Source organism: Falco punctatus, assembly GCF_963210335.1.
Source record: "Falco punctatus genome assembly, chromosome: 10".
NCBI lineage: Eukaryota > Metazoa > Chordata > Aves > Falconiformes > Falconidae > Falco > Falco punctatus.
This window is the reverse complement of record NC_137590.1, coordinates 5,867,724-5,988,715: the sequence shown is the minus strand read 5'-3', so window position 1 is coordinate 5,988,715 and position 120,992 is coordinate 5,867,724. Positions and strand designations below refer to the sequence as shown.

The following is a 120,992-nucleotide window of genomic DNA, read 5'->3' as shown; positions in this document are numbered from 1 at the left end:
GTTGGATGGAACAACTTTACTTAACCTGGAGAAGGCACATGTATAATTTTATATATGTTTGATAAATAGCCAGAGAAAAGCACGGGTCTCACTGTTCTTGTAATGAACCACTTCTCTAACAAGGGGACTCCGTCTCGGCCACAGGCTGTCTCCTTTTCCAGAGCAGAATCCTGTGATCTCCCTCTTTGCATTTTTACTCTGCATGTGCCTGCAACTCACCATGAACACAACAAGCATGTCCGCAGCGCAGCCAGCCGTTCTGCCCTCCCCAGAGCAACAACAGGGATAATGCTGACCAGCTGCTAAAGCCAACTACCATTTCTACTTCACGCTTATTTACCTAAAGTGTGTCTCTTTCAGAAAATGCAGAGCAGTGTGCCTCCTGGAGAGCCAGGCAGGCTGGTCTCTGTGTTGGTCTTGTTTACTCATGGATCAAGGCTGCCCCTGAGGAAAAGGCTACTCTTTCACAAAGTTTTGGATCTCCTGTCTCAGATCCTTTGAGCAGCATCAAGCCAATGTGCACTTCCTTCTCTGAAAGGTGACACTTGGAAAGACTTGCTGCTCTTGCAACATGTTTCAGAGCTGAGGTTTGGTGCTAGTTCCAGCCTCCACCCTTCTGTGCCCGCAGAAGCTGCAGGATGCATTGCTTATCTCACTTACAAGGACCAGAAAGACCCCAGGGTAAGAGGAGTTTGCAGAGGAATTAACTGTATTATTAATACTGTCTCAGGGGCCTCTGGCCCAAGAGGGATTCGGCCGCAGGAGCAGCAGCATGCCCTGTAGAAGCAGAGGGTGGTATTTTCACCTCTATGACTACACAGTGCTGAATTGCTCTATCTGGGTATTGCGAAAGAGAATGCACAAGCCAAAAATGCCAGCTGAGAAGGACTGCAAAGCACTTCAGAGGCGATGGCTGAAATTTGAACTGGGCAAACTGGAGGAGCGGTATGAAGGGAGATGGGTGGACCTCACTGGAAGTGGGAGGCATGAGCTGTGACAACATGGACAGTGCAGTGATGAGCTAGAGTAGGCAGCAAGGTGAGAAGGCCGAGGGGGATACAGCAGGTGACTAAACGAACAGGTGTTGACAGTGTGCTTCTACAAACCAAGCAGTATATGCGGATATACATTACTGTGGAACGCCAGTAATTCCGCCACAAACCAGCACTCCCAAGGCCTCAGCAAGAACACGGGGAATGGCCCAGATGGAAACTGGGAAAACAGGGAAGATCAGGGGAAAAAACAAGTTTTGCCTAGGAAAGAAAAAGAGAGAGAGAGATGACAGTAACAGATCTAGCTGAATTGGTGTTTGCAGCTTGAGATAACTTGCGGGTGCCAAGTAATTTTCCTTCTGACTTTCCAAAGTAATTAACCTTTGGACCGAGACTAAGCAGGAAACTAATGAAGTCTTTCCATCACCAAAAAGGAATCTGACAGTGACTTTAACAGGACCAGGATTGTATCTGAGACACTGAGAGAAAATTAGGCTCCAGGATACTGTAATTGAACAGAGCACCTTTCAGCCCCAATAACAATGCCTTGAGAAGTGGTGCTGCTATAAACGTGAGGCTTGGGAGTGAGGGGTGTGGGGGGTGTTCAGTCACTTCTTATCCAAAAGGATTACATGCATTACAAAATTGAACTCTTATACTTGGATTCCTCCTTGGAAACCGAGCTAGACTTTTCCTCATGCCCCAAAAATGCTCTCTCTCACCTTTTCTCTAGTAAATGTCATTTATTACAGTTGCATAAAACTTATCTAGGTGATAAGGATCTCGTCTTTTCAGTGAAAACATGCAATTTTAAATTGTAAGGAGGAGCCACTTAAAGGTCACCTTGCAATTTAAAGCAGTTGTGAGCTTTTACTTGTATGACGGTGCACAGAATGGCACCCACTGTCAGCGGCAATGTGCTTTATCGTGAGGTTCAGCTGGAAAACAGTAGCAAGAAATGGCCAGAAACCCGAAAACGCTGTCGTGTTGTTGCTGGAGAAGTTGCTGCACTTCCCAGCGGAGCCGCTTGCTCTCTGGCACCGGTGCCCGAGTGCGGGCGGCAGTGGCCAAGGCCTGCCCGGCGTGTGTGCCACGGGCTCGGGCAAGGCGAGGAGGCGGCAGCCCCGCGGTGCCAGGCGGGCAGCGGCGGCAGGCCTCGCTCGGGCCGGGGCAGGCCGCCGGCGGGGTCCCCGGGGCCGCGGCCACTCGGCCTCCCCGCGTACCACCGCCCCGCTGAAAGCCGCCAGCCCCCCGGCCCGGCTGAGCCGCCTCCCCCGGGCCACGGGCGGGCTGGGCGCTGCCGGGCCGGCGGGACCGGGCGGGCGGCGGAGGCGGCGGGGCGCACGGAGACGGCCAGGCCGCGGCGGGGCCCCTCCCGTCGCCATAGCAACCGCGAGCCGGCCGGCGCCCGCCGCCGCGGCCCCGTCGGCCCAATGGGGAGGCGGGAGGGGCGGTGGCGCCCCCTGGCGCCGGAAGGGGCGTGTCGGTGGCGCCGGAAGCCGGGCCGGAGCGCCGCAGGGGTGTGTGCGTGCGCCGAGCGGCCGCCGCGCTCCGAGTCGCCTCGCCCGCCGGGATCCAGGCCGCGGTGCCACCGCCCCCGCCAGGTGAGGGTCCCGGGCCCGGCCCCGCGGCCCCGCCCACGCCTCCCCCCCTCCCCTTTCCCCGCGGGCTGGCGCCGGGCCGCTGCGGCCCCGCTGGCGTCCGCGGGAGCGTGCGGGGGAGGCCTCCCCGGCCTGCCTCCCGCCTCCCCGCCGGTCGGGCCGCCGCAGCCCCCGTGGCAGGGAGGGGCGGCGAGGGCCGCGGGGGGCTGCCTCCGGCGTTCTGCGGCAGGGTCCCTGGGCGGGGGGCGGGGGGCGACGGGCGACGGCGGGTCCTGCCCCCTCCGCCCCGTCCTCCCCGCTCCGGGTAACGGTGTGACCCTCCCGCCGCTGCCGCTGCGGGGCCCGAGCGGGCGGCGGCGGCGGCTCCTCCCCGAGCGCCCGGCCCGGCCCTGCCCCGCCCCGGGTGAGTCAGTGGCTCCCCGGCGGGCGCGGCCGGCCGCGCACACCTGGACCGAGCGCCGCGGGTCGTCGGTCGCCGCCCTCTTCCCGAAGGCTCCCGCGCCCACGACCCCGGCCCAGGGGAGGGGCTGGGGCGTCCTTGCCGCTTGGCAAACCCAGGGGCGAAGCGCTGGCCCTGCCGGCACGTAGGGCCGGGGATGCCCACGGACGTGTCACGAGCCCTTTAGAAGGAAACAAAGCAGGTTTATTATTCTTCTCCAATTTTGATCGTTTGTGTCCACTTGGGAATAGAGATGCATTTAGGGAGGACTCCAGAGGGAAAGAAGGCTGCTTCAAGCCAGTCCCGGCCTACAAAAAGGCTGGGCGGTAACCCAAAAGTAACAACCAGAGGTTTTGTTTGAGGTAGGTATCATCAGGTATTAATTGGGATGATCAGTGGCGTACAGTCACCGTGTTAGCAAATGGGAGCAAAAATGCATCTGATGCAGAGATAACAAATCAGTTGTTTTTGGCTGAATTCATTATTAATAGTTAAAATACCTTTTCTACATGGTAGGAAAACAAAAATATACATCATGCAGCACTGTAAAAGCTAAATTCCTACATAAAAATATCAGAGAGTTTGAGAACATTTGTAAGGTTTTGTAACTTCAGTGGCTGTAGGAATATCTGTGTTTTCACCCATTCACTGCTGCAGGACACCTCAGTCAGAAATTTTAATACTACTTGATGAAAAGAAGAGCTTGCTTTTATTTTGAAATAATAACAAGATATAAACTGACCTAAAAAGAAAACAAGAATGCTGGTGCCTTTTTTGCTATTCGTATTACAGGACTGTGAAAATATACCCTGTATAATATTTTGTTTATTGAATTGGTACTGTTAAAGTGATAGACTCATTGCACAGATGGGCCTAGTGCAGTTTTCTCAACCTCATTATGTCAGTACCGCATGTTCTGATCTCTGCTATTTTGATGTTGAGTGGTTTTTTTTTTTTCCCTAAGCAGGCCTTTGCCAGTATGCAGCTTTTTGTGCTGCATGTGAATAAACTCAGATGAAGAGGAGTTAAGTAAATAATGATATGAATAATGAGGTAAAAAACTAGTACCTAATCCATCTCGTATCCTAATATGTCCCAGTAAGACTAGGCGTTAACAGTAGTATCGTCTTTTATATGGTCGCACTTTTTGCCCCACCCTATAATGTAAATACTCTTGGTTTATTATTAACAAAAGTGATTTATCTGTGATATGAATACATTAGTTTGGCATGAACTCTATGCCTGGGGGAAGATTTTTTGGGATAACGCACTATTTCCACCTGAACTCTAGCCAAAAACCAATTCTACTAGTTGGAACAAAAAGGTGTTACCATGTAAGTATATTGTACTTCGGAACTGTGTGCTTGTCTCCACCTGCAGCTGTCCTGTGCAGAGTGCCATAGGTATGTAGCAGTGCAGTGCTTTTCGGCTTGCGATCCCTTGTTTAAATGACATTAAGAACAACAGGGCTACTGCCACTAAATTTAAGTTGTCTGTACGCTGTCAGTATTTCTACATGCTATTGGTACTTCTCAGAGATATTTTGCCATTGTCTATGGAGGCTGAAAACTGTTGAATGTCATTTTATTCAAAAATTATATTAGTCAGGTTTAGGAAGCAGGAAAGAAGGATGCCAGAAGATGGCCAGAGCAGGTTTAGGCATGGCTTTATAGAATGTTAATTTTATCTGAGCATTTGTATAAAGGTTTGAGCCGAAGACCAGGGTATATGGCTAATCAGTAGATGCAGAGGAGGCTGAAGTTATGTACTGCACAAGGTCAGCAAGAATATCACAACTGTGAAGTCATTTGCCTTTTTCCCTCATCATGTTTGCAGTGTTATTTTACTGAACTTGTTGTTATACCCAGACTTTTGACAGTTGTGGAAGACTTCACTTGGTCAGGTCTTGGCAGGCGTGTTCATTTTTCAGTCAGTTATTTAACAATATGTAGTAGCCTTTGAGGGAACTAAAATAGAGAAACACAACTAATAAAATCAAATGCCTAATATGATAAAGCAGGGAAGGTTTTTTGCATTCCATTTAAGGAGTTGGTTCCTTTCCTGTAAAGAATATCGGGAGCCATGTCTACTTGACAGTGAATGCCATCAACATCATGTAGATACTTGCATCAGCATGTGTGTGCCTGAATTACGGAAAAGGATTTTCCATTTGTTTTAGAAATGATATCTCCAAAGCTCTTACTCTATGTAATTATGGAAGTGTAATTTTAAATACCACTTACCTCATGTGAATGTTTAATTTGGGAATGAATTGCCCATCCAGAAATCAAATAAGGTTTGTTCACATGTTGTCAGAAGATTGAACTACAGATTCTGTACCGGTCTGCTGCTTTGCCTGTTACAATTTGAACAGACTTACAGAGTTTGTGACTGAGAAATATGATTGCATCCCATTTCACCAAATCTGGTTTTACATTGATTTCTCACAGTGAAACATGCGGGTCTGTTAACCTGCATCTCTGCTTGACTCATTAGGGACCAGTGTGTCAAACCACTGACCACACTGCTTTCTCACTAATATTTTTTACAAAGTGGAAGTGTTTGTCTGATAGATGCTTATGCTTGCTATAAAGAGAAAAACAGTACACAAAAATCAATGACTTAATTAGCATCAGAAGAACAGGTCATCAAGAGCAGCAGACTTCAGGCCAATGTAGGCTTATTAGTATTGTCTTGTCAGTTCAATATGTTATATAAGCCAGATTTTTTTTCAGTGTCGGTTGTTTCATTTGCTTTCTGCAGTCTTTAAACAGGGTTCCTTCTGATCTGTTTTGGCTTTGTCCTAAACAGCCCATGGAAATTGGAAACAATAAAGGCTATGAAGCAGATGGAGTAACTGCTGAGTAGTAAGATGTAGTTCTCAAGCTCCTGCAGTCTTCTGAAGAACATTATGTGTATGTTTTACTCCTCAGCTGTTACCAAGACGTAAACCTCTGGTTTTGTGTGTCCATCCGTTCTTGAAAGATCTGTGGGTATACTGACTTCAGGTGCTGTTCCCAGGATTGTCACACCATCCCCTTCTTACTGCATCCTCCACTGAAAGTAACAAGGCAGTTACAAACAGATGTTTTACTGGTTCAGACCTCTGCCTTTGATGCTTTGTGATATGTTTCAGGGTCTTGTCCACAGGCGTAAAGCTTTTCTGGGGGTGAGAAGTAAGCACATGTAACTTTTAGTAGCTGCATACATGCTATTCTGCATTTGTTAACAGATTGAAAGAACTCTAGGTTGTATGGGAGATGGGGGGGGGCGGGGGGAAGTTACATTTTAAGTGTGGGATTTAGGGTGATTCAAATTTCTGGCAGCCGGTACTATTGGCTGTAACTGCTGCCTAGTGGATTGCATTCCTTATTGTAAATAGTGCCCAGCCACTTCTTTACGGAGGGCTACTACATTGTGGTTTGACAGATACTTAAAAAGACAGTGTCTTAAGACTTTGAAATGTATTAATGCATCTAATATGAGAATCTTTTGCTTAGAATGGGCAACTTTCGGGACTCTTCCATGGCTGTGATCTGCACATGTGTATCTGCTCCTTTTTCCATCTTCCCTCTTTCCTCCTTGCCGTCATGGCATGGCTTCATTAGTGCTAGAATAGATCATTCCTCTTGGCCTCCTGTTCGTCACCTTTGTGTGTTTCGCTCCTAGCTGCAGGTAACCTTTGTTAGATGGCTTCTGTTTGTAGCCTAGAAGTATTTTTAGCTGTAGGCTTTGCTTGTTTCAGACTGTGGCACACTGATCCATTGTTAAGAGTGTGGCTTTCATCTCCTCTATGGGAGGGACCAGTTATAACTGATAGTTGCTTCTTTGCCTTTTCAAACATCACTCCTTTCCTTGTATCTTTTTTCCTTCTGGCAAACACTTCCCTCTTTTGGAGCTCAAGCCAGCATAGCTCTGCAAAGCTCTCTCCAAGCTTCTAACAAGGTAAGCAATGGAGAATCAAATAAGGATTTTAAGTGTTCCTTTGTGCAGCACCCTGAGAACAAAATAATGGTAGGCTTCCTGTAAATTGCAGATATTTTGGTGCGGGCAATGATTTTCTTACTGCATTTAAGTTCTGTTAAATCCATGTCATTGAATAATACTTTGTGTTTTGTAGCAAACCTACTAACAGTACGGATATTAAGATGAACTAAATAACTAACTCAAGGCCCTGTATACTGAATTTTTATGTCAAAACTGAGCCAGTGAAGTTCTGAGGAACTCCCATCTTCAATAATTGTTACGTTTAAGATGTGCATAAATTACTTATGTTACTGAGGAAAGTTGTTTGATGAGAAACAACATTCTAATGCTTTGTGCTGGTGTTTCACCTGTATAACCAGATACGTTAAACTGGTTTCTGGATCTCTTTTATCCACTAGGTCTTTGGGCCCTTGCAGTTCCCTCTGATTTCCTTCATGTGTCCTTATATGAACCCACTGACTGCCTTGAACTGATTTGCATCTAAAGATAAATATGTCAGTGAGCCTGATAAAACAAACTCTGCACCATTTCTAAACTAAACTCTATATTGTTTGTAAACTGAATTCTGCACGTATGACTTGTCTACAAATTAGACCACTATTGGCTAAGTGCAGATCAAAGATAAAACTGACCTTTCAATGGCAAAATGTAAACTCTGTTGGAACTACTTGCCTCTGGACATCAACAAGCAGGCTTTTTCTACATAATAATCACATTCCATAAGGAGAAAAGGAAAAGATAAGATGGTTGCAATAGAAATGCTTCTACAAGCTTTGCAGACTGTGAGGAAACGAGAACTGTTCTGAAACTGTTTTGTTTTAATGTCCAGTTATTTAAAATTGGCTCTTGTAATGTTAAAAGCATTCTTCAGGTGTACTTTGTTCATGTTCAAATTTTAGTGAGTGGGTAGAGAAATGCCGTTCACAAATTACTTCCTGCATTAAGCACGTAGTCTAAATTTAGTGCTGTGTTAAGGGAATGGTTTATGAGGTTTGATAGGCTCAACAGTGAGGAGTGGGATGGGTTCTCTCAATGGTAAGCAGTCTGATGATTTCCGTAGGCTTGTTACGCGTTGGTACTATGATACGCTTTAGGGTAGGGGCAGAAAAAATGCACATCGCACATTCTGCTCATACCTTTCTGTCCTCAGGAGCTATGCTTTTGGTAAGTCTGCAGAAGCCAATGATAATTCAGCATATCCCCATGGTGAAAGCCTCTTGGGGAAAAGAGAGCCAAACTAATCATGCCTTACAAGAACTTGTCACACTGCTACCTACAGTCAGCCTGTCTTGTTGAGGGCTTCAATCTGAAGTCTGTGTGTCACCTTTTAATAGGTGCCAGAATCCACTAGTTTAAATGCAGTGTTTGAAATGGAACTGAACTGCAGCCTAGCTTTACTTACAAGTCTGCAAGAGGTCTCATTCCAGGAGGCTGCTTTTAGCATTACATATCCTAACTTGAGTGCATTTACATGGATGGATCATTAGACTAGATCTACAAAGGATCAAACACAAGCAGGAATGAGTGTGACTTGCAAATATAAAATGGGTAGGAGATTCGGTTGCTGGGTTTACTTCAAGAGCTTTCACATGAAGTAACAATGTTTGACTTGATATCCGGTGTGATTTTGTGTTTTGGGGATTTTTTTGCTAAAGAGCAATATCTTCAGCTGGAGGGATTGAATATGCTCATCTCAAAATAATTTTGTAGTTAGGACTCCGTCCTTGGCAGTAGGAAACTCTGAAACTGCTCATACACATGATGGAAATTTGGATCTGCATCTCATTTTCCTGGTTGAGGATTTAGTATAGGGGACTGGTTTCCCTGTATAATAGTGGTAGGTAACACTTGGATTAAAATACGAGCTGAGCAGTGTGTGCAAGCCGTTCTCCATCAGGAGCCTGTCAGACTGGGATCTTCAAAGGAGAGCGCCAGGGAAGAGGCTACAGCAATCGCTTTCAGCCTGTTGGTTCTTCTAATAGGGCTGTAGATGCTTGTCTAATGCACAGAAGCCTGTGAAAGGCAATTGTAAACTCACTGTTCTTGTTTGCTTTTCCTTCTTTTTAGAAGTTGTTTTCAGGCTGTTAGGTCTCAGCCTAAAAAGCTCTTACCTGGACAGCTGGGAGTCCTGATGGGGATTTAGGGAGTAGGAGAGGAACTTTGTTGCTCAGTACTGACAAGAGTAACGATTCTGGGTCTGTCCAATAGTGAAACTACACACCTGGAGAAATTTTACAGATTAATTTGGGGCGTCTGGGAGTTTGTAAGGTATTGAGGTCCGCTAACTTTCATAAAGGCAACAAAGCTTGTTTAATTTCTCCTGTGAACCTAGCCCTAGGCGGTTGAATATAAGGTTGGTAGCTCAATGGCTGAGTTAAATGTATGTTAGCATTGTCTTGTAGAGATAAGCAAACACTCGAGCTGCCTCACTGACATGTTCCGTACTAACTTCAGTTTTCATTGCTTAAGCTCTTCAGGGGCCTTGTGGTCACATGACGTGTTTTTCTTGGCTTCAGTGGCTAAACTGTGTTATCGGAAATGATAAGTTGTTTCCCTATAAACAATTAGTTTTGCAGTAGTGACAGCCATGTGGGCCACATCCCAATAATTTTCTGTGGATGTCAATGTTATTTAAGAAGTCTCGAAAACCTGAGACTGCAGGCACCCTAGCTGTATAGAATTGTCCGTTACATGTATGTTGATACATGTGTTAAAAAAAAGAAAAGAAAAAAACCCAAAGCCCCAAAAGACATTCTTCTGGCAGAACAGTATAAATGTACTTTCCATAGTTGCCAACAACTACAGCTGTAGTAGGTATTGTTTATTTAAGCCCACGGAAACATCTGCTGTAGCAGGCAAGAAGTCTTGATGTAGGGAGGAGCTGTCCAGTGCTTCAATGCTCCTAAGTAGCTGCTGTTGTATAATAATGGGGGGAAAACAAACAAGAAAACCAAAACAAGCCAAAAAAAAACCAAACCAAAACTGGTGGTTTCTGGGTTAGAACATGTAGTGTGTCCCAAGCTGAGCTGTGGCCAGTATAGGAAAGGGGAGAGATTTACATAGAGAACATATTGATTTGCTGTGCTTAATGCCAGTATGAATTTTGCTGCATTTTGAAGAATGGTGCTTACCTATCTTCAGGATTGTGATTAGTCATTTATGCATAGAAATTATACATATTTGGCAAAGGGTCAAATAATTTTTGAAAAAGAAATCCTTCGTATTTGAGTCGATGGATTTCCTACTTACTAGTGACTGTGGGTTCTGCTTCACTTTTCAGCATTAACTTCCACAGTGCAGACAATCAAGAGACACTTTTCTCTCTTTTTATTCCCTACTAATTACAGGAGAGCCATGGATAAAAGTGAGTTGGTACAGAAAGCCAAACTGGCTGAACAGGCTGAGCGTTACGATGACATGGCTGCTGCTATGAAGGCTGTCACTGAGCAAGGACATGAACTGTCCAACGAAGAAAGGAATCTACTCTCAGTTGCCTACAAGAATGTGGTTGGTGCCCGTCGCTCATCCTGGCGTGTGATTTCCAGCATTGAACAGAAAACAGAGAGGAATGAGAAGAAACAGCAGATGGGAAGAGAGTATCGTGAGAAAATTGAAGCTGAATTGCAGGATATCTGCAATGATGTTCTGGTAATAATCCAACAGCAAAAATAACAGTAGTTAGTACTGCAGCATTCTTCAGAGAGGCTTAAGGAATCTTACTAGTGCTGTAGACACTGCAGCACCTTAGCAGGGGAATAATTTTGCATAGCCATGTACGTGGGTCCAGTTCTAGCTCCTAAGTTACCTAATTTGTTTCTTAGGGGGTTTGTTATAAAAGAGCATGTATCTTTTTAATACAAAAAAGCAAACAAGGCAATATTGAAGACTGCTAGCTGCTGGCTAGGGCTCACCATGAAAACAAATTTAGATCTGGGGCACTGGCATGAGTCCTGCTAAAAGGCCTAATGTTTAAATTCTTTCGTTAATGAATGCTGACATCCTGAGGCTGGTTGAATACTTTTTTGGGGATGGAGAAAGTATGTATGTCTTCCCCCCGCCAACTGGTTTTGCTCTTTCTTTCACTTAGACCAGAGGGATTCGTTTTATTGGTGTTCGTTTTGCTAAAGATCAGTCAGGAGCAGTTGCTGTCAGTACTGTCAGTCTTTGCGTCTCTTTCTGAACGCACATGTGCTGACTCTGCTACTATTCAGCTTTTCAATGGGAGTTGCAGTTTGTTGTGGATAATTTCACTGCTATGGGTAGAATTTGAGTTTGTGGCAGCAAAAGTGACCAGACTTGTACTGATGTCAAGCTGCTGCTTTTCATTAGTTTGGTTATAGAAGGTAGGTTTGCAACCATATTTCGAGGAAAATCTTTGCAGTCTGAAGCTCTGATAGCCATTAGATTCTGCAGGAGTGAGTTGTGGGCAGCCTCAGCATAACAAGTGTTGTTCTTTCCAGGGATTAGGCTACAAGTAGTTTCTATTTTTTTCTGTTTAGACAACAGTAGGGAAAGTGATTAACGCATGAGTATACATAAGTCATTGTTAATTTTTTTAATAGCTCATGCTTACCATTGTAACAAAGACTGTTTCAGACATTATTTTTATGACTTGATGGGGAAAAAAAGTGATGTTTCCTTTCTCAGGAACTCCTGGATAAATACCTTATTGTCAATGCAACACAGCCAGAAAGCAAGGTCTTCTATTTGAAAATGAAAGGCGATTACTACAGATACCTTTCAGAGGTGGCATCTGGGGACAATAAACAAAGTAAGTAGAGATGAAATCTCTTACTCTGCTGGGGGCCAACCAGAATAAAGTATCAAAAAATACTTACATTCTTTTCCTCTAATGTAAAGTATCTATTTCTTTTTGCTACTGCTCTGTAGTATTGAAGACAGGTGCAGTGCAAGTCACTTGTAGAGAAAGACTTCACTGAAATTAATAGAAGGGATTGGTAAATGTTCATCAAACCAGTCAAATTCTACTTGCAGCCCCTGACCTCAGTGACTGATTTTCAAGTATGTTTGGCAGTATAAATCCTTTTCCTGGAAAATGTGGGGGTTTTTCTCTCATGGAAGATGCTTTGTTCCTGTCATCTCTTGTTTACACTATGAATTTAGCTCTCAGTCTTAGCTGTTTGCAAGCTTTCTGCATGCAAATAAGGGATATTGGGTTACTGAGTCCTAAGCCGATTAATCCTGAAATTGTAAAGCAATGCTGAACTGTGCCTGAATTTCTAGTGAGTGTCTGATGTAGTCCATGTCTTGCAAACTTAGTTTGACATCATTCTGCAGCTTATTGTTACCAATTAGCCAGGAAGGGACTGTTATCTTTCCTCTGAAACCCCAAACTGAAATTCAAAGTTCACGACCTAGCTGCTAAATGTTTCCTTCAGTTTAAATAGGTAGATCAGATACCTCTTCTTCCCCAAACGATTTTTGACTGGATTTATTATTCAGAGCTACTATTTCTGCAGCTTGACTGGAATCAGACAGTTTAATCACAGTACACTTCAACTTAGGTAGAGTTTATGTGCGTTCAGATTGGTTGGAATTTGTTTTGCATAAATTTCATTTTAAGTCTTTATTAAAATGTTGAACTTAATTTCTGTATGTCAGAGTTTTATCTGAAGAAATATTTCTGCCTTAATAGTTTGGTTAGCGGTAGGCTTTTACATGTAAAGATATTGAAGGAAGCATCTGTGCATATGTAATTGTAGGAATTTCTGGTGGCACAATAGTCTAGACCAAGAATATAATAGCTTCCCCTGTGAAGTACGGTGATGTACTGTGCATTAATGTGATTGTAATTACCTTGCAGCAACGGTAGCAAACTCTCAGCAAGCTTACCAGGAGGCATTTGAAATTAGCAAGAAAGAGATGCAGCCAACACACCCCATTCGACTTGGTTTGGCTCTAAATTTCTCTGTCTTCTACTATGAGATACTAAATTCTCCTGAAAAAGCCTGTAACCTGGCAAAGACGGTAAGCAAACTCTTCATGTTACCAAGTTTGTGGAGGCTAAGGAGATAATTATAGTTACAGTAGCACTTTGTAGATGGTCATGCTTGTTTATATCAAATTCCTTTAAAATTATGTCATCTTTAAACTGTTGTTGTAGTATATTTTCAGGTAAGTTAGCTAGCTAGACTAGCTTAGCTTTAAGTAAAGCTAATTTGCTAGTGCAGTTGATCCAATGAAAGGGAAGACAAAATACCTCTTCTTACATCCACCTAACTCTTAGGATGCACTTGTGACAAATTTGAAAACACTTGGATTGATTTAGCGCTTCTAAAGTGAAATATTTACTTAAATTTGAATGCTTAGCAAATGCATGAAGTGTCGTCTTTGTGACTACAGTCATAGCCCTAAATGTCCTTGTGTATCTGCATGTGCCTCTCTCTCCAGAGACCAAAAAGAGCTTGTGTGATGGGTTGTGCCAAACAAATAGTCTTATTTTTCTTAGCCTTCTCCCTAAAATAGGATTAGAGCCTTCTAAATGGAGCTTTTTGCATCTGTGAAAATTGCCTGGTAGTAACTTGAATAATATGGTATTAGTTGAATCTTTGTGTTCTTAATATGCTCTTCAATAATAGTTTGTAACAGGGAGCGATGTTTTGCTGTGTAAAATGCTGCTGCTGTTCCTGCTTTTTTTAGTTAATACGCTTACATCTGTTTGAAACCTGAAGGAAGAATAGCATTTATTCCTGGCTTTCTGCTCTCAGCCTTGTAACATGGGCGCTCATGTGTAACAGATTGATGGGAAGAATAGCTTTATTAATTTCTAGTGGAGCATACCTGATTTCCTATGGTGTTTTGAATAGAAATCCCAAACTTTCCACCCCACCATCAGAAACCCTTGTCTTCCATTTTCTTGCCTACTTACTTATGTACAATATATATCAACTTAATGGTACTTTTGTCTTTTACTGCCAGTTTAGACCAGTGAGACATTCATATTTAATGAAGGTATTGCTTTGAAGTGGTGTTCTTAAACCTGACTTCAGGCTGTGTAAATCATTCTTCAGCACGACAGAGTAATACTTTGAAATTAGTAAAAAGTAAGAAGCTTGCCTCTTCAGCACTTGGTATTGGCATGGTAGTAAAGTTGTTCCAGGCTTTAATGTGGATCCTCCTGAAGCCTTCTGTTTTCCCACTGGTGGTTTGGTGTTTGCTTTGGTTTACATTCCTTCTTTTGGTGGAAAAGAAAAATACTGGAAGCTGCTGTCACAGAACTTGAATGTAATGTGGCAAACTTGTCAGTTCTGCGTAAGCAGAAGTGAATTCAGAGCGCAGGACGTGAAAGTGCTGTCTTGCATGTTTTTAGGCATTTGATGAAGCGATAGCAGAGCTGGACACGCTGAATGAAGAGTCTTACAAAGACAGCACTCTGATCATGCAGCTGCTTAGGGACAACCTCACTGTAAGTATAATGTGCCAAGCCACCGCATTCTGTGCTGTTACTTCGTTAGGCTGATGGACCCCATAAGTGGGACTCGACTCCTGAAGACTCAAGTAGTTCTGTACTATTAAAAGCCTTTTTTTGAGGCATTAGCTGCATGTCTCAACTGCACTGGTTTTTGTAACCAGACCAGTTAGACTTGCTTGTTTAAACCAGAAATCTGTTGTTAACCGCTGTAACAAACTCAAATTTTTCTTTTTTTTTTCTTTTTTTTTTTTTTTGTAACACAAAGTGGAGTCTGTTCTTAACAGCCAGCTTTACGTTGAGCTTGCAAACTTGGGCTGGCTTTTTAATTGTTATCCTCCACTCATTTTCTAGTTCGTTATTCTTTAGCTTTACTCTTAAGTTCAGTTCTGTATTGCTCTTAACTGACAAAATTGCACAGCTGCTGCTAATTACGCTGTCTTCCCTTTCCTGACAATTGTAACTAACTCTGTGGTTTCAGTATAAACAAGTGTTTGTATTTTCTTACAGCTATGGACGTCGGAAAACCAGGGAGATGAAGGGGATGCTGGGGAGGGAGAGAACTAATGGCTGTCACGCTTCACTATATGTTCAATGTCACCCTGTATCCTACACATATATCCCTTTGTGCGACAAGCAAAAAGAATAGTACATCGACTTTTCACAACCTCAACGTAGCAAAAACTGTCTGTGGGGTAAAAACAGTTGGTTGGTGTTTTGTGTACTTAAAGCGGAGGTCGGTTATTATAATGGCATTCCGAACTTTCCTATTACGAACATTTGCAGTTACGATTACCGTGTTTATATTTTTAACTGAACACTGTGATTATGGGTTTTGTGATTGCAATTGACTTTACAAAACTCTTATTGGTAGAAAAGTAGACATCAATTATGTAACTCTGGCAAGCTTAATTTGGCACCAAAATAGTCGAAGTACAATTCTGTTGTAAAGTTGTACAGAAAGTTATAAGAGATTCTATTGTGACACTGGGGCATGGAAGGAGAACAGTCCGATGTTGGCATTCCAGTTGGTAACACTGCTATGGGTTAGTTGAACAGGCACACTCTGTAGACATTTGTAACCAAGTCTGAGGCACCGCTTTCAGTCAAAAGCTCACTTTGTCAATCCTGTCTTTCTGGGGATGGGGTTTGTTTTGGGGAGGAGGGTAATGGGGGAGTTAGCAGCTTGATTTCCAAACTCTTTACACTGGCAGATAACCGGGATTTGACTTCTAAAAGTGCTTTTGTGCTCATACGACATGCATGACTAAGCCCCTTCCCACAGCAATAACTTACCTAATTATACCTTAGCTATTCTTCAGTAGTGAGAATTCTTGGTTCACTACCATGGACTTGCAATAGGAGAAGATTCAATTTTTTGAATGGCCTTATTGGTTTGGATGATACCATGAAGTGATCTGCCACTTTTGCATTACTTTACTCTTAGGTGAATCGAAATCTCCATGGTATTCCCATTTTGAATTTGTTCTGGAAACTCCTTAAGTAATCCACTGAGCCATCTTTAAGTTCACTTTATAGAAACTTTTCTCCCATTGGACTCTGTTCATCCTTGACCCTCTCACCTGTTTAAACTCCATTAAAGCGATTTTGGACTCCCACATATGCGTCATCCTTTCTTTGATTATGGGTGATGGCAGGATGGTGGGTGAGACCTGAGCCTGCTCAAGGACAGGTTTCTTTCCTGGATGTTTGAGAGCTGCCAGGGCTGTTGCAGACTTCAGCTCTCGTCTGCCCGTTTTGGGTGGTAGTGGGAGCCAGCTCCAATGTTCAGGATTTCCCATTTATCGTACTGGAATGCAGACCTACACATCCGTAACGCTTGTAACGTGTAATATTTGAGCTCCAAATGTCCTCACCTAGTTATGTTTCAAACATGTCCCATTCAATAAAACCTAATAAGAGTTGGCGTGAATAATGCAGTGGAAAAGATTAGGAATAGTCACCTGTCAGTCTCGCGGTATCATCCCCCTACCTTCACATTCCACTTAGGTATAGGATCCATCTGTTTGTCTGTCCATCTGTCTGCTGAAGAGAATTTCATGCACTGATTTTGAAACTCCCCTCTACTAGCTGAACAAATTGTGCAGTTAATACTTGGCGCTTGATAAATGCAGTAGTGAATGTGGAACCGAGCCTGTCTGTATATCTGGTAGCTCTTTTCGCTTTGTTTTTACTGACCAGTATTCTGCCTAAAGTTCGCTTCTGTGATGGTTATATTGCCTAGCACACACGTGGTTGTGAGAATAGTATAGCAAAAAGAAATACCTGGTTATTGATGTACTAGATTTGTGTATGTCTTTTAAACAGTTCTAGTTTCACCTTACACAAAATAATCAGGAAAGTGTAAAAGAATTCAAAAGTGAATAATAAAAAAAAATTTTATCAGTTGTGTCTGTTATCTTTGCTGTCCTAATGGCAAAAAAACCCCTGTAAAATAACCAGTTACTTTTATTAAAGGCTCAGTTCTTGGGTTGTGTGAGCCATTCATGGTTCCCAAATACTTAATTACTCATTCCTTTGCAGAGAGACTTCCCCACATGCCCTGCCAGATTTGTAGTAGCAAAAGTAGTTGAGGTCATACTTACATTGTCACTGCAGGACTTAAACTGCAACTATAAATACCGATTTAACTTGCCATGAGTCACTGCATATTGTGTGAGATAAGGCTGTTGGTTACCTTTAAAGGTCTTTCCTTGGGGAATTTTTTCAATACGCGTTTCTGGAGGCAGGGTTAGCTCTTCAGCTGGCCCTCTTATCAATCGTCTGTTTGCACGCCCAGCTGCACGAGTGAACTGTAACCTGCTCGTGTGCCAGTTAACGCCGCTCTTCTCAGCCGGTGGTGTGCGAAAGCAATACTGGGAGTGCAGCTGGACACCTACCTGCAACTGGAGGTGTCTTCCTAGAAAGATGAGTGCTTGAACGGGGATAGCAGTAGCCAGGCTAGTTGATACCAGTCAGCCCGAAAGCACGGAGGAAGCTGGCTGGGGCCAAAAGAGGTGTCCTAGCTGTTGGTGGAGCCTCTCGCTCCTGCGGTGAGGCAATACAGGTGTGCTCTGTGGATTGTGTCACAGCTTTTTTTAATTGACCACTACAAAGGCATTAGGCCAAAATCTGACCAGCTGCTGACTGAGCACTGATCTGTCCTGTGCCCTGGCTTGAAATGGCCGTCCTTCTGTTTGTAACTACTGCTACTTTGTCATTTTCTTCAGCCTTTATCGACATCCCTGCTCTTAAATGATTTTATAGTGTATCTTAACTCCCAAATCTGACTCATGCTGATGACATTGTCAGCCCTGGGAAGAAAAAATCCTGGGTCCTGTTAGCAGCTCCTGTTCATGGAGCACTTGTCCCGCCTCGGTTCCTCCAGATAACCTCTCCCATCCTTGCTGTCTTTTGGGGGAAATGATGAGCCTCGGAGGCTGGTCTGCAGCAGTGATGAGTTGAGGGAGTATCTTAGTTTTTCAAGTAGTTCTGTCCTTTCGGGAATGGGCACTCCAGCTGGCCCAGCCACACTGAGTCCAGGTGTGCTCTGCGTGTTCACCCAATCTTAACTGATGCTGGTCTGGCCTCCGGGTGAGGCGGTTCGGTGTGGGAAGCCACCAGAAGGCTTTTGTGAAGGTAAGGTTTCCCCTGATGGGCACTGCAGCTGCCCCTTCCAAGGGCCCGGGATGGGGGGAGCTGAGCAACCACGCTTGGATGAGTTTTGTTGCAACATGTGGGACCGCGGTGGCATGTGCTGCCTGGAGCAGGCTGGTGCCTCCTGAGCGGTGGCCAGGGACTCCACGGCAGCAGAGGAATCGCCTTGCATGAAACCCAGCAGACCTGGTCAGCTGAAGCCAACATGAGGCGCTTGTCCTGCTGCACTAGTTTCTCCACTTGGAAGTGCAGAATCGGGATGTGTGGCTGCAGAACGAGCCTGGCTGAAACGTGGAAGTGCTGGTGCCCCAGGCCCACAGATCCCCACAAACAGCCATGCTGGGGATGTCACCGGTGCCTGGCTGCTGCCTTAGGCTCCTGTACGTTCCCGTGCCACCGTTCAGCTGCACAGCAAGTTGTTTAGTGGCAAATCGGCTCCTCCCGTCCACATCGGTGATGTCCAGCACAGCTGGGCTGTGATCTCTCTGGATGAAGGTGACCTTACAACACTCATCCGGACACCAGGTGACGGCAGGGACCAGGTTCTGCATCCCCTGGGTCTCTGTTGGGCACGGAGGGGGCTTGCTGCGAGTCTGGGAGCGCGGGCCTGCGGAATGCCAAGGGGTTTGTACCCAGCTGTGTATCTTACCGGCTTCTGCCGGGATTTCTTAACTTCAGGGAATTACCTACCAGAGCTTGGAGGTGATTTATGACAATTCATGAAAAACCCGTGCAGCGCTGGGAGGTCGCCGTGGGTGGGCTGCAGCACCTGCCGATACCTGGGGAGCCCGGGGACAGGGGGGCAGCTGCCGGGCTGCGCCGATCAGGGGCTGCAGCTGCCGGCGCTCTGCCTGAACCCGGCAGCCCAGTGGGGCTGGGGGGTCCCGGGGGGAAGGGGCACGGGGGCGGGGTGTCCCGGCCGGCCCGGGGGCTGGGGGTTCCTGGGAAGGGATCCCGGCCGGCCCGGGGCGGTGCGGCGGGGCTGGGCGCAGCCCGGGGCGGGGCCGTGCCGCAGCTGGCGGGGGGCGGGGGGCCCGTCCCGCCCCCGCGGCGGCCGCGGGAAGAGGCGGGCGCTGCCGGCCGCTGGGGCGGGGTGGAGCTGCCGGTTGAGCCCGCTGGAGCGCTCGGCGTGAGTGCGGGGCTGGGCCGTCCGGTCCCGTCCCGTCCCGGCGAGCGCGGCTTCTCCCGGGGCGAGCAGGCGGGGGGGGGGGGGGCTCCGTGCCCAGCCCGGTGCGGGGGGGGGGGGGCTGCGGCTGTCCGCCAGCGGCGGAGCGGGGTCGTGCAGGGCGAGCCTCGCCGCTCCGGCTGTGCGTGCTCAGCCCCCGCTCCCGGCCCCGCTCTGTCCGCCCCCGGGACCGGCCTTGCTGCGGGGCCGGGGGGCTGCGCGGCGCGGGGCAGCCCCGGGGGCTGATGTGCGGGTGTCCCCCCGCCCGTGGGGCTGCCCGGTGTCCGGCTCGGGGTGCCTGGCGCGCCTCTCCGCGGGGCGCCGTGTTTCAGGTACCTTAGCCGGTGTCTGGGGTCTTTGGAGCTCTAAGGTAGGAGCCCCGAGGAGGGGCTGGAAGCTTCCAGGGCAGCTTCTGTGTTCTCCAGCAGCGATGGTCGGTCACCTCCCCGAGCAACTCCACCCAGCTAAAACCAGCGAGAGGCCGAGCACCGGTTCTCCTGTGCTGGGGGCCTGGCCAGCAAGCTGGGGAGCTGGGCAGAGCTGGCTGAAAGCCCGTGTTTGCTTTGTTGGCGGTGGGAGGGGCTGGGGGGAGCCTGGCCGCAGGGGTGCGGGGCTGCTCGGGGGGGCTGTGCCATGCAGCGGGGCAAACCTGTGCCCCCCCGGCTCTGCTCCGGCTCGGCAGCTGCCTGGAGGGGGCTCTGTGTGTGTGTGTGTAAAACAGCAGGCTCTGGAGGTCCCCAGGACTGTTTACCGTCTGAGGAGTTAAAGTCCGTTTTATTTACCTTGGGCTTTTGAGCATCAAAAGGGGCATGTTGGTGTGTGGTGTGTCCCTCTGGCCGCTCCCCGGGTGTGCGAGGGCTGTGATGTGCAGAGCACCTCATCTTGCCTCTTGCACCAGCATTGAAACGTCCCTAAAACATTTGGGAACTGGAGCATCCTTGGGCCATTCCTGGTCCTGCCGCTGCTGGTGGGGAGGGCATGGCTTGCGCTGCTGCAGTGGGGCCAGCCCCAGTGTGTGTCTGTGCTTGCTGCGTGTGGTCTGAAACCTGTGCCCTGTAGCCTTGGGTCTGTCTTCCTCCACAGCTGAGATTTGTGGTTGACCATGAACGCCAGCGGCCCTGGCTACCCCTTAGCCTCCCTCTACGTGGGAGACCTCCACCCTGACGTGACCGAAGCCATGCTCTATGAGAAATTCTCGCCTGCTGGGCCCATCATGTCCATCCGGGTCTGCCGGGACATCGCCACGCGCCGGTCGCTGGGCTATGCCTACATCAACTTCCAGCAGCCTGTGGATGGTACGCTGCCAGTAACGCAGCCCCTGGGGGCTCGGGTGCGCAAGGGCTGGAGGGCAGGTGGCTGAAAAGGGGGGAGCAATCGTCTGAACGGGTGCGTCAGCCGTTGGGCCTTGGGCAATATTCTGCTGCTGTTGAGTTTGGGTTGTAACTAATCCCAGCCTGCTCGCAGGTGGTGACCCATCCCACTCCCATCTCTTCTTAGAGACCGGGAAAGGATGTGGCAGCTGGGCTTTGGGTTTGTGGTGGGAGGAAGGTGCCTTGCAAGTTACCTCCCTCCATGAGCTGATGGAGAAGGGCAGCAAAACCCCCTCTGCCTTTCCCTGGGGCAGCCAGCCGCCCGCTGGCTCATGGTGTGAATCGAGGTCTCTCTCCTGGCAGTGGTCACGGTGATAGAGTGCTGTAACCAAAAGGTGTTTCATGCCGAGGCGAGGCAGTGGTGATGCAAAGGTGTTGTTGGGCTAGTTGCCCAACCCATCCACCCAGGAAGGATTTTGGTCTCCAGGGCATCTGCCAAACTGGAGCTTGCAATGAAATGGATGATCCTGTGGGAGTTGGACATGCTTCAGAGAGGAGAAAAAAATAATTTTAAAAAAGGGAGTGATGCGGCTGTAGAGGAGAGCAACCCCTGCCTGGCCCTGCTGCCCTGAGAGGCAGAGCTGCCTGCCTCATCTAAGTTAATGAACCCCTGTCCAGCAGTATCCCTGATTCCTGTGCCTGTCTGAGCTGCTGTAGGATGTGAAGGGCTCTGTCTCTGTTACCCTCCTCTCTCCCCCTGTATCCTTGTTTCTTTGCCAGCTGAGCGAGCCCTGGACACCATGAATTTTGAGGTGATCAAAGGCCGTCCCATCCGCATCATGTGGTCCCAGCGGGACCCTGGGCTCAGGAAGTCAGGGGTTGGAAATGTCTTCATCAAGAACCTGGATGACTCCATTGATAACAAAGCCCTGTATGACACATTCTCGGCCTTTGGAAACATCCTGTCATGCAAGGTACACGTGCCCCTGGGCCCTGCGGGAAAGGGCTGGCTGCAGAGCTGCCCCGTGTTCTCCAGCCAGCTGAAATTCACTTTCTCATCTCGCTTCCCGACAAGTTTCCTCTAATTCTCACGTGCTTTGAAGCCAGAACTCTCCCTTGGGAACAGGGGCTTTTCTCCCTGCCCCTCCTTTTTCCCAGTCCCTGCATAGAGACGTTGTGTGTTGTCCTGTCTGAACACAGTGTGTCACCAGCATTCGCGTCTTGGTGAGCCGCAAGCTCCTGAGCATCATACAAAGCACTGGGGACCTGGCCCTGGGCTTGCCCGGCTCCTGACCTGCTGCCAACGTCCCAACAGAGTTCAGTTGCAGCAGAGGCAGGGTGTCAGGGAGGGCAAATACCCTTGGAAACGAGGGTGGGTTTTCCTGCGACTTACTCGTGTGCAAACATGGAGAAAACCAGTGCCTAGCTCTAGGGTTTTTTCTTTTTTTTTTTTTCCTCCCCTTTCCCACCCATCCCCTTCCTCCTTGCTCTGTGTTTGTAGGTGGTTTGTGATGAAAACGGATCCCGTGGCTATGGCTTCGTTCACTTTGAGACTCACGAGGCAGCAACTCGGGCCATTGAGACCATGAATGGGATGCTGCTCAATGACCAAAAGGTGTAAGTGCCAGAGGAGAGTCTCCTTGGCTCTGCTCCTCCCTTGCCTTGGTGCATGCTCAGGAGCAAGCGCCTGCCCTGCTCAGGCTGCTCCCTCCTGCTGCTCGCTCTCTCCCTGTCCCTGCTGGGCACGGCGGCTGCGCTGCTCTCGGGGGCAGTGAGTCACTTGTGGTCAGTGCTGGGGGAAGTGTGATAGTGGTTTGGAGCTGTTCCTGGTGGTGGGGAAGGAGCCCAAGCCCAGGCTGTGTGCTTTGCTGAGGCAGTGTAAGGAGTGCCTGCAAAGCAGGGCTGGTCCTCCATCTCGGCTGTCAGCATCAGATCATCTGGGCAGCAAGAGATTCTGTTCTTCAGCTCTCTGCTTACGTTGCATCACCTTATTCTCTACATCCCTGTCCCCGCTGAGGCAAGCAGCTGCCCAAGGGGCTTGGGGATACCTTGGAGGAAGAGAGCTGGCACTTGTTGGCACCCTTTGGGGTCTCCTGGGGTGACATCCCCAGTGTGGGGCTGTGCCCTGTGTTACTACTCTCCTCGTTTCAGTAGTGCCAAGTGGGTAGGGGAACACCAGAGTGGGACGTGCTGAAGTTGCTGGATGTGAAACACATGGTGGGTTTATGGGTGAGCAAAGCATGGCCTGAGGTGATGGGATCTCTCTTGGCCTGCACCAAGACAGATGTACCCATGTCCATCTTCGCCCCACAGGGCATGTGGAGGGTTTCAGGTCCCTTTCCTTGTTCCCTTCAGGTTTGTTGGCCAATTCAAATCCCGCAAAGAGCGTGAGACAGAGTTTGGGGCTAGGGCGATAGAGTTCACCAACGTCTACATCAAAAACTTTGGTGATGACATGGATGACGACAGACTGCGGGAAATATTCTCCAAGTTTGGTGAGTACAGTTGTTGAAGCAAAGTATCCTCGTGTCTGATAAACTGGAGTTGGGGCAACTGCAAAGAAAGCTGGGGTGAGTGCTTGGCTGCAACGCTGAGCCCCTTTGCTCGGTGGCATCTGCCTTGCTCAGGCACCCCCTCACCAAAGGTCCTGACAGTTTAAGCCACAGCGGTCATTACATGCACCTTCCTGCCACAATGGAGGGTAACTTCTGTTAGGTGCTCTCCTGAGAAAAAGGTTTTTACTTTCATGGGTAATAAAAATGTGGAGGGTTTGTTTTGTTAGTTTTTTAAATTGTTTGGAGACCAGTATGCTGTCTGGTTCTAGGAGCCCTGGGAATAAGAGATGCTGAGTTTGAACTTAAAGAAAAATAATTTAAAAAAAAAGCTTCTCTGTTTAGTCCATTGCTGGAGTATGCCTGTTGTGAGAGGGTTTAGGGCTGTACCAACCCATGGGCCATACTCTCCGTGCTTGGCCACTGTTACCTCTGTTAATTTGTGAATACCCTTCATACGAACCCAATTTATGTATTCATACATAAAGGAGATGGGAGCTTCTGGCCAAAGGAACTCAGTGCACTGGCTGGAGAAACCGAAAAGCAGAGAGCAGTGAGAGCAGCATCCACCAACACCTCGTGTTCCTGAGGCGGGGATCCTGCTGTCTGTGCTCCCACTTGGCTCTTCTGTGCTGCTGCTGCCGTCCACGGGGCTGGCACCTCATGGTGGCTCCTGAGCACGGTGCTCTGTGCCAGCAGCACCCCTGGGGGGGCACCCTCCTTCAGACGCCTGCTTCCCTTCCCTCTTGCAGGAAAGACACTAAGTGTCAAAGTCATGATGGACAACACCGGCCGTTCGAAGGGCTTTGGATTTGTCAACTTTGAGAAGCACGAAGAAGCCCAGAAGGCAAGAAACTCCTCGCTGCCTGTCTGCTGTCCCAGCCCCGAGCTTGTCGCTTGCTGATGTTCCCACCTCTCCTTGCGGGGAGAACCTCACCAGCTGCGTGCTTGGCTGGTTGCTGGCGCTGGGAGGGTGTCTGGGTGGGCAGGACCTGGCAAAGGGGAGCAGAGCTGCTTCCCTGCCCTTGCCTGGGAAAGTCTCTGCTCATGGGGGGTGAAGGGCAGAGCCATGGCGTTGGGCTCCTGCGGTGCTCAGGGCCCTCCCCTCCGCTGGCAGGCAGTGGCCGACATGAACGGGAAGGAGATCAATGGGCGGATGGTGTACGTGGGCCGAGCCCAGAAGCGGCTGGAGCGCCAGAGCGAGCTGAAGCGGAAATTTGAGCAGATCAAGCAGGAGCGAGTGAGCCGGTACCAGGTAAGGGGAGAGCGGGATGTTCCATCCTGCAGGTCCGCACCAGGGACGTGCCCCAGGCTTCCAGGGACATCCTTGGCTTGGGGACAGCACAGGGCTCTCCGGAGCAGATCAGCGCTGGGTCCCTTCTGCAATGGAGAAAAAAAAAACCAAAACAACCACCCACCCACACACAAGAAAAAAAAAAAAAAAGACTGAAAAACACCTGCACAGGAGTCCAGTCACTGCCTGATGATGTCCTGGGAAGCAGCATCAGGAAAGAGGACAGAGATCTAAACCCAGGATGATGTTGGCAGGTGAACAAATGCATCTGCTCTTTTCTAGAAATTACAATATTAGTCTGGAAATGAGGCAGCTCCCTGAGGTTTTGGAGCAGCTTCGCAGCAATAGTCTGGGTGCCCTCTTCCCTCGGGGTGTCTTGCCTGCAAATGGAGCATGTATGCAGCCCTGGCTCCTCTCCGTGTCACTGGTCCTGTGGCAGCTCTGGAGAGGACGTGTTTGTGGGATGTCCCACCCTCTGGCTGAGCTGCTGGTGAAACACACCCAGCTTGAAAAGCTGCTGTAAACCTCGGGAGCCCAAGCTGCTTTTTTGTCTCTTTGCAGGGGGTCAACCTGTACGTGAAGAACCTGGATGACGGGATAGATGACGAGAGGCTGAGGAAGGAGTTCTCTCCCTATGGCACCATCACCAGTGCCAAGGTGAAGGACTGGGGCTGTCACCAGGGCTCCTGGGGTTGGCTGGCTGGCGTGCTCAGCCCTTGGAAATGGATCGGGATTGTCATCCTGTTGAGTTATGGCTCCCTGCTGATGGCTTGTACCTCAGGCCAAGTGTGAAGGACACGTCACTTGTACCTCACGCTGTCCTGAGGAGCTTATTGATTCAGCAAATACTCTGTAGCTTTGCCGAGTTACCCCAGCCCCAGTGAGATGCAGGGTACAGGACCTTAAAGCCACGTCATTCTGAGCGTTGCACAGCTGCCCTGTGGTCTGGGACTGATGTGACACTGGTACAAATGGAAATGACCCACAAGCCACCTCAGTCTGGGGAGAGCGGGGTGATGGGCTGGTGTTTTGCCTTTTGAAAAACCGTAAAAGCTTCAGTCCTGCCAGCAACTCTGGTGCTGAGCTTCTCTTGAACGCTGTGCGTACAGGTGTGGGGGGATGCTCTGGCTTTAAGGTCAGCTGCCTGCAACCTGCTAGCTGCCAGTGAAAGATGCTGCCTGGCTCTTGGGCAGGGACAGTGTCCCACTGATCCCCAGCCCTTGCTGGCTCCTCTGGCACCAAGCACCAGAGCATTGCTGGCCCTGGGGGGCTGGGGCACAGACCCCCTGGAAGATCACAGGCTGCGGATGTCAGGCTGGCCCAGACTCTGCCACCTTCATTTCCCAAACCTACTGGTTTTGCCCAAGTGCATCCTCCCCTTCCCCACAGAAACCTCTCCATGAAGCCCCACAAGTGCAGCCCCATCCATCCCAACCTGGACACGGGGGTTGCGGTGGGGTGGCTGTGGCTGGCAGGTCCCACATGTCCCCCTCCGTGCTGTGCTTTGCAGGTGCTGCGGCGATCTGTGGACTTAGCTGTCTTGTTCTAATCCAATTTTAGGTGATGACAGAGGGTGGCCACAGCAAAGGGTTTGGGTTTGTATGTTTTTCCTCCCCAGAAGAGGCTACCAAGGCCGTGACAGAAATGAACGGGCGGATCGTCAGCACTAAGCCTCTCTACGTTGCGCTCGCTCAAAGGAAAGAGGAGCGGAAAGCAATCCTCACCAACCAGTACATGCAGAGATTAGCCACCATGAGGGCCCTGCCTGGCCCTCTCCTGGGCTCCTTCCAGCCCCCCCCAGGGTACTTCATCCCCCCCATCCCCCAGGTGAGTCCCTGTTCCCGAATGCCAGCTTTGCACGGGGACCCGAATTTGCCCTGGGCTGGAGGAGGGAGGTGGCAGTTGGGATGAGGAGCATATCCCGGGTTGTGCCAACCCAGGCACTCGGTGGGATCAGCGCTGGGGTCGGTGGGATCAGCGCTGGGGTCGGTGGGATCAGCGCTGGGGTCGGTGGGATCAGCGCTGGGCTTCTGCTTCAGCGGCGGGGCTTGCCAAAATGCTGATGGGGCGCAGGTGCTCTTGGTGATGCGCTGAGGGTTTAGTAACTACTGACTGCTCCTCAGAGGAGGAACCAAGGAGGAGTTTGGTGGAAGGGCGTGAGCATGGAGAACAAGTCTGCCGATGAAACAAGAGGAGGGAGAAGGGTTGTAGAGGTGCAAAGGCTCTGGGGAGGAGTTAAATGGAGCTGCTGGAGGACATGCAGGCAGCATGCCTGGTTGATCTTTAAAGTGCTCTGGCACGCTGCAGAGCGTGGGCTTTGGCTTGTCTGGCAGCCACTGAGATGCTCTGGGTTAGATCTGACTCAGCTCAGCTCCCCAGTCACCTTGGATAATGTGTTCTCCTTTCCCAGCCACAAACCAGAGCTACCTTCTACAGCCCCAGCCCAATTGTCCCAGTCCGTCCTGCCACTCGCTGGAGTGCGCAGCCCTCCCGGCCTCCCTGTGAGTCCGCCTGTCTGTCCCTGGGGGCTCTTGGTGTGACCTGGGCTCACTTAGGGACTGAGGGTCTCTAAAAGCACCACAAAGCATGTAGCCGTGGGGGGCTGTTGCCTGGAGAAGTGCACAAGGGTTTGGTGCAGGGCTCCCGGTGACGGGCACCGGTGGATGAGATGTTGGGGTTGACCCCAGAGGTGAGATGCTCCTGAGCTTTTCCCTAGCCACAGTCGCTCCCCCTCCCCATCTCCTTCCATGCCTTTGCTACCAAGACGCTTTATTAACCACGTACCCCATCTCTCCCACAGCATATCCTGCAGCTACCCCCATCCTGAGGGCTGCCGTGCCGCCCCGGCGCCTGCTGTCCAACATCAGCACCATGAGACAGGCTGCCACCCAGGTGCCCCGTGTGCCCCCCCAGGCCCAGAGAGTGGGTGAGTGGGGGCAGGACCCAGCTTGGATGTAGCCACAGTGGCTGTGCGTTGGCAAAGGTGCTTGCTGTGAGCTTGGGTCTGTCTCTGGAGATGGCTCAGTTTGTGGGACTGCTCGTGGAGGAGTCCGGATGGTGCCCTTGGGTGTGATGGGACTGGAGCAGTGTCTGTAGTAAATTAGTGTGTACCTTTTGGGGAAGGTTGTGGTCTTCCAGGTAATGGGACAGGTCTCCAGTATGCAGATTGGTCTTGTTGGGTGCTGCTTCTTGAATATGTTCATTAAAGATGATGATGATGATGCAGCCATGGCACCCTAGGCATAGCGCTCAGTCCAAGGTGGACGTTGGGAAGGGACCTCTTGGCAGAAGCAGAGGTTCCTACAGGCTCTGGCTGAACTGCTGCCAAAGCCAAGCCTCCAGTAAAACCCACCTGTGTTAGAGGTGTTTGGTGCTGTGGCCTGAGAACCAGACCTTCTGGCATCCCCCGTGCCTGGCTGTGCCGGGACTGTCCCTGTGTCCTGAGGTGTCCCCTCTGCCTAGCCAGCATGGGGTGGCTGTGCTCCAGCAGGGCAGTGACCAATCTGCTGTCCTGCACGTGGTGCCCAGAGCACTCCTCACCCCATGAGAGCTTCATCCCCATGTCTGTCCTGTCACCTCTCTGCCTTTTGGGTGAGGAAGAGGAGGATGCTGAGCAGGGCTTGCAGCATGCCCCCCCCCCCCCGAGGCTCCTCTGTGGACAGGCTTTGAGGAGGGGGCTTAAGTGGTGCTGGGTGGAAGCTGCTCACCTGGTGAGTGGGTGATGTCCCCCAAAACAGAGGACCGCCTGGAGGGGCAGCATCTACCTGCAGCCCTCCCAGCTCTGTGATTTAGCCCAAGGTCACCTTCAGTGTTGAGTGTCTCATTGCTGAAGCAAGCAGGGGCACCAGGAGGACTTTGTTTGGCCAGTCCCCTCTCCTTTCGTCCTTGTCCCCTCATTCCTCTACCCTCGTGTCCCTGTAGGAGGGAAGCCAGGGTGAGCTGGGGGACAGAGGCACTTGCCCTTTCTGTCCCCATCCTCTGGCTGCTGATGCAGACGGGCGTTTCTGGAGAGATGCAATGAAGCATAGGTGCCTTTGCCAGCTCTTCTGCCCTCTGCACAAAATCCGATCACCCCAGCCCAGCGGGCAGGTTGGCGATGCCCTGCCTGTCCCAGGGAAGCTGCCTTTGACCCGGGGGCTGCTTTGAGCCCCACAGAGAGATTTTTCAGGCTCTCTGGCTGAGCACGGTGCCCTTGTGGCTTCAGCCTCCTTGGCACAGCCATCTGTTTAATGGGTTCCTCCTTACAAACGTTCCTGTCCCCGTTGCAGCCAACATCGGGACGCAGACGGTCAGCACTCGGGTGCCCTCCTCGCCCACCCTGCTGCGGGGCACCCCGCAGTACAAGTACTCCTCGGCCGTCAGGAACGTCCAGCCGATGGGGCAGATGCCGTCCGTGGTGGCGCCACAGGTAACCCCTCGGCAGGGTCCCGGCTTCGGGCCGGCCACCGCAGTGTGTCAGTCCTGCTCCCACCCTGGGGTCATGCGGCCGCTGGCCCCAGGCGGCACCACGGCTCTGTTTTTGACTGGTGCCATGGGGACCTTTCCCAGGGGCTGCTGAGGTAACTGGGGCTGTGGATCCAGTAGCCACGCAGCATAATGCCCGGCTCCGGCTTTCCTGGAATTGGTGTTTGGATACAAACGGGCAATGCCAGAATCTGTATCAGCATCTTGGGAGGGTGAAATGCCCCGCAGCACTCGGGGACCAGCACTGTTCCTGCAAGCCAGGGAACCTGCACATCAGTTCTAGCCTTTGACTGCTGCCCTTCTTTGGGTTCTTTTTTGTTTGTTTTTCTTTTTCTCCAGGTGGGAGAACCTGCTGTGCATGTCCAGGGGCAGGAGCCGCTGACAGCATCCATGCTTGCAGCAGCCCCTCCGCAGGAGCAGAAGCAAATGATAGGTGGGTGTCACTGCCGCTCTGCGGGAGTAGGTCTGGCTGCGAGGGCATGTGGGCTTGCGTGCACCAGGGAAAACCTAGCTGGCAGGAGAAGCTGTAAGCCTTTGTGGGATTGCTCTGATGTTATGCTGCTTTAAAAAAAAAAAATAAAAAAATGTGGTGTTGGAAGGGTAGGGAAGCAGTAAAACCACTCCCTGTCTTTATTAGCTGCCTGGCAGTAAGACAGTGTCTGGTGGAGCTCCACAGGAGAGGCAGGGCCCTGTCCTGCCTGTGCTGCCAGGCTGCACCAGTGCATTTGCAATTCCCCGGGACTCTGGGCCATGCTCCATCACCGCTCTCGGGCACTGATGAACGGTGTGGTGGCTGTAGAGGTGTTGGGGTCGGCACTGCTGCACAGTCCTTGGGTTTCAGGTGCCACCTGGCATCCTGCTGGTGGGGTGGCTGGTGCCTGTGGCATGGGAGGGCATCGCTCACCCTGCTGCAGGGAGGCTGCCCTGCTCCACTGGCCTTGCAGAAACACAGCAGCTCATGGACCAGCTATTCCCTCTCGAGGAGAAGACTGCTCCTGCAGGAGCAGGCCCCTTCACCTGCATGCTGGTGGGCAGGCATGGGCAGCACTTAACTGTTCCACTGCCCTGCTCCCACAGCAGGTGCCTGCTGGAGTAGGTTTGCTGGGAGCAGTGATTTTTCACCACCGTCGCTACCCTTGTATCCCTTTTCAGTTGAAAGGGTGGAGCTGGGAGGGTGGAAGGGCTTGCGCTGTGTTGGAAAATGCTAAAATTCTTGCATAGTGCTGATGTCCTCCCTGGTGTCTGGAACAGGTGAGCGCCTCTACCCTCTGATCCACGCCACGCATCCCTCGCTGGCTGGCAAGATCACTGGGATGCTGCTGGAGATGGACAACTCTGAGCTGCTGCTGCTCCTGGAGTCTCCCGACTCCCTGAGCTCCAAGGTAGGAGGCACTCTGTGCCTGAGAAAATAGCATCTCAAAGGGCTAGCAGCTACGTGCTGCTGTAAGGAAAGGGGATCGTCGCCTACAAGATGGGCCAATGATGTTGATAGCCATCGGAAGAGCAAGTCGCTGCTTTTTTTTTTGAGTGGAAAAGCAAGCAGAAAGGATCCTGGGTTGATGGCATTCCACCCAGTGCCTGAATGCCTGTGCACCTTCATCAAAAGGAGAAGCTCAGAGCAGCTCCTGAAAGCACGGGCCAAGCTCTGAGAGTGGCTGGGAAGTGAGAGGGGAAAACCTGGGTAGGTGTCGCTTGCAGGAAGATGGAGAGATGCTGTTTGCTGAGAAGAGAAACCAAGCAAACACTGCCTCTTTACAGCATTTCCTTGGTTTCCTTAATCCTGGTGAACTTAGCTTTGGTTCCCATCAAAATAGTTGCAGTGAATTGACTGCATCTCCTTGTTGCTTCTTGGAGGCAGGATTCACTTTCAACCTCTCGCTGATGTTTTTTGGAGCCTGGGCTCTGGCTGCGTGGTGTCAGGCAGCTTCACCAATGGAGAATTCCGATCTCTCTCACAGAAGTTCTGCTGCTATAGAAAGGAGAGATGTCCCAGCATTTCCCTAGGGAAGAGACAGAGAGGTCTTTGGGCTGATCAGTCTCCTGCAGAAGCAGTGACTTGGATTTTATAATTGAGTCCTTTACCTCTTGGTCTGCGCGGAGGCCAGCTCGGGACCGGGAATATTGCGTTTCTTGTGCGGTGCTCCTGCTGAACTTGTCCCCCTCCCTTTGTGCCTTCTCTCCTAAGATGGAGGAAGCGGTGGCTGTTCTCCAGGCGCACCAGGCTTCGGAGACGTTGCACAAGAGCAGTGCCACGGCGTTCCTGCAGTGACCGCAGGTAGGTGCGGGCAGCCCTCGCAGGCGTGGGTGTGCTCAGCATCTCTGCTTTCTCTCTCTCAAACTTGGGATTAGGTTTCCTGGCCAGACCAAGTAAGGCTTGATGGGCAACGCAAGTATCTTTGACTGTAAAATTCCCTTTTTCCATGTCTTAATGCATTCTCCATTTTCCTTCATCATACTGAAGAGACATGGTTCTGTGTGTTGGTCCTTTTTTTCTCTGTTGATGAGAGAAATGACTGTGCCTACCAGAAAGGAAGATAGGAAAATACCTTGCTTTTTCTGTAGGTCTAGTGGAGACCAGCATCATCATTCCTGGGACTTCCCAGTGGTTTTTTGCAGGACATTGTCAATAGGTACCCTGTAAAATGTTATGGTTCTGTGTGAGCTTAATTAGGAGAGCTGGCCCTTGCTGCTGGGGCTGGGACAGATATGTTAACAAGCAATTCAGACTCTCATGTACCCCTTTGAATATAATATTTCCTTGACTTGTGTTCTCAAGGAAACTGTTTGTTAATCCAAGTTCAGGTGAATTTCATCTTGTCTGGATGAAATTCTTTCTCTAGCAGTTGAAAAACGCCTGTGTCCTTTTTGTTTCTTGTAGACTTCAGGACTGAGAGTGAGCCCTGAGAACGTTGCCTTGGGAGAACAGCAGCAGCAACCTCACCGTGCTTTTGGAATTGTGCCTGAACAGTGACCCTGGCTTGTCTTCAGTGCCCCATCCTATTTTTTGTTTATTGTAAACCTTGCAGGATTGCTTCCTCCTGCATCTGTTAAAAAAAAAAAAATTAAAAAATCCCATGTTAATTCTCTTCTCGCTCCTGAAAGCATCTTGTAAAGTGTAGTGTGGAACTCAGCCCAATTCAGTTGCCCAGGAAATGACAACTAAAAATGAATCACCATTTTTAGTGAATTTATTGGGTTCTGTAGTTTTATTTGTTCCTGTAGCTGATGCTGATAAAGAACCGATGCTTCCACCCCCAAAGCATGGGTTAGTTCCCTTTGCAGAAAGACAGCAAATACTTTTTCGCTGATTCACACAGGTGGAGCGATGGACTTAGGTCAGGCTGCTGTAATTAGCGTTTGAAGCTTGTGATGCTGGTGGGGCGGCAGTTCTGAGAGCTCAGAAGCAGGGACATACAGGATTAAATGAACAAATTGCCAACCAACAGGCTCTCATGATTCCTTCTTTCTTTCTGACTCTCTAGAAGGATGGCTTTAAGCAGATTTCATGCCATCAACCTGGATTTCATCATTTCTCAGTGTTTTTAACTTCCCTCCAAAGGGCATCATCTTCTTGTGGTTTTCCTTTTGTAATGGACCTTGCACGCCTGCAGGAGTACTGCCACCAGGTGTCTTCTGCCAGTCACCACACCATGTGGGTATGTGTCTGTGGGGCACAAGACCCAGCTTTTGAGGTATTGTGGAGCAGCTGTAAATCAAAAGCTGCTTCTCCAATGTGTGTGCCTGACCAGTAGTTTCAAGGAGTCGCTGAAAACATTCATAACCACATCACATCTCACTGGCACGCTCCTTGCTCGCAGGAGTAGCTGGGACCTGTTCTAGAATCAGAGTGGTTTGGGTTGGAAGGGACCTTAAGGATGATCTAGTTCCACCCCTCTGCTATGGACAGGGACACCTTCCACCAGACCAGGTTGCTCCAAGCCCCATCCAGCCTGGCCTTGGACACTGCCAGGGCTGTGGCACCCACAGCTTCAATGGGCAACCTGTGCCAGTGTCTCACCACCCTCACAGTGAGTAATTTCTTCCTAATATCTAATCTGTGTTCTGCTCTCCAGACCCCTCCCAGAGTGTGGTGTTATCATCCTGGCCTTAATGCCCTGCTCTTCCTAGTTAGGAAAGGCATTTCTGTCCCTAGGGGCTCCTTGGTACTTGAGACTGATGTACTGACCTTACTTGACTGCTTCCTTGAGCTGACAGGAGCACATCTCCATCAGCACCACCTATCTTCTTTCTGTCCAACCTGTGTGCCGGCGTTGCAGTCTCAATCTTCCTTCTGTGCTGTATCTCGGCCTCGCTTCGGCTCACTGCTGAGTCATCCCTCCTACCTCTTGTCTTCCTTCCAGCATTTTAATAGAACCACTTATACATTTGCTCCTGTGTTTGCTCAGCTGGGACTCTTCCCTGGGGCTTTTCATCGTTGCTTTTTCTTGCCTTTATTTTGCCAGTTCTTCCTCTGAGCTCCTTAAATATTTCTTTTCCTCACAGTGGATGCCTCAGCCTGAACTGTGCACTGTTTGGGTATCTCCTGCTCAGTAAGATGCTTATGAACGACTTTAAGCCACTTAACTTCAGTGAAGGTCCCATATATTTTTTTTATCCTGAAGTTTAACTATCTGGAAGCTTTTATGCTTTGTCTCTAGTGGAAAAAAGATGTGTATTTGTGTGTGTAATACATATAAGGAGCTGCAATGGAACTGTACTGGTAAACTTCATTCTACTGTTGGCTAGCTCGTTTGCACCCTTTTTTCAGGTGTTATCAGGACAGTCAGACATGCCTGTGACACCACCTCCAATCCTAGTTGGCTTGGCTGGAGAAGACAGCTGTAAAGCTAGAGGGAATGCAGAGCTGGGCCAAGGAACATCAGAACAGCTTAAGAAAGGCTGTGAACAAGGACCAAGGTCTTTAAAACCTTTATCGTAAAACGTGAAGATGGAGCTTGGATCCCCATGGATACTGGAAAGTTTTCAGAGTAGCAATCTGGCTGAACTCCTTGGGGAAGTCTGAGGCTTCAGGGAGTTGAGTCAGAAGCAGCAATGCCAATGCAAATCAGGAGTCTCCAATTTAGCATAGTTGCTGTGGCTTTTGGAAGGGATGAATGAAGGTGTGCCTCTGACATGCTCCAGCTGCCCACCTGGGAAGTGTCCTGCACCACTGCTGGAACAGAAGGGGAGATAGGAGCAGAAGTGACCCTGAGCTTGAAGTAGCGTGTCTTGTTGCTTTGCTTGATCTTTGCCTCCCTGGTGGTATTGCTGGGGAGTCTCACAGATAATAAGGTACAAAACAGCCTATCTGTTGCTGAAAGGGGGAAGAGATGGTGACTGCTGCTGCTTAGAGGTGTTGTAATGAATTGCAGCTGAACAGTGCAGGTATCTGCCACTCCAGATAACAGCAGGGCTGTTAAAAGGATAGCTCTTAATTAAGTGAAGCCAGGCTTCCTCCGTATTCTGTGACCTTCCTCTGCTTATCTCTGTACTGCTGACCTGTGCATCCCCACCGTGAAATCCATTACCTGTGCTTGCCAAGAGCTCAGGCAAGTGCTGGTTGCAGGATCAATGGAACCGCAGCCTAGAAGTGGGAGTGGAGTGAATGGAGCAACCTGTGCCCCTCGGGAGGAGTTGCTTCAAGCCCTGGCCCATTACAGCTAATGGAGTACAGCCCTGAGACCTACAAAAAGCTGCTTAATGTCAGGCTATTGTAAGAAGTCCTTGCCTTTAATGGCATTACAGAGATCATCTGCTTTGTAAATTCAGTTCAGTGGGTACCTGCCTGAAGCACTGAGTGAGAGAAGTAAGGTGGGAAACAAAGCTATCTGAACCCTGACTTACGGGCTAGCTTCTGTCTCCTGGTCTGTACTGTAAGCTGGCTCAGGTCTGGGGGTGTTCAGCATCTTGACTTACTAGTTGAAGAACTCTAACCATTACTCAGCTTTGCACAGACTCTGACATATTGCCACTATCTGACAGAACAAGGCACTATACAGCAGTGCTTGAAGGCCCCTGACAAAAAGGGGGGACAGCATGAAGTGGTTATAAAAGTGTTCCAGTTCCCCTATACTATCCATCATGTAAAAAAACACCACAGCTCTAAAGTGAAAATAAACATGGCTTTAATGAGAACTGGTTTTCATGGTTCATAGAATAACTCCAAATATCTCATTTTAAGTCAGTGCCATCAATACCAGATAAGGAGATCAGAAAGTATAAACATGCATTGAAGTAGTAAGCCAGACCTCAGCTGGGATGTTACTGGCCATCTTCTTCCCTGTAACACCCCATAGCAACTGCTCCAAAAGGCACAGAGGAGCTAAAGTGGTTTTCAAAAAACAATTGTAGAATTCCAAAGCACCCAGAATCTGAAAGAAGTAGTGCACAGTGTAACAAGGCAGGCTTAACTTGCTGCTGTTTTCTTAAATGTGCAGAAAAATTAAAAGCAAGCTGCTACTGTAAACATCTGCCTAGCCATGCTAAGCAGCACAAATTCAGCTGAGAGCCAGCAGGCATCAAGCGGGAGAGGGAACAAGCTCAGTCCTGCACAAGTAACTGTACCTGTTACAAAAAAGGTACATGGTGCTAAGGCAACTGCAGTAGTTCCTGCAGCAACCCTATTTGAGTAATAGCAGCACAAATGCAAAACTGTCACCTGAATAAGGACAAAAAAACCCCTCTGTAGCTCTTCAGGAAGAGAATAGCTACTTTACATGTATCTTGGCCAACGTGGAAAGAGTCCCTGAGGCCAGCAGTTACAGGCAAGTTAACCTATATGCCTCTCAGGGAGTGGCATTAAAACTTTAAATGACCTTAGAGCCAGATAATAGATTTTGATACAGATTGTGTGTCTTAACATTCATTGTGCTGATACGGAACCTGTTACATCTCAGCAGCAGTGGAAGACAGATTTCAGTACCGATCCTGCATTAAGATTGGTCCCTGTAACAACAACGGAAAGAAAAAAGCTTTCTTCTGCAGTGGAAAACAAAGCTTTTGTTGTTGTTTGGTTACCCTAGGCTGTGTTCAGTTCTTGCAGTAATCTCAGTGCAGCTGTGTTCTTTGGTTCAGTTTTCAACAAGCTCTTGATATCAGCAATGCTTGATTTGTAATCCTAGAAGGAGAGTATTTTTAAGTGTTAGTGCATTCAAAATGCAGTCTAAGGCTGCAGAATTACCACCCAGCAACAGAGGCAAAGGCAACACAACTAAACCTGTGACTCCCTCTCTGTAATTCTTTAAAGCACTGGCATTGATGTAGCTGTTCTAAACTAGCCTGCTTAAACTAGGACTGAGAAGACAGTTCCATCACTTGACTGGGTTCTGAGTCCAACACCAATACAATATGTCATTTGGTATACCCTGCAGACTCTCACCAGACACAAAAACCTAACGCTCAATGCAACAACTAGGTGCTTTCAGCATCTCTAGAAACAGGACCTGATGCTCAGAAACTCATGAGATCCAAAGAGCAAACAGTGATGTGAAAGAAAATCCGCCTCAGTCCATATAGATCCCACTCAACATCTGATGGCAGACATTGTCTAGCACAGAAACAAGTTCTAAAGGGCATCTCTAGCCCTGATCATGCATGAACAGGCTTCTAGTCCTAGCCTAAAACAGTTGAAAAACTACTTTTTTACTTACCTTCAATTCTTTAAGTGCTTGAGCACGTCTGTAGAGTGCCTTAATGTTTTTAGGATCTAACCTCAGAGCTTCCGTGCAGTCCTGTACTGCTTCCTTGTACTGCTGCAGAGTCAAGTAACAGAGAGCTCTGCAATACAGACACCCGGTTAGAGACCTTTGGCTAAAAGCAGCATTTACTGCTGCATCAGGCACAGCACAGCTCAGCCAACCCCAGTACAGCACAAAGTCATCATACTTATTGAGCTCAAGTTTGTTTCAGTTGAGAGGAGAGAAAAAAGGAAAAGTTTTTTCAGTCTGGAAAAAAAAAAAAAAAGGATTTTTAGGGCAACCTGCTCTAAAGCCAAGTACTTGCACTTCAAGGATGCAGGTTCCTATCTATACCAGTCCAGAACATGTTCTGCTTGCAACTGCCTTAGACGTACTTTGAGTCTGTAAGTATAGCAGCCTGCAGTTTGTGGTTCATGGGGCAACAGACGCTACTCAAAATACCCCAGTCCTGGCAGACAAGCATTAAAGAGAGAAATCCCTTAGCAGCCCTAAGCTGAGTGTCTCCGAGGGTTTTTGCAATACATGATCAAAGAATGTTATACAAGCTACAGGGAGGACTGCACTTGGGGTGAACATGTGTGGGTGTATTTGTTTTATTCAGTTTGGGAGCAAACATCAGACAGCTCTGTCAGAAGTACCATGGTGGCTTTTATAAAGGGCCAAGAAGTATTTGGGCAAAGAGCTCAGTAGTACCTGTTGGTGTAAGTTGCACATTCCTGACTGAGCTTTAAACTCTCACTGTACTTCTCAACTGCTTTTTTATGGTTTCCTTTCTTTACGAGTTCATTTCCTTCTTCCTTCAGAGTTCGAGCTCTCTCCGTGCCAGCAGCAATCTGGTCTGGAAACAGCATGTAGGAATACAGAACACTATAAAACTGATAAGATCAGCGCAGCCTCTCAGAAGGCAAATATCCCCATACCAGGGGCAAGACAGAGAAATCAAAGGATCCAGAATCCACTGAAAAAGGCTGTGGCAGAACCAGGCGCAGGTTTCTCCAGGCCTCGGCCCCAACTGCAGACACACAGAGCAGGTATGGCAGCTGCCTTGTTTGTCACCCTTCGGAGCTACAGGGCTCCCTACCCAGCCCAAGGGCACGCTCTCACCTGCTTCTCCCTGTGGCGCAGCAGCAGGAGGGGTGTTTGCCCCGGCAGAAGGAACGCTCCACCTCGTCTGGGCAGAAATGGGGACTGTGGGGATTGGTGGGAGCTTCTGGCGCCAGTTCACACCATCCTTCTCCAGCAAGGCTTTAGTCATCCTGGAAGAGATGGCTGGCAGTCACCTCGTGGTCGGCTGGATGGGTGGCAGCCAGTAAGGTCACTCTGTAAACTGTCGCATGTACTGAGGGAGGCCAGCATCTCCCCATTAATCCCTTTCCATGCATCTAACCTAAGCTCCTTCTGCAGACAGGACATGAATAAAAGGACTTTCTTCCTGTCAGCAGGGCTAATAATATCACAGAACAGGGGCTGGGACTCTCAGTGCTCGGGCGAGGGAGAGACGTGTGTGTCTCTCCTCAGTCTGGCAAGTGGTGAGGCGATGCAGGCAGCTCCAGGGAGAGAAGGGCTACAGCAGCACGGGGAGGGCTGAGGGATGGGGCACTGCAACTTGTAGGTTGTTATGTCCTTTAAACCTGGCAGCGAGCAACGCAGCAGCAGCAGCCCCAGCGCATTCACCCCCATCACCCCCAGCCCTCAGCCAGCACCTTGGAAGGAGCCGGCAGGCGAAGGGAGCCCGGCCAGCCGCTCCGTTCCCGCGCCAGGGACCCAGCCGGCTCCCGGTGCGGCGGAGCTGCCGGGCCCCCCGGCACCCCCCCCCTCCCGGGGCAGCGCCCAGCGGTACCTGTTGACGCCGTCGTGCGCCGCCTGCACGGCGCAGTCCACCTGCAGCGCCGTCTTGTAGTCCACGTAGGCCAGCGCGTACCGCTCCAGGGCCTCGTAGGCCGCGGCCCGCCGGAGCAGGGGCTTGATGGCGAAGGGGACCAGGGCCAGGGCGCTGCGGCAGAGGGAGAGCGCGGCCCGCCGCCGCCTGAGGGCGGGCACGGCGCGGGGCCGCTGCCCCGGGGCTGGCACCGTCCCCGGCTCGCCGCCCGCCGGCAGGATGGCACCGAGCGAGCCACCCGGCCCCGCCGCCACCTGGCCCCGCCGCCACCCGGCCCCGCTCACCTGCTGCAGTCGGCGACGCAGAGGTCGCAGGCGCCCTCCTTGAGGCGGCAGGCGGCGCGGTTGGCCAGCAGCACGCTCCGCTCCGCCGCGGCGGCCTCCCCTGCGCCGGGACAAAGCGGGAGACGGGCTCAGCCGGGGCCCGCTCGGTCCGGCCCGGCCCGGCCTGGCCCGGCCCGGCCCCGGGACCCGCCGTACCTGCAGCCTCCAGCAGCACCAGCGCACGGGTGTAGAGCACGGCGGCCGGCCCGTACTGCCCGCGGCGGAACTCCTCGTTGCCGGCCCGACGCAGGGAGCTGGCGCTGGGCTCCGCTGCCATCGCGCCGCTGCCGCCCGCGCCGGGCCGGGACCGCGCCGGGCCACGCCCACTGTGCGGGGGCGGGGCCACGCCCCTCCCGGCCGGGCGCGGGGCGGGCGCTCCCCGCTGACTTCCGGCGGCGGGCGGAAGTGGCTGTGCGGCGGGCTGCCATGGCGGGGTGAGGGAGTGGCCGGCCGAGTGACTGCTGTCCCGCAGCGCCATGGAGACGGTGCAGCTGCGGAACCCGCGCCGGTAAGTGGCAGGGGGAGCCCCTGCGGGGGCCGGCCCCGGGTGTGCTGCCGGCGCGTCCTGAGCCTGATGGGTGCTGGCGCGGGGCCTGGCGGGAGCGGCGCGGACGGCCCCGGGGCTCCTGCCCTGCCGCTCCCCGGGGCGCTCCCGGCGCGCGTCGGCCCGGGCGGGCGGGCGGTGGCTGGAGGAGCGTCGGGGCTGCGGGCGGCTGCCACTTCGCGCCGGGGCGGACCGGGCAGCACCGGTAGGCCCCGCACTGCGGCAGCGCCGAGCCCCGCTGGCGGGGAAACCGCTTAAACTGAAGCATCGGTCGCTGCGGGGGTTCACGCCGGTTAACGGGGCTGTGCTGGCCCGTGCTGCTTCAGAGCCCCCGGTAACGCACCCTCCCCTCTCTCTCAGGGCGAGTGCCGCGCAGGTTTGCAGCCTCCCGGTGCCGTGCCCGGGCGCTGCCGCCTGCCTGCTGGGCCCGGTTGAGTGAGTGGTCCCGGTGCCGGCGTCGTCCCGGGCGTGGGCGGCGCTGGGACCGCGGTGCGGGGCCGTGGGCGCTATCAGCTTCCCGCAGCCGGTCCCGGGGAGCGCTGCGGCAGCGAGCAAAGGAAGCCGCTGGCTCTGCCCTTCAGTGACTCGGCCTTTTTTTTTTTTGTTAAACAAAACAGCGATGTCTGTTCCATTAAAATAAGCGAGTCTGGCTTTATTCTGTAATTGCTTACGGCCGTGTTTAACTGGAAGGCGATTCAGGTTGGATCTGAGTGACAGCCTGGGTGAGAGTATGGCCGGTACGCCCGTGTGCGGTACCGAGGGAGAGGTTCTGACAGCAGGAGCAGGCCAGTATGATGCAAGCACAGTAGTTGTCTAGTTACTGTGTTTGGGGGTATGAAATGACTTTTTTTATATAGAGACTTTAGGTGTCAACTTAAGCAAGAAGCATCTACCTCTCGCATCACCACTTCTTGGGCTGCTTGGAAATGGCAGCTTGTGCGGTTACCGATACATATATTTTTTCCCCCTTTTCTCCTCTTCCCACACCTTCCTCCCTCCACTTTTTTACGAGGACAAGCAACATTCTGTTGGCCAGTGCTTATCTTTGCAGGGAAGCTAGTGACTACTTTCAGTATTTCACCACTTCCTGAGTCGTCTTTATAACATTTCCTTTGCTTCAGGAAGCCATTGTATGTACTCCATGTGTGAGCTGCTCCTCCTGTATGGCTTTTGTACATAAACGTAATAGCCAGGGATCAATGCGTTTGATCTCACTCTGTTTCTGAAGAAATTTGGGAAATAAATTATTTAGTATAGAAATTAATATGCCTGTGGCTGGAGTCGTGATCTTTAGCAGCAGCAGGAAGAGCTTTCAGCAGTAATTTGCAGTTGCAGGTGACCCCACGTGTTTCACTTTAAACACCGCTCGCTGCAAGACCAGTAAGCTCTGAAAACTCGGAGACCAATACGTTTCTGTGTTTGAAAACCTTGTATGAGCTGGTTTGGGGCGTTGGAGGGTTTTTGTTTGGGTGTTTTTCTGTTGTTTTTTTTGTTTCAGGTTTTTATTTTGTTTTTGTGAAAATGAAAGAGCACTTATTTATGGCCTATTGGATACTGGTTTTTTGACAGTAAATACTTTGTTTTCAGAACTTTTTTTTTTATGTCATCCTTAGCTGTTTCAAGAGGTTTCGAACAGATCTCCAGTGTGGTAGAGGTGGACTGAAAGAAATGTGGTTGATCATCTTGTTGCTTTGTGTACAGAATCTCCCTGAAAGTTGTACTTGGGGTGAGAGGGGCCAGGTGAAGGATCACAGTGCATCACATTTCCCTAGAAAGTGTTTCAGCTGTTGGTAGCAATGCATTTAAGAGGAGTGGACCAAACAGCGTTAAGATCCTGAAAGAGTCTGGTATCAGTTTCCTTTTTCCCCCATGCATCCCATATCCTCCTGCCACCCCCTCAACAGAATTTTCCTAGTATATGTCCAGGCCCACAGAGTTGAAATCTGATCTTCTGATATTAAAAATGTACAGGTGAGATCGTTATTGCCTCCTCCTTCTGAACGAACATATTCCACACATATGCTAAGGCATCAGGGAAGATGCTGTTCCCTTTTGCCTGGCCTTAGTGCCTATCCTTCCATTCAAGATACTGAACTTTAGCAGATGTGTTCAATAGCTGCAAGACTGCAGTGCTGCGTTGGAATTTGACCACCAGTGTATAGCTGCTGAGATGAGTTTCCACCAAGAGAAAGTGTAGATTTGTGTGCCTGGTCAAATTCTATTCTCTGTAGTTACCTTTGCTATCAGATACTAATAATGTTCAGTTTCCTGGTCAGGTGAAATATACTTACCTCATGCTAAGCCTTGTGTACGTTTAAATGGTGCTATTTATTCTTCTGTTTCAACAAAGCCCAAACTGCGATGAAGTGTTAAATGTAATCATTTCTCTATTGTTACATACACAGGCAGCTGAAGAAGTTAGATGAAGACAGTTTAACCAAGCAACCTGAGGAAGTATTTGATGTGTTAGAGAAGCTTGGAGAAGGGTATGTGTTCTTTTCCACTGTGCCCAATGTATGTTTCTCTAAGACCAGATCTAAGTAATGGCTATATGCTCAGTGGTCTCTGATTTTTCACTTTTGTTATGATCCTGTTACTGCAAAGGTATGTATTGACATAGTGATGGTGTTTGGTTAGTAACAGAATAAAGAATTTATTTCCCAAGAGTATGATAAGTCAAACAGTAGCTCACGGCTCAGCAGTAGGGGTTTTCAACAAACGTTGTTGAAAAATGCCAGTCTGGAATTGATAGGGCTGTTTGGGAACTCGAGAGGTTTTGTTAGTTTGTCCATGGTAGTTCATCTTGCAGAAGGTCTGCATGGTGGAAATGAACTACTAATGCATTGTGCCACTTGGTAAGGCAGAGCAGTGTGGGAATGCTCAGTGAGTGACGTGTTTGCTTTCTTAAGTAGTTCATTTGAAAAAGCTGAGTTGTAAATCTGCCTGGCTGCTGTAAGTAAAAAAGCTGGAAATAAAGACAGATAATATCTGACAAGAACAGGCAAAACCCCTCTAACAAGAGCTGTAGTTCTTGCTGATGCTCACCTGGTACTGTGTGCTGGAAGAAGGGAGAATTGTATTTGTTGGATTTGTGTAAAAGGCCATTCCAAAGCTACGGGCAGTGTATTGATGCCCGTAATTTCCAGAGCTCTCCTCTGACAGTCTTGGTGTGCTGTGACTTATTTGTAGTATTATAGCGTTTAGAACTTAGTGGGCTGATTGTTTACACTAAAATACAAAACATTGTTAGTAGTAGGATAGTTAGTTTTTTACCTGGTGGCTGCACTTGCAAAAAGCAAAACCATAATGTTTGCATTTTTAAAATGTTACTGTATTCAGTGTTTGTTTAATATTTTGTTTCATAGTTCCTATGGCAGTGTGTTCAAAGCCATTCATAAAGAAACGGGTCAAGTTGTTGCAATTAAACAAGTTCCTGTGGAATCTGACCTGCAAGAGATTATAAAGGAAATATCCATAATGCAGCAATGTGACAGGTAAATGTATACTGCAAAACTCATTATTGGTATGCAAAGAAAAGTATTGTCTATGATCTGGCATTTAATCAAATAAAAGCCATGATGTTGCCTTAAATGTTTTTTAAAAGGCTGGACTTGTACGATCAAGTTACCTCATATCAGCTGACTCATGTTAACTGACCATTTGAGTAGTCTTAATCCAAGCAAAGGTAAGACAACAAAAATGTAGCTTGCAACAAGAGAGCATTAAGCTAAGTTGAATAACCTTGCACTTGCTGCCAGCGAAGAGCCAAGCGTGCGAGCAGTGACTGCAGCTCTCCCCACGCGCCGTCACTTGTTGAACAGTGGTAACTTGATTGTGTGCTACAACAGCAGTTCCCATGGCTGAAGGGGCAATGACTTCTAAACAGGTTTTGGTATGGACATAGAAAATTGTTCAAGAGGGGTTTTGTTTGGTTTTAAGGGGCCTGTGGATGAGAGCCACTAACGCATGACTGCTCTTGCATGTGCATAACCTACATGCTGTCATCTGCTTGGGTGGCAGAGTTGTTCTGCCTGTGCAGGTTCTAGTGCGGTGCAAGGCTATCTGCTGATCTGGGCATCCTCAGAATAACTTGCTGGCAGCTCTGTGGGCTGATGGTTGGCTCTCTGGGTTGCCTCTGCATGTTTCTTATGGGAAGAGGTGTTGTAATAACTTGGCTAATGAAGAGCTCATGGGTGTGGAAGACCTCCTGTCAAAGTGTGGTCTAGGCTGAAAGTTTAAAATAGACTAATTTTTTTCTGCTGTTATGAATCTACCCTTAAGAAACACCACTTTGATGGATTTCAGGCATAGAAAACCATTTAAAATAAATTACATTAGCAATATAAAACTATGGTCCCAGTCACTCACTCTACTGCACTTCGCACTCGCTATCTTTAAATGGAGGTGACTGGTAGCAGACAACAAAATGTAACTTGAAAATAATTTCTTTGTGAAAAATCTTATTGTGTAACTTGGAAAGCATTTCTAGGTGTCTCTTAAAAGAAATTAAATATTAACATTGTAAAGCCTAAAATGAGACCTCACGGTTATGAACAGCAGAGGGAGTGAATCACTGGAGCATCGTGGGTTTTGTGCAAGCATTAAGGGACACAGCGTGGTGTGACTGGCTTACTATTTTTATAGTTTTTCATTAGAAAACATGCAGCAGAGGATAGATGAAGTACACTGCTGTTCCTTAGCTCTGTTCCTGTAAAATCAGGGGACAGTCTTTCGGTTCGTTTTCTGCTTTACCTTCTCCAGAGGACAGATGGTTATGCTGACCAATACACTTTACTAGGTCGTTTGTTTTTTGGGGCAGCCAGGTAGCTGAGAGACAATTGAGATTTGTCTCAGGATTGAGAGACAATCCAAGGTTGTCCTGGGTTCCTAAAATACATTGTGGGTTAAATTGTAGAAACAAGTGGGTGTATGTGGTAGTGGGGGAACATTCCTCTTGATGAACATGATAGCTGTTTTTCAGCAAACTTTGGACCTTATTTAATGTTTCCATGTGGTTGCAAGTGCTCTGCAGGAGCTTTACCACAGGCTGCACTGGTTTGTTTCTCATTCCCTTGTCCTGCCTTGTTGCTTGCCACAGCACTGACCTTGTAATCCAGTTCAGGGAGCTAAACCAGACTGAAAGCTAATCTCTCCTTATTTCTGTAGGACAGATTTTTAGACGGTTTAGCTCCCTGAACTGACTTATTGGTGGGTCAGATGAGCACTGCTGTGGGGAAGAGGCTTGGCAGAACTGCAGTAGCCCTGTGCAAGTTCAGACTGTTTTGGAATACTTTTGATCAGGGTTTCAGTCGCACTTCAACTCTGAATTTCTAAAACATACTTAGGGACTCTGCAGTGTATTGTGCTTATTCAGTTACACTGGTTACTGGTATTTGACCCTTTGTTTTCTTCTGCTTTTTTTCACATCTCACAGTCCTCATGTGGTGAAATACTACGGCAGCTATTTTAAGAACACAGACCTGTGGATAGTCATGGAATACTGCGGCGCTGGATCTGTGTCTGATATTATTCGATTACGAAATAAAACTGTACGTTCTTTCTCATTTGAATGTATGAATAGGAAAATACGCGTGTCCAGCAGCGTAAGGATGCTGAGTTGTTTGGGTGTAATTCTCACTGTGTTCAATGCCTGATGCAATCACTGGCCATAACTTGAGATGCAGTCCCTTTGTGCCTCTGGAAATGAAAGCTGATCACATTGATCGAGTTTTGGTTATCTAGATAATGTAATCAGTGGCGCAGACTTCAGTTTGTTGGTTTTCCTGAAAACTCAGACCGATTCTGAATACCAGTCTACTTTGCCTTACTGTGGTTATTGCGGGATAAGAATTAGTAGTTGAGAGAGGGTTATAGTGTGTGAAATATGGTACCTGCGTATACATATGCTGGTTGTAATCTAATTCTACATAATGCTGTAGGTAGCTGACTAATTTCCCATTAGCATGGCAATCTTTAATGAAGGCAATTAAATGCCAATTAATGAATCTCAGGAAAACACAACTGAAACACGATAGTGTTAAGTTTCAGCAGCTGTAACTCTTCTTTTCTTTAGCTCACTGAGGAGGAAATTGCTACTATAGTGCAATCGACACTGAAAGGACTAGAGTACCTGCATTTTATGAGGAAGATACACAGGGACATCAAAGCTGGAAATATATTGCTAAATACAGAGGGACATGCTAAACTTGCAGATTTTGGAGTGGCAGGACAACTTACAGTAAGTAAAACCAAGATGGTTGTGTACAATTCAGTTTATCTTTAACCTGTGTGCGAGTATGATGTGCTTGTGGAGACTTTAAAAAAATTGCTCTAAACTGTTTTTTAGAACTTTACATCAACAATGAGATGCTAAGCCATCAACAGATTAGAGCAGAGTTTCCTCTTTGTAAGCTGTTACATCTAAGTATTGGTTTGCAATAGCACTTGCTGTTTTCTTCAAGATATGTGTAAATTCTGTAAGCACATTTCAATTCCTTTTTACAGTCCTCCATATCCCAGTCTTGCTGAGTCTAATAATGTGCATGCATGCAAGCGGAAAATAATTGGGGTGATAATTCATTAGCAGATGTTTGTGGCTAATACAGTTGCCATTGTCTGGATTTTTATCGTGTTCTTTTTAGGACACCATGGCAAAGCGGAACACAGTTATAGGAACCCCATTTTGGATGGCTCCAGAAGTGATTCAAGAAATTGGGTATAATTGTGTTGCAGACATCTGGTCTCTGGGAATCACTGCAATAGAAATGGCTGAAGGCAAGCCACCGTATGCAGATATTCATCCGATGAGGGTAAGGACTCTGGCCTTTCAAAATTTATTGCTCTGCGGAAAGGATTTGCTATTATAGCTGGCTGAATAACATATCAACGTGCCATCTTGTTTTTAATTTAGAGTAGATGATTTGTTTTCTGTCAGTTATTTGTACTGTTGATTAAATGAAAAATAGGTCTTGAGAAGGAGAATCAGCATGGGTATGAAAGTCCTGTTCTGTGAAGTCATAGCTGAAGCTCTCTGTATTGGGTGTGAAGAAACATATTTTCAGTTGTATTATCCAAAGTGGTTTGTGGTGGGTTTTGGTTTTTTTAATGCGAGCAGAAATGTTTAAGTGTTAAAAATGGCAGATTCACACATTTTGGGGCACATAATAGTTCAGAAGTGCAGGCACCTGTTGAGGAAAGTCTGATTTCTTGCTACTTGATCCCTCTGAGCAAATTTATTTGTAATATTGGCACAAAATCTTCAGAAGCAGCAGTCTTAAAATATCACTCATTCTTTAGTACCAGTATATGTTTGAGTGTATTTATGTTGTACTGTTGGAAAGCTTTGTATTTTGTTTGGAGATCTGGAATACTTTTCTGTTTTCAGGCAATTTTTATGATTCCTACCAATCCCCCTCCAACATTCCGGAAACCAGAGCTCTGGTCAGACAATTTTATGGACTTTGTAAAACAGTGTCTTGTTAAGAGCCCGGAGCAGCGTGCCACTGCAACACAGCTTCTGCAGGTCTGCCTTTTCTTACAAGAACATAAGCTCTAGAGAAGGCTTGCTAGGGTAGGCAGTGCTACGTGTCTTTTGATGTTGGTTTCATTTCTTGCTGCTCCTGCTCGCTACAGATTTTACTTTTTAATATCTCATTTTAAAATTTTTACGCTCAACTTCATCTTTTCTGTTCTTTTCTAAAAACCAGTCTAACTTCAACTTCCTCTCTTTGTCTTCTCTGGGTGTGTGTTTTTTTTTGTTTGCTTTGCTTTTGAAGGACTTTGGGGGTTTTGTTGATTTGGTTTGGTTTTTTACTTTCAAATTTTCACCAGCACTGCCAGGAAACTGCCTCTTAAAACACTAAAAAGCAGAGGCTAAATGAAAGTGGTTGCTCAGAATGGTCTAGGCATGGTGGTGATCTGTGTAATTGGTGCTCAGCAAGAGGCAAGCGGAGCTGTGAGAGGGGAATGAGCCCAAGGTCTGAGAGCAGTAGTGCCTTTGGGGCACGATCGTGTCTGGAGGGTGGGAGATCTTCCTCCTGTGCCAAACAGGAGTGTTGGATTTTAATTTTAGTAATGTATCAAGTTAAACCTTAATTTTGATTGGAAGTAGGCCATAGTAACAATGTTTTATTGTTATATCTTAGTTTGGATGCAGTGCTTATTTGTTTTTAAAATACTTCTCAGCATCCATTTGTTAAAAGTGCCAAAGGAGTGTCAATTCTGCGAGACTTGATTAATGAAGCAATGGATATCAAACTGAAACGTCAAGAGGCACAGCAGCGTGAACTAGATCAAGACGATGAGGAAAATTCAGTGAGTATTTAATAGTAACAGTGTACAAAGTTCAAATTCTTGCTCCTTTCATAAAGCTTAGCTGCTTTGGGTTTTGGGTTTGAAATATTTTGTCCAATCGCCTGTGGATTTGACTTGGTTGTCAAGTTTTCTACTTTATGACTGCTTAACCTGATGCTTGGTCCCTGCTCAGTCTTTATATTTGAGTGGGATAGCCAGCATGTATGTCTTACTCTTTAGCTTATTTAGTGATTGAATAGGTCTACAAAGTAAGGGTTGATATATCCGCAAAAGACTCTTATTTATTTTTCCAGTTGGATTACATTATTTATGCAGTAATGAGAATTTGTCGTTGTAAATTCAGGTCTTAGATTGGTCTCCTGGTATAAAACAATAATATCATCTGTGATGCTCTATAATATAAGTATGTTTTGTTGTTTTACGATTGTTGTGCTTTAGAACCCCCCTTATAGAAACTTTCTACTACACAAGAGCAACCAACAGAAACTTGAGGTGAGGGCATGACAAGTATTCAGGGGATTGCTGTGAATTTAAGTTTGAGCTCCTTGTTTCAGTGGTTACAGCATGTGAATATGGAAAGCATGTTGAAAGCTGTTTTTTGAGCCTCTGCCTGCTTCAGCCTGAATAAATGAAATGAAAAGGCATTGAATGCCAGTCCTTTTCAGAGGTTAAACTTGAATGGCATGGTCCACAGTATTTATGCTGAAGACATCGTTTGTCTAGCCAGTTTAGGACCATCTGTTTATTCAGTATGGAAGTAACCTTATTGGTCACGTTGCCATGATGTTGACTTTAAGAGTATTGTCTCTACCCTCTCTTCCTCGTTTCTGACTGATCTGGAGTCACGTTGCTGAGAGATGATGTCTATGGACTTGAATGGTCTCTGTTGGTGTGTGTGTTTTCCCGAAGCTTCTCTACTCTGTGTCTTACTAGCAGTAAAGTGTTCCCAAGCACTTCTCAAGTGCTGTGGAAATTTCTGCTGTAGTCCTTTGTTAAATGATGTGTAGCTGACGAATTTATTATTACTTCTCACCCACTCATCTCCACATAAAATTACTTTTTCTCCATTAACATTTTGTGTAGTTTTCTCCTCCTCTTGCTATTGGTTTTGAGGTTGGGAAGATTACATAGACGCCCTTGACAGAACAGATAAAACGTGTGGAACACCAGAACATGGGCGGGTGTGCTACTTTCTTTCAATGACATTGAGGTGGAGTATTACAGCTTGATGTGTGAGACCTGTGTTTTCCGTCTAACACTAATATAGATCAGTAAGTCCATGATCACATGTAAAGAATTGTGAACTTTGTCCTTACAACAAAACATGAGCATCTCATCCAAGGTGACATTTCCAAAAAACTGAAGAAACTTTGACCTTGTTCTTCATGAAATCCTAGCCACATACATAGTTAGGGATGAGCATCCCACCTAATGCAACTACCTCTGGCTAATGTAGCTATCTGCCAGGAAGCTGTCCTACCAGAATTTGTTTCAGAAGCTTGTGTTTCCCTACAGTGAGTCTCTTGAGCCTTGAGAGCAATAATTCAAGCTTCTATAATATTAGTACCTGTTTACAGATGGAAGGATAAGAAATAATTTTCATCTGGAAAAAATGACTAGACTTTGACAATTAATTCCTTTTTAAAGATTTGCAAATTTGGTTCATTTTTCTTCAGTGCTTCTGAAGTTTATAGCAAGTAAAACTACCTAAATGTTAAAGACAGACTTCTAAAAAAATAGGGTGCTGTTTTTTCTTCAGTGTGCCACATGCACTGCAGACTTAGACCTGTTGCTCTCTAATAACTACTGACTCCTCAGTGCACTGTACCACTAGAGATAGGGGGTTTAGGTCAACTGTTAAAACCGGCAGCATGAATAGAAACACTGATGACAGAATGAGTATTATAATCTACTCTTATGGACAGGTCACCAGGTCAGAAATGAGATACAACCTGCATTGAGAAGCTTCTGCTGATTATTTATCTGTTCTCTTATTTATCATGCTGTCAGAAAAGTATGAAGACTTTTCATTACCTGTTTGGAGATGACGGGGGAGAACTATGCATCAAACAAAATGTTGCTTCTATGTGTATTTGTAAAAATCTTTGAATTAGTAAGACTTGCCAGTGTCCTTGAATACAGGCATTCTTCAGGCGACTTCACCACTATCAATAAAAATGTATTTACGGCATCCTTGTACAGGAAGAAGATGAAACGGATTCAGGTACCATGGTGAGGGCGAGTGGAGATGAAACTGGTACCATAAGAGCTGTCAACACGATGAGTGATGGAGCCAACACAATGATAGAACACGATGGCACCTTGGAATCCCAGTTGGGTACAATGGTCATAAACACAGAAGAGGAAGAGGAGGAGGGCACCATGAAAAGTAAGAAAACATCTTTTACTTCTAGAATATTACTTAGGACCTGATGTAGGCTGTGATATGTATTCCCAACCCACTTAGATATTTTTGGTAGCTTGTCATAGCTTTTGGTTGTAGGGAGCTAGAAACTCGGGTCAGTGCCCTCTGGCAGTGGAGGGGAGGCCCTTTCTAGGTCTTAGTCTGAGGCTGTTCTTTGTAGTCTTGCATTTGGTATAGCTGATGGGTTATGGACAATTTCTGTAAGCTTCTTGTGCTGATTGAATAAGATCTGATTCTAGCTAGTGTGGGGACTTTTGTTGGTTCTGTCATCTTCACAGAATGTAGGGGAAGGGAGGCTGTGCATAGGGTTAATAAAAAATGTGTTGCTTTAGAAGGTGACCTGGCTGTAACCTGACATCTGAAAACAGCAAGACTGTTTCAGAGCTGATGCACCAAATCAAGGGCTACATTTGTGAAATGAGAAATACCTTGCGTGCTTCAAGCACAGCAAGGCACACAGTGGGAAGAGCTAGCATCTCTTCTTTAGTGTTACTTTAATCACTAAGGACAACTGAACAAACTCTCTTGCTGTTCTGAGACATTCAAGTAGAAATGTATTCTGCCCTAAAATAGAGAAGCTTACTAAAACGACAAGCCTTGTCAAAGAATGCAAGTTTTAAAATGATGTGACTTTGATCTCTGGTAGTCTGTGGAAGACCTCACAGCTGGAGCTGAAAAAGGGTTAAAAGTCTTTCTTTGAAAGAAGTGGCAGGGAGACCCTCCCTGGAAAAGTATGACTAGAAGGAAAAGAATATTTTTCAGTTATGGATTCTCATAGAAATCTGTTCCCGCTGCTTGGATAGCCTCAACAATATTGAGGCGGAGGTGGTCCTGGCTGACTGGGCTTGCCAGCATGGATGTCTGTTCAAGGACCGAGGAGAGTGCTGAGTGGGGGCTTGGCAGCAGCAAAGTACAACCATCCATAGGCAAGGCTTGTTCTGTTGGCTCTTGTACTGCTTCTGAAGGTTTCCTTGGCCGTCAGATTTTGAACCTTCAGCTATTGCAGGAGATAAAAAAAACTACTCAACACATTTTGCAAAACCCTTTTCTCAGGAATTTCCATGTTGAAATATTCCATGTGGGGGCCCTCTAGAGCTTGTGCAAAGATCCTGCTTTTGAGAGTGACGTTTCAGCAGAACCCGTTTAAGTTTTCTGAACTTTGGCAAACACTGATTCAGCACATTAAAAAAGAGGTGTCAGCCCATGTAGCAGCTTGTGGCAACAAAGAAAGTGGTGTGACAGCATCAGGGTTTGAGGATCAAGCTCTAGGAAGGACATAGATGCTTAGAGTAGCTTAAAGGTGCACAAAGAGTGGGAGATGTTAACAGCCTTAAATAAACATAGTGAAGTTGCAGTTTCTTTACAGACAGGCAATGCTGTTAGTTTCTCACCATCAGCATGTATTGTTCCATTTAACGATTCACAATAACGAGTTTTATTGCCTGTGATGCTCCTGTACTGGCTACCAAAGGTGTGCGCAAGTAAAGCGCCTCATTGATCTGTCTTCTTGGGTTTAACATGCTTATCTTCTCACCAGCCTTTTAAGATTGCAGCGCTTGTAACTCAAAAGCATCTAATGCTCTCTGCAGAGTAGTGTACGGGGGTTTGAGGAGGTGCCTTTGACCACCCCTGCCTTGCAGGGCCACGGCTCTCGTTTCGAGCAGAACCAGTTAGGAGGGTATAGCAGGGTCTTTGATACCGCGTGGTATCTAACCTCGAGAGGGAGCTCCACGTCAAGCTCTGAGAGCTTTGGGTCTGTGACTAGAAACTCGAGTTTTCACTTTACCCCCTCCTTAGACTTCAGACTTCTTAACAGCGCTGTTCTTGGCTGCTGCTGGCTACCAGTGCCTGAAGCTGCGCGTGCGGCACAAGTGCCTGAGCAGCTCTGCCTTCTGGAGGAAGCATTTGGGGGTCCTGGTGCAAGTGATGGGTGGCACTGGTACCACTTCCGTGTCAACGGGTTTCCCACAGTGGTGTCTGATGAAACCCAGCTGCACTCAGTGTTCTCTGCTGCACCTTGTGCTGCATTTTAATAACTTGCACCTTGATTCCAAGGCATCTGACGTTAATGAAAATCTTTGTACCAGACTAAAACAACTTTTCCTTAACACCTTATTCTTATTCTTCTCCTTCCCCAGTAGCATAATTCTGAAATTCTGGCTGCTGCACAGAGCAGTTCTGTGATTGTTTCTTGGACACACTGCAAGGCAGCGTCTTTGAGCAGCTTGCCCTTCATGTGAATTGCCCATAGCTCCATTTTTCAGTTTGCCATTTCCATATTCATGTTCTCATAACATTCAGTTAAATTGATTTAACTGTAAAGCTCATCAGCCAGCTACAGAACTCTCTGGAGGGAGTTCTTTTTGTAATCTTAAATATAAATGTATTATTGCTGTTTGGAAACCACGGAGTTTGAAAAAGCTTCATTGATTCATATGTTTAAAGACATCTATATTTCACTTGGCAGCTTGTGTTATGACTCACAATAAAACCTGGTTTAAGTCAATAAAAAAGTTCTGGTTTTTCTTGGATGGCATTGTAGAATTTAGCTTCCCGAGGTGTCTTGGGCTTTTTAACTGCAATCTTCTGAGCTTGTGTTCTAGCCGTTCCTCCTACTTTAAAAAAAAAAAATAAAATAAAAAAAAAAACCTGTCTCTTCACCAGTTCTTGGTTTGGTTTTATTTCTTTTTAATGTAAAAAATGTTTATAGGACATTGAAATATGATTCTTTAGATAAGATTGTGTCAGGAATCTCTAGCAAACAAGTTCCAGTAGCCTTGAAAGTGATTTCAATTCATGACTTTTCAGGCTCAGAGGAAAAGTGTTCTTAAATTACAGGGTTTTACATAGTAGGGCAAGTTTTGGTTTGTAGTCAATTGAGCTATAATTCTGTTTGCTTAAATTCTTTCATTTGCTTGGCTTTTTTCTGGGCACTGAATATAAATACTCAAGCAGCATTAAAAATGTCACTGTGACATTCTGTTACACATTTCGAAAGCACTGAAGTGATTGCCTGAAACCACAGATACTAAATTGTGCTGCAACACATTTTACTTATAAATCGATTGCTATCATTACTTACGGATTGCAGTTAAACTATTCCAAGAAAACTTTGGAAGTAGCTGAAGAACTATAGATGAACAATGCTTTGTAATAACAGACATTTCCATTGGGCTTGAGAGCTAGAATAACTTTTGAACCCTTAATATGTCTAAAATCTTTTCTTAAAATTTTCTATGGGAGAATATATAGTGGTGCTAAACAGTGCAGCATTTTTTACTGGGTTTTTTTGGGTGTGTTTTTTTTTTTTTTTCCTATTTTATTTGTTATAGGTCCTTAGTGGAAACTTGGCATGAATTTGTCCTTTGATTTAAAGAGTGGAACATAATCTTATAATAAAGCAGATAAACATATTGCCTTCCTTGGACACTGCAATATGATCAGATCCAAGTGAAATAGAATCTAGTTTGTCTAGTACTAAAATCTGTCCTGTTTTCTATTTTAAAGTGCCTCTTGCTTGTTTAAGCACCAGATAAAATGACACTGGAGAATGTAGAATTACCAACACTGGTGTGAGTTTTTTGGGTTGAGATGTATGAGGGATCTGGATGTGGTGGAAGAATTGTGGGTGTGGGATTTGTGTTAATGCGGCATGCAGTCAGTAGAGCATCTGGTGCAGAGGTCAACCAGAAGCCCTAATAATTCTCTTGCCTCTACTTTGATAATGTAATGTGCAGGTAAAAATTCTTAATAGTTTGTGAGTGTTTAAAATAAAAAATTCTAGGCTTCATTCTTATAATACAGTTAGGGTGGTTTGGGTTTTCTTATGGCTTTGCCGTGCCCGTGCTGCTAAGCATGGTTGTGGCCTTTTAAAAAGATGTTTTCCCTATTGAGGGTAGATTGGGTTTCATTAGTAAACTAAATGAGCTAAGATGCAAACTTGGCAATTTCCTATTAGAAAAATGATTCAGACTAAGCTTGTTAGTCTTGGTGGCTTTGTGACACATCCCGCGGGTGACACTTAAACCTAAACCAGAGAAGTATTGCTGCCAAGACTTGGGGAAACTTTTTTCTGTGCTAATTAACCTGTGATTTTTCATGCAAAGCAATGACTGTAAAAGCTGTAACGTGAACAGCAGGATGAATATGGATGGTGGAAGGTTTATGTGATTGCACTAGTATTATAATTGAATAAAGTATTACTAGTATGAAGCTGAGGTAGCCATAGGTGGTGTAATATCAGATGTTATCCCAAAAAAAATGCAAATACATGTTATCCAAAGAGCTGATGCAGGTACTGTCAATAATAGCTCCACGTCTTGTCAGGATTTATGTTATGTGTACGTCAAATACATTTGCTGCGTTTTGCCTCTGATTTTCTCCGTGGATGATGGCTCTTTGTAGTTGCTTCCCACTAGTCAGAGTTATTAATGTCCAGTGATATAGTTCTGTGCTTAAAATAAATTGGTCCATTTAGCCATGATCAGACCATAAAACACACATTGTTATGCATTTAAATAACACACTGTTTATAGAAACACATGCATTGTTTAAATTCTTCTTGAACGGTAGGAATCACTGTACTGCCACTCTTGAGGTGCGGAGAATACAAATCTTCCCAGATAAGTCTTCCAGCTGTGTTGTTTTTTGACTTTTATTTTTAATAACAACTTTGCTGGCAAATTTGACATAAACAGCGGCCAGCACAGTGTGTTTGAGAAAGTCAAATTGTGCAGACATGCAAACGGTATTTTTGAGCAACGGGAGGAGTTGTATGTGCTGGCATTTTGTTGTGGAGTTTTCGCTGTAGGTTTTGGGGTTTCTGTTTGAATAGCGGTTCTGGACCCCAGAGCGGCATGCTAGCAACCGAAACAGTGGTTCTGCGTAGACTGAAGCATGAAGAAGAGCTAAGTCTGGCATCTAAGTTGGATGCTTGTCTGCCTTTGGTTGTCCTGAGTATTTGACAAAGCTTTAACGCTAAGACAAAGTTAATCATCTGTTAATATTTATCTTTTCAGAGATACTGAAATTGGAGAAAGAGGTGTATGTGTTTAACACAGCTATTTTTGCTGTTCCAAAGCACACCTGCGTTTGTGATGGTGGGGGATTGAAAGTAGGGGGATTTTTTTCTTTGGACAGAAGCATTGTCTTGAGGAAGATGGGACGTATATAACTAGCAGAGTCCTGAATAGCATACAGGAGGCAATAATACGCTTCAGGAGACTTAAACAAGAGACAGAGGAGTAGTAAATCACTTAGTATGTATATCTCTGTCCCATATGCATGCATATATTTGCATATACAGGCAAACTAACCTACCTGTCTCTTCTAAGAATAAATACACTTCCTGTTCAATCAGAATAAAACCTGGAGAAACCTTTGCTCCCGAGCAGGAATGAAAACTCTATAAACTCTTTAAATTCCTTAATTGCAGAAGTTTAAAGTGGATTTGTTTTTACCAGCAGATTTTCAGGGGCTTCAGGAAAGAAATATTCATTGCCATGTTGTTTTCTGTTTTCTCCAGACAAGCAAATGAGTTTACAGGTTGTGAATAAAATGTTATTTTATTACGTTAACAAATGCTTACTTGGCTATATGCCATTTGGGGGGCCTGATCTGTTACCCACAGTATGCTGGACCTGAAGACTGCATCCCTGTTGATGTGGTGGTTTCTTGTTAAGGTTTATCAGAACCCGAGTTGGATGAGGCAGGACGTGGAATGAAGTTCACTTCTTTCTTGATGCTCCTTCACATCTCGCTGCCTGTGTTACACACTGTGGTTGCTGGACTAAATAATTTATGTATTTACATGAAAGACAGAAGGTGTCCAATGAAAATTTGCAATGGAAGAAAGCTGCTGTATATTCATAATCTTTTCTGTTTTTTCAAGTAGAAGAGAGCCAAAAGGAGGTAACGTGGTCTTAAACAACTTTCATTACTGTGAGGATTTCCTCCTCTTTCAGAAAGGGTCCTTGATTACATATACCGCAGCTTTGGATGTGTGTTGGTACTCTTCTCTTCAGATGGCTTTCATGTCTTATATTCGTTAAAAGAGATTAATTAGAATACCTAGTGTTGATCTTTATGGTCATTTAGGAGCTCCTTCTTCATAGCAGGACCTGTCAGGTATGTTCTGCTTTGATTTAGTTTGAGATAGGCTGTAATTATGGGAAGGCTTTTCCTCATAAGTTTCAATGGATAGGAAGTGTTATGTGGTCTGCTTTTAATATGAGGAAATCTCAGCTAGTGTTGCCATGGGGTGAATTCATTAATGATGGAGCACTTTTTGCTCTGGTTGAATAAATTGGCATCTCTCTGCTCTGCTGCATAAAATGACTCAGTCCTGTTCATATTGTACAAATTATGCTGTCCAGCTGCTAAAGTTCATCTGTGATCTCTAAGAAATGGCCTGAAGCAAATAAAACTGCAATTCCATTTGAAATTTAATATTAATGAAGTGTTGCTTGCACATAATCATCAGGCGCTGTTTTCTGTATCCGAAGTGTGTGTGCGTTTTCAGTCTCAAAGTTACATTAATTCAATCGGAAGCAGCCAGAAGCTTACTGAGACTGCCAGGGACTGAGCCTGTTATGTGAGAAGTCAGTGAGATCTATGCTTATGTGGACCACTAAAGTGAAAGATGACATTGGCTACAAGAACTTCCTTTTTTTTTTAAAAAAAAAAAAAAAAAAAAAAAAAAAAGAGAGAGAGAGAAAAAAAGGAGAAGGTGAACACCATTTGAACGTGGGAGAGCTGAGGCTTGCTCAAGAACAAGTGGTATACTCTGGCTACCCGTAAACTTCAGGCTGGAACTGAGTGGGTTTATAACTCCAGGAGAACAGCAAGGACAAAGCAAAGCAATTTGCTTTACAATGGATCTTGATCCCTCAGTGAAAGGGACTATATAATCTTGTATATGGTAGCTGGAGGCTGTGCTGCTTGTCCCAGGGGATCCTTTCTGGCACCGTGTCTGACTAAAGGCAGCCATAGCTCTGCTCTCTTTAAAGTTAACGTGTGTGCTCTTCACCGCATCTCTGCAGAGCTGTTTTGAGCTCCTGTGCACAGGCGTGCAGCTTTCTGAGCTTGGTGCAGGGCATTCACGATACTTTCCTAGCACAAAATGTTTAAAACTTAAAAAATTTTGGTTCTGTTGCTCCTGATGCCTCATCCTCACAAAACAAGTACTCTCCAGAGCCGAGGCCAGCTGTATTTCTAAAGATTGCAGCCTCCTGATATCTTGACAAATACACATAAGTGTACCAAATATCGCAGCTTAGTTTGATATTGCTAATGTCGTAATTGATCACTTCATTGTTGTTGATTTACATTACCTGCTTTGTAGATTAATTTGTAACACCGTCTCCTGACAGTTCCCAGCCACAACTCTAGCTCTGATTTTTGTGATACAAGGGGGAAATCTCACTGTGGCTTCAAGAATAGGTATTTTAAGCATTAACTGTATAAACTGACTTGAGTAAAGAGCACACAAAATGTGCTCCTGAGGTTATCTTTCTCTTATGACAAGCTTTGTGACCCTAGAATAGTCACCCTAGGTAGATAATAGCAATCTCTTTCAAGAGCAAAGAATAATAAAATGAGGATTTTTCTGCTGTCAAGTTTGAGAAGAATAATTTTAGAGAAAAGCAGCAATTCTAGTTTCATTACTCAGCAAGCTTTTTCAGATAGATAGGAAGACTTCGTAAATCCCACTTTCCTTTTGAAGGCATCCTTTGAAGCTCGTGAGCTTCTCAAAATTTTCAATTGAGAGCTAATTTGACAAAGTTAACAAAATGAGTGCTTTGATTTCTGGGACTAGATGATACTGACTGATCTGGTTTCATGGGTATTCTTTACTGCTGGTTTATAAAGTAAATCTTTTGCTGGTTTAATTGACTGTGTTGTTTCTTCTTTATCATTCTACTTTCTCTGCAGCATCGTAGGGAAATACAAATGGCTTGAAGGCTCTCCACGTTTTCCTTTGTCATCTTTTGCTTGATTTAAGGCGGTGTTCTCTGCCTTTGGACCCACCAGTTTCTCATCTTTTTGTGTTCTCATGTCCAGCAGTACATGGTGGTATACTTTTCTAAACATGACTTTATGCCAGGCAGTGCTTGTGAGTTTTCTGCAGAGGGCTTCTGCTTTTGGCTGTGTGGCCGGCTGAACGCCGAGCAGTCCTCCTGGTGCCTGCGGTTCCGCACAGCTAGCCCAAACCTGCAATTCTGCAGTCAGCTGGACTGGCTCCAGTAGAGCTGTAGTGTTCCATTTGTGTAATTAATACAGCTCCTAAAAGATGAATGTGTATCTAAATGGTAGACTGTTAATGGCTCTGGGGAGCTCTCACGGCTCATCCTTATAAGCAACTCTTTAGGTTCCAAAATAAATGCGTGGTGAAGCCTTTCTTGTCATCGCAGGGTGACCTTTTTATAAAAGGCTCTTCTCTGCCACAGTTGTGATCTCACTTTCTGTCAAATGTTCATATTTTAGTCTAACCCTGTAAAAGTAGGAAGTTAAATGCTTTTTGGCACTGACACGTTCAGTGCAGTGTCATCTTTCAGCAGCATCTGCTTCTGCAAATAGCAGTAATCGATTTTTGTCTTCAGCTGCCTGTTATTGAAATCTTAAAGATATAGCAGTATGTAGGATTTTTTTGTTGAATTAAAAGCAGATCATCTTTGGAAAGATGATGCTGCTGTTAAGTGCCAAGATTGATGAAAAGAAATCCAGTTGTGCTGGAATGATAATTGATTTGGTGTAATGTCTTTCTGTCTCTAGGAGTGTTTCTGTCTGTCTTGCTGCACATACACCCCTGCTGAGATTATAGCAGCAACTAAAATTTCAGACATCTTAGATCTGTTTTCTGGCTATTTTTCATTTTATATTATCTTTTTTCCCCATTTTTTGTTTGTCGGTTAGCAATCTCTGTTTTACTCACTTTAAAAAAAACAACCAACACTAAATAAAGATGCAGCGTTACGTGTTGATGTGTAGAAATGTAGTAAAATTGGTGACTAATTGTCACGTGCATTGGAAAGGCCTGAGGTGACTGCAGGGTTGGAGGTGTCTGATGGTGGGTGTGAAGACTCTGAGTTGCAGAAGTGCTTGGCTTGGCAGGGACCTCGGGAGGTCATCGGTCCTGTTCCCTGTGCGATGTCAGGTGTGATTGCTTAGGGCTGTGCATAGTCACTGCAGCCCTGGTATAAGCAAACAGTCTTTTTTTTTTTTTCTTTTAAGAAAAAAGGTAGAAATGAACTGAATAAGCCAATGTCAATGGAGTGAAACGCTTGCTTTCAAAGTTTCCTGTACTACAAATAACTGTTTTCAAAACACAGAATACAAGCTTGATTTAGATTTTAACTTTTTTCCCTAGGAAGCCTGCGTTCCTGACACCTAGGCTGGCTGTCAGTAAGCTGCGTATAGTAGCCTAGGTAGTTGTGAATCTCTCTCTACAAAATTTGTTGGTGTTAAACATTGCCATGATCCTCCTTCTTCAAACAGGCTAGGCTGCAGCAGAATACAAGGGGTGTATTTACTTCATTCTAAATAAATGTTTGATCGCTTAGCAGTAATTGGATTGCTATTGTATTTCAGTAATTATTCCCAACAGCAAATCTGTTCTCTGCTTTGCAGACGTGTTCCCTAACTGACCTTCACGCAGCCTGTCTGAAGGTGTCTGTCTTGATCTAAGCCTGTACAATGATGGTTTTTGTGTTTTTTTAAAAAGGGGAACTACTGCCAGGGGTAGAATAATTTGTCTTTGCTCCAGTTGTCATGGTGCAAAAGTATAAGCACTTCAGTTCACGCTTGAGCTTTTAGCTGACCCTGGAGAGGCAGTACGATGCAGTGGTTTTTGCAAATGCATCGTGACATTTCAGGCTGTATAGAACCACACTTCTCTCAGTATCACAACACAGATATCCTGCCAAAATCTCTCATACTTCGCAGAAATTTTTTTCTGTGTGTAATAGGTCTATAGACAAATAACTTCCTGAATTACCTCATAGCTGACCAAGGTATTCATGCTCTTGTCTCAAGATCAGACAGTTTGCCAGGCAAGTTCTGGATCACTAGATGGCAATTTTACGTGCAAGAATAATATTTGGTGATTAAATCTTAATGGGTTCTCACAGTAGCTAGTACTTTTTCAAGAGGAAAGCAACACTGAGTATCCTTGGTGAGAATTTTCTTGTGATAGCCTGCCTTCTGTACAAACTCTTTGGGGAGAGTCTGCATTACGCAGACCCCACAAACCTATCAAAGGGTGGCTCCATCTCCTGTGTGCTTGTCTGAAGCTCTAAACCTTTGGTTGATTGCCTGCCTGACAGATTATATTTCTTTCAAATGTATGGCATTCAGCAGTGAACTTACTTTCACAGCCCAGACTTAGGTTATTCTGAAGCCATTTGCTGTTAACTGTAGTCCTAATCCTGCTTTCTGCTTTGTCTAAAACATGTGTTTCAAGTATGAGTAGCGTACTCCAGTGTCTAGAGAACCATATTTTATCAGAATAAAAACATTTTACTAGGTATTGTTACAGCGCTTAGTTCCGTTATGCTCACAGGTTTTTGCGAAGCATTTTATCATGAAGAGCAGCACAACGGCATTAAGCTGTGAGTCGTCCTTAGCTGCGTTTGTAGCTTCATGTTCTTGTGGTGCAGCCTGTTCAAGTGTGTTTGCTGTGCCAACCTGCCTCTTCATTTAGATTGAGACTCTTCACAAGATACTAGCTGCTCTGTAACTCCCAGGACTGGCCAGTTCTTAGCATGAGTAGCCTGGGCAGCATCTGATGCTGTGCCAGTTGCACTAGTAAAGCAGTCTTCCTTTGGAGATGCTGAAAGTCTTCTGGTCTTGACTTGCTGTGGAGTTAAATTTTGCGTTTTCTTTCTGTGTTGGCTTTTATGCTGTCTGTGCTAGGAATCGATATTTTCATCCTCTAGCTTTTCATCACTTCCTTCCCTGTTGCACTGTCGTCACCCTACAGCTGAAGCTGCCTTCTGTTCATGGAGCCACCTCCTTCCTCTCCAAAAGCACTGGGGATCTGCTTGGATCTGGGGACTTGTGACTCTGCGTTTCTCCCTTCAGTGATGGAAACCCGTTTCCCGAATGGATTGCTAGATTTATTTGTACGTAATGGTACTTAAATCACATGAGCAGGGATTCAGATGGTGTGGTGGCTAAAGAAGAAAGGATACGTTAGTGCTTACATCCCTAATCCCACCTGCTACCCAATGTATCTGGGCTCCCTGTGAGTGTGTAGTTTTTACTAGCTCATTGCTCTCAATGGATCAGCAGCATTCTCATTGTTGTTCTAACTTCTGCTTGTTCTAAAGAATAATTTAGACCAGTGAGAATAATGTGAATCTAGTTGCTCTCAGGCTTCTCTTGGCCATATCCTTTCTTCTCCCGTGAGTATGGGTGAACTCTTTTTATTAAGAGTAGTTCTCAGGAGGCTTATGAGACCTGCTCTTCAAAATAAAAGTATTCATATTTAGGGGATTATTTTGACATCTCTGTTTCTCTTTGTACCCTTGCCCATTCCTTATTACCCCAAGTTCCTTAAGCGCAGTCTAGAAGTGAATGTTTACTCTATATATGTGGCTTATTTGAGTAATCCGCTAAGAATGTGTGTTCAGAGGAATTAACTTAGAAGACTAGGGCAGTAAACTTGAAAACTTACTGTTTGTAAAAAGAAAAAAAGAAGCTTTGCAAATTAATCCTGTATACCCAAGAAGTGTAGAACATGACTACTTCTACCCAAGGCAAGTTCTGTGATATTTGTGTGGTAGATGTCTTTGAAAGCCTCGCTTTTGTACTATTCTATTCATATATATATAAAGATGAGTTTCTGCTTCTAAAACAATGCTGTTTCGTTTTGGAATTTGGCATATTTTGCAGTGTGTGCAGCCTGGCTGGGATGAAAAAACCCAACCTCTCTAGTTGGTAGCTGTTTGGTTCTAGTATTCAGTGCATGAAGCTCAGTTACCTGGTAGCGTGCTTTGATGGATGGATTGCAGGTCTAGAGGCCAAGGCCTCCAGCATTGTAATCACTTGTGTGGTGGGCTTTAAGCTTCCCTTCTCCAGTTTTCTCACTGTACAGTCAGTTTTATGATTGAAAAGCTACTGAAAAAATAGTACTTCAGAAAGTACTTTAGCAGTACTATGTGATTTAGTGTGTACTAAAAAATTGAAATCACTTTTGGGCATGATGTAAGGCTATATAACTGAAAATACATTTTTTCAAAACAACTGTTCTTTTTTATTTTTAATGTTTCCAGGGAGGGATGAAACGATGCAGCCAGCCAAACCATCATTCCTTGAATATTTTGAGCAGAAGGAAAAGGAGAATCAAATCAATAGCTTTGGGAAGAATGTATCTGGCCAGACAAAAAATTCATCTGATTGGAAGGTACCACAGGATGGAGACTACGAATTTGTAAGTCTATACTTTGAAATTCAATCAATGTGTTAATCTTTAAAAGTTTTAGTCAGAGCTGCTATAAGATTATTTCTTGTTTTGACAGACTAATGGAAACTTGAGGAGATTCTAATTGCTAATGCATTTGAATGGGGCATTTTGAAAAACTAATTTGCTTTAGGTATTTCTCAGTAATCATAACCAGTCATTATCTGTATACTTGTTTAAAAGCAAACAAAAGAATAAAAAAGCCTGAGGATATGCAGGGTACAAGCTATCTTACTTTACTTCCTTATTGTGCATTTAAAATACAAAAATAGAATTCCAGGTGGCAGTTGGAAAATGCAAATTCTGAATGAGTAGTGTTTGGCAAGGAACAGTGTTAGAACCATTGAATTTCCTTGTTTTGCTCAAGCTTAGGCACTGGGTTTTGTTTTATTATATAAATATTAAGCTTGTCTTAATTTCTCTTTCAAATCCTCAATTTCAGCTCCTAACTAATGTTTACATGCTCAGAATTCTCAGGAACTTTTCAGAAGTTCAAAGTAAGATCTATGATTTATAAATTTGATTTAGGTTTTTTTGTGAGGATGGAAAATTTCTGGTTTGAGTACAAAATGCCAGAAGATGCATGCTCTGCTGAACACTATGTCCTCGGCTGCATTTTCTTTTAATGATACTTCACTGCAAGCACTTTTTGCTTGAAGTGCGTTGTACGCCCTTCCGACGTCTGCTCGTGTTGCCCGTGGTTCAGGTTGTCACGCTGCGTTCAGCAGTTGGTGAGATTCACTCCACCTTCACAAAGCAGTGTGGAAAGCGAAATCCCTCTGCTAGTCACGACTCGAGGAGATGCTTTACTTGAAGGCTGGAATAATAGCTGGAGCCTTTCGTTCTCTTTGTACAGTTTGTATAGACTGCTGCTGTTACATGTATTTTGTTGTCTTTGCTGTTGTATCTCAGATTTTCTTATTTAGGCTGGAAAGGGTGGCTAGCTGAAGGGACCTGCTGCATATCCCCTCTTGTAGCCCTTTGCACTTATGTTTAGCCTGAAGGCTTGAAGTCATTGCATGACCTGCAAGCTGTCTGTGTAGAGTCAGATACTCAGTTTATCTTCTTCACCTTACATACGGTAACTTAATTTAATGATAAACAATTATTTTTCAATGTGTGGTCTTTCCCAGGAAAGATGCACTAGTTTGGAGTGTCTTAGAAGTTTTTTGTAGCCTGCAGAAGATGGCCCAAAGGGAAGTTTGCTGTAATCATTTTACTTTCTAATTTGGTTGATAGCAAGTTTAGCAATTACCCCTATTTCCACTGAGTAGGATGTATTCCACTCTGCATACAGTGAGCTGTAGGTGCAGGCTAGACCCAGCAAGCAGCACAGACAGCATGGATGAGGAAAGGTCAGTGCCATTCTAGTGCCTACAAATATTTTTAGAATGTGCAAAGCAACTGTTTGACATGCATGTGATCTTGTTTACTGATTTCCATTAGTACTGAAGTATTGCCATGTGCATAGATCACCAGTGCGCTGGAAGCAATAAAAGCAAGCAATAAAAGCTAGCAATAAATCGGGCTTTGGGTCACCTTCATGTAGTAATTTGTAGAAATTTTGCTTCCCAGCTGTACATATTTCTCTGGTTCAACTGTGTATGACTATACCAGCCTGTCTTGCATACAGATTTTCTAACAGAGCTACTTTCTTTTCTGTAGAATAACAAAAATGTGGGAAAGCAACCTTAATAAACACTCATGGGTATTTATTTGTATAGTCTTTATCTGAGGGATAGTAGCAGTAACTTATGTTGTGTAATGTATTCAAAGATTTAGAACTGGGTATTTTTCCTGTTTGGCTGAAAATGAATCAATGTGATGGCTAGCGGTGGGTAAAAGTCATGTTTATTAATGTTTTATTAATTGAAAACATCAATGCAGTAAGCATTGTGGAAGAAGAAAAAAAAATAGATTTGTTAGGCATATCAAGTCCATGTGTCCTAGACTTGCCTGCAGCAATTATTTCTGCATTGGCAGAGTAGGCAGGTTTGAGCAGAATTTGCCTATAGTTTGCAGGATTCCAAGTAGAGATGAGATTAGCGAGATGCTGGGTGAATGCTGCTTCCTCCTGGGCCGTAGGAAACAATGAAAATATTATTGTTTTGCGTTACTACAGACTAGATAAATACACCTTGTCTTGTGTTCTGTATTCTTCTCCCTCCTATGTGACTAGCACCTGGAGTCTCCTGTCTTCCAAAAACAAAAAAAAAAAAAAAAAAAAAAGGGCAGTATTAAATTACAAAAGATTCTTGGTCTTTTCCCCTGTGGCAAAACCATTTGGCCTTTTCTTGACTAACATTGTTCCTCTGAAGCAGGCAAATAAGGCACTATTTATATCACAATGGCAGTGTCGTGTCAGCTGAGGGTTAGGCTGAGGCAGCCCTATCCACTGCATAGCTGAATCACCAGAGATCCTGTTCTAAAAGGTGACGGGCTCCATTCCTCCCAAACGTGATGCTCTGGTTGTGGTCAGCGGGGGCAGAAACCCAGCCTATTTCCAGCAGCGTATTTCCAGCCTTGGATTTCTGAGGTAGCAGTTATTAACTGATTAGTCAGTGCCCAATGGCATTAATTTTTATCCCCACTCATGTTTGAATAAAGATCTCTAAGGATTTAAGCCCTGCTTGGTTATGTTTTCAAGAACATTATGATTTATTTAACGGGGTGGGGGATACTATGGGCAGAAATTCTTGCTTTTAGGTAGAATATAACAAATTCTAATACAATGCAGCCTGCCCATTAACAGCCTACCCCTGCAGCATTTTTGTATGTAGAATTCCTAATTGCCATAATCAGATTTCAGATCTTTTCTAGTTGAATTTAATTTTGCCAGTGAACATTAGTCACATACTGTTGCACAGACTTAAATTAATAATGCTAGAAGATTTGTTTAGACAATGTCATACATTTTTTTCACTTTAATCTTTCAGTAGTACTGTTAACGTACGGCAGAATTAATTGTGCGGTGTTTCCTGCCCTTAGACCCAACAAACCTTTTGCTTACTCCTGTTTTAAAAGTCTTTTAGCTGTTCTGAGCAGGTCGGTACTGTAGTGTCAATTGTGGCTAAAGTGGGATTCCTTTTTTTATTTTTTTTATTATTTTTTTTTATTCTGGCCCTTCTTGAAAGGCACTCAGTCTTCCCAAACCTATTGTAACACATGTTCATGGATCATCCAGTCATGAATGTTCTGTATTATATCACTAGTCATTTTATTGAAAGCCTATTTTAATAGCAAATTAGCAGGTTGCAGTCATACATGGCTTACGGTAGCTATGACAATACTGAAACCTTTTCAGCTCTATCCCATGAATGTGGTTTCACTGGCAAAAACACGTGGCAGTAGAACCCCTCTCAATCTTGAATTTTGCCATTGTGATGCAGCTGCTCTTCTTTTAATACCCGTGGTGTTGAGCTTTGGGTTTGCTGTATCTCTCATTCATAGTTTTTCATATGTCAGTGAATCTGTGCTACTTAAGTATCCTTGGGGCTTGTTTTGGATGATGAGTCAAATTGGACCTGAACTTTTAACAGACACTAGATCGAGTGTGCTGCAGGACATCAAGTCTTTCCACAGGCTTTACACAAGGAGCTGAGGCCATTTGCTCCGAGGCTGATTCCAGGAATTGTGTATCTGCTGACCGTGCGTGGCCTGTGTAAGGCAGCCTGTCAAGAGCATAGATGGTACAGATACTTACTTCTGTGTTGTCTTTAGCTGCTCTTGCTATCAGTGCTTCCCTGGAGGAACACCAGGTGATAGGGGAGCTCTTGAAGGAAAGCGTTGCCATTCACCTGCAGGACCTCAGTGGAGAACTGCAACTAGCAGTAGCTCTTTTCTGCACTGGCAGTCGCCTTCGTGCTGCTGCAGCTCTGGGAATGAATCTGACATTCAGAAACAAGGTTTATGTCTCTTTCCTAAGGACTCTCCTGTTTGCTTTGGGAAGACCTTGATTTGCTCATCTCTGCTAAGTCTTGGTGACTCAGATCTTTCCTATTCCTGCAGTTATCAAAAGCCAGTAGTTTGGGTCTGCCTTCACAGGTTCTCTCTTTGAAGCAGAAAAACTTTGGAGCAGATTTTTTTCCTTACAAAAATAAAATGAACAAATACCTTTGAGAGCACCAAGGTTTGCAGAAGTGGAAGGACTAGACGTGGCTAACTTCTCAGCTTTCTGTGAAAGGACTGCAGAAGGTGGCTGTTGTCGTGGCCTTTGTTCACAGGTTCCCCATGCTTTAGTCTGCTGTGAGCAAATTTGTGTTTCAGGTCTCGTGCTTCTGTGCTGTCAGTGCTGTTCGCTGCACTAGCTCATCTTTTTAGCTCCCTTTGAGAAGTATCTTGTTGGCTGCTGATGGGAATGTCTTTGGACAGGAAAGATTGATGTGATCTCCCCCTACTCCAAAGCAGACTTTTATCGCTTTGCAGCACACAGTGTCATCTGTTTCTCTACTGCTGGGGAAGACTGTCCTGCAAGCAGTGGAACTGTTGCTTCTGAGAATTTTCTAGGGCAAAAATGGAAGGATGAGCAGGAGGTGTTAATTGCCTCTATTAGGGGGAAGAATGCAGGTGTGCTGGTCAGCTGCACTTAATGTCAGGGCTGCACAGTCAGAGCCCTCATGTACAAGCAACAGTTCCTGCCTCCATCTCACCATCTGCTAGACAGGCAAGGGCAGGGGAGGGATTTGCTGAGTTAAAGGAGTTGGAGGAAGGGCTGGGTTTGATCCCACAGTTACAGATCACTTTCCACTAACCAGTTGTCCAGCCTGTTGCTCCCAAAGTGCTTGGGCTGTAGCTTGCTGTTTGATACCCGACTTCATTTTAAGGAGCACAATCCACAAAGGACTAATCTTGAAATGAGGCACCTTTGTTTCAAAAGCATCTGTAGACAGTTTACTGCGGTCTTTGCTTGTGTTTAGAAGCTCTTGCTCCAGTGTTCCTCTTCCTTACACTGAGTCCTGCCAGGGGCTCCTTGGAGCAGGCAGCTGTAGGAGCTGGAGGTTCACCAAGCCGGCGGGACAAAGGAGTGAGCAGCTGAAACATAGTCCACACTGGCAATTGCAATTTCTTCAGATAAGAGACAGAGCAATAGTCTTGGCAAACTGTTGAAGCAGAACATCGAGAAAACACTTAAATTTTAATGAAGTCCAGTTTCTAAAAGTATATGCACATATTTTTGAGGTTTTGAATTATCTGCACTGCAAGAGCCGGTTTCACAACTGCAGCTTCCTTTAACTCTGAAGAACTGTATGTCCGTTTATAGGCAACTGTGATGGTTTTTGTGTCTGTCTGGAAGCAGCTTCTAGCCAGAGCTTTTAACAGCTACTGCTTAGATCTTTCTTTTTTTACAAGTATCATGTAAATGAAAGCAAGCCTCCTTCTTACCTGAGTGGACATACTCATTTTTTTGGAGCAGTAAAGAGAAATATAATTTTATGTTGACTGAAACAAGGATGTTTCATTATGCTGCTCTCATCTGGGCTATACTTTTTATTAACATCTTTATTTATATGCTTTTACTTAGTAGTTTGAAAGATTACATTGGAAACAAAGATTTTAAAATAAATAAGTAAACCCACTTCTGGTATCTTTACCAGCGGAGGAGGAGGGTATGTTGGTCTCATGGTGTCTTCATCTTGTTTGGTTGCACAGATGGCTGTTGGTTTGCTATGACATCATGAAGCTGAATCTCTTTCCTTCTAGTTAGACAAATTAGGTAGTGTGATAGCAAGAGATTGAAGTCCTTACCGATAAGTTTACAGAAAGTTTAATTCTTTCCAAGTGAGTCAAATCGCATTAGGATCATATGATGTTTTTCAGTCTGCTGGTAGACACCAGCCTGACAATGCCTGCAGATCAGGGTCTGCTTCTGCGTGTTAGGTGCGGTCCAGGCAGCAGGAATGCCAGCCACGATGGATCCCTGCATGGAGCCCAGACCAGACAGACGCACGCCACAGCTCCGCATGCTGCTCAGCCCTGGCAGGAATCTGCAGAAGCTGCAGCTGGTACCTGCGGGTGCAGTGTTAGGTCTCTTGCATCACCCTGCTACTTCCCCTACACCACTCCAGAACAACTGCAGTTAAAAATGGCTATGACTCGGCGCAGATTTCTTCTCCCGGCTCAGAACTGTGGTGAGGAATGGCTGTGTACTGGAACCATCAGTTTCCTTCACTGGAAGTGATTTATAGGGAGGAACTGTTAGAGGGCAGGTGATTTATTGTTTATCAATAACAGTAAACACATTCTGCTTTACAATGACCAGAGTCTCTAATTTATTGTATTCTGTCTGTGAAGGTGTCATTTGTCTTGTGAACAGCTTGTTGTCTACCATTACCTGGAACATGCCGTGTCTTTGGTTTCTCTGCACATTCATTTGGATAGCGTTTATTAGCAATCTAATATTGATGCTTTATAGCTTTACCACCTTTCATCCTTCTAAAAGTTCAATCGATTAAAAACTTAAGAGTATTTCTGTACAGTTACAGGCTTTGAAAATGATAGCGGATAAATAATTGGCGCTTGTTTAGTTGGAACTGGTCTGTGGGTCTTTTCTAGCAGTAGGAAGAGGGCATGCTGAGGATGCATGGATAAGGCAGATGCCAGAAGAAAAGTACTTGCATTGTTTGGGTAAGCTGCTGTTGTGTGACACTTCATAGTTTATCAATCTGTAGTGTTTCCTGACTTTCCTGTGATCCTCTGAGCTTTGTCTTCTTTTTACTTCTGTCTTTTAAGCAGCTTGGTAAAGGTGTCAGATGTAGGCTTCTACACTACTCTTTCTTGTTCCTCCTTTCTCCCATCCAAATTACTCAGGTGAAGAATTCAAGCTGGTTACTAAGACTACAGAAAGTCTATCTGCTTGGACAGGAGAAAAAAACCCCACTTTATTAGTGTGCACATTTGCAGGCTGTTTAAATGGGATTATTTAAAAATCGAATGATCTTGAGACTTCTATCGAATTACTATGAAACTTGCAATATATTCTTTTCTAAGAGAGCAAGTTTCTCTGACCCTTATGTGATGAATGAAGATTGATTGTTCCAGAAATTCATTTGAATATGTGTAGTTTTGCATAGAAAAAACCCCAAGTTTGGTTAAAGTAGAGGGGTTTTCAGTAACATTTTTTCCAAGACTAAACCAAACACTTTGAGTGAATCTTCAGGGATTTCTCTGTCCAAAAGTTTCTTCCCTTCATCTATCATGAGCTCTCCTTTTTCCCAGTGGTGGCTGGAATAAAAATTGCTTCTCAGACACTGATTTCTTCCAATAGTTTTTGATCATAAAGTGAACTTAGTTGCTAGGGCATTCATCAGTTTGAGAGATAAAGCCAGAACTGGGATGACTGACAGATATCCCTCTGACAGATATCCCTGTCTAGGTCCTATGGAACTAGGGCAGATTCCTAGTTGGGAAACTAGTAAACTTGAGATACTTGTTTGTGCTGTGTTGAATCTAAAATAGAAAGCTTTCTTTCAGTGGGAGAGCATTAAGACCGTAATTATTTTATTGGGGGGGGGGGGGGGGGGAGGGATGATGACACAACACAACCAGACTTTAATAAAAAGAGTACTTTCTTCTGACAGCAGAAGGCAGTCCAGAACAGACAATCATTAATTTCTACACCTGAAATTGAACCCCTGTGGTACGTCCTGCTAATTGAGGAAGATCTTAAAGTGTAGTACCTAAATGTAATTTCCACTCTGAAGTATGATTTATAAAAAGAGACAGGTTTTTGTGATGTTTTATGCATTGGTTTTAAATGTCACCTGCCGTGATTCATAACATTGATGTCCCTTAAATGGATTTCCTTTTTTCTTCCTTTAGCCATCTGCCAAGAATTTTTAAAGCTCTGCTAATTGTTTGTATTTCTTTTAAGCATTACCTTCTCAGCATATTTAGCATGTTTTTCCCAGCAAATATTTCTAACTTGTGACATCTTTATTAGGGAAAAAGAGTTCATTTTGTCACCTTGTAATCAAACGTACAGTCATTTTAAAAATAAGCCCAGGAACAGCTTGCTTGTCTCTTTTATTGTTTAAGTGGTCTTGAATCTTCTGTAACATTTGCATGAGGAAGACACTGAACCTTACTGCAAACCTCATCAAATTTGTGGCTGCTTCAAACCACCAATGTGATTTACAGCAAGCCCCATGTTCCTAGGTTTTATAAACCTTTCTAAATTCCCTTTATAACAGGAAAAAAAAAAACCCAAACAACCAAACCCCAGAAGGTACCACATTTAGCTTTAAAATTTGTTAGCAGAATTTGAAATTGAAAAAGGTAATTCAGTGCTTGACTCTTATATCTGCTGTGGAAGAGAATAGATTTCTGCTCTCTTCCATTTGGTAACAGGGTCATTGCTCACCACCTGCTTTCACTTTTGTGCACACTGACATTGATTGCAAAGCACTTACTGCCACAACTTGCTGTCAAAATTTCATTTTTTGCTGTATTTTTGTATATAGCAGGCCTTCTGTGACATAAGGCTTTTAAATGAAACTTGCAGTGAGTGGGAAGTAAAATGAGTTGCCGTTTGTGTTGAATTGCTTAGGTCATAGCCCTTAATGGAGACTGACGTACTGTAACCTGAAATCAACTTCATATGACAGCATTCGGACTTGTAAATTCACCATCCTGGACTACCTTTGAGGCCCTTTTCCTACTGTATCATTTTATGGGCTGAAAGTTTTGTTGCTGAACGAAGTAACTAACAGAACTTCATTCAGGGTTTTTGATCGTGGGATTTGTTCCGCTGCTGCTGTATATTTAAGGTCAGGCTGCAACGTGCTTTTCTGCTTTGGGAGAAAGGGAAGAGAAATTAATAATTGAAGGTGTGACGTTAGAAAAATCTCTGAGCATGCCAAATTCTTTTAAAAAACCTGTTTGAGCCTTGTTATGCCTTGAGATTTGTTTTCAAGGCTGGGTGTGTTCTTGGCACAGCATCTCCCTTAAAGAACACTGCTGCTCAAACAGGGTTTATTTGAAATGCTTCTGAATTCTTGCAACTCATCTGTCAGTACGAATGTTTGTAAAGGGTAGTGTAGCTTTAAAGGACAAGCTTGTCCAGGTTTTTCTCATCTGTAGCAAAAAAGGGCTTTTCTTGGGGAGTCCTTGGATCAGGAGCCTGATGTAGCTGCTCTGGCTTGGCTCTTAGAGGGTGGAATCTCTGGACCTTAACAGAAAAGCCTGGGGATAAAGCCTCCATCAAGCCTCTGTGAATACTTTTGAATGGGTAGGTTCTCATCTGGACAAGTGCCTGAACTTACATACTGTGGAGGAGCAAATTTATCTCAGCTCTGACTTCTGAACCTGGTGCATTTGCCTTTGCGCATCCTCTTCTTGTATTACTATAAAACCCACAGAAAAGGTTGCTGGATGTCGCTTATTGCCAGTGTTACCTGGTGCGTGTAATTATTGGGTGTCTCCCTGCTCATCTCACCCGGAGACTTTGCAGGGAGCAGTTTTGTCATGCGTGAGGCATGTCTGAGGTCTTGCCCGCACAGAGAAGGCAATGGGAGCTTGCAGATGGCTGTGGCTGCTTCCAATGACCAAGGTATCCTGGAGGTTTGCCTTAGCAAAGAGATTATTTCAGTAATCTCAGCTTCAGAACCCAAGCTTTGACCTTCAAGAAGGAGGGAGAAAGAGTAGCTTAATACATAAAGACTGATAGAGGCTGAAAGGAATATTATTTTGAAATTAAGTGTTTCATTCCTCCTGTTTGTTTTTTTTTTTCTTGCCTTCATGCGGGATCATTAGAAATAGATGCACAAATAATAGTGACCACTTGGGAAAGCCTGGCATGGTGAGGCGTGCAGGTTTATGCGATACAGATTTTATGGAGACGGTTCACTGAGGGACTGTCCCAAATAAATATTGTTTTTATGATATTAAACATATGTGCCTGGTTTTAAAGACAACAGCCTCTCCCACAGTCATGCAGCTATTAATTTTTCAAAATGCCCTGGAAATCTCTGTAATTCGGTCTTTAATCAGAAAGCTTTTAATTCTCTCTCCTGTCTGCTTTGCCCTCAAGTTCAGGTTATTGCTTTCTTTCCCTTAGTGAAGGTGGGGGGCAGAGCAGCCGTGGACCGGGGTTCTGCGACAAGCCTCGCTTTTGGGTGCACAGCTTAGAGAACTGGTGTGGGCTTCCTGGGGTAAGAAATAAATGGGGAGACCAAGACTCTAATTAAACACATTTGTTGAATAAAGGTTAACACTTTCAAGATAGATAGGGCAAGGTTATTTAAAACTATAATGGCTATTTACCATGGATGAGAGAGTCTTAAGCCTTTGAAACTGAAACTGCATGTCTTAAGCCTTCTTTGTGCATTGTGTGAAGTCTTAAGACATGTTAGTGATGCTAATATACCAGCAGCAAACTTCTCACTATACATTATTAATGAAGACTGTATTGCCATACAGATTTAGTGTTACCTAATTGATTACCACTTCAGTTACATTTGTGTTTCGTGGTAATAGTACACTGAGCAATATTGCGTGAAGTAATCACTCTTACTTCAGATGTTCTTACTTCTAATTCTTCAGGAGTTCTGCTTTATTCAGAATAAGTGATCTGAATACATAAATTAATTTTTAATCCTGAAGTGAGTAGAGCCCTCAGAAGCAAGGGAGAGAGGAGGGAAGGGTATGTCGGATTGGAAGGAAGCTCTGTTACAGACCTGTGTACCCTTCCTGGCAGAATGTAGTTAAACCTCTCTCAAAAATTGTAGGGAATTGTATTTGGTTTCAGGGAATCAGCGTTTTCTGACAGATTGCGTTTCTTAAAAAAAAAAAAAGAAAAAAAGCCCCACACATTGGTCAGCTGTGTACTTTACAGTTGAGTTGTGCAGCTAGTGAGATCTTCAAAATGACATGATTTATTTTAGCATGTCCAGAGGTATTTTAGTACTCTTACTTAAGAAAATTAAAGCAAAATCACTTAGGGAAGGAAAAAAACCCTTGCTGTGTTTTTCCTTAATCAAATCTCTGGTAAGCAAGTGTTTTATATAAGCAAGTAATGCTCCTTTTTTGCTCCTTCTTCCTTCTTTTCTTTTTTTTTTCCTTTTGGGTTTTTGTGTTGGTTTTTTTTTGTCCAGACAGGCCGACCTTTTAGCTTGGTTTCTAATTCAGTTACTGGGGAAAAAAAAAAAAAACAAAACCACCAGAGAAAAGTTATCTTTGTGGTTACAGGATTCGTCAGCTGCTTTCTAAGTCCCTAAAGGATTTTAAGGTTTGGACTTGTTGAAGTTCAGTGCTGCAGAATAACACTGACACAATTTGTCATTGCCTTTGTTTAGATTGCGTACAGTGCTTGGGATGTGATTTGGAAGTGAATAAGGTTATTCATACTCATAAGTGATACTAAGGCTAAAAAAGGAAATTTAATCTTGGAGCTTAGAAGATTAAAATGCATTGCTCTTTTTATAAAAAAATGTATTTATTTTTTTTTTGTCTATGACCACTCCATGAGTAGAGGTTTGGATGGGTTTTCTTCCTTAATACAACTTCTGTACAATGCTGAGGGTAATAACAACATGCGGAGGTTATATGATTGTGCTGGCTGTAACACCGAAACTTTTTTGAGGCTTTTAAGGATTACAGTAAAAATTAATAAAGTGCAGTCCTTGGCTAAGAGCAGCTCAGGGATGCCAGCGTTATTGATGCAGGCTGTGGTGTTCCCGCAGCTGTGCAATCTTCTCTGCTCTGTGGATAACTGCTCTGCATAATCGCTGCATAGTTATGTCTGGGTAGCCAGAGTAGCCAGGGAGAGCCGGCTGTTTGCTGCAATCCCCTGAAATTGGTTTCTGTATTGAGAATTTTCTGATATCTTGCCGACAGCAAAGCCTCCTCCTGGCTCTTACAGGCTTTTGAGGAAAGGGGGGAAACTTCCAAACTGGGAGGGTGGGAAAGCAAAGCAAAGGTGCCGGTTAACTGGTGGAGAAGCAGTTCATGTGGCATGTCTGCTCATCACAGCCACAGGAATTAGCTGCTGACAGTATGCTTGAGGAAGGACCTTGCTGAACCTGAATATAGCCTGGAAGAAGAGATAGTTGAGTAATAAAACTGACAGTTCTTGCTAGAGCAGAGCAGTGGCCTGGGCAGCCACTGGTGGTGGGACTGGTGCTGCGGGCCGCAGTGCCTCACATGGAGGGGCAGCTTCCCAAGAATCCCGTCAGGCCGCACTCGTGTGGCAGCTTGAGAGAAGCCTCACTAAGCTAGCAAGGTGCTAAGCTGAAAAGAGGGGTCTGGGCAGTAGCCCCCCCTGCAGATGCGGGACGGAGGGAAGTTTAGATGTGACCTTCACGGTGCGGCTGGCAGGGAGCAGGGTGGGAAGAAGAATGGCACACGTTCCTTCCAGTAATTCTGTAGGAGTAGCACGGATACAGTATGGTATCATGCACCTTTATTTTAATCAAATAAGCAGAGCAACATTGCAAATAACTAGGATCCATGCTGGTACTGTAGCAGCAAGATGTTTCACTTTCAGTAGCCATAAACCCCTACGTTTGTGAGGGTAAGATAGAGTTAGCCCAAATGTGCCATCTGAGGCAGCCTGGGTCTCCTCTGATATAAGCCTCTCTTGAAATACCTTTTTCCAATTTGGGGATCAAACGCCGAGTGTGTGTTAGCGTCCATCTTTCCTCCACAAAAAAGTGGTCTTGTGGTTGTGCTCATTTAACTGTTCCAGCTGCTTGACTTGCACTGACACGAGTTGACTTGGTCTCTAGAGCACACGATGATCTACCTGAAAGCTGGTTGCTGCTTCTCTGTGGGAAGTCATCTGCTGTCCAGGTGAGGTGGCCTGAAACAACTGTCTCCAGATGCGCACGGAGCACAGATCCTGTTCACTTTTTTGGGGAGGTTCTAGCCACAGTGCTGTTTTGACTTGTGTGGATGCTGCAAGCCATGATGTGTTTTGCTAGCACATTGCCTAAATAATTAAGGTGCGTTAAAAGCAGAAGCTTGTGCTGCTGAGACTTATTTTTCAAATCCTTTGAAAGATTAATATCTGTATTTTTAATCTTGCATGAAAGCCCGCGGTGAGTGCATTTCATCCACTGCTTTCCTAACAGTGAGAAACTTCACTGACATGCTAATGATAAAAGGGGGTTGGAAATCAAGATAATTAGTGTTTGTGTGGGGACTGGGGTTTGTTCTGATTTACTGTAGCCCCTCTGTAACATGGCTGCTTGACAGATTTGTGAAGTTGTAGGGATCTGACAATCATGATGAAAAGTGGGCAGTAAGTGCCTGTAGGTTCTTAGATTCTTGTGTCCTTTGTTTTTGACAACTTACAGTGAATAAATAGTTAATGCTGGCTCATATATTACATCAAGGCCTCCTTATGCTAGAAACAGAAATGAGAACAAGGCACTTAATTTTTAGATCAGTGATTGAAAGTATGCCAAATGGTATTGAGCCAGCATTTCAGGAAAAATGCTAAAGAAAAAAATGGCATGCTATTCCAACACCAATTTATATCACCATTTTCAAGACCTAAAGTCTGGAGTGCTGCTCAGCGTGAGAAATCACCCTCTACATTTAATTTTGGCCAGAGATATTGAATGCTTTTTTTGCCGGTTTAAAAAAAGTGCATGCACTATTCGGTAATCTGTTCCCTCGGTGTATATTTGATACAAACATTTAATTGATACTGCGTTTAACCAGTCTTTCAAGTTACAGAAGGCTAATTGCAGAATAATCTCAGTTCTTACCACTTGTCAGAGCTCGCATTCATGAATTCTTGAGATTTGACACCTCTCCCTAGCTCTTGGTCTTCTATAGCACCCGTGCACTTTTGCATGCTGCAGGCTGCACGATGCTCCCAGGTGGCTGCTACAAATAGTCGCAGCAAGTGGCATCCAATGGGTGATTGCCTCCCAAAAATAAAACTGCTTGAGGAGGTGATAGAAGAGAAGTTCAGAAGTTGAAGTGAGTACACATCGAACTGATCTGCAGGATCCTGGAGAGGGAGTGCAAGCGTGCCCTTGTTTTTTTCGGAAGGGAAGCATCTTGATAGTATTGCAGATAGCCAAGGTCAAGTGAAGCAAGACTTTAATTAGTCTCTTCTGTGAAGAGCCTCCCTTCCCAAAGGACATCTGAACACTTAGACTATTTGTAGGAATTCTTTTGTACGTGCCTCTGGTACAAAGCCACTTCTGGTGTAGAGTGTGATCATCAATAGCCTCCCGTGAAGGGCTCAGATGTGCTTCCATACCATTTGTGGTCCCAGTTGGTTGGTTGGGTTTTGTTTTGTTTTTCCAACATAGTCTGTTGATACTACATTACAGTGATAATATTTTTAATTTTCTCTAGCAACAGATTCCTATTTGGCGTTTAATATTTAGTGTAGCTTGGGATAACTTGGTTTGGGTAAAAAACCCTCTCAAGCCACGTTTAAATCTTGCCTGTCTAAATACACACAAGTAAATGAAGAGTTGTGCTCCCTGCTTCCCGTGATTCAAGATATCTTGTGTTTCTTTGGGGGGACTTTGATCACTGACACGCAGTCAAGAAAATTGCAGCGTAAAATAGGCAATAAAGGAAGATGCAACAATAAAAGCTATGCTAAATAGGCAATTAATTTGTTTTTTCTTTAGTTGCCATCTAGCTCATATCTTTTCCACTAGATTTATTTTCCTGTGTAGCGTGGGAAGCTGCAATTTTATTACTTCTGTATTTTAGTCTTCAAACTCCCACTGCCCCTTATGAGGTGATAATTGCTAAAGCCAGTTTTTCCAAAGGCTATATAAAACGTAGAAGTTTGACACCAAGTTATGTTGAGCAGTAAATGTTACCTGGAATATTTGCGTGAAAGGCAAAATGATTGCTGTAGCTGGGTGTTTCCCTTCTAAAAAGCCACAGGCTGGTGGCAGTAAAGGTGGGAGGATATTGAGAAAATACTCTGTGAGCATGTGGAAGACAAGCGTTCAAACTCGCAGAAATTATGGTAGAAGGGTATGACTAGAGGGCTAAGGAAGGGGAGAGCAACTTCCGAATTGTATTTGTAGGATTTGCTGTAGCATCAAGACTTGAAAATACCCTCGTTCTGCAAAAATTGTTCAAATACTTGCACTGTGAGGAAAATAATCCCATCTCACCAATGTCATATATTTTCCAATTTTGTTCCAGAAGTCAGGGTCTGTCTGCATGTTTGAAAGATGATGGTAGAAGAGCTGCACCTCCTCCCTGGAGGTGTAAGGTTCCTGTTTGGCACAAGCTTCAGGACTTCAAAAACAGTATTTAAAAACAAAGCCCAGATGGCATGAAAAGTTGCAAAGACGCAAAGGAAAGGCTTTGTGCTAAATCTAGGGATCAGAATCAGTGTCAGCAAGTGAAAAGAAAGTTGCAGGAGGAGCATGTTTCTTACTTGCCCCAAGACAATATTTTTTGATTCCCACGCAGCCGGTGAGTTCTCCTGAAACTTCTTTGTTGGGGGAGAAATGTGTGAAAGCTGCTGGGGAACAGCTTGTTTCTATTGATGCTCATAATTCATGCAGCCAGAGGATTTTGCTGGCAGTGTTTTTGGTAGAGGAGCAAGTAAGAATGATAGCTGAAGTGACTCGGGGATTACTGGACGACACTGTATTTATGTCAGTAGTGCAGACTGGGCTGAGTCAGTGGTGACCTTGGGCTGCTGAAGGGCTCTTGAGGGACCAGAGGAGTATGCTAGGTCCCAAACTGGTCAAGCTACAGACCCTGCTGTAGGAAAACCAGGCACAGGTGCTCGCTCTTCAGTGTAAGAACTGTGGGTACCAAGAGAACTGTGAAGTCATTTGCATTGGCTTCTAATTTATAAAGTTTTCACTGTTCGGGTTTTTTTGTTTGTTTTCCTTGGGGACAGGGAAGGGTCTGAGCTAAGTTGCTAGGGTTTGTGTTTTATAGTAGATGTTGTGTGAAATGTGAATGTGGCATGGGCTGTTTAAAAACACTGTGGCAGGTTTTTAGACTGCCTGCTGCTCAGGACAGAGCTGCATCGGTATAAATTTCAGACCATGGTGCCCTTGAATATTGAACCTGTGGCTACGTCTAACATCTCTGCAGAGAGCCTTTATTTATTCTCCTTTTGCTGCTTAGATTCATTTACATTCAGAATATCATGTTGCAGTGACACTTTACCTGACTGTAACAAATGCAGGTGGTATTTTTTTTTTCCGCTATTTTTAAAGTGCTGTTTTGAAAGGACAGCAACTCGCAAGCAGTTTGCTCAAGTGAACATCGTTCAGCAGAGTAGTTACCTGCAAGTTGCCTGAAATGCTGGCAAAGGGATGTCATGAATAGCTTCTAGAGGAAGAAATTGTATATCAAATGATCTGGTCCTGATTTGTCCATTGTTACTGCATATGCATGGCAAAGACTGTAGGTTATGTCCTTCTAAAGGGTGTAATTATATATGTCCTTTTGAATTACTTAGTAGAAATCATCAGGATATTAAGACAAGATGTTGCTGTCAGTGGCGTCTGCAGCCTGAAAAACAGCAAATGCCTGTGGGTGAGAGGCTTACAGGTGAACACCTGAACCTCTGACATTTGTCTTCAGTTGGGCATTTTTACCGAGTTAAGATCGTTCTCAAAACCTTGAGTAAAAACACAACTTAATCAAATGGTTAAAAATCAGCTTTCTGCACTTCTAACCTTGCTTGAACAATTTCACTGCACTGGCACCTCTCCCTGTTGACAGACGAGTTTGACCAACCTTAGAACAAGGATTTAATATCAGTCTTTACATTTGAAATGAGGTTCCTTCCCTTAGAAGTTTGTCTTGGCTATTTAATCACTGTGGACAAAAACAGATAGCTTTTACAAAGACACTTAGACTTCTTACAATGGAAGAATTGCTGAGAAGTGAGGAGAGGAATGGGGCTGAGCCCGTGGCTAAAACCAGCTCTAATTGCAGCTGTTCAGCACTGAGACTTTACCCCGAGTAACTGTCTGTCATGAGATGCTCTGTCCTTGTCCTTCTTGTCTTATTTTGCTTCTGGCATTTCTCTAGGAGAATAATGTCAGTATCCCAGGAGGGTACCGCTGCAGAGACAGATATGCTAGAGTTTAAAAACTTTATTTCTGGGAGAAAGTCTGTCTGTGGCATTGGCTTACAGTGAAATGCCACGCAGCAAAGTGAAATGGAGGCCATCGTGCTTTAAGCAGTTTTCTTTTTTCTTGTCTTTTTTTTTTTTTTTTTTAAAGGTGCATGTGCAAGTGGAATGACAAGCTGAGTAATAGCTCAGCCAGGTCCCAGGGCTTGTGTTGTCACAAGCCTGAAGCACAGTGGGAGCAGAGGGCTGGGCATCCTTCCCAACTGCGTGGGTGCTTGGCTTTCATTAGTAATTGGATGCCTGTCAGTCTCTGATCAGCTCCTCTGTGGTGAACAGTCACGTTCTGGACCTTTTAGTAGTGTTGCCCTTTAGCTTTTCTGTCTCTTTTTAGGACTAGCGTGGCATTCACAGCCATACTGATGTTATTCTAGATGAAAACTTGTAATTAGTTCATCCTCATCAACACGCAGCATTGCACACAGGATGTGTTTCTGTGCTCATAGGTTTTTGCACAGCCTTGACTTGCCTCACTTCCTTCTCCCACCATTCCTGTTCTGTTTAACCCATGATCGGTCTCCTTAAGTAGCTACTTTGTTCTGCGTCCTGTGTTTGTCCGGGTAACCCACTTCCCGGTTTGTTTGTATTAATATATATCTGTAGGCTTTTGCCCGCTCCAGACTTGGCATCTTCCATACTGTTTGCAGTCTGTCCTGACAAACACACAGCCCCAGGAATTGTCAAAGCCGTTGTGTCCCTTGGCACACAGTTGTTCTTGGTTAGCAGGAAGACTTTGTGTGGTGGTATCCACGGAGGATGTCCCACGATGCTAGATGATGTTCAAGAACATTAATAGGGCAGGTTTTTTTTTCTTCTTACTACCATGTCCTCAGTCTGGAGAGACCGTCGTTGCTCTGCCCTCTGGCACCTAGCACTTTGGGAGGATGGTAGAGAAGGCTTAAAGGGCATCTGTGGAAACTTGCAGCCCGAGGACAATTCCTGATGTTTAATAGTTGTCTTAAACCATGAGCAAAATATCTTAGATCTGCTGCAAAACTCTCTTTTAGTGGTCTAGCACTGGGTACTCTGGGACAGCTGACAGCCATTTGCTCCAATATAGCTGCTTAGCACATGTGTTCAGTATTTGAATTAATGTTTTCTTCTTTTTTGCATTTTTATTTGACCATTATCAATTCCCTGGACTGTGAGGAAGGGGAATGTTGAATAATTACCTGCTCCATAATAAATTAGAGTGAAAAGGCAACTGGTGCCATGCATCAACTTAAACTGCTGTCTGGTAAAGTTGCATTAATGTGTATAAATAATGTATATCTTTGCGGAGGAAGTGCTTTGTCTTTCTAGTGAACAGTTGCCTGATTGGAGAGGCCAAAAGACTGTGTACCCTTGCAAGAAAGGTTTTGTTTCATGTGTGCTTGGATTATTGAAGTGGAGTCGTGATCCTGTAACTGCAGCTGGGAAGTACCTTATTTGGCAGAATGCACTGACGGATTTCAAAAGACCTTGTGAGAAATCGGCTAGCGGATGACTTTGTGGTTTGTGGACTGATATCTCTTCCACCTCAGGAAGAAGGATCAGCATTTCTGTATTTTAGTATTTACAAACATTTTAAGGACTGATACAAGCTGCTGTTAAAGAAACAGTAATTTGGTTATTGCCTTATAACAGCATTTCACTGTGTGTTTTGATTGAGAAATGGCTTGAAGAATAGCCACGACAGCTGAGTAATTAACAGCTAAACCAGGACAGCAGCCTCACTTGCATTTAATTGAAGTAAAGATCACTCAGATAAAACATTTCTTTAAAGCCTGAAAATTGACACTTCTTTGTGTGTAAAAAAAACCCCAAATTATTTTGGGTGTCCTTAGTCTCTACAGCAGGTGGTCCCTGAAAGCAGCTGGTGCAAATAGTCATTCCTGTCCTGCTGCAGTGGCTGTAAAACAGTGTCTCCCCTGTGATTCTGGGGGTCACTCGGTCTTGGGTGGGACTGGTACTTAGTTGAACATCAGAAGCACTTCCAGTGTCCATATTTTTTAACATTATCCTAAAATCCTGCCTGTTCCACAGGTTATAATATTATAATATTACATAAAGGGGGTAGCTATGGACAATCTGGACTGTCCCAGGCCACACTTGTCATCTGTAATCACAGAATAAAACTTGCCTGTGCCAGCTCTCAGCAAATTGGCACACGCAAGAGAGCCAATTAAACAAAGGGCAGGCCGATACGGAATTAAATGAAGGGAAGCTTGTCCAAACTAGCCTGACATCTTCACCTGTACAGTAAAAGTAAAATACAAATTGTACTTGCATATTATATATCAGTATAGGGCTGACCCAAAGTGACCTGTTGTGTGTGTTCTGAGATTTCTAGCTTCGAGGAGTCTGGATTTCATCCCCATGATTGAGATTCAGCCTGGTTGTACAGAAATGCCTGCCTTTTTTTTTTTTTTTTTTTTTTTTTTTTCCTAACTGCAACTTTTGTCAATGATTATTTTTTTTCCGTATTCCCCTCAGTCTCCATTTGTCACTTAGCCGTTAGCCGAAGGAAGTTCAGTTGCAAGGAAGGGGCAGGGGGAGAGAACTTTGATTCTGTTCCATTTCAGCACAGTACTTCTGTTCTAAGCCTACAAACTGAAGCATTAGAAAAATATCTCAGTGGGGGAAATGGTTGTTTTATGCAGTCATGCTGTCACTAAACGGAGCATGTAATGTATCTGTAAAATGAGCACGATCAGCCCAGCATCCTGAGGCTCGTGCCAGTCTCACTGAGCGCAGCAGTCTGGAGCAGAATGCTTCCACCTTCTACTGGAAGGTGCGTTGTGACCGTCCCATGGGCAGCAAAATCCCCGTAGATGTGTGGTGGTGGCTGTATTGATGCCAGCGTCTGTTCCTCTTTTGTCTCCCTGCTAGCTAAAGACTTGGAGTGTTGATGAACTTCAGAGGCGGCTCTCAGCCCTGGACCCCATGATGGAGCAGGAGATTGAAGAAATTCGCCAGAAGTACCAGTCGAAGCGGCAGCCGATCCTTGATGCCATTGAAGCCAAGAAGCGGCGCCAGCAGAATTTCTGAGCCACTGGTAGAATATTCTTCCATCCTCAAACAATCAGCTCCTTGCTTTTATGACTACTAAACAGATTGATTTCTATTGAAATATGCTAGCAAGATAGAGGGCAATACTTCTGCTCATTTATTTTTCCATAGCACCTTTGTGAACTCAGGAATGCCATTAAGTGGAAAATCCTGCTGGTATGTTTTAATGTTAGACATATATTTAAAAATTATTCCGAAGGAGTTTTGTTACTGTTTTTAGGGGGACTGTTTTTAAATCAGAGGAACAGATAAAAATAGGCTAATGAAAGTTGGTTCACTCTCTTTTCAACTGAACTTTCAGTAGTCCGTTTTGTTTTAAGTTAATATGGATTGTGGTATTTAACAGCTGCATTTTTTGTGGGTTTTGTTTTGTTTTTCTTTGTGAATGCACAGACTCAATTTCAATCTGTTAACTGTATCTTTTTACTGTTAAGGTACTGCTAAGTCACTGAAGAGAGCAGGTGAAACATGTACAAATTGTTCCAGCCTTTTGAAAGAAACTTAAATCTCATTTTTACAAAGCCTGTAATAAGCCCCATGCCTTACACTGTGTGCTTTAAGCAAGTGTGGTTTCTTCAAGACCTCAGTTTTATCCTCTTTTTGTGTACTTTATGAATTAATACGAGTAGATAAAGCTTGTTGTGCCTCCATCGGAAGAAATTACAGTCTGTAATTTAAAATCCACACCAACTTAAAACCAAAAGCCAATCGGTGATCTGATTCCCCTTTGTCTGTTTGGAAATGTCCTTCAGGGAGACCCTGCTGATGGTGGAGTGCTGGGAAAAGGAAGCTGTTCGGATGGGTGGAAGTTGTGTGAACCTCTCTCAGGAATTAGGTACTTCTGCTGTGTCTGAGAGGACTTAAAAAAATCTCCACAGTTTGTGAAATATTTTAGAGGCTTCGTTTCAGTTTTACATCATTAGATGCTTGAATAGAAACTTAATTTCACAATCCTTCACATTTCTGTAAGGTTTAGCAGGTCAGAAAAGTTGAACTGAAAGTAAAGACTTTGTTGAATTAACAAAGATATGCATTTATGATGGTGGAGCAAAGGTGAAGTTGTTCTGGATGAGAAGACAGTTACTGATGTCCTGCCGAAAGAAATACAGCCTCTTCTCATCCGGTTCCTCTGGATGCTCTTGTGTTCGTTCTTTAAATTTCCCTGCCGTTCCTGCCTGGTGTAGCTCAATCACTGAAAATGCCCCAGCATGTACAATCGCTGTGAGGATGGTGCAATTAACTCACACCAGTAGAGTGGAGAGTAAAGCAGAAGCAGCAAAGAGCCTCGTTGCAGGGCAGAAACCAAGTGATGCCTCTGCCCTGTGGGCTGTAACTGCAGAGGTGTGTAGTTTTAGATGTATCCAGCATATGATGAAATAGTTGGACAGAGCAAGTATTTCTTCAGATTTATTTTTATTTTGCTGTGATAGAGAGAGCAGTTTCCATGTCATTCTTCTGTGATAGACCTTGGTACATCACCTAGATAATTAAATAGCAGTGTCTTCTGAATCAAATGCTGCTAGAGAGGTGAAGTGTTCATTTCATGCCTCCATAGGCTCTTTTTTTTCCCCTTGGAGCAGACTCTTGGCTACTGTTAACGTGTATACTCCGTTGCTGTGAAAGGAACCAAGCCATTTTTACCCCTTCTGCAGATCTGGTTGCGTCAGTTTGTCTCAGTTTGATGCGCAGTGCAAACACGGCTGTTTTGGAGATCAGCAAATCGCTGTCCTGAAGGGAAAAGGGAGGCACTAAGCAGTGTATCGAGGGTGCTGAAGTAAGATACATCCTGGGATAACCAGGTATTTGATAGCCTCAAGTCTTGGGAAAGTTTTGAATTGGGAAAGCCAGGTAATTAAAAGCTTCGTTGTTGTTAATGGACTAAAATCCCTTTAGTCTGGACTCTCTAATGAGGTCTGGTAAAGTGCTGTGTGACCATCAGGGCTCATGCGGTGCTTGTCTGGAATCTGTGCAATACGTTTTGCCCTAAATATGTGTTAATGATGAGCAATATTCCCGAGTGTCCTTTGCATCAAAGAAACTCCCGCAACGTAGGAGGGAGTTCTCTGGTCGAGTGTTGGATCTTGTATTAGTCACTTGGATGGATTTGGCCCAACACCTCTGGTGTGACAGACGTATGTGTGACACGGTGAATTGTGCACTGCTTGCATGTGGCGTGGATCAAGCAGATTCTACTGGGAGTAGTTTTTCTCTCTGCACTGTGTAGGTAACTTTCTAGTGATTGGAGGGCATTAGAAAACCCAAGTTTTAGGTGAAACACCACAGGGTGTTGTCTACTTACAGAATATGCAACCCGTGACTGCTGTAACTGAATGTAAGCACTCTTGAAATGCTTTGCTTTGCTGATGCAATTGTCTTAAAATACAGCAAATGAACCAAAATAAGTAAAACTGGTCCAATGGCTTAACTGTCTTTGAACCCTTCTTATATGCTTGCAGTGGCTGAGACTTGATGATGTTTCTTGTACTTGGAGCTCTAATGCAGAGGAATTATTTTCTCCTTCGCTGATTTTCAATCTGTTAGAGAAAGTAATTCCCTTTTTGGTCCCTTTGTAGAGTGTCTGGGAGGGTAATATCTGCTCGCTTCTCGGAGTCCTCCAGGCTAAGACCAAGGCTCATACCATAAGGGAAAGTTGTTCTGACAAAGTTTTTGAGCAGCAAGCTTGGTTAATTGTGAAGCTGCATTCTTGTGCTCCTTGGGTCCATCTGCATTGCTGAAAGTGTTCTGGACAAACCATTATCTTTGCTTCTCAAACCCAGAGATACTGATGTCAGTCATGTGAGACTTAAAAATGTGAAGTTTGTAGCTTTAACTTTTTTGTAACAAAGAAATGAGCAACACTGGCATAAAGTGCTGACTTGAAATGCTATTTTGTAAGATCTGGCTGTTTGTATATAATAGTGTTGGGTCATTAGTTTGTATATGTATGAAATAGTAACTTTTATTGCATTCCTCTGAGTTTGATACAGGAGATTTTTTTTGATCTTTCTCAGATATCTTGCCTTATTTGTTTAAAGGGGGAAATAAACTGTCCTTACCTGAAAGCATCAGTGTTGTGACTCATATTTATGCATTAAAATACTTTGGTGTATTACTGCTTATCAGGACAAGTTTTAACATGATGTGCCTCTAGTCAACCACTGTTATGCAAAATTCCGGAGGAGCATACAAGCTCTAATAACCACAAGCAGTAAACATGTCACATACACCTTTTTGAACAGCCAACTTCTTTAGCCTTAAATCGTTACTGATTCTACACCTCAAGTAGAGATTTGCTTCGGTTCAGGGGCAGGTCTGTGTGCCCTGGCAGCTGGGGATGATAAACTCTGCTGTAGATACTCGTTATCTGTGCTCTCATTCACACTGCTGCAACTTCCCTGAGCCTGCAGTCAGGTTTGGGGCTGGGTACATACCAATTTATCCACCTTCCTACACAACAGGTGAGGCTAGAGGCTCGCTCTCCTAATTCTGGCTGACTTGCTGCACTTTCAACTTTCTAGCTCAGAAAAAGATGAAGTTGACAGTGAGTGGGTGCTGCTTTCCAATGGTGAACTGTTGGCTCCTCTGTGGTTTCCCTAAGCAGTTACTAAATCTGTCCTGAAGGGATGACTAACCAAAGCAGAGACAGAATTCATTCAGGAGTCAGCTTTGGTTAGCAATCCCGGAAGAAACAAAATAGATCTGAGCTTTTAAATGATAAAAAGGAGCATGGAAATCAAAGGGAGGGAGACTGTGGGCATTTCTAGTAACTAGGAAAGCCCAGAGCTCTTGCATATTCTCAGCAACACTACCAGGATAGCGTGGAGCCCCAGCACGAAGGGAGGGTTGCGCTGCAGCTGTACCGGGGGGGTGTGCACACGTGTGCTCCCTTTGTGCTGGGGGCAGTGCACCTGCTGCACAAATATTAATTGCATATAACTAAGAAAACCAACACTGACAAGTAGCCATGAGCTCCTGCTGATGTCTAGCCAGGTTCTTCTCCCCCCTGTGGGGGGAAAAGCCAACTTTCCAAGAAGCCCGCAGCACCAGCAGGTTTGTTGGTTTTTTTTCCCTCTTCCCGCAATAATTATCAGGTGTTGCTGTGCCAGTGTCCTTTATGCCCAGCTACTCTTCCCTACACCCTCATTTCGTCCCATTTCCTCCCATCCACAGACCAAAAGAGCCTGAGCATGTGCTTTAGATAAATTCTTTGAGTGTTGGCTGACAGCCCTGACTTGAGAGTTGACAATTTTTCATTGCATTAATCACTCTGGCAAAATTTTAAAGAGTCAAACGAGGGAGCACCCATCAGCTCTTTCCAGACAGAAAGTGACTTAATTGCCCTTTAATTTAAGAGTCCAGGAAGACAGCCAACTTGTTTAAAAACTTTAAAACAATTCAATTCCATCTACGAAGCACAGTCTGTTCTGCTCCCCTCTAGGTTGTCGCTATTAAAATCAGTACAGTACTGGAAGCGGATGGAGCCCAGAGTCCCTGAATCCCATCCAGAGCGGTCACAGCAGCAGAACAGCCTCTTGCAGACCTGCCTCTGCACAATCCACGGCCAGCTGAGCTGTCGGGCAGCCTTTCCTCAGCCCCGAGAGCTTCACAAGCTCTGCACCATCACGCGTTGACCGTAGGGGGGATGATCTTGAAACAAAAGCGCAAGGCACTTCTCTCTCTGCTGTTCTCACCACGTTCAAGGTCTGGATGTAAACGTGCATCGCTGGTGCTGTGCTCTCCTGCACGCCTGGCCCGTGGGTTTCATTTCCTGGAATTGTGTGGCCTAGGCACGTTTGGTTAATTTAATTCCGCACCTTCAAAGTTATTCCTTTAAGCTATCTCGAATGGTTAGAATGAAAGCCTTGAGTTCATGTGTTTCCTAAAACTAAGTTAATAGCTACAGTTCAGATAAAGGCTACAGCAAACCCATGAGTATATGCAGACCTTGGAGCTTTCTTACTACCAGGAGAAAGTGGTTTAGCATAATTTTGTAAAAACAGATTTGAATTAACAGCACTGCTTGTCTTTACTGGTGTCCGTATATAGTTCAGCAAATACAGGAATTATAAGTGACGCTGATGTAAGGCGTGCATGCTCAAGCAGTCAGCTCTGATTTTTGACTCCCTGAACGCTGCTGAGATCAGCAGGTCTGTAGGAGCCTATGAGCAGGAGAGATCCCAGAAATGCTGCCAGCAAGGAGTCTCTTTCCTACAGATCAACCCTTTAAAATCTCCCAGTTTTCCAACAACCAGGTGAGTGCACAGACCATGCTCAGGATAGTCACGTACCTGAAAGCTGGCAAAGGAAAAGAAGTTTTGAACAGAGGTAATGAAGTTTACTTTGTCTCTTTGAGCAGAGTTGTCTAATTCTCAGCTGCATGAAATAGCTTAATAAGGTCACCCCTTAATCACCATTCTCTGGAGGCAAGAGAGTCGCTCATCAATCATTTTGTGAGTGTGGAGAGCAGTTTCTGTAGAAATAACCTGATAAAGTATGTAATTGATTTACCCACTGTACCAAATGAAAACACAGTCACTCTCAGGAAAACTGATTAGGGATTAGCAAAAGAACACGAATTTCCTACTTGCCTTAGAAATATTAAGTCAGACCAGTCCTGGCAACCTATCGCTGCACAGAAGTGTCTTGCTAACACAAACGTGGGCTGTCATCACCCACTCCTGCTGCTGGGCACCTTCCCGCACCCGGCTCTTCCCTGCTCTGCAGAACTCAAGCTCTGCTAGATCTGCCCGCACAGCAGTGGGAGGATTTTCCTAGTGCAGTTACTCACAGCCATACAAATCCTAATGTCTTCACAGAGAGCAGGAGGCTAAAAAAAGAAAACATCTTTCGTGGCTTTCCCAAACCTAAGCTTGGAGCTTTCACACACCAGCCCCGCTCCAAGGGCAGCTGCCGTCGGCGTCATGGCAGAGGGACTCATGGCAGGTCCTGCCTTGCTTCTAACCCCCAAGTTAGGGGAGCTTCTGCCTTGGGAAGATTAGCAGCATATGGATTTTTATTCTTTGAAATGGAAAAACTCTCAAAGGAATAAGGATTAAACTCTATTTTTAACCCTCCCCTCCTAATGCATCTAGCAGAGGAATGCACTTAACACAGGGAGAGCGGCAGCAAGCCTTCCCCTCCGCAGCCACAGCCTAGAGACACCACCCCCCACCCTCCCTCATTTCAGAGCATCGGAGAGGCTGCCTACCATGTCAGGAGCTTGCTCAGCCTTTTATGCTGCCTTCAGGACAAAGATGGATAAAGCCCAAGCACCATCAGAGCGCAAACTGCGCTCCCTGAAACACGGGAGAGCCGGGTCCCAAAGAGCAGCCACCTCCTTGAAGTAGCTGGACACGCTGGTGGGGTATCTTCTCTCTGGAAAGAAAATTGGCGCTGGGCTCGCTCAGCCTGGCTAGGGATGCTGCTCCCTGCGTGCTCAGCCTCTGTTTGGGGGCTTAAAACCCCCTGCAGGTGCAACGGTGTTTCCTTAGGCATCCTGGTGCTGTGTGGTGCTATCCTTAGGGCTCTTCTAAACCTCCCAAGGGGCTACTGAACTTCTTGAAGTCTACAAGCAGTGCTGGCCAGAGGCAGCCCACGGTAACGTTGCTCAGTTAGCAATAGCTGGAAGCCAGTCTGAGCCTTGACTTTGCAGCAAGGAAAGCATCAGAGGCTGGATGTGATTAGGGCCATTAAAGCTGAGGGGACACTCTCCATGCCAGCAGATGGGATTTAAGCACAGCTGTGGTATTCAAGCAGCTGCTGGCCTGCACAAGCTAGCCGGAATTTGGGTGGGCTTCAGCCCTCCTGGCTCATACTTGGAGCTAATGAAAGCAGCAGGGGTGAACGCAGCTGTCAGTGTGATGGACTGGCTCCTCTCAGGTCTCCGGAGCTGCCGTGGGCTGTATCCCCTCCTCATCCTGGGCACTGATCCCCTGCCGCGGCCAACAGCCGCAGCTGCGAGCAAAAACGGCTGGGAAGCCGCAGGGAACGTGCACAGACACCCTCCAGCCTGCTGCTGGCAAAGGTGCGCCAGAAACGCTGTTAAACCTTGTTAAGCAACAAACACGTGCTGCTAGAACCGTATTTTCTTTTAGAATGGAGCCTTTACTACTTCTAGTCCAAAACGTGACCCATGAGCCTGCGGTTAAAATTAGTTTCATAAAACAAGAGTGGCTCTTAGGGGGAATAGCGGCCGGCTGCTGCTCCTCGGCTCCCAGCGCCGTGATTGCTGGAGCCGGCGGCTCAGCTCTCGTGTCCCTGGGTGCTGCTGATCACAGTGGGTGCCTTTCTGCAAACCTCTGCTCCTCCCTGCCTGCTTCCCAGATTCCACGGCTGTGTGATGAATGGGGTGGAGGAACAAGCCATGCTTGGATGGCGCAAGCTTTTTGCTTTGGGAATCATCCTGCGTTTTTAATGTGAATTGCAATCCTTTCATCTCCCTCTGAAACCTGCTCTGCGCTTCCCTCCCTCCCAGCCGCAATGCCGGGCTCCCTGTGCGGCAATTCCCAGAGCCCACCGGCTCCCACCCTGGGGACACCCCGTTCATTGGGCCTCCAGGGAGACTGCTCCAGGCTGGATGACACCAGTGGTCCAGGTACAAGGACTGTTGCCCACCACCCGGGGCAGGGATGATGCTGTCCGGGTGGGAGCTCCGCTGTGCTGGGAGCCGGTGCTGGAGCTGGCTGACGGGACCTGCAGCCGCCCCGGGAGCAGCCGGGCTGCTCCTGCTCCCCGGGGGCTGCTTGCACCGACCCCAGCCCAGCCCATGCGCTACACAAGCACAGGCACGCCGATCAGCTGTGAAACAGAAAACCAGCGTCCAAAGCGGGTCACTTAGGTCTTTAATAAAATATACAGTATGCATCCCATGCATAGATAGAAAATTAATTTACATGCTCTTAATTGTTTGCATAATGCTTTTTAATTAATACATGTAATTTAGTCTTCACATTTGAATACATTTTGCTACTGGAATACTTATGGAGAGAAGAGGAAACTCCTTCCTTTATTCAAGTAACAGTGCAGCGGGAGCCGGTCGGAGCAGATGATGCAGCTCACCAGTCCCAGCCCGCAGTAAGGATGAGCGCAGAGCAGGCCACAAACTGTCGATACTGGAAGACTCAATGATGCCAGGAGCGTGAGCACCTCCCATCCCACACCACTGTTCCTTGGGGACCCTTCCCCAGGTCCCACCGGGGTTTGATCAGCACATCACTACAGGCAGAGCCAGCACCGGCAGCTGCAGCTGTGCCAAGAGCCAGCCAGGACAACCGGCAGCAAACCCCACAATCCAGACACCCGGGGCCATCCTGCAGCCATCAACGTATTTTTGAGCTGATTAGGTGATTGCAGGGTGCTCGTTTCTCCTGCTCAGAACAGGAGCTGGATGTATTCCTCTGTGCACAGAAGAGCTGCACGATTTCCAAACAGAGAGCTGGGGGGCAAGGAAAAGCTGTGTAGGGAATTAATACAGCTCTGGGAGCAGCCCTGGATGTGCTCAGCCAGGCTGGGGGCGCGGGTGGGAAGGGGGCCCAGTGCTGCGGGCAGATGTCCCTGCCCGGCTGTGGTGCTCAGCGGCTGCGGTGACAAGGGGCGGTGCAAGGTCCCCTCTGCCCCGGCTGTCCCATGGATGTGGGGTGCTCCCTCCCTGCAGCGGGATGAGTGCATCGGCACCCGGGGAGCTGGGCTCCCTGTGGGGTCCAAGGTGATGCCCAGGGCAGCGTGATGACGGTGGGGGGTGTCCTTACAGCCTCCTGCCCCTGCCTGGCCTCGAGGCAGGGAGGGATGACATGGCAGAATGAAGCCAGGCTGGGGGCTGTGGTGAGGAAGACCAGGGCACATGCCAAACCCAGCTGGCTTTGGTCATCTCCCCCACCCCATCATGGGGTGCTGCAGCCCCTGGGCTCCCTGGCAGCTCTTCCTGCGGTGGAAATCATGAGAACGATGGCCATGGCAGATGGCAGATGGCAGAGGCAGCTTCTCTGTGCCCAGGAGCATCTCCCCATGTCTGCTCCCTGGTGGCCCTTTGCAGGGTCTCTGCCTCCTTTCTGCCCCGAGGGCTGGGTGCCAGCAGCTGCTCTGCCAGAAGAAATGCCCTTGGCATGGGAGCCCCCCAGAGCGAAGGGCCTGGGGGGGACAGACCCTCTGGGGGTAGCCCCTTGATTCTCCCAGATTGATCCCCTCCAGCTTCTCCTGCCTCAGAGGACAGCATCCCTTCTGCCTGCTCATCCCTGGCTGGTGTCCCCCCTTCAAGGACAGTGCTCCCAGCACAGCCCCAGACCCAGATCGCTCGGGGGTCCCAGCAGCAGCAGTGCAGGAGAGCACTTAAACCCCCGCTGCAATGGAAGGAACGTGAGGTCCAGTCGATCCCACTGCAGGGGCTGGGCACAGTGGGGCTCACACTGAGCTGGACACCACCTCTCCTCCCATACAGGCTCATTTCCAACCCCCTTTCCCCCATGGCCAACGGGGCAGCTGAGCATTTCGAGGCTGTTTCCAGCTGGGAGTAGGATGAGGTTGGGGCTGGAGCTGATGCTGACCTGGCACAGGAGCTGCAAGGGCAGCCAGCCTGGTCAGGGGCTGCCTCACCCTCAGGCTATTTAACCTCACCCCGGACAACACAAAACCTCAGGGCAGAGAAAAATCCCCCTTCACGCATCCAGGGCAGTGCCTGATCAGGGGTCACCTGTCAGGATTTTTCCTCACTCCCTTTCTGGCAGGGGTACCTCAGCGCCGCAGCCTCCCTTTGCAGCGGTGGGGGGAGCAGGGCTGTCGCTGGGTGACGTCCAGGCAGACCTGGGGGCTGCATCCCGGGGGCTGGAGGCAGCCGGCACCCGCTGGGCATCTCCTCCAACCCCTCCTGTCCTTGGCAGGGCAGGGGTGATGCCAGGCACGCTGCGAGGTGGGGAGAGCCTGGCTCCTCTGCCATGTCCTGGTGCAACAGCCACGCCATGCTCATGGTGAGCAGGTCCCGCGCGTGCCCCGGTGCCGCGGCACGGTGGGGTCAGGGTGTGGGGTGGGTGCCGGGGGTCAGACCACGGCGGTCGGGGCTGCCTCTGTCCAGCGAGGTCTCGCTCAGAGCCTCTGAGTCTCGGTCGCGACTTGAGGTGCTCTCCACATCCTCGGGGTCTTTCTTCCCACTGTTCCTCACGGCTGCCTCCAGCGCCTTCTGCTTGCGGTAGAAGTGGGAGAACTTGTTGAAGATGATGGTGATGGGCAGCGCCACGACCAGGATGCCCCCCAGGATGCAGCCCGAGGCAGCCAGCTTGCCCACCACGGTGACAGGCACCACATCGCCATAGCCCACAGTAGTCATGCTGACCGTGCCCCACCACCAGCACGCCGGGATGGTGTCGAAGCCAACATCTTCTTCCTTCTCAGCCGTGTAGGCCACGCCGGAGAAGACAGAGACCCCCACGGCCAGGTAGAGCAGCAGGATCCCCACCTCCCGGTAGCTGTGCTGGAAGGCAAAGCGGAGCGGTGGTCAGCGGGGACCACCACATGCCAGGACACCGGGACCCCCCAGCACGAGTACAGCCCTGCATGCAGGCTCCTGCTCACCCCCGCTGGGGATCTCGGTGCCTCTACCCATCTCTGCCGTGGGATGTCCCGCTGTGGGCTGGGCTGAGGTGGGCTGGGGGGGCTGTGACCCACACCTGGCAGCCACAGCTGCCCCCTGCCCTCCGGCAGCCCGCGAGGAGGCAGGCAGTGCCAGCAGGGAAAGGGGACCCGTGCTCCCCAGCCAGGGTTCCCCAGCAGAGGCCACCCCCTGCCTCCAGCACTTGCTCCAGCCTGATCTCAGCTAACAATATTTAGACATGTTTTCCTTTTATCTTGTCAGGTCCTCAGAAACCACCTAACAGGCAGCCTCTAAGTAAAGCAGTTTACGTCCTCCCAAGACAGCGGCGGCGTGCCGGGGGAGGGTGTGTGCCACTGCTGCAGGCCCAGCTCCAGCTCCCACCCGGCTCCGAGCCCAGGCTCCCGGCTGCTGGACTGGGGAACCCCACAGCCAGAGCCCCGGGGACCTGATTCCTCCTGTGCCTCAACACCACCTACAGTCTCAGCATCCGTTTAACCCTTTATCAGACATGTAAGGGGGGGAGTTTTCCTGCAGAAGCTACTGTTTCTGAGACGATTACATTTCCCTTCAGGTTTTGCTGCTCCTCCACGGGAGACTCGAAGCGACCCTCAGAGCTGACAAGAATCCAAGCAGCCCTGGTCAGCGGGTCAGTGAGGGGATCCATCCAACGTCAGCATGGGCTGGTCTTAGCACCCACCCCCACAGGGCGCTGCACCCCCTGGCTCGATGAGCCCCAGCCCGAGGGGTCTGGGAGCCCTGGCAGGAATGGAGCCATGGGACACCCAGCCTCCTGGGGGGGGGGCGGGGGGCACGCAGGACCTGGGGGGACAGATGAATGGCAGGGGTGTGCCATGCTCCTTGAAGAAGCCATTTTTTTTCTGGTTTCAAACTAAAACCTTTGTGTCGCAGGCTTTCTTTGGATGTCCTTAGTTGCTGAACAAAGTAGAAACCTGTGCCAAAAGCCCTGGGGGGGAAGATCAGCAGGTGGCTGGGGGACGAGGCAGCAGGTGATGCCAAGAAGGGGGCTGCTGGAGGACAAGCTGGGACCAGGCGAACCGCCATGGGCCAGCGCTGGTCCGCAGCCAGCACCCAGCTCCCACCCCTGCCCTGTGGCTGGGGAGGTGTGAGCCAAGACCTTGCGTGCAGCAGGGCCAAGGACCCCGGCACAGCCTCTTCTTAAAGCCTCCCAGACCAGGAGGGGACCGTGGAGCCCCCGTAATCTGGCAGAGCCAGGCTAACCACACACCAGTGCCAAAGCCACTGCCACCCTCACCACATGGCTAGTCCACTCGCTTTTTAATCGTCACAAGTGAATTTCTCGGGTGTTTCTGCCCACTGATCTGCCAGCTTGCTCTTCATCTTTCGGGGCAAGGAAAGCAGAGCTCTGAGCATGGGGGGTTTCTCCCAGTCTCCTAACGGGCAGGGAATGCTTTATTGGAGACCATATCATGACTAAACAAAATAACATTTGAGCAAAGCAAGCAGCAGAGGACTTGGGAAAAAAGCTTCCACAATCAAGGTGAGACATAAAAGAGGTAGATTCATGGCAGGGAGTTAGAAGACTTTGCTTAGACTGCTAGCAAAAGTTGCTTGGCTAATGCCAGTAACACTGAGGGGAAATAACCTCCTTCGCCGTCGCCTGTGGCTGCAAATGCCCTATAGCAGCTCTGGGGGAGCTCCCTGAGAGGGACAAAGAGCTCAGAGCCACTGAGTTTCAAGGCTGTATCACTTGGCCATGAAAGACTTGCTCCTGGCTGGAGCTTAGCAGCACATCTGTATGTTCCAGCTCAGGAGCAGCAGAGCCAAGTAACCTTATACATTTTTAAAGAGCGTCAGTTATGGCCCTGGATTGTGTTGAAGTGTGAAGGCAAGAGAAAAGTCAGGAGCTCAATTGCTCCTACTACTTTAATTTACAGGCAGGGTCAGGGCTTGTGGCACAGGGGAGGCTCCAGGAATCTCCCAGCTGATCCTCAGGCAGGCTGCCGCCTATTTGAGCCATTTATCCTCATGTGGCTCACTCATTGATCCAGGGGCAGGCAGCTGCAGCTGGGGGTTGAGTGGGATGCAGCCTGAGCCGGGGTTCAGGTGGGATGCAGGCTGAGCTGGTGTTCGGGTGGGATGCAGGCTGAGCCGGGGTTCGGATGGGATGCAGGCTGAGCTGGGGTTTGGTTGGGATGCAGGCTGAGCTGGTGTTCGGGTGAGATGCAGGCTGAGCCAGGGTTCGGATGGGATGCAGGCTGAGCCGGGGTTCAGATGGGATGCAGGCTGAGCTGGTGTTCGGGTGGGATGCAGGCTGAGCTGGGGTTTGGGTGGGATGCAGGCTGAGCTGGGGTTCGGATGGGATGCAGGCTGAGCCGGGGTTCGGATGGGATGCAGGCTGAGCTGGGGTTTGGGTGGGATGCAGGCTGAGCTGGGGTTTGGGTGGGATGCAGGCTGAGCCGGGGTTCGGATGGGATGCAGGCTGAGCTGGGGTTCGGGTGGGATGCAGGCTGAGCCAGGGTTCGGATGGGATGCAGGCTGAGCTGGGGTTCGGATGGGATGCAGGCTGAGCCGGGGTTCGGATGGGATGCAGGCTGAGCCGGGGTTCGGATGGGATGCAGGCTGAGCCGGGGTTCGGATGGGATGCAGGCTGAGCCGGGGTTCGGATGGGATGCAGGCTGAGCCGGGGTTCGGATGGGATGCAGGCTGAGCTGGGGTTCGGATGGGATGCAGGCTGAGCCGGGGTTCGGATGGGATGCAGGCTGAGCTGGGGTTCGGGTGGGATGCAGGCTGAGCTGGGGTTTGGGTGGGATGCAGCTGAGCGAGCAGCCAGCCTTGCAGCAGGTGATGCTGGGTGATAAAAGGCTCCAACAGAAAAGCCACCCCAGCAGCAGCCCCTCTGGGCTCCTGCCAGGCAGGAGGGCTGTCTGCCCTTGGGACAGCCATAGGCCATGCATGGGCTCCTTCCCCGCTGAATGCACCTTTCCTCCAGCACAGCAGAAGACAAATGGTGTGAAGAGCCCAGTCTGAGCCTGCTGGAGATACCAGCATGGGGACCGAGACAGAGATGGCCCAGGTAGCAACAGCAGGGTGATGTATCTGCTGCCTGGGGATGTGGAGCTCTGGCTCTTCCAACCTGTTTGTGTATTTAGGCTTCTGCGGGGCTGGACAGCAACTCCTGTAGATCCCTGCAGACACCTAAGTTACTCAGTGCCGAACACCTCTTGACTGCTGGTGGGAGACAGGCACCAAACTCCCACCAGGGAAGCTGCAGGAATGGTGATGGATGTTGTGTATGGCAGGGAGGAAGAGCAGAGACATGTGGGAAGCCTCTCCTCAAATTAAATGGGTCCTGGATCAGGCCCCAAGTGATCTGAAGACTGTTCAGAGTTTATAATGCTCAAATGGCAGAAATCCCTCTGCTAGCACTTTCGTGGCAGCGGAACAATTACTCAGCTTGCCAGAGCCATTGCTCCCACTTCCTGGCTGTTAACAGCCTTTACTCCTCTGCTGCTGCTTTATGCTCTTGCAATAGGAAGTAAATTATGATTAACAAGACGTTGTAATTTATGTGCCCAGTAAATCACAACGCCAAGCTGCTGCGTCAGATTTGTGTCTTCGCTCATCCCCATTTACAGCTGACTCCGGAGTCCCCGGGAAAGCGGCACTTTCCAGCACGTCACTCGGTGAATCAGCGGCGCGGCAGAGGCCGGAGCCAGGATGCTGCCAGCTCCTCGGATCTTGTCTGCTGCTTAATAACATGCAGATGAGCCCGTCAGTCCCTGCTCTGCTGCAACATGTTGTTCACACTTAAATGGAGTGCAGAAAGGGTTCAGGGAGCCCTTCCCACGTGTACAATTTTATTTAAATTTCACAAGCAGTATGTTACACGGGTCTGTCACTTGCTAATTGCTCTTTCAAGGTGGATGTTCAGAAGTATGATGCAGGTAGGACTTCAGGCATCTTCATTTCAAACAATCTTCCCTGGATCTTCTTTTCAGCAGGCTTTGAGGTTGCGGGGAATTTCCCCATACACACTTATTCTGGTGCTCTGTGGGGTTTGCAAGATCAGTGCTAGGCTGGTCCTGCTTCACAGCAGAAGTTGGCAGAAGACCTTTCCTGCTATCCATCCTCATCCCCAGCCAGACTCAAGGGTTGCTTTTCTCCATGGCTCACCCACAGGAATGGGTCCAGCCCTGGCAGTCGAGTCGGGCCAATGCCAGGACATCCCATGCCAGCCCTGCCACTGCTGCAGCAGCGAGAAACCAGGTGTCCCCAGCTGCAGCTGTGCCTGCCTCATCCGTGCAACGGCCCTTCAGAGGGAGCAGCACCAGGAGCTGCAGCACTGGCCCCTGCCAGGCTCTGAGCAGGAGGAGAGCAGCCTTTTGCTTGGATTTCAGGCTCTGTTCTGAAGATTGCTTTCCTTGGCTTTCCTTGGCCATTTGTTTGGCCAGTTTGTTTGAAGGGCGGGGGAAAGCATAGGAATATTTGCATCAGCAGTGCTTGAAAAACCAGTCTTCTGCTTTGAACATGGGGACCAGAGGCAGTACCACAAGGAGAAGATGTTTGCCCTGGTGGCCATCCCCCTGTGCCCAGCACAAGCCCCACATCTGGTGGGGCATCAGGAGTGTGTGTCACTCTGCGTCTTGGCAGGCTCGAGGATTGGCTTTCAGATGTGGCCACCTGGATGTGGTCACCAAGACTCAAAGACAGTTAAAGGCTGAGCTGATTTGGCCTCTGCATCAGGCTGGACTTTCTAAGTGCAGGAGGTGAGGGGACAGTTTCACTCCCCACAGATTCGGGCATGTGGCCCTCAGCACGAGGAGGGAGGGCAGGGGGAGAGCAAAGAGCCACACCGGGCACCACATCTGGTCTGCACCGCTGGCTGAGCGATGGAGGGCTGGGCTGCAGCCGGTACCGGGCTGCTGAGGATTTCATCACAGCTTCATGCTTTGATTCTTGTCACAGCTGTTCTTTGTCCAAGGAGCCTGGGGGTGCTGCAGAGGGGGGCTGGAGAAACATAGCCTTGGGGCACACAATGGAGGATGCAGACCACCTCTCACCAAACCCGCTGGGCCCCGGTCCTGCAGGTCTCAGCATCTCCTCATCCAGCTATTCCTCCTCAGGACTTCATGGTCCTGGGGCCAGCTTCCTCCAGCCCTGCACACCATGCTTTTCCCGAGGTTTTCCAGCACACTGAGAGTAGCCCGGGCTCTGCTGGGGGCTTGGACCCTGCCTTTGGCTGGTTGTCCCAGGCCCTGCACCCTTTGCTTTTCTGTTGCTGCTTTGTGCTACCCGTGGTTAACCATGTCCCAGTCTCAATCTCATCGTATCCTGGAGCATCCAACTGTCAGCTCAGCTGGACCAGGACCTCTACGTCTCCCTAGATGGGCAAACACCAAGGGCTTGATGCTAGTCTCTGGCCAGCTGGCAGCATGCCCTAAGGAGGTTCCCCTCTCCTACCAGCCTAGGGACAGGAGCAGCTCAAGCTACTCAAGCTGGTGCTGGCATACCCAGCAGCTGCTGCCTGGCCTGGTCCCTGCTCAGAAGGTCTTTTGCAGCCCAACCAGGCACTGACTCACTTGTGGTGGGACATCTCCAGCCACCCGTGCATGGCTGAGTCCCTTCCAACACCATGCAACAGGGCTCGCACACCACGGTGGGAAGGGATGGCTGAGTCCCTGGAAGCACCAGTTGTGTGTGAAGCAAAGTCTGCAAGCAATGGGGTGAATTGCTGTTGGCTCTGAGTGTGTGTACAAAGAGGACTCATGCAGTGCTCCTCACACCTGATTGCTTTAGCAGACTCACCAACAGTCCAGCCCACCACCCCAAGCAAGCTTGCCAGTCACCACCCAGAGCTGGTAGCTCACTGGGAATGGGTATGTCCACATCCCCCAGCCATACCACAGATCTCCTTCTTGCCCAGAGGCTAAAGGAGTAGGGAGGGAGATAGAAAGCCACTTTACCTTCAAGGTGGCCCCCAGTGACCTCAGTCCGGTGGAGTGCCGGGCCAGCTTCAGCACCCGGAATATCCTCATGAGGCGAAACACCTGCACGACCTTGCCCAGGTTGCCCAGCTCTGAGTCACTGCCCATGGTCAAGTCCACCAGGAGGGTAAAGTAGAAGGGCAACACCGAGACAATGTCAATCAGGTTCAGCGGGTGCTTGAAGAACTTCCTGGGGTTGGGGGAGAGCAGGAGGCGGGAAGACACTTCAAAGGTGAACCAGGAGATGCAGAAATACTCCAGCTTGTGCAGGATGGGCTCATCAAGCACGTTGCCGTTTTCGTCCACCTCCTGGTATTCGGGCATGCTGTGGATGCACATGGTGGCTATGGAAACCAGCACCACGCTGATGGACACGAAGCTGAAGAGTTTGCTGGGAATGGAGTAGCCAGGGTTCTCCATGGTGAGCCAGAGGCGTTTGCGCACATTGCCACAGCGCAGCGTGCTGTAGCGCAGCAGGTCATGGTTGATGTCGGAGATCTCATCAGGGGACGTGTCCACGCTGCTGACCTCGCTCTCCTCATCCCAGTTGTGGTGCCGGCTCTCCAGCTTACGTTCATGGTAGCGGTAGCTGCAGCAGGAGTCCAGGAAGAACTCATTGATGCCCCAGTACTCGATCTCCTGGCAGAAGGAGAAGACGCACAGCTCCTCCATGACATGCAGCTTCCCCGTCTGGTAGAAGTGGAGCACGTAGAGGAAGAAACCAGGGTTTCGGTCAAAGTAGAACTCCCTGGCACTCACATCGTAGTCATCGCAGAGCTGCAGGATGGACTCCTCCGAGTCACAGGAGAGCAGGCGTCCCAGGCGGGTGTCAGGGAACTTGGAGAGGGCGCTGGAGCTGAGCCGCCTTCTCAGACCCCCTACGTTGATGTTGATAACGTCCTCCTCAAAACTGGGACGCCAGTAATTTAAGGTCTTGTTGACCATGATCAGCAGAGCAGGAGCTGGCTCCACCTGCGGGTGAGACACAGCGGGGCTGGAGGGGGCACAGGGCTCCCCCCGATCCAGGTGCTGCTGGGGAGGGGGACAGAAACACCCTGGGGAGCGAGGAGGGATGTTTGCATTTTGAAAAGTGAGGACCAGGGAAACGGGAGACGGGAGACAGAAACAGCTTTGGGCAGTTGTTCTTCTGTGGTATGGAAGGAAAAAAAGAAAGCTGATAATTTTTCCAGGTGAAACACCTCATTTTTTTTATCTCTTAAAGTTTCTCCCTTTGTAGCTCACTAACAGCCTAAGGAAGGCAGCTTACTGCACCTCCAGCACCTAACCCATGGGGCTTTCCTTGTTCAAGCCGGGAATTAGTCACTGAAGAAAAGATTTATCCCCCAAAGAAAAATTCCCTGTGGAAAAAATAGGTCTCATCAAGTCACTGCTGCAGCGATTCTGCAGAAGAGCTTTGTAGCCCGACTACCTGTGTTGCTAATTAGACCTGGTCAAAAAGTCCTTAGAGGGTGCAGCCTTCCCAGCAGCAAAGGCAGTTTTGCCAAAATCAGTGTTTTCACAGAAGGTGTCAGTTTTAGGGAGAATTTCAGTGAAAGACGTGTCAAAACAATTTATCTGCCTGCTCTGTTTCCTCTTGTGTGTTCTGTCATGTAAAATATTAGGATTATTTTTGTAACATTGAAACATAACAAAAACATGATTCAGAATCATTGATGACTGAATTAAAAATCTGTACATTATTAGGGAAATAAAATCCAAAGTTTTGATTTTTATTGGGTTTCAGGATTTTAAAAGTTTCAGGGAGCTGGGCTCTTCTGTGCAGCAGAAATTCCATTTCCCAATGAGAAGCAGCTAAAGCATCTAACAAAAAGAAGCATTCCCACACCTTCATATGCATTTACCCGTCTTGACCAGAAGCTTAGACAAAAAAAGGCAGATAAAAAGCTTTGTGATCTTCCTGCATCGCCTTGAAATCAAACTTCTCCACCTACCTTATTCTTCACAATGCCTGGGGACGTGCAGAGCAGCCCTGTACCCACACGTCCCCCCACTCCTGACATGGGGGCATTGGGTGTTGTCAGGAAGGATGTTGCCTTTGCTCTCGTGGTTGAGAAATTACATTTCCCCATGCAGTGACTACTTTTAGAAAAGCATGCCGCTATTAGGCATGTTAATGGTTGGACTTGATGATCTTAAAGGTCTTTTCCAACCTAAATGATTCTGATTCTTTAACTTGCTCCTGAGCTGTGCTCACACTTCAGGGTCACTGCTGGTACCGACATGACTTCTGCTGCCATTGATGCTTTTGCTGCAGGGGTCACTGAGGCATTTGTGACCTCCAGACTGGCTGTCTCCCATCTCAGAGGCTTCCCTCCCTGGTTTTAATCAGGCAGATTACTAGAAAAATCCATCACCTTCTCTGTCTTGTGTCACCCCTTGAAGTTTTCAAACTTCTAGGTGACACAGGGGCAGAAGCAGACAGGCAGCAGGAGCCAAGGGAAGAGCCTGCAACAGCCCCCGTGGTGATGCTGAGGTGCCACCAGACCCTGCACAGGACATTTGGGTCTGAGAGCAGCCACCGAAGGCCAAGGCCAGGTCAGCGACACGAGGTGGGTCCCCCCTGCCCAGGGGAATCCCAGCTCCCCTGTGGACCCCATTGCACCCCAGCCCTGCGCTGCTCGCCGGACATCTCGTGGGGTTTATGGGGCAAACGCTCCAGCAGGGGAAGGGCTCTGCATGTTTTCCAGTGTCTGAGAAATGCAGCATAAAGGGTTCGTCAAACCAGGAGGGACCTGGGGGACATTTTCACGTCTAAATCTGGAGGTCAGAGCAGAGCTGGAGAGGGACAAGTGACGGAGTAATGGTTAGAAATAAAGCCCAGAGGTGTGGTTTTAAGCTGAGTGGGGCTGTGGGTGCAGCAAATGCCAGATTTGTGTGAAATAGCCTGGCAAATGCATCTGCTAACTCCACTGCATCTCCCAGCCAGGGCTTCTTAAAGACACAGGCTTTACACACCAAGCCAGCACTTCCCATCACACCATGTATGAAGGAAGCAACCAGCTTGATAAGCCTCAGAGCATAATGGACTCATTCTCTTGCCTTTCAAAGGGGAGCAAAAAGAGAGAAGGGTCAACTTTTTTAATGCTTAAGACAAAAACAAGGGAGAAAAAGGGGTGTAAACACTCCTTTCTAAGGGATAAATTGGAATTTCTGTGACAGATTAGCTTTTCCAGGGAAGACATCACACAGCCCATCTGTGGGGTGGGGATGACTAATCCAGGTTCCTTCCAGAAGGATGCTCATGCATTCAGGCTACAAACACACACACAGGGGCTGTGGGGGTGGATCTGTGGGATCCAATTTATCCCACGCCCGTCCTCAGCCTCTCTCCACACCCTCCCTATACAGCAGCCGCTCTGGGAGGCCAGGCCAAATGTCACTGAAATCAAAGGCGAGGTGGTTTTGGGGCTGGGCTGGGGCACAGGGCAGCCTGGGTGGGTACCAGGGGCCGTGCTGGGACAGCAGGACAAGTCCAAAGTGATGCTCCAGCTCAGCAGGACCATTCACAGCACACAGCCGTGCTGTGCAGCTGCAGCTCCTGGCAAGACATACCAAACCCCGAGAGCCAGGAGGGAGCCAGCTCTCACCTCTCTCCCAGCTCAAAAAAAAAAAAAAAAAAAAAAAGAAATGTGGGTGTCAGGACCCCGCAAGCCTTTGTACTCCAGGGAAACCCCTCCATCCATCCCCACTCCCCCTCCCTCCCTCCCGCACAGGAAGCAGCGCAAGGAGAAGGGTCGTGAACTGTCTGAGATGCTCCTTGCTGATGTTCACTTCTGAATGGAGGAAATTATTTCTGCCCACGTACAGCTTTCATCCAGGAATCTAATGCAGCAATTAATAGTTTTATAACTCTTTTGCCTACTCGTTTCATGACTAGCTAAGCTCAGCTTCAGAACAAAACTGGGGTTTGAACCTGGCGTGATCTCCCCTCTTGGATCATCAAAGCATGTTCCCGTCACATTTGCAGGGGTATCTGCTGGGAAACAGAAGCTTACTTTTGGAAGGTTGGCAGGGTTTTTTTTATTTTAAAGAACAATGGACAGAGAACACAGATATGTCTGTCTAGAATAATGTGAATTTGCAAAATTTTCCTTTAGCTAACCCCAGATTTCCATGAATGATTGGAAAAATGGAACAGATAAGTCCAGTGTCTTTCTGATAAATTCTGAAATACACTGTAAGCTATTTTAAGGAGACAACCATCAGAATTACACAAGCCCAGTGTGAGCTGGGTGTTGGGCATCCAGATGAATATGTATCTTGTGGAGAAAAAAATCTCTGATATATGCATTTATGACAGTAAAAAACATAAAAACAGATCAAGCATATCTGTAAGAAATGCTAGAAGAGTTTCCCTTGACAACGTTGGTTTTTTTCTTAAAGGCATTCATATAGAAGTTATGTATATTTATTCTAACTGGCAGAGGGGACCCAAGGGAGTGGGAAGGAAGATGCTAATAGACATTCAAGTGAGGATGCAGCAAGTGCAGGGAGTATTGCACACAGGGGCTTTTCCAGCCAGGTACAATGGATTTAGATTAACAGTCCAAATAAAAAGCCCTGTACTTACAGCTCAGCGAGGCTTCCCAGCGGGGAGTCGTGTGCCTTGTCTCAAAGGAACCATTAGAAATTCGTAGAGAAGGAGGAAACCCTTATCCTTTGCCTGTAGCCCAGTCCTAAACACCCCGTCACCCCGGGCTTGTGACCCTGCATGTTCCAGGTGTGCAGGGGTGGTGGCTGCGAACCGCTGGAGAAGTCCTGTGTGGGATGCCCATAGGGCTGGGTGTCCCTCGCTGGGCACCTGAGGGGACAGTGGGGCTGGCTGACCCCCCAGCTCCTGCAGGATGGTGTCCCCGTGAGCCATGCGCTGGGGCAGGACCGCGGAGGCACCTGCTTTCTGGTCATCCAAAAGTGCCTCTGCAGAGCCCCGTCCCCAGCTCTGAGCGTTCCCGTCCCCACCGGCCTGAAGGTGCTCAGGACCTTGGGGGGCGGGGGGGGGGTTGCCAGGCGGGCAGGGGCGAGCATGGAAGGGGGATTCCCACGGCTGGCTGCTCCCTGCAGGCAGAGCATGAGCTGCTGCTGTGCGCTGAGAGGCCACCAAGATGCCCAGGGCTGGGGATGCAGATGGCGGGGGAGACGGGGGGGGGGCGGGGGGGACGGGGGAACGACACGGCACGGGACTCTGCTGGCTTCGGGGCGCAGGAGGGGGTGATTACCAACCGCTGGGCTCTCTGCTGCCAGCGGCCAGCCCGGTGCCTGCTGCCGATCGTGCCCTGCCCTGTGCCAGCCTCCCCTCCCGGGCCACACGCAGTGGGTGCACAGCTCTCCGGAGGGGACCCCCGCGCCCTGCCCTCGTCCCTGGGGAGGAGGAGGTGCAGCCCCCGCGGGGGGGCTTCGGGGAGAGGGACTCTCCTACACCCACCTGCAGAAGGGCGGGGAGGAGTGTCCCTGTGCCCCCGGTCCCGGCAGCATTCCGTCATGTGGATGCTGGCACGGCGGCTCCCTGCACACCCCGGGATGCCCGTGCCTCGCTTCCCCCCTCATCCCGGTCTGCCGCTGCCCCCATCCCTGCTCACCCCTCATGCCGCTGCTCCGGCTGCCCTCTCACCCCGGGATGCCGGTGCCCCGGGTGCCTACCGCGCCCCAGGGCGCCGATCCCTGCAATGCCCGGGGATGCTGGTACCCCGGGTTCCCGGGATGCCGGTGCTCCGGTCCCCACTGTTCCCTGGGTTGCCGATCTCACGGCTCCCGCCGCACCCCAGGATGCCGGTGCCCCCGATCCCTGGGACGCCGGTGCCTGCAGCACCCCGGGATGCCGATGCTTCGCGTCGCCGGGATGCCGGTGCCCCGGGTCCCCACCCCGCCCCGGGATGCCGGCGCCCCCAGTGCCCACCCCGGGCTGCCGGCGCCCCGGGTCCCCGCGATGCCGGTGCCTGCCGCACCCCGGGCGCCGGAGCCCGGCCCCGCGCCGCCGCTCACCTGCCTCGGCGCCGCCCCCGCCGCAGCGTGCGCGCCCGGCGCGGAGCCGCGGAGCCCTGCGGGGCCGGCGGCGGCGGCAGCTCCGCGGGGCCGGGGGGTCCCGCCCGCCGCCCCTCCCGGGGGTGCCGCCCTCGGCCCGCCCGCCCGGAGCCGCGGGGCGGGAGCGGGGAGCGAGGCCGGTGCTCGCCTCGGCGGCACGGCGGGGCCGGAGCAGCGCAGCCCCCCGCGCCGGTGCAGGGGAGAGGGGACGCCCGGGGATGCGCGGCACGGGGGAGCCCACCCCGTTCCTGACGAAGCCCACCGGGACCCCCGGGGGGAGCGGGCTCGGCAAGGCGGGCTGGCGGGCGGGCACGGCCCCGCTGCCGGGCTGCGCTGCGGGGGGCTGGCAGCGGGACCCCCGGGCGGGGCCGGGCGGGGGTGCCCCTGCCCCGGTGGCCTTGACCTGCCGGCAGTGCCCTGCGCAGCCCGGGGAGCATCACCCGGCCCCACCAGCCCCAGCGCTTTGGGAAGGTGCCCTGGGGGGGCCAAGCCCCCGGGGCTGTGTGGTGCTGTCCCACGCCGGGGGTCCGCAGGGGTCCGGGGGACGATGCACCTCAGACGTTGTAGCCCCTCCATGCGGTCCAGCTCCATCTTCCTCCCTGGGACCAGGGGGTGCATAAGGCACGGGGGCAGCCCCCCAGGGAAGAGCCCCCCTGGCTGGCTGAGCTCCCAGTTGCCTCTATAAAGGCTCATTGGGAGGCGGGCGAGGGCAGCGAGCCCCGGGCATGGCACACGCTGGGTTTTAGGTCAGCAAGCTGCCACCGCCACACAGGGCCATCACCACCCATCCCGGGGACCACTGCAAGCACAGCAGCTCCCCCAAAAGTGAGCTGCTGGAGCAGAGAGATGGGAAAGAGAAGATGGGAGACCTTCCAGGGGTGCTGGCCAGGACCGCGTGTCTGCACAGCAATGGCTCATCACTGGGCAGCCAGCACAGAGCAGCTGTGTCAGCCGGGACGGGACTTCACACCACCCTGCGCACCAGATCCCTCGCCTTGCCGATACCAGCCCGAGGGGCTGGAGCCTGTGGGTGCTCACCCTTCTCCAGGCTCGCACACAGGCAGCTGAGAGCTCTTTTTGGTGGTGAGCACCCTTCCCCCTGCCTGCACCCCTGCTCCCATGGCTGCCTGTGCTGCCAGCCCTGTCCCTGTGCCAGGCACCGCTTGCTGCTGCGGGGCCATCAGCGTGTTTCCATGTGTGTGATGTGTCAGACTGTGTGTGCCATGTGCTTGTTTACATGGGAAGGAGGCAGCGGAGGGAGGGGGAAGGGATGACATTGAGGGAGGCCTCAGAAAAGGAAAAAAAAAAGACAAACTGAGGAGAAAAAAAAAATACCCTGAGGGAAATTCCTCTGTTCTGTGATACGAAGCAAAAAGCATTTATTTTTATGGCAATTAGGGATGGCTGAGCATCCCTGGAAGCTGCAACATAAACATGCCCAGCTTTGTCTGCTCTGGGCACTTGAAGCCCAGCTGACAACGGGTGCTGAGCCCCAGCGGGGTGCAGCCCACGGGGTGGGAGGAGGGCTGGCTCCCACGTGGGGTTTTCTCTGCCTGTCGCTGACATACGGTCATCAGGGTGAATTTTCCTTTCTGAAAATACTTCTCAGACACCCGTTTTTCAGGGAAGGAGCCATGCCTCGCGCTGCAAGGGTGCCCACTCCCTCCAGCGCTTTGTCTCTGCACCAGAGCCTCATTGATGCACCACTGCAGGGTAGACTTGAGCCCTTTCCCCCAAAAAAACAGCCCTCCCAGCACCGGGGTGTTTGCTGAGCATCCCCTGGGCCATGCAGAGGAGCTGAAGCATGAGTGGGAAGCGAGGCAGGGAGCTGCAGGGGCTCTGCCTGTAATGGCCCCAGGTGGGAGGGATCACCCTGGGAAGGGGCTGGGGGGACACAGAGGGGAGACACCTCCATGTCTCCTGCTGCAACTCAAAGCCCTGGCTGGAAGGGCTGCAGGAGAGCAAAGTTCACCTTCCCGGCTGCAGAGACCCTGCGCAGGCTTGTGCTGGCATCGCAGCAGCCTTCAGACGGGACTTGGCTGCAGCGTCGATGGTACTTGAGGTGAATTTTCCCTTTGCTGCACAAACTCAGAAGCAAAAGGCCTGACTCTCCCGTTAGCTGACCAGAGCTGGTTGGCCTGACTTCACACTGCCACTGGCAAGCCATGGCAGCAAAAGGAGACTCCCATTCTGATGATCATTCCCAGAAAATTGAGGTGCAAGGGCCCTTACTTGGCACAGCTGGGTTTGCAGCCAGGCTGGAAGGGTGCAACTCACCGCAGCACGGGCCAGCTCCGCGCCTCTGCCGTCTCTCCCGAGCTAACTGGCAGTGATGTGGAGAAGGAAACAGGCAGAAAATCAGGTCAGCTGGAAATGCCTCGCCATCTCTTCCTTTCATGTCTCCCCCCCATCTCCCTCTCTTGGGGAAGGCAGGTCTCCCCCCGCCAAAGCCCAGGGGTGATGATGTCAACAACCACACGGCGAATCCTCCACATGGGGACAGGGGGCAAAACCTCTTGCCATGGTCTCTTCTGCAGTCTGGAAGCAAATCGCAGAGGCAGGGCGAGTCTGAAGCCAGCAGCCATTTCAGTACTGCAGTGAGTCATCCCGAAAGGCGCTCAGCTTGTGGCAGCTCTCTTCCTTTCTTCTTTCTGCCTTTTTTTTTTTTTTAATAGCTGATGTAGCAATAAATTAAAAAATAGGGGGAAATATATATGAATATAGCATGTCTGCAGAGCTCCTTTAATTAAAAGAAAAATCTTCAACTACTTTTCAGCCCCTTGGACATCTGGCGTGAAAGACGGGAGCCGCTGGGTGCCTGCCATGTGGAGGGTGGGATGGCGCGGGGAGAGCACTAAGGCACCTGACAGCACAGGGGTCCGCAGGGCTGGCTGCCCATGGGGGCTGGTTAATGCCGGGGACATGAACCCAAAGGATTTCACAAGCAGCCCTTTCCAGAGGGAAAGAGCTAAATTAGGGCAGGCGCAAAAGCCTGCTCTCGTGTTTCTCGGGGGGGGGGGCAAAGACTTAATGCGCGGGCTTTCCTTAGCACTCTTCCTGGTGGTTTCTGTGCTCGCTGGTGTGTTTGTTCCCCCCAGCCTCCCAATCAGACCCCCTGGAGGGGGTTGCTGTGGCTGGAGGGGTTTGGGCTTCTCCTTCCATGCCATCGGCTGTCCCTGTGCCGGTGCCATTGGCTGTCCCCATTCCCATGCCATCAGCTTGTCCCCATGCCCATGCCGTTGGCTGTCCCCACGCAGCCTTGCCTCCCCTTGGAGCCAGCTCACGGGGTGGCGGGGTGGGGAAAGCCAAGCCATGATGGCAGCATCCTCCAAGCAGGAGGAGGGGAGCAGGGACCACCAACCGTGGGATTCCCATCCCTGGCTTCCTCCCAGAGCCTCAGGATGTCTGTAGGGCCATATCAGCCTGCTCCATACTGGAAATTATTTAATCAACCTCCTTCGGACTCTGGAGCCCTTGGATGCACCCATGGCATCCAGCCTGCTGCAGTAAGGTGACTGCATTGCCGTCCACCTGCGGCAGCAACGGGACAGGCTCTTGGTGTATTATTGCCTGGCCCATGGCTCTGACAGCCTGAAACTTTTCTGGCTTGAAGTTTTACTGAGCCCACTGGGTGCCTAAGCCAGGAAAGATTAATGAACATTTGCTGAACTTGCTGGAAACCTTGGCTTGTGGTTGGACTCTGAAGCTGTATCCAGAAACATGAGAAAATTTGGAGAGTTGTAACACGGTGGTGGCTATTTTTTATGTAGATGGGGCACCTCTGGAGAGGGAGCAGGGAGGTACTGCAACGTAAGGTCAGGCATTTCAGGGCAATGATTTACGATCTGGAGGGCTTCCACATGCCCAGAGGACATACATTGCTTCCAGCTTGCAGTAACTTGCAGTCTCCCGTGTGCTGCATCCCTTCCCCCCACTCTGTCTCTGCCCCAGGTTGTTTCACTGTCCTCCAACACACAGGACAAATCCCCAAAATCGAATTCAACAAAGCTAAGGGCCATTCCCAAGCTCATCATTAACCTGCTGGAGCATTGTGGGCCAGGCAGCCCTCTCTAGACCATCCCCAGCAGGGCTAGGAGCCACTGTGGGCAGGGATGCTGTCAGAAGGGCAGGCAACGTGGTGTTAGAGGAGAGGTTAATAGCAAGGACTTGTTCTGTTCCCTGCCACCTGGCTTTGGTGCCAGTCAGCCCAGGCACATTTCATTTACTAGTATGGACAAAGCCACAGCAACTAACCATCACACCCAAGCTTGCACAGGCAGCGCAGGATCGCTGCTTGCTTTCTCCACCAGGAGAGAGACAGGTGAAGATGGAAACACAAATATAATTGTAATTAAATTTTACAATATTGCAGGTCAAATCATGTGAGTAACAAAGAGTGCAGCCAATCCTTTGACTCTCCACGGGCTTGTGCAGTGCAGACACTTGCCCTGCCCTTTGCTTTTGATAGTTGTGCACAGCCATGGCCATGGCCACGGCCACGGCCATGCAGGGAGCATGTGGTGGCCCTTGACCCCTGCCGGGCATGGCCAGGCAGGATGGAGCAGGGAGGTCCGTCACCTGCCCTTGAGCTGCTCTGGACATGGCGCTGCCTTATAAATTAGTATTTAGTGATGCTACAAGGAGGCCAGGTGGAAATCAGTCTCTCCACGCAATAAGGGGGCCAGGATAAAGGGAGATATGTTTCCCTGAGGCAGCTGACCCTCCACCCTACTTTCATCTCATAGCAAACAACAGGCGAGGGCCTGGCATCGGTGGAGCAGGAGCAGCAAACCTGCCCTGGGGCTCTGCCTCTCCATCAGAGCTGGGGACAGACAGTGGCCACTGTTTAGGGACCTTCAGTCCCTGCCTGCTGAGACAACACAGCTAGAAATGTCAAGACAAAACAATAATTTGCTGATGTGTTGTCACTACTGTCATTCTGCAGGTGGAAGTGCCCCACTGATTTGAGGCTCTTGGTGAGCACCTGGCTCCCATTGCAGCTCTGCCTCCAGCTGCCTCTGTGCTGGCAGGGGTGTGAGTGCAGAAGCAGTTACAGCTGGAGATTAATGGGGCATGTGCTGAGAGGAAGAGGCTTGGCCGTCTCTGCAAGGATGCTGGCTTTTGGGCTCCCTGCAGGAGGTTTAGGCAGTGCTGGGGGTGATGAGAGGGGCTCTGGTGCAGAGGGTCTTCAGATCTCAAGGCTCTGAAGGATGTCAGGGGACTCGCTGGCTTCCTCCATCCCACCTCTGTCTCTCCCTCCTGCAGGCATCACCCCTGCGTGGGCAGGACACTTCAGTCCAAGAAGGAGGACTTTTAGGGCTGCTGGAGCTGCAGCACGGGTGACCCACCCTGTGGGATGGTGGAGCACTGGGGAGCGGAGAGGCATGCCACCCCAGAGCTGCGGGGTGGCTCTGGGGGCCCAGACTGGCAGGGGACCTGCTCGCCCCCCCCCCCCCCCAAGGTGCCCTCAGCAGCAGATCAGCCCCGCTGCAGTTCAGGGCTGGTGACTCACTGCTGGCCCCAGGAAGGCTGCAGAGCCGCAGCAGGGGGAGCAAGGGTGTCTAACGGCTCCTTGGCCTCCTGATAGATAGCTATTCCTCTGCTGCTGCATGGAGAATCACTGCTGTCTTCATGTCAGAGCCCAGATTTTGCAATGCCAGCTATGGATTTTTCCCTGCCATACAGCTGGCCTGGCTGCTTGTCACCATATTTTTGTAGTTTTGAGGATTTTTTATTAGGAGTCTTTAAGCAAGTGACAGAGGAGCTGCCAGGGATGCAGGGGTAGACCCAAGGACAAGAGCTTGCTGGCTGAGCCTGGCTGGTTGGGGGAGGCACAGGCACTCGCTGCTGCAAAATACACACAGGATCCCACGCTTCACCACCTCCTTCCACCAACACTGCCATATCGGGGGCACCCCTCGCTCTTTCATTGATTTACAGAGCTCAGGGCTGCCTTTTTAGGTAGATTCAGATGCCAAGAGAGGACGCATCTACATTCTTTCCGAAGTCTTGGAGTAGTGGAAGAAGCATTTGCATCCCAAGAAAATACCTGCTGGTGGACAGCCCATGCTGGGATGCAGCGTGGCATCCAGGCAGAAGCCCCGTTTGTCTGGGCCCTGAAAGGAGCCTCTCAGTGACATTTCAGAAAAGCATTTTTCTATTTTTAATGGCCATCGTGCACAGAGCCAGGGAGTCAGTACGTGAGTCCCAAGCACTGACCCAGCCCCGTGCTGGAGACTGGGGCTAATGTGAAAAGCAGTCGTGCATCTCCGAGGATGCTCAGAGCAGCAGCAGGCTGCCCTGGGCTCATTAACGTGATCGAGACACAGGAGCTCCTGAAGCAGAAACCTATTTGGGCAACAGCCCACTGCCTGCTTTTGGTCTCCTCTTGGTCAGGCTCCAATTGTGTTGGGACCAGGGTGTTTCTCTGATTTGCACCATATCTCTGATTTGCACCTTGAAGGTCCAAACCTCTCCATTTGCCTGCCTGTGCAAGAACACGACGCAGCAATCTGCGGTGCTGTGCTACTTTTGCCCATCTCTCCCTGATTAATGTGAAACCCAGCTTCATGAATCATGCATGAAGCTTTATTTAGTTTAATGATTTCTGACATCCAGTGCCTGGGAATAGCATTTTGGGACAGACCGTTTGCGACCAGCGAACTCCAGAAATAATGAGCTGACGCTTATCCCATCTGAACCGGGAACATATAGGATGGGGAGGGAGAGGGGTGAAGCAGCCATGCCTCCTTTGGAGGGAATCACAGGTTGCTCTCTAATTAACCAAATGTGTAAAAGCTAAATATTGACACCGCTTTGCGGTTGCCTGTGTCTTGCAATCACATTGCATGTTATTAACCTACATAGTTGTCGGGGAAAGGAGCATCTGTGTGCGCCTTGGCACAGGCAGGGCTGAAGAGGCAGGAATTCCCCCGTGCGAGTGCGATGCTGCTGGCACTGCTGACAGGGAGCCGGTGCCGGCACCTGAAGGAGCTGGGAAATGGCTTCCCCTCCACAGCTGGAGCTGGGGAGTGGCAGGAGATCGGCTGGGCTGCTCTATAGCATAAATAGCCCACCCTTCTCTTCCACAGTGCTTTGCTATGGGGAGGCACTGGTTTCAGCTGGGAGAGTCTCACTGCAGGTGAGTGGCCCCATTTGGGAGGGGATGTGCGGGTACCCTGGTGCCTGTGCTGGTGGATTTGTGGGGTGATGGTGAGTTTATGATGTTGACCTTGTCCAGGGCACTTGTGTGGGCTGTGAGTTGGGATCTGTGCTGCAGTTTGGTGTGTGAGCAGGGGCTGTTGCAGGGCAGGTGCCTATGGGAGATGCTGTGCTTGCTGCTCTGCAAACTGCTTTGTGTGAGCCTGCAAGCGCTTTGCTAGCCTTTGTTAGAGCTGTTATTTGTGTGACACCCCAGCTGCTTGCCTGAATGCAGGCATCAGCTTGTTGGAGGGACTGTGAGTCTGGCCCTGGAGCTGAGAGCTGGGGCTGCAGAGAGGGCATGGGAGAGGCAGCCCCGCCTGCACTGCCGCCCATCCTCCTGCTGGGCTCTCACACGTGCCTTCATGCAGCGTGGCTTACTGCAGAGGGAAGAGGTTTCTGTCTTTTCTGCTCCCTTTCTGTGTGGGGACAAGGGACTGCTGACATGCAGGGATCCCCTGCAGCTACAGGGTGCTGCCAGTGCCTCGGGTTTTTGCTTACCTTTCCTTTTGGTTCCCTGGCTCAGGGAAGTCCTGCTAGCAACTGACAGGCTTCCTGGGTGTGGAAACTTGCGTGGCTGCAGCAGAGAGCAGCCTGGTGAGGATTCCTGGTGGGATGAAGCATGGGATGGAGCCAAGCAGCTCAGCAGAGCTCTGCTGCCTCTTGGCCGTTGCGGGGCATGCAGACCTGCTTCTGTGCCAGATCGAAGGCTTCGTCACAAGCAGCTTGTGAGGCTTGGCAGCGCTTTAGGCAGGCGAGAAATCACAGCAGGCTGCTCTGGCATCCCTCAACTGTGGTCCCATCCCCTGCCAGACCCTGCTGCTCCAGGGCTCCCCACCACGCAGGGGGCTGGGTGTAGTGCACGGCTGGGGTGGTGTGCTGGAGCCAGGCAGCAAGGACAGCTTCCACCCTGGCTGGCTCCAAGGCTTCCTGGTGGCAGATGCAGCCTCCCTCCACCTGCGATCCAGGACGTGGCTCCCCCCACCCTCCTCAGCACAGCAGCAGCCGGTGCCCTGTGTTCCCCCTTGCTGTGTTTGGGGAGGGTGGGAGGGCACTGGGAAGGATTACTGCTGCATCTGGGCAGGCAAGCCAAGGCATGGTCATGAGTAAGACTCCCAAGTGGGGAAAGCGGCATCCCTGTGTCTTCAGAAAGAAAATGCTGCAGGGCGTCAGCTGGTGTGAGACAGGTCTGGCCCTGACCACCTTCTCCCTGTGGCTGGAGGGTGACTTGGTCCAGGTGAGGAACTGAGTTTATAGAAATCATGCTACAGAAGAAAGCACAGAGTGAATTCATACATCTGCTGACATTCAGCAGTGTGAGGATGGTTTATTTTTCTGCAGAGGTGTATATATATTTCTCTTATGGTGTGGACCATAACAGTATTGACTCCTTTTCCTACCTGAAATACTGCTGCTTCTCTGCAGAGGGGATGAGGGCTGTGCACAGCACCCGGCCATGGGCAGAGCTGCTGCCAAGCGGATCTGCTCAGCCTGGGGTATTTTCTCCTCTGGATTTGATGCAATTGCTGCATCCTGCTGGGACTACACTTTCCCCCTCCTGGGCCAGGCTAGCTAAATAATCCTCCATTTTCAAAGGTTTTTCAAAGCCATAGTAATGCTTATTAGTCTGGTTTGAATCATCTCTTGAAAAGGTCTCGCATCACTCTTGAGCACTGAACTGTTCTGTATTCAAACTCTGACCACCCAGGCTCCTGAGCCAGAGCATAAAATATGCAGGGAGAAGGCTCCAAGAAAATATTAAAAAGATGTTCAGGTGTGCTGGGGGTGAGACCTTACTTCTCCATCCTTTGCCCTGTCTCCATCTTGGAGGGGACCAAAGTACATTTCTGTGTGGAGCAAGGCTGTGTCAGTGATGCAGATGGTGCCCCAGGGAGCCACTCTGGATCCCACCCTGGGATGTCAGGGAGTGTTGGATATTTCCTTTGGGATTGGTCCAAGAGTGACTGGCCCCAAAACCCCTGTTTTAAGGGAAGATGGAATAAGCCAGACCTGCTGCATGCAAAAGGAGCCCAACAGCTCCCTGCCCTGCAGTGGTGCTGCTGCTGTGGGATGCCACAATGGATGTTTCTAACTCAAAGCCAGGTTCTTCAGTGCAGCCTTTGTCCATGCTTCTGGCACCAGACCTGTTGAAGGGGAAGGTGACCAGAAGAAGGTCCCACAGCAGTGAGTCCTGAGCTCTGGTAAGCCCCCAGGCAGAGAAAACTATCTCCTCCCTCCCCAGGCTGCTCTAGCCCTGTGGAAGCAGATAATGTGGGAAGAAGCAGCATGGAAATATCTCCTTTCTGGCCCAGGACACGCTGCTTTTCCCGCTGTCTTGCTGGCACGTACCTAGGACGAAGAGGGGAATTCCCTTTTTCCCCAGAGACCTGGATCCAAAGGATTTTCAGTCAAAGCACGCTGCCAGGAGCTTACCACAGTCGGTGATCCTGCCCTGTGCATGTTTCGGTGCATTGCCCAGCTCCTCCCAGGCAGGTGCTGACTGCATGGGGGGTACAAGTGAGTGTAATCCACGATGATGTGAGCTCCCCAGTATAGCTGCAGTGGTGAGCTGGGTGCTGCTGGAAATGCTGCGCACGGGAGTAGGGACCTGGGCCTGGAGAGAGGAGGGCAGAGGACTTGCTGACGTAGCTGCAGGTGGGTGTACGCGGTTGGTGCATCGCCTCCAGGATTTCTAACTTGCAGTGCTCCCAAACAGAAGGCAGCAGGACTGAAGCAGACCAGATGTCCCCAGAGCATCCTCTGGCCCCAAAGCCATCTCCTCCTGCCTGCCTGGGCCAGCAGCTGGGTGACAGCAGTGACATGGGCAAAGCTGTCTCTGTCTTGGGGCAGGAGGGGCCTCTCCAGGCCATCGCATGGAGATGTGGGGGCAGCAGTTCTTGGGAGGATGAACCCCTCGTGGGCTGCTGCCTTACCCTCATCTCTGCAGAGGAGCTGCTGTGCGGGGCTACCAGCTGAGGCACCCCATGCCTAAAGCTCTGTGCTTAATTAAACCAATTAGCAATTTAATCTTGTTAACAAACCAAGATAATTGCAGTATTATCAAATTAGCCAGCTGTATGGAAACGCCTGCTTAACAGCTGATAATAGCTGGTCCTGATGGAGGAGGGAGGGCTGTGATCTGTGACTAATGACTGATGGAAGGTGTAATCGGGCTCCTCTGCCCTTGGCTCCAGTACCAGCCTGGGCTGCCTTGGTGGGGGGATGGCTGGGGGAGTGCTGGGGCTCTGCCCCTGTCACCCCATGGCTTGTGTGGCACAGTGCTTCCTGCTCAGGGGTGGGTTGCTCTGAGGGTGGTGGGGATATTTTTCCCCCAGCAGGACACTGCACTGGTCAGAAGCAATGTCTGATTTTATACTGAATTTGGCTGATGAGCTCCCAGCCCTTGACTGGCCTATCCCTGGTGTCTCCAGCCTCCCCTGGTGCTGCAGGAGCTCTCCAGTTATCTGTACCGGAGCTAAACAGAGCGGTGGCCTTTCACCGTGGGACTTCTCCCTTCTCAGTCACTGAATAATTTCTGAGTCTTTGCCTCCCTCCCTCCAGTTCCTCCATGGGGGTGGCTGGAAGGACTCGCTCCAGCATATGCTTTCCCCAGCCTTGGCCAGGGAGCTTCCAGTGTCTGCCTTGGGCCATGTGGGATGTCGATCCCACAGCCAGAGGTTTCATCCTGTTGTATTTGTGGGCGGTTTAAATATCCGGCCAGTTAATTGTAGAATGGTCAGGGTTGGAAGGGACCTCTGGAGATGATCTAGTCCAACCCGCTGCTAAAGCAGGTTCTCCCAGAGCTTCTTGGTGCTGCTCTCCAGATTGCCTGGCTTGTGCCTGGCAAAGGGGACCATTAGCTCAGCCCTTACGCAGCAGCAGCTCCTGCACCAGGTGCCTTCGGGCAGTGCCTGGTGGGTGCCCCTGCCAGGCAGGGTGGGCTGAGGGGCTGCCAGCTGGGCTGTTTGGGGGGTCTGCAGGTCAGTGAGGCGGAGGCAAACTGCCTCCTCCCAGCTATCCATCCCAACACTCCTTTCCCCCATTGTTCAGCACTTGCTCATTTTCCTCTCTGCTCTCTAGTGTATGCAGACAGACCAGGCTCCTCTCCCAGTTTGGCTGGCTCTGCTTGTCGAGAATGTGACTATGGGATGTGCAAGCCTGGCATCAGCCATGGGGGTGTGGAGGGCCTGGCAGGCAGCTTGTTGGGATTAGCACAGGCTGGGTGATGCTCTGTCCCTGCAGCACATGGTGGCAGTGCCTGGCTCTGCTATTGCACTGGGCAGATGCCAGGCAGGTCCCTCAGGCTGCTCACACTCTCTCCTGCTGATGTTTTGCAGCATCTCCTGAATTTCTGGTTCCAGCATTCAGCCATACCAAAGCCACAAGAACCTTGCAGAGCTGTGTTTTTGTGCCCTGCCTTGAGGCTTTCCCAGGGAATTTTCTTCAGCTGAATTTTCCCCAGCAGCTGAAATTCAGTGAGGGGCTCAGCACCACTTGGGGTTTGGCTCTATGTAGCCCTCCTCTGCCCTCCAGATGTGCCTCAAGAGGGGTACCCACAGGGAAGCTGTGCCTCCTGCATCCCACCAGGCAGACAGGGTCAGTCCCCTTCCACAGCCCTGTCCAGCTTGGGGTGCGCCTGGAGGGATGTGCTCCTCTCCAGGACCCGCTGCAGCCTGCCAGGAGTGTCCCCTAAAGCGTCCAGTCATGTTTTGCTCCAACCGCTTCCCTTTCCTTCTCTTTCTAGGGTTTGTATGCCTCTGGATGGATTTGCTTCCCTCAAGCCAGTCCCCAGCCACACTCCAGGTGCACAGCCAGATCGGTTTTGTTTTCTTCTCCAGGCAGAAATTCTGAGGTGAGAGCAGTGGAGGCCTGGGGAGAGGCAAGAGGAGGTGGGGAAAGGAGTTGCACATCACAAGCTTCCCTGGGATAAGCTCTTTTATTTGTTAAAACAGCCGTGGGGAAGCAGAGAAGGCAAGCAGGCAGCATGTAGCGCTGCGGCAGCCGTCGGCAGGGTGATCTCTGAGCGTGGGCTGGTGGCTGTCCCCGTTGTCCTGGGAGCTGGCACTGGGCAGGACAAGCCTTCGCAGAGGTGGGGGTGGCTGGTGCCAGAGGTGGCATGGGGGTGCTGAGGCGGCCTTCAGCCTGCCCTGGGAGTGGGAGCTTACGCTGGGGAAAGGAAGAGAAAACAGCAGGTTGGGGCTGGTGCTCCAGTAACCCCAGCCCGTGTGTGTGGCCATCAGCCACCCCACCAGCCTGACAGCAGGGAGCTCTGGCAGCTGGACCCAGAGCCACTGTCACTCTGCTGCCTGGGGAGGGGGTGTCCTGAGACCCTACCATAGCTGATGGGGATGGAAGGTGGGCGCGATATGCATCTCCTCCCGCAGAAGCCCTTGCAGCACTTCTTGTAGCGCGGACACTGCCTGTCTAAGTAGCACTTATTTGGTGGGTTGTGCATCGCACAGGTGATGTGGACAGGCGGACAGGACCAGGTGCTGCCTGCAAGAGGAGGGAGTTGTTAGCTCCAGGCCACCAGCAGCTGAGGGACCCTGGGGAGGAGGTCCCCAGAAAATGCCCCACTCCCCTCCCACAGGATCCCTGCAAACATGGCTCCTTCCCAGCCCTGTGCCCTTCTTCCTTGTACCTAATCTTAGGGTATCTCATACCTGTTGGCAGGTCTGTCCAGAGGATGAGCATCCCCACCAGGAGAAGGGCGGCCACTGACTTCATACTGCCGTGTCTCTGAGAGGTGTGAGTATGAAGAGCTGGGGGATGCTGACATTTAAACCCTTGAGGAGGGTGGGGGTGGGGATGGGGCTGGGCATGTGCCAATGCTTGTATCTCTTTGCTTCTGCTGTTGCATTGTGTTTTCTGGAAGATTTTTGCGCAAGATACCAATGGGATTGCTGAAAAAGTAGCTATTCCATTGCACAACTGTTGCCTGCAGCCAGACCTGGGGCTGAGGGACAAACTGAGGGGAGGTGGTCCAGGACATCATCCCCCAAGCAGGCTGAAGGTGGTGGAGCTGCTTCCTCCTGGGCAGGTATGCTTCTCCAGGAGAAACCATTGTGGCGACCGCACTGTGTTCCCTTCTGGGTGTCTGTTATGTGAGTTTCCCTCTGTACCTTGCTTCCACATCGACCGGCAAACCAAACCCTACAGCATGATCCAGGTGAGCGTGGGGCTGCCTGTGCCTTCCCAGGGATGATCCCTGAGGTTTTTTTCCTGCCTCCTGTCCCACTAGTGGTGTAAGCTAGTGTGGGGAAAGCGGCTTTGGCTTAGCTAAGGGTGAGTCTTTCCTAAGCTCTGTGGGGGTCACCTGAATCTCTGCATCTTGTCTGGGTGGCCAATGCCAGTGCTAGAAGAAAGTGGCTGGCCTCACCAGGGTAGGGTAATTGGCTGATGACAAGGCTGCATGTAGCTAAAAGTCCCCATGCAGCACAAGGACAGCACGACTGAGCCCTAGCTCTTGGTGGCTGTAGGGATTAGGGGCTGTAGCCCTTGCTTGGATGGCAAAAATCTCACTGCCCTTCAGAGCTCCATCTGCTCCTCCCTACCAAGGGCATTGTACCTCTGTCCTGGGCAAAGCTGTTTCCATCAGGTGCTTTTGGGCAATGGGAAATTACCCCATTTCCTACCGATGGGTCAATGTCCCCCTTGCCTTGTGTAACAGCTTCCTGGAACCTTTACTTGGGATTTCTAAGGCTGGCAGGAATCCAGGCTGTGCTGTAAAGAGGCGTTGGGAATGTCCTGGGAGGGGTGGGCACCCTGCAGCCAAACATCCCATGCTCTTGCAAAGGGCAGGCTGGGGCAGCCCCTTATTTTGCAGTTGGGTAGGGCAAGGAGTAGCAAAAGCCCAGATGTAACCCCTTTGTGGTCCATGCAGCTCCTGAGCCCCCACCATTGCTCTGCCCCAGCCCCTGGAGCCCCTGCTTTCCATCCAGGGCACGGTGAGCATCTCCCTGTGCTCTTTCTGCTCAGACTTCCCTTCTCATGTCTTAATGTGCCACTTTAACTTGACCTTAATTTACTGGATAACTGGTAATTATTGTCCAGTTTCCCTAATGATTCTGTGGCTGCATTCTCTGTAAAGCAATTTAATAAATAACCAGGAGAGTATTTAGCCAACCCAAATAGACTTTCTGGGCCATGCACCAACAATTTAGCGCTTTTAATAAGAAATACAAGCTTTAGATTAATTTTTAAGCAAACCTTTGGCATTCAGCTGCTGTGAGGCTGGACAGTACAGTGCTATGCTCCCAGCTGGTGCCAGGATCTGGCTGAGGTGGTACTTGGGGCCGCATCTCCAGGAGAGGAGAAAACACCAAGGAGTAAGGCTTGGATTCAGCTGCAGAGAAGCTGGGGGGAAAGTCCATCTGAAGGACTTTTGACAGTGCTTTATCCATAGGAGAAAAGTCTAAAATAATTTTCTATTGCAAACTTCCCACAGAATAACACAATGGCATTTCTGTGCATAGGATGGCCAGCACTTCCCAGTGTTGCACTCTGCCACGTGAGCAACACTCATTGCCCCAGGGTCCTGCAGAGCTGTCTCCATCCCACACTGCTCATACTGTCCTCCATGAAAAGTACTTTGTGAGCCTCCTCCCAAAGCAAGGCCTGAGCTGTGCAATGCTAAGGATGCTGCCAGCTGATGCTGCATTTTCCAGCCATGCCAGGGCTCTCCAGTTTGTATTTCCTGGGGATGGTAAGGAGAGGGGCCGGCAGCCCCTGGTCCCCCAGCCAGGATGCACAAAGCACAGGAGGAACAGCTTGCACACTGCAAAGCAGCCTGTTTTCCCTCGCAGGTGATGCGATGCCTCCAGCCTGACATCGAGCTCCATCCATCCCCAGCTCATGGCTGAGGATGCTCCGGGTCCGCTGCCTGGGGGTGCCCCCGGCCCAGTGCACCCGCGTTAGCGCTGGTGTCTGGTGCCACCTAGTGAAAAGCCATTAATGAGGCTCTGCAGGACCACACAGACATGGCCCCGCTCCCGGATGCGATCCCACAGCCTGTCCTGGGGCAACTTTCCCCAAAATCCCACCTCAGCTGATGCCCAGCTCTTGCTGCTCTTCCCCGTGTCTCCCCCCTCCCCTCTCACACCTCATCACCGGTGCTTTGCCATCCCCGAGGCCACGCTGTGCTGCCAGCTCTCCTCAAGCCCCCTGGTCTCGCTGCCAGCCCAGCTCTGCTTTGTCTACCACTTCCCTTAGTATTTGCCAAAATTACGCTGGGTCAACTGAAGCTTAATCATGCCCTCAGGGCACGCAGCTATCTGCTCTAATGCAACCTGTTTTTAAATCCCAAATGCAGCTAATTCCTTCCCTCCCTCCTTTTTTTTTTTTTTTTTTTTTTTTTTTTTTTCTTTCCCCCCCTCTGCAATTACTGTGGGGTTTTTTTAGGGAGCTGCACACAAAGCAGGGAAGCCCCAGCCTCCAGGTTTGGGGTTGCAGAACACTGCTGTGGCTTGGTGGTCCCTGTCTTCTACAGCACCAGGATCTGGCTTGGATACGGCTTTTGGCCATCAGTGCCTTCCCAACCT

General features: G+C 48.4%; 6 protein-coding genes across 18 annotated transcripts; 3 read left to right on the top strand and 3 right to left on the bottom strand.

Annotated features, from left to right (window-relative positions):
• The first annotated feature begins 1,892 nt into the window (after positions 1-1,892).
• On the top strand, positions 1,893-16,854 carry YWHAB (tyrosine 3-monooxygenase/tryptophan 5-monooxygenase activation protein beta). Of its 3 annotated transcripts, XM_080405226.1 has the most exons (7): positions 2,483-2,596; positions 4,000-4,085; positions 10,367-10,667; positions 11,667-11,790; positions 12,844-13,007; positions 14,350-14,445; positions 14,959-16,854. In XM_080405226.1, the coding sequence occupies exons 2-7, from the start codon at positions 4,081-4,083 to the stop codon at positions 15,013-15,015; spliced, it is 747 nt and encodes a 248-aa protein (XP_080261352.1). In that variant the 5' UTR covers positions 2,483-2,596; positions 4,000-4,080; the 3' UTR covers positions 15,016-16,854. The 3 variants fall into 3 exon arrangements, with proteins under 3 accessions (XP_080261351.1, XP_080261352.1, XP_080261353.1); XM_080405225.1 differs by lacking the exon at positions 4,000-4,085 and having other exon boundaries at positions 1,893-2,596; XM_080405227.1 differs by lacking the exons at positions 2,483-2,596; positions 4,000-4,085 and adding an exon at positions 6,327-6,977.
• A 2,495-nt stretch (positions 16,855-19,349) lies between these two features.
• Positions 19,350-35,235, top strand: PABPC1L (poly(A) binding protein cytoplasmic 1 like). 2 transcript variants are annotated; one of them, XM_080406022.1, is made up of 15 exons: positions 19,350-20,565; positions 21,361-21,554; positions 22,082-22,197; positions 22,936-23,075; positions 23,885-23,979; positions 24,250-24,387; positions 24,988-25,083; positions 25,987-26,253; positions 26,837-26,927; positions 27,227-27,352; positions 28,695-28,834; positions 29,230-29,323; positions 30,142-30,272; positions 31,076-31,165; positions 31,769-35,235. In XM_080406022.1, the coding sequence occupies exons 1-14, from the start codon at positions 20,373-20,375 to the stop codon at positions 31,157-31,159; spliced, it is 1,905 nt and encodes a 634-aa protein (XP_080262148.1). In that variant the 5' UTR covers positions 19,350-20,372; the 3' UTR covers positions 31,160-31,165; positions 31,769-35,235. The 2 variants fall into 2 exon arrangements, 1 of the variants encoding a protein (XP_080262148.1); XR_013930989.1 differs by lacking the exons at positions 26,837-26,927; positions 29,230-29,323; positions 30,142-30,272; positions 31,076-31,165; positions 31,769-35,235 and having other exon boundaries at positions 28,695-28,833.
• Positions 34,994-39,267, bottom strand: TOMM34 (translocase of outer mitochondrial membrane 34; the record flags this gene model as incomplete). Of its 2 annotated transcripts, XM_080406031.1 has the most annotated exons (7): positions 34,994-36,007; positions 36,540-36,666; positions 37,281-37,425; positions 37,692-37,843; positions 38,428-38,580; positions 38,751-38,850; positions 38,946-39,267. In XM_080406031.1, 7 exons carry the CDS (start codon positions 39,265-39,267, stop codon positions 35,909-35,911), a joined length of 1,098 nt encoding a protein of 365 aa, XP_080262157.1. In that variant the 3' UTR covers positions 34,994-35,908. The 2 variants fall into 2 exon arrangements, with proteins under 2 accessions (XP_080262157.1, XP_080262158.1); XM_080406032.1 differs by lacking the exons at positions 34,994-36,007; positions 36,540-36,666 and adding an exon at positions 36,673-36,833.
• STK4 (serine/threonine kinase 4) lies at positions 39,170-85,730 on the top strand. Of its 2 annotated transcripts, XM_080406028.1 has the most exons (12): positions 39,170-39,297; positions 41,739-41,819; positions 42,699-42,827; positions 44,768-44,882; positions 45,407-45,571; positions 45,975-46,142; positions 46,718-46,855; positions 47,518-47,646; positions 49,849-50,035; positions 62,344-62,501; positions 82,489-82,654; positions 83,421-85,730. In XM_080406028.1, the coding sequence occupies exons 1-11, from the start codon at positions 39,266-39,268 to the stop codon at positions 82,645-82,647; spliced, it is 1,461 nt and encodes a 486-aa protein (XP_080262154.1). In that variant the 5' UTR covers positions 39,170-39,265; the 3' UTR covers positions 82,648-82,654; positions 83,421-85,730. The 2 variants fall into 2 exon arrangements, with proteins under 2 accessions (XP_080262154.1, XP_080262153.1); XM_080406027.1 differs by having other exon boundaries at positions 82,489-85,730.
• KCNS1 (potassium voltage-gated channel modifier subfamily S member 1) lies at positions 85,441-117,271 on the bottom strand. 8 transcript variants are annotated; one of them, XM_080406007.1, is made up of 3 exons: positions 105,214-117,271; positions 99,193-100,185; positions 85,441-93,127 (listed from the first exon to the last, which is right to left on the bottom strand). In XM_080406007.1, the coding sequence occupies exons 1-3, from the start codon at positions 105,943-105,945 to the stop codon at positions 92,672-92,674; spliced, it is 2,181 nt and encodes a 726-aa protein (XP_080262133.1). In that variant the 5' UTR covers positions 105,946-117,271; the 3' UTR covers positions 85,441-92,671. The 8 variants fall into 8 exon arrangements, with proteins under 8 accessions (XP_080262133.1, XP_080262137.1, XP_080262135.1 ...); XM_080406011.1 differs by having other exon boundaries at positions 99,193-104,035; positions 105,214-105,326; XM_080406009.1 differs by having other exon boundaries at positions 99,193-104,071; positions 105,214-105,317.
• A 98-nt stretch (positions 117,272-117,369) lies between these two features.
• On the bottom strand, positions 117,370-118,266 carry LOC308071118 (caltrin-like protein 2). Its single transcript, XM_080406057.1, has 3 exons — positions 118,116-118,266; positions 117,787-117,948; positions 117,370-117,618 (listed from the first exon to the last, which is right to left on the bottom strand). Exons 1-3 carry the CDS (start codon positions 118,177-118,179, stop codon positions 117,614-117,616), a joined length of 231 nt encoding a protein of 76 aa, XP_080262183.1. The 5' UTR covers positions 118,180-118,266; the 3' UTR covers positions 117,370-117,613.
• Positions 118,267-120,992: the final 2,726 nt, after the last annotated feature.

What these genes read in the sequence shown, in the direction of transcription:
- STK4 (XM_080406028.1), top strand. Translation starts at nt 39,266, where the DNA reads ATGGAGACGGTGCAGCTGCGGAACCCGCGCCG. An exon ending in CAGCTGCGGAACCCGCGCCG is followed by an intron (nt 39,298 to 41,738) that starts GTAAGTGGCAGG and finishes TTACATACACAG; the next exon opens with GCAGCTGAAGAAGTTAGATG. An exon ending in AAGACGATGAGGAAAATTCA is followed by an intron (nt 47,647 to 49,848) that starts GTGAGTATTTAA and finishes ATCCTTGTACAG; the next exon opens with GAAGAAGATGAAACGGATTC.
- PABPC1L (XM_080406022.1), top strand. Translation starts at nt 20,373, where the DNA reads ATGAACGCCAGCGGCCCTGGCTACCCCTTAGCCTCCCTCTACGTGGGA. An exon ending in GAAACATCCTGTCATGCAAG is followed by an intron (nt 21,555 to 22,081) that starts GTACACGTGCCC and finishes CTGTGTTTGTAG; the next exon opens with GTGGTTTGTGATGAAAACGG. An exon ending in GGAAATATTCTCCAAGTTTG is followed by an intron (nt 23,076 to 23,884) that starts GTGAGTACAGTT and finishes TCCCTCTTGCAG; the next exon opens with GAAAGACACTAAGTGTCAAA.
- YWHAB (XM_080405225.1), top strand. Translation starts at nt 1,908, where the DNA reads ATGTGCTTTATCGTGAGGTTCAGCTGGAAAACAGTAGCAAGAAATGGC. An exon ending in ATCTGGGGACAATAAACAAA is followed by an intron (nt 11,791 to 12,843) that starts GTAAGTAGAGAT and finishes ATTACCTTGCAG; the next exon opens with CAACGGTAGCAAACTCTCAG. An exon ending in TGCTTAGGGACAACCTCACT is followed by an intron (nt 14,446 to 14,958) that starts GTAAGTATAATG and finishes ATTTTCTTACAG; the next exon opens with CTATGGACGTCGGAAAACCA.
- KCNS1 (XM_080406007.1), bottom strand. Translation starts at nt 105,945, where the DNA reads ATGAGCCTTTATAGAGGCAACTGGGAGCTCAGCCAGCCAGGGGGGCTC. An exon ending in CGGGGGCGGCGCCGAGGCAG is followed by an intron (nt 100,186 to 105,213) that starts GTGAGCGGCGGC and finishes TCTCACCCGCAG; the next exon opens with GTGGAGCCAGCTCCTGCTCT. An exon ending in CACTGGGGGCCACCTTGAAG is followed by an intron (nt 93,128 to 99,192) that starts GTAAAGTGGCTT and finishes TTTGCCTTCCAG; the next exon opens with CACAGCTACCGGGAGGTGGG.
- LOC308071118 (XM_080406057.1), bottom strand. Translation starts at nt 118,179, where the DNA reads ATGAAGTCAGTGGCCGCCCTTCTCCTGGTGGGGATGCTCATCCTCTGG. An exon ending in CTGGACAGACCTGCCAACAG is followed by an intron (nt 117,949 to 118,115) that starts GTATGAGATACC and finishes CTCCTCTTGCAG; the next exon opens with GCAGCACCTGGTCCTGTCCG.